This window comes from Histoplasma capsulatum, genomic scaffold, assembly GCF_000149585.1.
Source record: "Histoplasma capsulatum NAm1 scaffold_2 genomic scaffold, whole genome shotgun sequence".
In the NCBI taxonomy this organism is placed as follows: Eukaryota; Fungi; Ascomycota; class Eurotiomycetes; order Onygenales; family Ajellomycetaceae; genus Histoplasma; species Histoplasma mississippiense.
In genome coordinates, this window is record NW_001813981.1 from 335,208 (window position 1) to 447,289 (window position 112,082).

Here is a 112,082-nt window from a genome sequence, read left to right on the forward strand (position 1 = left end):
ACAAGCCAACAGGGAGCCGGACCGCTGGTAGCTTCACATACACATATTCCTTACTGGTTTGAAGCAGGATCAATGCCTGCAAGTCCATCCGGCTCTCAACCCAGGAGTTTCCGACAATGCCAGTGGTTAACCCATGAAAAGTGGCGTAATATAATCCAATGTAGGACCGCAAATCATGAAATAAGATCTAAAAAGGAAGAAAAGTGAAAACCTGGACTGATAAATCCTGGCAGAGTAAATGGAAGAATGGAAATGACGGAATCCATTAATTTCCATTTAGTCATCCAGAGACTTGGGGTTCGCATTCCTCCGGGTCTGGCTAAGCAGGCTTGCAGAATGTGTTTTTCAGTCACTACACCCATCAGAGGCAGGCTTCTTACCTAGCTTTATAGACTCCTGCGAATCTTTTTAGCTTTTTCTCTTACATTGCAGGACTTGAAGGGTCAGACCTGGAGGGTCCTTGGGGTCCTTTAACTTTTCTTGTAGGCAGTTTTCGTAAGTTATATTCGCGCACGAACATTTCTTTCTCCCTTCGCGGAGGTTTGAGTGTTGGGCTCTCGAGACAGAAGTCCGAGGCTTCATGTTTCTTGAAAATTTTCTGCTCAGCCGGGTGGCAAGGTGATGGAGATAAGAGCAGGTCAGGCAAAAATTCATTGGAATCTACCAGCTCATCAAATTCAGACTGAGATAATTCTGGGGGGGAATCTTTATGGAAATCCAGGCGGCGAACAGTAGACTGAATCTGTGAAGAAACAGGGTTGGATATAATATAATGTGATAAAGAGCCAAGGAACCTCAAGTCAACAACACTTTGGTCCCTGGAGGTTTCTCCACGAGGGGCAGGGCATGGGCTCGCATAATCTCCGCCATCACGGCACCACTCATCGAAATTTAAATTGTTGGCGGACTTCTGTGTATCAGAGTTCATAGTCGGGGTGTAAAATTGCCTAGGTCTTTCATTCAATGGAATCACGAACGGAACACGCGGATTCGCCGCGGAATTCGAATTACATTGTTGGTCAACAAAAGCATTTCCCACTGATTTCAAGGATGAATTAGTATGGAAAGTGTTGCACAATGGAGAACAAGAAATTGAAGTTTCGGGGGAAGGGGGTTTTGATGGCGCCGGGGTTTGTGGAGGGAGTGAGGAGACGTCCCCGTTTAGTGAAACGCCGGCGAGTAGGTCTCCATTTTGGTCTGCATGAAGATGTGGAAGATTAGAATCGATAAGCAAATCATATTGCATGCTTGTGGCATCCTTGGGTAAAGTTAAAAATTTCGGATTGACCGTACAAGATTGCCCCAGTTCTTGATGTAGGGTGGGCTGGGCATATTGAACAGCGGGTACATTGAATCTTGTGGAAGCGCTGGCGTTAACCTCAGCATCCTCAGTAACCGCAATTCCAAACCCCCGTGAAGGCAGCCCGGAGTTTGTTTTACACTCTGAGGATAAAGCTTCAGAATCTAGTGATAAAGCCCCCGGAATGGTAGAAGAAACTCTTGGAAGAAATACCGAGTCCTCATCAAGTGGTGAAATTTCTGGTAGATTATATAGTGACATCCTCTCCTGCTGAGATTTAATATCGAAAATAGTATTGAACAGGCATCGGTGGGGTGTGTGGGGGAGGAGGGGGGGAGTAGGAAGTTAGGATCTGGTGCAACGGCTATTCAGTGGATGTGTAATGTCGAGGTCAGGGTGGCTTTGATCCTTTGGTCAATATTGGGCCCGATCTCAAAACTTGTATTATCCCAAACTCAGCAGTCATACAGATATATGAAATGGAGTAATGAGAGGATGAAGAAGGTAAGTTAAATGAAGAAAAAAGGAAGAGGACTACGGCGAGTCAAAAGAGGGCATCTTATAGCTCCTGACATTCACAGTCAAGTTGCATCATTGCGGCCATTCACTTGCCATGTGTTTTCATGGAGGGAAAAAGCAGAGAAAGTTCCTGCTTCGCCCAGAGGGAAAGGAATGGTTTGTTCCAGAGGGACTTCCTGGAATATCCCGAAGAGAACGGCATGATGTGATGGAGTATGGATGCCAGATATCACCGGTGTGGTGGGTCTGATGCAGCGGACTCCCCGTGGCAAACTTCGCAAGACGCTATGGAAAATACCTAGATCCTCTGGAATTAGCAAATCAATCATACAATTCAAAGGTGGATGAAGAAATCGTCGATAATCAACATGACAGCGTTGGTGTTCTTGGCAAAGACCAGTTGGCTGTGACGTCATTGTTGTGGTTGCGCGGGAGGAGCCGCGTCGAGGCAATTGTCACGTGGCACTAACCGCGTTCATGAGTCAGCGACGGGTTTTAGCGCGTTTAGTATATTTGCCCCTTGTGGCTCCTGCTCCTCTCCAGAACATTCTCCAAAATCAACGGGCACTGTCTCAGGATAGTTAATACCCACCCCAACAAATTATGCAGTTATTTCGTGACATCTATGTGACACTACACGCTGCAAGATCCAAAATAACGCGCCCTAATGACACACCCGGGCTATCCGACTCGTACAAGATGGGAGGCGACAATCACATCGGTATATCAGATTGCCATCCTGCCTCCTGAGCTGGAAATCTACAGTGAATGTCGGGTTTGTCCGAATCTCTTGGAGGTTGTAGCTGAGGGGCAACCTCCTCGTGAAGTTGAATTTCCACAGCAAGAGATGGAGACGAACGGATAATTTTATAGGTTCGATGAAACATCCTTTTATAACGCTTATTATGTATCTTGTGCTTTTTGTTTTCCTTGCATCCTTTCTTTTTTGCAGTTCCGTGCAACTGACTGGAAAGTTATCCAAGGGGCATCCTGCAGGCACACAGTCATCATTGCGCCGTTCAACACTGAATGCATGGATCGTCAAACCATACCTCGAATTTCCAGTTGCTAAAACTCAGCTTCGAACGAGAGCCACTTAACATCTACCAGAAGCAAAAAGTTCATCAAATCATATCATCTTGAGAGACCCTTTTTCTGCTCTTAGAACCAACCCCCACCATCCTAGTTTTGGATTAGGAGGAATTATATCGGTTGGCGGAATAATTGTATCTCTGCGGAGTATTATCACCCCGATATAATTTCCCCGTAAATGGGGTTTTAATCTAAACCAAACAAGCCCAATCATCGGTGCGTAAGCCCCGCAGCCAACTACTCTCAAGCCCGGAAGCCAATTGATAATTCTACTCTTCCATATGGACCTTTATACACCTTCCCGATCAATCCTGGACTGTCAGATAGCCTGCCTGGCTGGCACAAAGGCGAGTGAAGGCGATTACCTCAGCAAAAACATCCTGAATGATCAATGCTGGTGCGGGGAGCTAGTCCGTAATAGGAAGCCCAAAACCCCCATCTTCCATAAAATCAAGAGACAACCATAATCTTTATTTCTTGTTTTGAAATTGACGGTCGACAGCTATTAGTGTCTTCAAGGGACCGCTCCCTTCGTTGATATGATGATATCAGGATGGTTGGTCCGCGCTAACCGGGACTCTGGACTGCAATCCATTTCCCTTTATATGTGTCCTTAGCCTCTGACAAACACCTTATTTTCTTTGATCTATATCCATATATACCAGTTATATATAAATGAAAAAAGTTTTCCTTGAAACCTACTCGCACATTGTCGATCTATACCTTCTATGCTTCCCTGAAGCTGCTCTTACCATTTGGTCCATCCTTTAACCCTCTTGTCCCACCCAACCCAAAACCAGTCCCCACTTTCCCTTGGTACCCCGATTTCGAAGTCCCATCTATCTGTATCGCATGAAACGAACAGTGTAATTATTCCATTTCGCTTTTACACAGGCTACAGCAGCAGACACCACGCAAGATATCAGTTATCGAATGAACGTATGTTGTTTGCGCCCTCCCATATTCTCTATCTCTTCCATGCATTGGCTGTACTGCACGCCTCTCCCTCTTTTTTACCTAATGAGCAATTGAGAAAGGTTGTACTTACCAGCGTCGGAAAGTCAGGGGAGGATCAAAAACAATAAAAATAAGAAAAAAGATAGGGGGCTAGACTCGTCCCTCGCCTCGTATACAAATATGAATGGTGTAAGTTAGGCAAGATGTTACACCACTCGAAACAAAAAACAAATAAATAAATAAATGAAGCCCCTTTTATTCAGTAGCATCAGGAACAAGTTTGTTTGATTTCAGGTCTATATATTTACATAAATACATATACATGTATACATGTATATATAGTGCATGCACAACTTGATCAACAAAAAAGAATAATAAAATTTTACAGAAAGAACAAGGCTCTTGTTTCGTTTCACCACCCCCACTGGCGGCTCGTAGCCCGATCTTTTATTTTTATTTTTTTTGTATTGTTTGAATATGAATAGATATTAGATTTTATTTTATTTTATTTTATTTTATTTTATTTTCACCGATCAATCAATCATTCGTTCATTCAATCAGCGAAATCGTCCGACTGGCTGCGAGGAACAGGTGAAGTAATAAGATGAAAATAAAAAGGGAGGGGGAAGGAACCACGGGAAAACAAGCAAGCAAGCATTCTGCATATGTACTGGACACTACGGAGTACATCCAGATGTTATTTTACAAACCCCCCAAAAGACCACTGACCACTGACCACTGATCAACTGATCGGTGAGAACGAAATACCCAATGATCTGCATAGCTTATGATGTGTGCTGATCTGACTTTCGGGAAGGGAGGAGGAACCTGGAAAGGGGCGGTGTTGGCAGATGATCGTTTGTCTCTGGAGAAAAAAAAAAAAAAAAAAAAAAAAAAACAAATATATTTATTTGCGTTTCAACCATAGGACGGGATTTTCAGGGAATAATCATGGGAGACATCTGAACAAAAATGAGCCAAGGACATGACGGGATTGGCTGGGGGATGACATGGAGGCTCTGCTACTGACGGTTTCAGGACTTTTGGAGCTTGGAGTTTATTTTTATTTCGTAGTGGCAAGTGCATCGCCGTCATCATGCAAGCTGGGAAGAACTCCGGAGTATCAAGAAGAGAATCAGTAGAAATGAATAAAGTACCAGGGCTATCAATAAATAAATAAACAAATAATAAATAAATAAAAATAGTCTGGGGAAAAGTAAGGAGGAAAAAACTTGTTTGATGCGGATAGCGGCGAGGGAGAATTGAATATCAAGATATCTGTCTGCAGAAGTCATGTGCCTTGCTTCCTAAATAATAATAAATACCAAAAATAAGTTAATGATTCCATCTGCTGTTTCCATTATTTCCTTCCTTACATCTCTCAAGCATAATTGAACTTAGCTTGTATCACAAGTGGGCCCAACGAAATATAAGCTCCTCTCTCAATATACCATATCATTCTACATTATTGGGATTCAGGGTGAGGATCTGATAAAAATACATATGCCGATCGAAAATCAAGCCAAACAAATCTACCATCTACCCCATGAAAAAGGTGAACATGGACTAACTAGCGACGTGCGTTTTTTGATTTGAAAACGCTCGTGTCTGGCGAATAGACTCGAGACTAGCGCTAGCGACCCTTAGAATCAGGAGAAACCAGGAGCTTGCATGACTGCGTAATATTGCACCACTCAACGGAGTAACTAACCGACGCAGGTTTCAAGGAGGAAGCGGGGGGGCCCTCTTTTATCCCCCTCCTGTTTCTGCAATTCTTACCACGTCGGAGAACAGAGCGGAGGAGAGGGCAGAAGATGGGATGGACTAGTGATAGAAAAGATACAATACATTGCGTAGGGGATCTTTTCCTCAAGGTTCACCGTTCCCAAAATCGCTTCTGCCCAATAATAAATAGACAGATAGACTGATATACTGATATGCAGATATAAATAAATACTATGTAAATACGACCTATTCGGGACCCAGTGGATGACCTCGAAAACCCACGTCCTGCCAACGTCCTCAGCTTCCTTTCATTTGATTTTTTTTTTGGATATTTGATGCCTTATATTCCCCATATTGCCTTACGTCTCGTACAGTCCGTCCTCCTGTCTCTTCCGGGTAAGTTGTACCAGCCTGAGCACTATGGTTTGTGACATCCGCAGTCTCCACGAACCATCCATTATCCGGCGTTTCCCAGGGCTGCCTGGCGCTGTACGGAGATACTGTAAGATAAAATCAGGAAAAGTAATGTAAGGTACGGAGTACGGTAAGCCAAGATAATATCGGTGCGTGACTCGCTGTAAGGGCCAGGGAAGCTGTCCGAAGCGTCCACCACTAGGCGGGATGCGGCGTAGTGGCTGTATCAACAGCCCAAAGGTTTTACAACGGTATGTAACCAGCCAGTCAGGGAGCGATCCTGGGTATCAATGTTTCAGGCTGCTGGACTCCCGTAACAACCAACACCTGTATGTACCAGCGCCCGTACGGTCCTGAGGCCTCAACCATCTCCGTCTCCCATCTCCATCCTCACCTCCTCTCCTCTCCTCTCTCCTCTCCTCTCTCAGCTTCGCTGGCGTTGACCTTGTCATCCGTCATCCTCACCCCCGTCCCCATCCCCATCCCCTTCCTCCTCTTCCTCCTCTTTCTCCCGTGTGTGCCCTGGAGGAATAGGCCCGTGGTTCTCTCTTCGTTCAGCTTGTTCTGTCTCCTTTTAATCTATATCTCCTTTCGTTCAGTTGATATATTTCCTGCCTGTCACTACTCTTTTGTTTCTTCATGGCTTGATTCTGTGTTTCTTCACCCTCTTCTTCACCATCCCATCTTACTTTCCTTTTCATTTTGAACCTCATTTGCATACTTCCCTGAGCTCCTTGGGATCCTCATCTCGCATCGCCTCGTTTAAACAACTATCCACTCCATCGTGTCCCGTTCTTGTTGCTGACGTTGTTTTCTTTCCATTCGTTTGACATTATCTGGACTCTTGGACCTAAGCATCGTATAATTTTACCGTTTTCAATCGTTTCTCTTTTTAAAAAACTGCTTTACAATCGTGATCTTGGTAGGCCTCCTTTCTTACAATCCTCCCAACTGCCTAGTGCTTTGGCTTTTCTATCTATTCCCGACTCTCGCCTTGGAATGCGTGAACACAATGGAAGGACTACCCTAGCTCGCACAATCACATCGGTACCCGTCCTGTCCTACCCCTACCTACATTCCCCTCCAATTCCTCCTCAATTGGTTTCCCCAACGCTTCCTAAACCTTCTCCTCGAATTCTCTGACTTCCTCTCAACTTGACTTTCGACATACTATTGGTGGATGCCTCAGCTGACCTATTAATTTCAAGGTTGCAGGTTTGTTCTAGTTGGCCTCTATCATCTTGTCCCCTAATCAGCAGAACGCGTTGTGGTGGATATCTACATCACCGAATTCCCTACCTATCGTGCCTCTTGATCCAAGAGTGTCTGGGTCAAATCGTCAGAAGTTTCTCCGTTCACCTTTCTCTTCCATAAAATATATCGCGTGATTCCAATCATGGCTGCATTGGTACAAACGATTCCCCAGCAGACCAACTCCATCACTCTGCTGCAGCCTCGCACCTCTTCTACTGGCACCTTTCCATCCCCCACAACTTCAACACTACAACAGCATTCACAAATGTCTCGAAACCAGCAGCCGTCTAGGGCATCACATAACAATGTGTTGGAAAATGGGAATGGGAATGGGAATGGGAATGGGAATGGGAATGGGATGGGTTATAGGACTTCACAGGCTGGACATCCTGTTGCGCCTTACGCCTTCACTAGCACTCCCAGTTTGACGAATACTGGCAGCTCTCACATGCGTCAGAATGGCTCCCATCACCTAAAAACGGAGGATAGAGCGGTATCTGCTCCTTCGACAGTACATACCCAAGCAAACCCTACATACCCGGGCCTGATTCCCTCTCGTGTGCATTTCCCTGCTGCTGGTTCGGTATCTAATACTTTCCCTACCATCCCGTCCTCTGTTATATCCCAAGTTTCGAAAGACGACTCTGCAATCCCAACAAGACAACGAACCAGTGAACCTCCTGTTCGCCCTTTGTCTTCAATTGGGCTTACATCTCCCGCTGCCTCTGCTAAATCTTCTCCAGATCGTTACCGTCGCGGTCAACGACGGGCTGAAACCCAGAATGGGCTTATGCAGGCTTCGTCGTCTGTAGCAAACGGACCCTTGCAGTCCAGTTTTGGCCCCAGTATAAAGCAAGGAGGCCCCCCATCTCACTTCAGAGGTGTCAGTGTAGATGATGGGTCCGTTAACAAGTCACAGTCATCAGAGCAAGCCAAGCGCTACAGACGTAGGAGCTTGGGCAGTCTAGACATGACCCCGGTAAACGTATCAGAACGAAAATCAGTCTCCGAAACACAAATTTCATTAGACACCAAAGATTTGACTCCCCAAAACGTCGATCAGCAGCCTCATTCTGCTCAGTCATACTCCCATTCCCACAAGGGTAGCGCTGAAAGTGTCTCATCCACCCGATCGTCACCTCCAGCTGTAAGCCTGCTTCTCCAGTATTTTTATTTCACTTGCCTTTGTGTTTATGACTAACATATATTATTTTGGGAGCAAAAGGGAAAACGAGCTCCTCCAGTTTCATCGCCCACTACACTGAAACTAGATCACAAACTCATTGAAAATTCGAAACGTGTCACAAATCCTTCTCCTTTGTCCCAACCGGTGGATATGAGCTCTGAATCTTCAGAAACAAAGCACCTCACTACTACGAACTCTGCAACTAAAACACCTTCTGTAATGCAAGAACAGTCCTCATCTCCTTTACAAGGTAAAACACAAAGTCCTGCTGCAAAGCGCCTGACAGAATTGTCAAAAAAAGGTTTCCATAAATCTGGAAAGTCAAGGCTACGAAGGGCACTGTCGTTTGGCAGTGTTGCGGAGCTTCGGGCCGCCAGTGCCCAGCAAGCTACACAAACTGGTCGACCTAGCCAAGAAGTGTCGCGAAAGCAACAACTCGACGAGGAATTGGGTGCGGAGCAAGCTGCAATTGCAGAGGAACAAGAAGCCAATGGACTTGGTGAGAGCATATATTCAGGGCAAGGTCATCTATTTTCGGGATCGATGGATAATCTGTCTATTTCTTCCACTGCCTCTTCGGCGTCGATTATGCTGAGGAAGATGGGCAAAGGCGTTAGAAACTCCACGCGGTCACTTGTCGGGCTCTTCAGACCTAAATCTACACCCAACAACACCATGGGGAATGCAACTGCACCTGCTGAACCTATGACGCCTCGGGTGTCCATAGTAAATGTGGAAGCGGAGCGCGACGACAATGTGGCACGGTCCAAGAATAGCACTTCGGTGCAGGTCAATGATAATAATAGTTATAATTACAATAATGAACCAGCAACATCGCCCTCAGCTCAGGGACGTACTTCTGTGGAAACTGGTAGCTCAGACACAGGAAGAGAACAAAGCTACGGTGCTGATAACGTTAACGCGGTCCGCAAGAGCATCATGGGAGGTGAAAGAGAGCGTGCTGAAGTTCTCGCTGCAGTGAGAAAGGGAATTCTGAAAAGTGAGCTTATCTCTTATCATTGATAAAAAGGTATTCATGAAGGGGCATGTCCGTCTTAACATTGTTATGTTTCACCTATAGGATCTGGCACCGGCTCCAACACCTCTTCTCCCACCCTTCGTCCGGTCGAGTTCAAAGGAGTTGACATGATTCCTGTTCCTCACATCCAGGACTCTCCCCACTCCAGCGCCCCAAGCACCCCCAATGGTGATCGTGATCACCCCCCGCGCTCCGGCCATCGACGGACGGATTCCATTACAATTGAAGGAGAAGATTACTTCCTCCCCTCTGGTCGATTCACTACATCCGACTCCTCAAGTGCACCCGTTACGCCACAAACCGCTGCGCGAAACATATCATTCAGTCCCCGCATCCAATTTCACGACACATGGCCTAGTGGAGAGTATGACCGTCGCGGAGATATTGCGACTTGCAATCGACTCACGCCGCTATTAGCACAGCAGATTAAAGAAGAGCTTAATACTTTCAAGATGGTTAGCCAATATTCCTCTAATCTATCCATTCGTGTGCACCTTAACTAACACCCAGTTATTTAACGCTATTCAGGAGATGGAAGTCCACGAATCCTCGAAGGTTTATACACACTTCTTCTAATGGGAAAAATTAAAAGAAAGGCAAAAAGATAAAAGGCTGCAACTGCATTCTAACCTGGTGGTGACGGGCGTTTTCTTTCCTTCTTGCACATTGCGTACTTGATTGAGTGTTTTGTCTGTTTCGCACAACATGCAACACGTAACTTGTCTTAGTGACCGTCCATCAATTCACCTCTTTCCCTCATTGCTTTATTCCCTTTTACAATGGAACGCATTTTCGAGCGTAACTCCAAATTTTTCACATCTCTTTCATTTTTTTTAATGATGGTCCTGGGTTCCTTTTTTTTCATTTAATTCATTTTTGTAAGTACGTCCGTCTCAGTACTCCTTGCTTTATGCTCTGCGTCTCTGTCCATCCAGCAAACAGATGTGAATTTTTCTTTTCTTTTTTTTTCCCCTTTCCCCTGCTAGTATTTTGTTTTGCCGTTTGCTAGCTATCATCCCCTTCATATTTCTTGATTTTACCTGTTTTTTTTCCTCCCTCAATCTACTCATGATTTTCCTTTTTTATCTCTCTTTCTCTTGCTTTTTATTATTTTTTTTTTTCAAGACCAAGTTAAATTCTTCTGTTTAATTATTTTCTTGTATTTCATTTCCCTGTATTTTCCTTATCCTTTTCTTTTTATATCTGTTTCATGAGCTTATTTGTGTGTATTACAGCTAACGGGGGAGAGAGAGAGGCCGGGGAAAATGTGTGTGTGTGTGTGTAGTTTTGTCTGTAGCAAGCCAGCGTGTTCTATTAAGACATGTTCCATTTGATCTTCCTTCCCCTCTCTTTTATCTAGTCGGCTTCGTGTGTTAATTTTCCATCATCAGCTTCTTTCTACAACGTGTGTTTGGCCAAGCTAGCAGCATTTCACTTCGTTCCTTTTACTTGTTTGCAGCTTATGCTGTTTCTGCTACTCGACTGCTCTCGAGTTCTAACTCTAATCAAGATATTTCCTTTCCTTTTTTTTCCCCGAGATTTTCTGCTTTTGTAACACTTTGGAGAGAGATCCGTAGACAATTAAGGCAGTAGGAACCGCGTGAATCACAGCTTCACAATAGTTAAATGACGTAAATAATTAATAGATATCCCAAGAGGGTGAAATGTGTGACAATGGATGACTTTTCAGTGCAACCGTCTGTTAATATAGTTCTAAGCAAGTCTCCGCCAATACGCTAGGTAACTATGATCCACCGTGGACGCTTGCAACCATATCCGGCCGCATGGAGAACGTCTCTCACAACCCTTCAGCAACGCAGAGTTCGGGGGACGGTTGGTTTCGCCAGACGTCGGAGTGTCCACGCCCCCTCAATCTCTCTCTCCATATAAATATATATACACTGCTACGATTCACAATCTGTGAATGGCTCAATAGACACCAAGCGGGGGACCCAACGCCGGATCGAACGAAAATAGGGCCTTGTGTCCATCGAGACCACTTCTACCGATGGGATGTCCGCAGGGTCGAAGCATACGTGGAATTCAATGCGCAGGGTCCTAAGAAGACGCAGACCTGGTTGGAATATGTGTGAAATTGTCATGTCATGAGAGTTCCCGTGGTGAGGAATTAGTTCCATATCCGCGTATACGTGGTTGGGAACCAATCGACTGAGTCTGCTATATACAGACTGATATTTCTGGCCATCGGTTATCATGGAAACATGAAGTCTACCCGGACCCATATGTGGCCTGGATATCTACAATCCACCTCAGTTCCCGATCCCGAGAGAGGCTGTCGCAAAACGGCCGTTGTCGTTAACGAGGACGGTTGCGAAAAGGCCCAACAATGAAAGACAAAAGAGTCCTATTCCATGTAAAGCTAGGGCTGGCATTTAAGCTCAAGCTTTGTGGCCGTGAATAATAACAGCGCGGCATTTGCCCGACATCATAAAGTTGGCCCACTCCAATGAGCTTGATGGATTTCTACTTTGTATTACACGGCTGATTCCAAACGACGGGAAGCTACCGGAACTTCTAGTAGCTTGCTGTGCGGGCTATCTGATCTCGATCATAACTGATTTCCGGTTCCCCGTGGCAGTTGTTGATTACGCATGGAGTGGCAAAGTGCACGATGAAATATAGTTCAAAACCCCAATTACAACTACCCTGTTGGAAACAAGTTTGGTTCAACCTTCCACAACATATGGGCGCGAGAAGCCCTGCAGAAAAACAACAAATTAGAAAAAGACACTCATAGAGGCATGGCTGCATCAACAGTCAGCCTAAATTAGTTTCAGAAATTCATCTCTACCCAGTCGAATGTGTGCAGCACCTTTTGCATTATTTCCCCCCCGCCTCCCCCCCCTCCACTCTTCCCCCAGCGTCTGTTGGCGAGTCAGGCTCCTAAAACATGGAGTCCCGTGGTGAGGAGAACTCGGAATTCATGCGCAAGGCTTCCGATACTGGTCCCTCCAACAAGAGCTTGCCTGAACGAGAATCCCAAGAAAGCAATCTAGAGGATGAAGATGCCCGCTTGGCCGCCCTGTCGTTCAGCTGCAGCGATCCGCTCTACGAAGCAAAGGCTCAGTTGTTGAACGAGGCTATCCTCGACATCGGTATGGGACGGTATCAATGGCAGCTGTTCATAGTCATTGGGTTCGGCTGGGCCAGCGATAACCTTTGGCCCATAGTTACTTCTCTCATCTTTACGCCCGTGAGAAACGAGTTCTCGCCCAGCCACCCGCCTTTGCTTACCCTTGCGCAGAATCTGGGGCTGCTGGCCGGGGCGGTCTTCTGGGGGTTTGGCTGCGATATATACGGTCGACGCTGGGCGTTCAATCTCACCATTGGCATCACCGCAGTGTTTGGGCTCGTGGCTGCGAGCTCGCCGAACTTCGCGGCCATCGCGGTCTTCGCAGCGCTATGGTCCTTCGGGGTCGGCGGGAATCTCCCGGTTGATTCTGCGATATTTCTCGAATTCTTGCCGTCATCTCACCAGTTCCTACTCACCGTTTTGTCTGTCGATTGGGCGCTTGCACAAGTCTTGGGTAATCTTGTCGCCTGGCCTCTCCTGGGGAACTTAACCTGCCAGGAAGACGATGAAAAATGCACCCGGTCTGAAAACGCAGGATGGAGATATTACTTGATAACTGTAGGTGGGCTTTCGATGGTTATGTTTTTCATCCGATTTGCTTGTTTTACCATCTTTGAATCGCCAAAGTATCTCATGGGTACGGGCAAAGACGAAGACGCCATCCGGGTGGTTCACGAGGTGGCGCGGCGAAATGGGAGAGAATCATCACTCACTCTCGAAGCGCTGACCAGTCTGGGACACGGCACCACACAGGGAGAGGGAGCTCGGGTCGCACTGCAACGAAAATTAGAGAAACTTGACTCCAGCCACCTTAAATCCCTCTTTGCGACTCCCAAGCTGGCCTGGTCAACTTCTCTAATCACCTTGATCTGGGCGTTAATCGGCCTCGGATTCCCCCTCTACAACGCGTTTCTACCCTATATCCAATCCACCCGCGGCGCCAATTTCGGCGACGGCTCCACCAACATCACGTACCGCAACTCACTAATCATCGCTGTCCTCGGCATCCCAGGGTGTTTCATTGGCGGCTCCCTCGTCGAAACCCGATCGCTGGGCAGGAGGGGAACCCTCGGCCTCTCAACCACGCTCACAGGAATATTCCTCCTTGCGTCCACCACCGCGACGACCTCCAACGCTCTCCTGGGTTGGAACTGCGCCTACAGCTTCATGAGCAATATCATGTACGCGGTTCTATACGCGTACACGCCGGAGATATTTCCGACCAAGGATCGCGGCACGGGCAATGCGCTGACGGCGGCAGCTAATAGGGTTTTCGGCGTTCTGGCGCCTGTTGTCGCAATGCTTACGGACCTGGACACTGCAGTTCCCGTTTATATGAGCGGTGCGCTGTTCATTATCGCGGGGGCTTTGGCGATAGTACTGCCGTTTGAATCTCGGGGGAGGGCTAGTTTGTAGGTGAAACAAAACTGCTGGTAGTACCGGTATCCGCTTGGCAATGCGATGCTCGTCGGGTTAATAAGCATGCTTTCTATATCTCGGGGCACTGAATGTGATATAATTTTCTTATGCATCTTCATGTCCATCCTATGCGTTTTAGATTCTGAACAAGCTTCTTCTTTTATTCAAGCTGGGCCGGGATCAAATGGGAAATTCGCAGCTCTGGCAAAGTCGAGGAAACATGTTTTTATACGATGTTCGCCACTTTTACTCTTACTCACTTTGGTGGCTCTTTTGGCGCTCAAGATTCCAGAGTTAGAAAGGCGCAGCTACCTTTGCTTGAGGTTTTTTATTTTTATTTTTTTTATTTTTCATTTTATATGTTTGTTCCATTATTTTAGAGATTAGAACTGAGCTGCCCTTTTCTCTTTCGGTCGAAAGATCGCCGATACTCTCGAGATATCGGAGGATTATAAGAGCTTCATGCTGTACTACCATCTATCCCCAGGACGCGAAGTGGAACTGGAGGATAATATTGCCGTTACGTCGATACTCCCATCCCATGGAATCGCATCTCGCATCGGAACTGGCTTTGAACATCGCCCTCCGCTATGGGGCAAACGGCCAAACATCCCGCGACTACTGGCTCCACGGACAACCCAAGCGGTCAAGGGTTCATTCAGCCGAGAAACGCCTCTGCAACGCTGGAGCAAACGATAAAACCGCAAAAGCGGACTAGGCCAGATTATGGTTGAATGGAGCTTCTGTGGAAGATAACCTGCACTGGAGATTGATCCGAATGGGTATAAATCAAGTGGTAGGACCATAGTGCTGAGGAGTATTATTACACCTTTGCTCCAACAATAGAGCTTCCTAGAGGAAATGGTATGCTGGGAGGCGACATGGGCATAGATGGACAGTTGTTCCGATCACTTCTGCTCAGGTTTAGCTTACATTTTTAGAACTATATATCTATATATATATATATATATATATATAGACTGGAATAACTCATGCCCTCAGAGAATCCAGAGCGAGTGCACCGGCAGAATCTCCAAGAATAATTGCATCTGGTTTTGAGGAGGCAGATTTAACTAGAAAGAAAGTTCCTCCTGGACCCCTACCGGCAATCCTCGACGTATACGATTTTTGAGTCTTTGGGGTGTGCTTAAAAACCGGACCAACGCGCCCTGGGGAAATGAAACCATTACAGAGAAACAGGATACGACTGTTGAGTCTTGTTCTTTGTATTCCCCCAAGTCCAGGAGAATCTCCGCAGCGCAGCATTAGACTATCCCGTGTCTTGTCTCTTCTCGATGTGCTTAATGCTAATGCTTGGACTAATATTACTTTGAAGAGCGGTTGCTGTTCGGAAAGTGGAGGGAGCCCACTAGATGAAAGGGAACCTCATCTAGCAGCGGCGACGATAGGGAAAAGATTAAGGGTGATAGATGATAGAAAACCTTATAGGAGACTTTGACGGTCTACATGAAGCAGATCTAGATCACGATGTGGTTTGGTGACAGAACGGACTTTTTTGAACCCTCGAGGATTAACTATCTCAACACATGTTTCAGACCGGAGCCGCCGTTATATGCCCTGCCTGATCTCGTCTTCAAAGAAATCAAGCGCAGTCTACCAGGGAAGTGTGATTCTATAGTGCATGGCAGCGAGGTGATCTCATGTTTAGCTTAGTAGTCTGGTCTCAGCTTCCCGATATCAAACCACCAGCTAAGTCCTACCGAGCATCATTTATATATATGCCACAACGGCCATCTCGCAAATGCCAACCACTCCAGAGTAGTCACAGTCCATAATCCCAGCTGATACAGTGTTTCCCGGATCAAGCCTTCCTCTCATCCACTTATATATGCCATATCAACAACGACCTCAAAAAAGTTTTCAATTTGACAAACCAGCCCATCAAAGGAGCCAGATATAATGGGCACCCATCCAGGGCTCCTGAGATGCTAACACCATTCAAATGACTGTCCACCAGAGAGCTCCGGCAACAAACTGAGCGGGGGACCTGCTATTACCATCATATCGGTTCCCACTTGTGTTGGACGAATTTAAACGAAAAAGAAAAACGGTGAGAACAGATGAAGCCACTTTTCCGCCGAAGCCAGTCATTCCAAAACAAATTATTTCTCCAAAATTCAACTTTTTGTATCAACGCCCGTGGGGTATATATACTAAACCGGCAATGTAAGCTCGTCAATACATATACCGAAAGTGATCAAAGCTAAGCAAACAAAAAAAAAAAAAAAAAAAGAAAAAAAAGAAACGGGAAGTTGTCGTTCTCCATCATTATCATTATCATCATTGGTATTTATTGATATTATTATTTGGATTCTCGCGAATCACGACCCCCCTTCGCCCGGATAATAAGATTCTCATTACTTATCCGCTGGAAAGCCGTCCAGGGGTGCCGCGGGAACATCTGCCGAACCCGTGCGGGACTGGCCGTCTGAGACTGCAGCTCGAAGTTGCTGGTAACTACGATTTCCCCATCAAATAGTGCCCTGAACCCACTCCCATTGGAGCGCCGCTTGGCGTTGGAAGATAAGAAGGGGGCGTCGTCCTCGTCCGACGACGGGCTATCCAGCCCGGTTATGGTGATGATGTTGGCCAAGAATGCGGCCAGGAGTGCCTCTGATTGCTTAAGGGCGTTTTGATAGCTGCGGGTTGCGTCGTGACCGGGTATGGGAAGGGGGGCTAACGCGACGGCTATTAGGAAAATGCCCAGGGAGAAGAGGAAGGCGAGGAGTAATTTTCTGCGGGATGGGTTAATTGTGATCTCTGAGGCAGGTCTGGAGTCTTGCGGGAGTTTGTGGGATCTTACTCTGTGAGAGGCCGGTGTCTTTGAAAGGCCCAACGAAGCGGGATGGCGAGAAGCAAAATGTGGGTCAGGGTATTTGTAATGGTTTGTACAAATGAGTGCAAGGTGGTTTTGACACAGGGCCCTATCTCCTTCGTTAACCTTGGTGAATGCTCTATGCGGGAGGTGAAGGAAATTACATCAACCCGTACCTGGATCTGGTTCTACTTGCCAGTAGAGTTGGAAAGGGGAGCATTCGCTGAATGAGATAACTTGTACTAGGACGAAAGTTATAGCTAATAAAGCCAGGGAAGCGCTCAATATATGGTTCGGCCATAGTAACCCTGGAGGGATTCGCGTGTACAAAGCGAGAATGATGGTTTTTTGGGTCCAGAGACTGCAAATACATATCATGATCACGTCAGTAGCGATCATGATGTTGCGGCTGGGAGGTGAGAGAGATACAAGGCCTTACTAGGTAGTACATACAACCCTACCTACTAGGGCCAACTTGCTTCCGATCTCTCGGTGATGGATGTCAGATATGGTAAATTGTTTCCCCATCCGATCGCGCGGGTCGATGACATTAGTCCCCCATAGAAAGATCAGGACGGTCATTGCTGTGACCGCACAGTAGCAAATAAGAGCGAATATTGTGAGATAGTCGCTGGCGCCGAAAGACCGTTTTCGGATCTTTTGAATGAGCAGCCGTATGAACATAACAGCTACCGTGAAAAGTCCGAAAACTCCAACAAGTATAAAATTTTGTTTCGCACTGAATGTCATCGCCATGGTCGTCTATGACGCGGCAGGTGCCGAAGGGTGAAGAAGAACTTGATATCCCAGGGCATGAGAGGAGTGCTCTGTACGTGGGTGACCAAGATCCATTCCAGGAGGAAACGAAAATATCAAGGGAAACCAGCGGATGGGTCAAAATATATTGCCATGATTTCCATTTCAGAGAGAATCGAAAAAAGATCTCATGGAGACTCTCCCTGTCTCAGAATCCAGCCACTCTTTCGTGCGATTTGGCCGATTGGAGATCGAAAATATAAAATTGGCTGTTATAGGGTTGTGCCTATTTCATATTCCTTGCGAGATTGCACGGTGTTTATTTATCCAGTTGCCTTAAGAAGCCCATGAAATACCCTGGCATTGGTTTGCAGAGTGTATGGTTTGAAGAGCCTTAAAGGCCGGGAACTCAGCCTATTGACTCTTTAATTGAACTTTGCGTCATACCCTCGTTCCCGTGAGTTTATAAGGAGATTAAAATGAAAAGTTCCTTTTCTTTGATCTTTTCGTCCGGTAGAACCTCAGTATTCTGGGTGTCCACTTTCCCCAGCATGGTGAAACAAATCAAAGGAAACAAGAAACGAAGCTATCTCTTGACCTAGCTCCACTATTCCCTAGCCCCGACGGGAAGCGATGTGGCTGACCAGGGGCTGGTGAGCCTGATGTAAAGAACGAAGCAAGTTTCCCAACACGCTTCAAAAGCTTCCTCAAAGGTGCACCGTTTCAGCATTTGGATGCTGGTTGTCGGAATACCCTGTGCAGAGGAGCTTCCATGATCTCCGTCCGATCTGCGAGTAAGCAGCCTCAGAGTCAGCATTCTCCACTTTTCTCCAGTAGCGCGGGTAGAAAGTGAAAAGACTCCCAAAGCTGCATACAATCTATCACCCCAGATCAAGGCATCGTGCTTGGAGACCAGCAGGTTGACCCATATGCCTGGAGCAAGCGTACGCGCCTCCGAGCTCTATTTGCCAGAGGGAGAGAACGACTTCAGGAGCAGGGGCCAGGATCTAGTTTCAAAAGCCGAACACATGATTTAGTGCATTCAATCCAAAGTGCCGATGGTCTAGTGATGGGAGCGATGCTGGATCTGGCAATATTGGACTAAGTCAGGGGGGGCACGGGTAAGGCATGCGAGTATTGCTCGGCTTGGTGCGTCTGAGACAGCAAATCCTCCAGGGAAATCATCCCAGCCTGTGAGAAATTAACGCCCATCATGTCCGAACCACTTGACGAAAGTCCATTTCGGACAAAAGCAGTTCTTCTTTTGGGTTAATTAATTAGCGGTTCAACAACCATAGGGTTTGCTGTATGGGAAAAGGACCACTACTGCCTTGCGGCTCGCTTTCCGTTCAGACGCTGGTCCATCCTGAGAATCCGCTTCCATGACACACGCCAGATTATGCTTAATCAACGGGTGATATGCCGCCAATCGCTCTGAGCCATTGACATGGTGTTGTTTCAGACTCTGTAGCTAACCTCTCCAACGAACTTTCTCAACCGGCTAGTGACGGTATTGCTCGCGCTCAAATGCAATCAACTCAGTCACGAGAGAGAGAGCATCAACGCTTTTCCTCTCCTGCTCGTGGACTTTTTCTCTCCTATTTTCGCGATTCGCGGAACACTCTTCGAAGCTAGGCGCAGGCCCGTGTTGTACAGGCTGCAGATGCATTTTAAAATGTGACCCAAATCTGTGTTGCTCATTTTCTACTTTCATAATTCCTGAGCAGAACAGGCCCACATGCGGGGTAAAGGAGCAGGATGCGATAAAGGAAATCGAGGTCAAACAGAGAGGTGGCAGAGTTGCATTCATGCTTACAAAGTTCCAGAACCGTGTTGCTCCTCAGGATGAAGGGGTGAGCGGTGAGCTCCCGATCTCTGCGATGCCATGATAGGCCAGCTGCAAGCCGTAAACCATGTCTATACAACGCACGGGATATATGTATACGTGTATGGTGACAGCGAACAATCTCGTATCCCGTATCATGTTCAGTAACGCCATGGCCATGATCAGCCGCTTGTCAATAATGCATCGTCATGTCGAAACTCTGCCTGGCCAATTTATTACATTTTTACTCCGTAGACTTCGCATCAACAGCTGGCTCACCGCGCGTACCCCGGCTGCTACAGTATTGCATGGTCAGATACCGTGGGGGCACCGCAATTCCTGCAGGGATATGTCTGCTCTTAAACCCTGTTCACGGCTCTCAGCTCTCAAGTGGTGAAGGGGGATTTCAGACTCATTCTTGCCATCATCTGCAAGCACCAACGCAGCCCTTGAAAGCCTGAGATAGCCAAGAGTTAATTAATTAATTAGTTAGGTAGGATGCAAATGCAATGCTCAGATATGTTTGTCCAGGCTGATGAGCACGAATACGAAAATGATCTTAATTCCAACCCATTTGCAATTTTATTTTCAAACCCAGATAAGCATAGAACAACGAGGATCTGCAGAGGAACGAACACCTTACAGAGGAGAAGCTGGACGATGCAACGAGAAATTAAACACCGTGAGGCCTTTTACTACATCGGGATGTCAAAGTCGTGAGTTAAATGAAGTAAAGCATCACCACAAATAACAATTGAGCAGATTGAACGCACAACAAAATACAATTAAAATCAAGAGAAATAACAAATCGGGACAATTAAATAAATAAAAAAAAAGATATGTTGACGAGAGTGGGATTCGAACCCACGCCCCTTTCGAGACCAGAACCTTAATCTGGCGCCTTGGACCGCTCGGCCATCTCGCCTTGTTCCATGGGAAGCGTGTAACTTGTTGCCACCTTTAGATATAACTCGCATCAGTATTTCCAGCCATCAACAAGGCTTAGAAAAATGTTGAGATCCTTGATATTTCTCAAACTTAGCTATCAAGCTAGGCAACATGCGCTGAAGGACTGGATTTATTCTCTGGGTTGAGAAGGGCTTTTGTCCCAGGGTGCCTTCCATGTTCTAGACCCTCGCGCTTCATGAACCCTCAAACTTCATTCAACCATGCGCAGCTCCGACGTGAACTCGGTATAAACTGTCGTTTGAAAATCATGAAGAACACTACCACTGATATCAGGGCATTCCGCGGCTATCCTATATTGCATGCGTCCAGTGCATCAAGTGCTCAAGGCAATCGAAGAAGCAACCCATTCAACTTCCCGGGCAAATGATGAATCAGGACTTCGATAGTAGCAGTAGTTTAATCGACCCGTCTGCCTCCCAAGTCCCCAAAATCCATTTAATATGCTCGCTTTCTGATATCTGCGTATGGGAGGCTCCTCTGAAATAAATAACACATGCCCCGTAACATTCTCGCTTATAAAGAAGACGTGCCCCTGCTGGCTCGTGTGCATATGAGGAGAAAAACTCCCGAAGTTACGATGCGCATGTTCGGCCGCAAGTCGATGCGGGCTCTCTTGTCATTGATGACGCACACATTTGTTCGTGAGGTTTAAGGTTGATGGCGTTAAGCTCAGGCCGTATACAGGCTTCTAGGACAATACATCAGAGGTCTACAGCACTTGCCTCCTACCACATCCAACCCTTCAATACTAGTATACATGCGAAAGGTTTCCATTCTCATCTCCACTCTGCTACACCGGCCACTGAAAGCTTTGCGAAATAAAATAAACCAAAATACTTTGAAGTTCGAGATGCAGCTACCAGACGTCGAAAGAATCACTCCCACTCTTACAAACATTGCAAGCAAAATTGACTTAACAACCCTCTCCGTCAACTTCCTTGATACCTTAGGCGACTACCTGAAGGAAAATGGCCGTGAATGCGCGACGGGTGCGGCTATAATCGTCACGTCAATTACAGTATCTCCTGTTCTGGGGCTGGTTGGTTTTACCCCCATCGGCCCTGCTGCTGGCACGTTTGCCACGATATGGCAATCTAGTCTTGGGTCGGTGGAGGCCGGGACTCTATTTGCAATGTGCCAGAGCATTGCGATGGGTGGTGTTGCGACGAATGTTGTTCCCGCCATTGGCGCTATGGGGGCCGGTGTGGTAGCGTTGCCCGCGGCGTCGCAAATGGTGGCGGGTATCCGGGGGTGGTTCGGGAATTGAGGGGATAGTCTCCTTGATAAGTGGGGTGTGGAATGGGGAGGACGTTAGCTGTGATGGGGTATTTCCCCAGGGATGGCAGGCGTGCTGAGGTCGACTAGAAGTGTTACACACGGGATGGGATTGGACGTTTTGCGGGGAGGGAATGGGCGCCGTCGAGGGAAGAGAGATATCCCACCTCGTTTAAAAATTTGCTTTTGGTTGTTCGTCATTGGTTAGAGTCGAGAAGGGATGCATGACTGTATCTGACTAATATCAAATCGAAATTTGTGATTTGTGCCTGGTGCAGGATATCTGAATCATGGCGTATTAGATTGGCTTCTATTTGGTATTCTCTCATTATGCCGCTGAGATCGAAAAGCGTTTAAGAACAGGGGAGTCCATTGCATCCCATGTCACGGGCAAGAGAAGCTAGCACAACTCTTTCCCCGCGTTATTTTCGCCGATAGGTTTCGGTGTTATAATATCAACTGGGTGCTCTTGTGAGTGAGCCCACTTTATTTCCTTGCCGGTTGCGCATCATTACCTTTTGAGGAACTCCGTCACGGAGCAGCCGTACTTGCGCGTTGTTCTTGCTTCTTTGGGTCTGGCGGGCCCTTGGCGAGCTCTCGAAGATTAAGAAGTCTCGGATAGGATCTATATATTAGTTCGACAAAGCTTGGAGTGTGACTTATATATTGGGCAGGCAATTCCGGAAGTATGTCAGAGTATTCTGTTTCCTCCCCCTCTCTGTAGATATTGCGAATCCTATATTTAAAGGCTATTATAGTTTGTAGCTGCATTGTTATTCTATCGCCTTTACCGGCTTCTTTGAGAAAATGAGACAAGATGTTTGAAGAGTAGTTGATCGCGGAGCAATAATGCTTAGGGAGTGAAGTCATGAAGCAATTCATAAATTTCCTCTCTCGCCAGTATGTGTGAAATACGACCAGACAGATATTTGGACTCTATCTGCGATTTGGATCTGCTCGGCTTCTTGAAAGCGAAGAGTTCATAGGATGCCGCGATCTGTCTCCGAAGCGAGTGCGGTATTTGCATATGAATTAATTTGTGGTTAAGTTAAAAAGTCGGTGCCGATGGCTGATATGGGGCCCACGGATATTCAATCTGCATTTGGTAAAGCAAAGTTAGTTCCATGCTGCGTTTATGCAGTGTTGATGTCGACGGGATGTGTTTGCCATTGACAATATCGCCTGCGACGGATATGTATCGCACACGCCGCTTAGAAATGGATCGTATAGCTGTAGCCACTCCCGCGGTGATGTGAAGGAATTTGAGCCTGCTACAGTGAGGCTCAAATGTTGCGACAATTGATCCGTTCTGAATCGGTACAGCGAGTGGTAACCCTTCCTCGAGTTTTATCGGCGGGAATTTTTGTAAAGAATCCAATTTCTATAGAGTGGGCCAATTTTCAAGCTATTCTGCGAAGTGAATGGCTCATATTATCGACTCATTTTCACGTTGGTTTGCATGGGTTTCTTATCAAACTTTGAAATTAAGTTCGGACCTATTCGTTCGGCTTCTACGTATTCCCTCGGTCCAAACAGGCGACTTGGATTCAATGAAAAGCATATGTGATTCCGTTCCGTTTGCTTTCGGAAATTTACTCCTTAAACGCCCCAAAGCCTTTTCGGGGAAGAGGTCGAGAACGCTGAATGGATTGAGAGGAGAAACACCACCTGAAAGATCACACTCGGTGCTGCATGGCTATTTGGCTTCGTGTGGGAGGTCCAAACCACGGGAAAGAGGAAAATGTAGCCCCCTTGTCCTCACGAGAGAAGAGTGCAGCTAATCAGAGTTGAAATCCGATGGAGAAACTAGTAGTTTGAAGAAACTACATTTATTTTTCCTCCAATGACAAGAGAGATATATGGTCGCTCTAGGCCATCGAAGGAGAGTCGTAAAAAATCATCAGGGACAAGGGTTGACCAGGTATGTATCCCAAATGCTTGGTTGAAGTGGCAATAAGTTTGTGTGAGAAGAAACGAAGGAAAGCTTCTAGAAGGTTTCGAAATAGAAGAGCCGCCCATTTCCCACCGGGGGGGGGAGGACAGCTGCTGAGAGCACCAAGCAAGGATACATGCCTCTCCAGCGCGCTTCTGACATGGTTCTGCTTTAATCCAGGTATGAAAAATATTTTGCATTGCCGCTAAGTAAGGCTGGATCTGACCCTTGACTTGTGAATGTGTATCATTGACGTGATATCTTTGGTGGATATACACCTTTATCAAGAATATTTTCCTCAGAATAGCTGGTTCCCTGTTCGAATTCTTGATCGGGTTGTCTCTCCCGACTGGGTGCGTATAAAGCAGCATCCGATCCACAAGGAGAGCCGTAGTTACCATCAAACAGCATGTGATGAACAACTGCTGCTCTTTTCATCGGCTTGCCTGGATTGCGATGCATATTCACGGAAGAAGCAGGGAGGAATCGCGTTTTGTCGTGTCAATCTATCGCAATTGAAATCGCGCAACAATTGAAACGGATAGCAAAATAGCGCTACATTAGAATTTCGCCCCTCTTCTCGGAATCGGGAGGGGGGGATTTCGGCGAGAGGTGGCATTCTGCAGTAGATACTTCGTCATTACCCCGAAGGATGGCGCCTTGGAAGAGCTTGAGAGAGTTGTGGCCCTGGAAAGGAGGAGAGGACGAGGGGCCTCCCCGGCATGTCGTTGTCGCTAGCCAATCAACCCTCTAATTCTAGACAAATCTGGCCCGATCCTTGTCATCTTCTGGGACAAAGTTGATCTCAACTAATCATGATGCTACTGTACCCCTTGGAGGGAAGGGCAGAGTTCCCGATGCCGTCCTGAGCAGTCTAAAATCCTCCGGGCCCGATAGAGCCCTCCGGGTTGAGCCTTAGAACAGGCTGACATGAATCCTCCGACGGTCCACCCACGGTCCACCCACGAGCCATACCCCGCAAGAAATGTGGTGACTGCATGCAATACGTACTAGAAGTATGTAGGTTGGTGGTATCGGGCAACTCTCTGGGGCGGAAACAGCCCAAGTTCGAGGTCACGTGGGTATCTCAATTTATATATTGCGCAGGTGTCGAAGTTGGAAGTCTGACACACGAGGTTCCAACAGACTCCATCCGTAATGAACTGAGATAATTGCCCTGGTAAAACTTCGTCCAGCGTTAGGGTTGTGAATCCTGGAACTTGCATATGGTCCATGGATAACCCTGCTGACATGCTGACTGCAGCAGTAGCGTGCACCTACCGAGCACGCCCACTAGCCGAAGTCTAGCCAAGTTGGGATCTTTCATTGGAACTTTTTGTCGGCGAAAAACAAGCATTGGTTAGCTTTGTTAGCAACTTGTCAAAAATTGCGCCCAAATCGACTCAGGGGCCAAGCAATATTCTCAAAGTTTGTGATCGTGGAGGACGGGGTTATAGGAAAGCTTGAATGAAGCGCAGCCAGAATACTCCGAAAGATATAGCGCTTTTCTCATGAACCTCTACTGCCAACTACTGAGTACCGAGCTGGCAACAAAGCGCATCGCAAAACAGGAGGGTGGGGAGCAAAAATGCACGCACCTGATACGCACCTGATGCTAGTACTTTGACCTCAATTGATGGTTGGCTCGTGCCATCGGCACAATGATCGACTGAATACTTGATAGTGCGGGGGGACAATATTTTTTCTAGCAGCACAACAGCCAAGATATACTCCGTTCACAGTACACCGTACGCTGTACGCTGCGTAGGTCATTGTTATTAACCGTGTCCAAGTTCCGTTCTGGTTCGAGACTAACTCCATATCTATTATTAGTGCCCACACCGTTCGGTAATTCAATTGACAAACGGCAGGGGGGAGACATACGGCGTAGAGTGATTGCGTTGTAGTCTCTTGGCAAGTCCGAAATGTCAGTGGAGGATGAAGGAAAGGGAATGGCAATTGGGACGAAAATAGCCCGCTCAAGCCACGGAGACATATATAAGGTTGCCATCCTGTATGCATTGTAACTGTTCTCCTACGCAATATTTCTCATAACTATAGTTTCGGATGCTTGACTAATCTTTGTTGCTTCGACCGTTCTGCGACGGACCGAAAACAAATAAATGATAAAAAGGCTGGCTCTGAACCGCTGAGCCTTGATCACTTAATTTTCGGTTTCCCGTGTCAAGACTCCGAGAACTAGACCAGATGTCCTGGGGGAAATGGCCACTGGCCAGTCCACGCTTCCAAAAAGACGATGCTACACTCTTCCCCTGCTCTCAGCACGGGCTAACTACTGCGTGAGAAGTTAGCAACTACAGCGTAGTTCAATCTGGGACCTGGACCGTCGATCGTGGAAGAATTGACCAATGAGCACTCCCACTACAACTCTCGCGGACAGTTAAGATAACTCACGGCATTGTGAAGCAGCCAAGACTGAGAGATGTAACGTGGAAAAGATTATGGCAGGTTTGTTTCCCCGCGAACTTGCGTGAAGCTTGGAGGTTTGAATGGCCAGGATGTGATTGGACCATCGCCGAAGAGCTCGACTACTCCCGTTAGTTTTCGACAGACCCTTTGGCTCGGTGTCCAAGCAAGCGTAAAAAAATTGTGACCTTCGACAGAAAAGGGTGCTGTTGGGTCATATCGCCTCATATTGAACATGGATAATTGATTTGGCCAAAAATATGTAAATAGGTGTTTCCCCCTTTGTCGTCGTGCAACTGCCGCTCTCTCTTTCGCCCTCCTTCGTTGCTTTCTCGTGATTCACCATAATATTTTGAGCGTCCGCCTCAACCCCTGTTATCCTTGTCCTTTTGGGACTTTGAATTATGGCTTACAGCGATGCCACAGAGAATCCGGACGTGGCCAGGAACCCCTCGAAGGATGTGTCGGTCTCTGGGAAGGTCGATTTAAAAGAGGTGGACCATTATCTTGACGGCAATGGACCAGAGCCGACTGAGCATGAGCTTGACACCCTCGCTCGCGTTCCCGACAAAATCCCGTGGATCTGCTTCACCATTGCGTTTGTTGAGTTGTGTGAGCGTTTCGCCTATTATGGAACGACAATCGTCTGTACGTAACTTTGGTCCGAAATGTTGGAAGTGAATAATTTTCCTTCTTGTTAGACTGACAAAAGATTCGCAGTGACCAATTTCGTCCAGCAACCACTGCCAGCCGGATCTACTACTGGAAACGACCCTAGACCCAATGGCCAGCCGGGAGGTGCGTGACTCCTTTGGGATGTTGCTTGAGACTTTTTGCTAACCCTCCGTAGCTCTCGGCCAGGGACAACGAGCTTCCCAAGGAATGGTACTTTGTGCGTAGCAGTCCTACTACCACTGATATTGCGTCCACAGACTGCTAATACTCTAGAAAAGTCAATAAAATGTGGTCCTATTTTGCGCCCCTCTTCGGTGGTATGTATCGCACCAAGCGCGACAGCAAGAGCTCCACAAAACTGATATCATCGACTTTCAGGCTACCTCGCTGATTCGAAATGGGGAAAAATGAGAACGATTCAATACTCTATTGCTCTTGCCATGTTTGGACATGTCATCCTTATTATTTCCGCTCTTCCTCCCGTGGTTAAGCATCCTAACGGAGCGATGGGATGTCTGGCAATTGGTCTTCTTATCTTCGGCGCTGGTGTTGGTGGATTTAAGTAAGAAATATATGCTCTATGTTAGGTGACTTCGATATGTGGAACTGACATTTTCCAGACCTAATATCTCCCCGCTTATGGTCGAGCAACTGAAGTACTCCAAGATGCGCGTCGTTGAACGGAAAGGCGTGAAGATTATTCTGGATCCCGCTCTCACTACGCAGCGTATTTTTATGTATTTCTATCTCTGCATTAACATCGGCTCTATCGTTGGCCAAGTCACCATGGTCTACGCCGAACGCTACGTTGGTTTCTGGCTTTCCTTCACTCTCCCTACTGTGATGTTCTGCATCTGCCCCCTCGTCCTTGCAGTGTTTCACAGGAAATACGTTCACTATCCACCGACCGAATCTGTCCTAGGAAACGCCGTCAAACTGATCAAGTTTGCTTGCAAAGGGAAAGTTTCCTGGAATCCCAGAAGAACGTAAGAAAGCGCTAATCCCTCTAACTGAAAAAGTCCACACCTAACTTGTACAATAGTACCCGTAACCTGGGGTCCCCAACTTTTTGGAACGACGTGAAGCCTTCCAACGTCGCGAACAAGCCCAAGTGGATGACTTTCGACGATGCTTGGGTAGATCAAGTTGCCAGAGGGACCAAAGCTTGTTTGGTGTTTGCCTATTATCCACTTTTCTGTAAGAGCAAATATGTACGCACTCTTCTCTTGCGCAGCACTGACAATAATTAGGGCTGGCATATAATCAAATCGACGGGAATCTTACTTCCCAGGCTGCAACATTGGAGCTTCATGGTGTCCCGAACGATCTCATCAACAACCTGAATCCTCTAGGGATTGTCATCATGATCCCAATATTAGATTTGCTAGTTTATCCGTTTTTGCGTTTCATTAAAATTCGCTTCTCCCCACTTCGACGAATGGCAGCCGGTTTCTTTGTTGCCACTTGTGCAATGATTTGGGCTGCTGTCGTCCAGCACTACATCTATACCAAAGGAGCTTGCGGGAAATACATGAACAAATGTGATACTCCTGCGCCAATAAACGTCTGGGTCCAGGCTGGTGCTGTAAGACCCCCTTCATTAAAAAAAAATCTTTCCAGCTCGTTTGCAAAAGTACTAACCCAATCGATAGTATGTTCTTGTGGGTCTTTCCGAGATTATGGCTTCAATTACTGGCCTTGAATATGCGTATACCAAAGCACCTGCCAACATGAGAGGATTGGTTTTCGGTCAGTTTTCTACTCCTCTAATATCATCGTTGTCGTTCTTGTTTTCAAGTATTATATAAATATATTGACATTCTCTCCCCGAATAGGTTTCTACCATTTCACCAGCGCCGTATCCGCAGCCCTTGGTCAAGCCTTTGTCTCCGTTTCTGAGGATCCTCTCCTTGTCTGGAACTACACTATTGTTGCTATTATCGCCTTCTGCGGTGGTCTCGTATTCTGGTTCACATTCAGGAACCTCGACAAGAAGGAAGAACAAATGAACTTGATCCGGGAGTCTGAATACCGCGGACGAGTAAAAGCGGCCGCCAATGAGAAGGTCCTCGATGACTAAATGAAAGCATAATCTGCCCCATTTCGCTTTCTTTGAATATTATTCCTGCGTTCGTACGCAATAAGTTTTCGTCTTTTGTGTTTTTAATTCTCATCCATGCCGCGTGAGGGGAGTTGGAGACAGAAATGTGTTCAAGCAGCTGGGCCATATCCGGTTCCTACTCAGTCTGCTGCTCTGCCTATATTCAAGTATATATATACCCGCCTACTAAATAATATTTATTGATCTTTCCAACGCTCATTTTTAACCCGTGAAGCAAATGTGGGCATGAGCCAAAAACCACCCCTGCATGAATCTCATTTTTAATAAATACCTTATATAATTCGTCTTAGGCGCTCTCTTTACTCCATGGAATATATTACTATTATTGTGCCGCATGCCGAATACCACGGCTTCATCCATATATCTATCTATCTATTGCTCTTAGTTGTGGAGTAGAAGAGTGGCACGGGCGTACTAGATGTTCGGCCCCTGAAAGTTTCTTCCCAGCTCTCCCCACACACAATTCAGCTCTGTCGCCTAGGCCAAACTGGTGAATCCATTCAATCGCAAAAACCGCTCCGCACACATGAGGATCACCAGGCTATCTCATGGATTGGTGGTGCCTTTGACAGCCATGAAGATGAAAGATAGAAAAGAAGAAAATGCAAAACAAATGCTAAGAAATGAAAATACAGAAGTAAAGTTTCAGCCGGACACGGGAACTTGCATTGGTGGTGCCACATAATTACCTGTACTGCAGCAAGCCATGGCGCTACCCTCTTGGTCTGCCCCACCTTGCATACATCACTGTTGCTTGAGAATGGTGCATAACCCGCATGCTGCGTGCCTTTTGACTTGCTTCAACCTGTTAACCAATGGGCCTCCCAACGTCATGAAATTTAGTTGTTGGGCCACCCATGCTTTGATATTCGCAGCTAAACCCTGGGATTTCATGTCGAATGGTTGCAGTTGATTGACTCCTCCCTTATGAGGACGACCTCCTATTTTTTTTTTTTTTTTGGTGAACATCATGTCCTTATGAACCATTTGAACTCCTTTACGGAAAAGCTTTTGATAGAAAGATGGGACGATGGGACAAGCAACGATGTGTAGTCTATCATATTGTAAGCTTATTTTTTAGAAACCGCCAGAAATACAAACGCAAGGAGAGCCGAACATGGTATTGTTAGCCCTACACTGACAAATTACACTCCCCAATCACGAAAGCTTCAATTGCGCCGGCCCCGTCAACGGCCAGTCAACCCTCGTGGAAAATACCTCAGTTTCGGCATTATATTCGTACCGAGAGCCCCCACCACCCTCCATGGTAAATTCGGCTGCCTTCCCGTCATGACCAAGCACGGAGATAGACGCAATTTTCAACTGGCCAATGGCTTTGGGGTCGAACTTGCCCTCCATTTTGAATTGCCCTTTGTTATACGAAAATTTGATCTCCATTGTATGCTTCTGTTCTAGAGATTCACCATCGTCAAGGTATAGGCTTCCAGTAGCATCGCCATCAAGACCCGGCGCAATGATGATGTTAAAGGGTTGCTCACGGAGGGTTTTAGTTGTGTTGGCACTATTAGCTCTGAGCGGGACGATGTTTCCACCGCGGATATGGAGAGGGATGTGGGTGAAATCAACATCGTTGAGAGTGACGGATTTGCCTTCGCCGCGGACCGGTTTGCCAGTGTAGTAATCATAGAAGATATCGTCTGGCAGATAGATGTCTACGCTCGTGTAATTCTCTTCCGTCACCGGGCTTACTAGGATGGCGTCTCCGTAGAAAAATTGAAGGTCGATCGCGAAGGTATTTGGGTCCTTAGGATAAAGGTAGAATAGCGGATTAAGGAGAGGTTCACCGGTCCTTGCCTGCCGGTTGAATGCCGTGTAAATGTAGTCGAGCAGCTTGTATCTGATTTCGATCGCTTTCCGTGCGGCTTCTGCGACCAATTTCCATCGGTAGAATTCTTGGGATTCAGAGTCGATGCCGTTATGGTTGCGGTAGAACGGGCTGAATGCACCAAGCATCGCCCATCTGGAGCAAAGTTGCTCAGTTGTATTACCTAATTGCGGTAGTTAGTTAGTGAACGATATCACCCAGACTTATTATCCATTCTACCTCCAAAGCCACAAACATCACTCCCCGTCATCGGTATTTGGAAGATGGATGCAAAAGCAAGCATCTGCCCAATTGATGTCCTGTACTTTTCCCAGGTACTCAGATTATCGCCGAGCCTGTTCTCAAAATTTTTGTCAGAAATGCTGACAAAAGCTACTCGGTAGTAGTTTTCTATTTTTGATTAATCAACCTCCCTCTTATGGTAGGATCACTATGGGACTTCACCAAATTGATAAAAAAGGGGATCCGCCCTCACCATTTGCCAACATGCTTTCCGGCACCTGCAAACGTACTACGCGTAATAACCAACGGCCTCACGGACGGTCGTCTCCTGAGCATTGCAGTCCGAGATACCCGGCTCATCACTGCAATGGTAGTTAATCGCCGATCCAAAAGGTTGTAAATCGGATAGATGGCTTGAAAAGAAAGGCTTACTGCTTCCGAAAATGTTATGTACATCGTACTCAACCCATCCATTTGCATGGACTATATCGGTGTCCACCGTTTTGTTGCTGATAGACCCTACTTGATTATTGATCTTATACGGCGGGTCTATCAGCATGCGGTTTGGCAGGCCCATTTTATGGCCGTGTTCACCGGCTCTCTTGGCATCACTATGGAGTGGCTGGAAGGTTGATGGAAGTCCTGGAATGGGTCGCGGATTCGGTCGCACCGTAGGCGGTTCAGGAGGGAACTTGTTATCTATGGCGAACTTTTCTGGATCCTCACAAGGATAGGAACAGAAATTCGCAGGCTCATTCATGTCAATCCATAAGCCGTCAATATCTACACCTGTTTGCTCGTCGAAAAATTGGGCAAATTCGTTCACCCAGTAGTTTTCCGTGTTTGGATGGAACCAGTCAGGGAAAGCCGTCACACCAGGCCATACGACACCTGCTCACATTAGAAAAGAGTCGGATATGATTTCGATATTTGACGCATACCTTTGTATATTGAACCATCAGCTTTTTTCAAAAAGATACCCTGCTCAGCACCCCTGTTGAATGCCCCATTATCAGAATAGGCCACGGCCGGATCAACCATTACAATATAATGTTGGTCACGCTCGTGTAAGTAGTCCACGAGTTCCCGAACTTTCTTTATCGGAAACCGCTTGGGATCTAGGGTAAAAACCTTCCGACGATCCATATAGTCAATGTCTGTCCACATTGTCTCAAGGGGAATATTCGCTTGGCTGTAGTTGTAGACCACCTCGGCGACATCAAAAATATCCCGATACCCATAGCGGCATTGATGAAACTAATTCCACGTTAATCGTGCGTTTTTCAAGGGAAATCAAATAACACTGGGATCTCATGGAATCCTACCCCGAATCCCCAGTACGGCATCATGGTCGGCAATCCCACCACCTGAGCGTATTGAGACGCGACTTCTTTGGGGGTCGGCCCCGCGAAGAAGTAAAGGTCAATGATCCCACCTGGTTGGTGTAAGTCAAAAAACAATCCCCACCTAGCCGGCGTTGCCGCGTCACTAACCTAAAGAATTATATTCTAGATATTGGCCACCCTTCTCAGTTCTGTTGACCTTGACATCCATTCCGTTTGAGTTAAGGAGGAATACACCATGAGTACCGGATTCACCTCTGTGATCTATGTAGACGGGGTGGTCACCATACAGGTTGGTCCCTAGAGGGATTCCGTATGCATCGCGATTCCACAGAGTTGCAGTATAGTTCGTGGTATTTAGACGGAAGGGATTGGTGTGTTCGCCCATGCCATAGAGATTTGGGTTTGTCGGTAGTGAAGTACGGAAATTCAAATATTGCGATTGAAAGACGAGATTGGTCCCTGCTGTGTCGAAGAGAACCTCGCCATTACCTCTTCGTGACACAGAAAAGGAAAAAGGGGCTTCCACGTAAGAAAACTTCAGTAAAGATTTGTGGTCTCCCCGTTCAAGATGTGGGCGAGGAAACACCGCCTCCGGAACCTGGTAAATATCCTCATCAGGGTCATAAATTTTCACATGAAGTCGTGAATCTGCCATTCAAATACAAGTCGGTCAGCAGTTACTAACAATTATTGAGATAAGCAAACACCATGACCCTTACCGGTTTCATATTCGACTCGAAGCCTCAATTCCTTCAAGTCTTGGCCGTAGGTATTACATGGCTGCCCCGCGAGTTGCAAGTCCGCAATGAGAATGTTCTCTAATTCATGGACATTCGAAGCTTTGTATCCAGGACATTTATCGATTGGAAGTGGATACTGTGGAAGCCGACAAGTGGCGCCCACAAGGCTAGGAAGAAGCAAAAAAGCGGGCTTCATGTTTGTAAAATTGAGGCCTGGTCAGCTTTTCATCAATGAACGTCTCGGGCAGCCGGATCAAATTTATAGATAAAGCTTCAGCTCCCCATAATTTTCTATACCGACCAAAACCCTGGCATGGAGATACGCAGGAAAGCCTGTAGAGTACAACAGTAACATCCTACGGAGATTTGCATGCAGATTGCTCAGTGGTTCAATTATAGGGAGGCGCATCTGCTATTCTCGACGTATTTCGGGGAGGCTGGAGGGCCCGAGATTCGGTAGGTTAGTGACATCTCTCCTTGACGTATGCCGGCCCATTTCTTGACTTTTCGCTATGCTTGCTAACTCACTAATACCCTGGCGTTTATTCATCTTGTCATAGCGAATTTTTGCTTTTCTTGTTGATTAGGTTCTTGTTGTTGCAAATGAAGCTTCCTCCGGGAGTAGAAATCCGGCTAAAACCCGACACTAACACTCAGACCAGAGCACTTGCAATCCTCCAGCCTGTCTGAGATCGGTTGACCCTCTTCATCGCCTAGCATCGCTGGTCCGTTTCGCTTCGAGATAGGAAAGTGGAAAAGCATTGTTAGATATTATGACCATTTTCAAGGAGGTAAACAAATTGTAATCCGAAACAGTACGGAAAATGAAGTCTGCGCAATCCCTTACTCCTTTTCTATCATTCCAGAAAGGCCCTGGTATGTCTGATATGCACTTGGAAGAATTGGCGACAGAGGAAGGTTCCCAACAAAGAGAAAGATGTAGATAAGATTTTGAAGCTAGATAATGGAAGAGGGGATAGGTTTTTCATCCGAATGATAGCCTGCTTAGCTTGGCACGTCGATCCGTTTCTCTTCTGGATCAATGCCTTTGCTTCGTTTGAATATAGCATTCAGCTATGAGTGAACTTGGCGGCCCAAATTGTTCAGGCTAGGAATTCCTGAGAGTAGCTCGGCGCGAAGTTACGGATATATAGACTGAAGGCATTGTTGACGAAGCGGCCTTGGAGGAACAATGGTGAATTAGATTGACAGCTTTGTCATTAAATAATGGATACAACTAGTTCGTCGAGGATTGGAATGCGCTGCTGGCTTATGTATGCGAATCGAGCTTCCTGGGTTTTCCCAAGGTTAATTTTGTCGGGAGGTTGGTTATAAGAGCCGCAAAAATTTCCACCCACAAACATGTAGGGTAATCGATTGACGGGAGGTCAAGAAGCCCACTTACATTATGGAAGTCTGATAAATATACAATTCTATCTGGTTCTCCCTGCGGATTTTGACTCCACCTTATAAACACCCCATTGTCCCCTATTTACTATGACGCCGGCCCAATGCTTGAACTCTTCAGAAGCTAGCAAAAAGACATGCAGTATGTAGAAGAATATAGATGCTCGGCCTAAAACAGAGCCTCTTACTGCGCAGAAACAGAGATTTCTGCTTCTATTTCACAATTGCCTCAAGCACATCCCGCTCCTCGATATTGTAAACCTCCTCAATCTGCACTCCATCATCTGCTTGAGCACAATTGTCAACAGCCCTCATCATCCCAATCTCATTAACCTGACTGACAAATGCATTCACAAATCTCTCTGCAACCTCCATCATAGTAACATCTCCAGTCTTCCCATCAAATCTCACTCCACAACCCACCATACTTGTTGCCTCTCTTCCCTCCAATCCGCATGCAACAATTTGGCGGAAAAACCACATTGGCTCCTCTGTCACATTCAACCCAACACCATAACTACTGATATTACGGCGCAGGTGTACGCCTACTGCAGCAATCTTTTTGGACGGCAACTTGGGTCCCGATGGTGATCTTGGTTGTGACGTACACACCCAAACCCCAGGATTCATCTGGCTCAGCTCAGCCCCCTGTACCCCATAACTGGCTAAAACATCCAGGACACTCCTCTCTAGTAATTGTATATGCTGCCGTGGGCCCAGGCGTAGTCGCTGCAAATCAAGGATTGTGTATATAACTAGCTGGCCGGGGCCGTGGTAAGTAGTTTGGCCACCGCGGAGGGTTGGGTGGAATTCTGCACAGGCGGGAAGGCTTGCAGCAGGGGTTAGGAGGTGGCGAATGGGGTGGAGGGGTTTGGGTAGATTGGCATTGAGAGCTTGGTGAGGATTGGTTGATGTTGCACCTGTGGGAGAGGTGGAAGAAGGTAGGTGACGGCGGCCGGTTGTATAGACAGGGAAAGGGGTGAATGTTAGGATTGTTGGGTCTGGAGGGGGCTGTGGGGAGGTAACATGGAGCTTTTTGTAGGCTAGGAGGCGAGAGACAAGGATCTGTTGGAGGTGGGAGGCGTGCGCGAAGGGGATCAGATTGGGGATGTGGAGATGGGCGAGGCGCATGATACGGTGGAAGATGAAGGAGAGGAGAAGTGACGAGGAGCGCAGAATGAGGATGCTTCTGCTCTTGTTGAGAATTTTCTGTAATAGGATTCATTGACAATGGGTACGAGATATCAATTCAGATATATGTCTCATGGTGTATAAATACAAATAGATTGCAGCGTCTCAATTCCCGTATTTCTCTCTCCTCTATCCCTCCGTTTGACGATCTTACGAGCAGTGCGGCAAAGCTGCTGTGTTGGATAATAGTGCGGCCGAGCCGTCGCGCCAAGCCGCCGCTTGGCTAATCTTCTTTCTGGCGGGTTAGAAGTTTCGCTTTCATGTTCTGAGGCCATCGTCGAGGCGCTCCAAGGTTTCTCGAAACTGCTTGGTGATGATATATTGCCCCGGTTGGCCTTGACGAACCAGTCCTATTCGAAGCAATGAAGAGGGACCAAGCTCTGGAAGTGGACTCCAGGAAGAAAAGCCGAGACAGCCTTAATTCGTTTGGATGGTGCTGAGGATGAACTACCAACTCGCAGGCAGATCTATATATGTGTCGGCATATTTATCGTATACGAAAGCATCACTATCATGACATACCTTTACCTGAATTTTGTGAAGTCCTACTGTTTTTGTCAGCTTCCAGTTCCCGAAAATAACCGATGGATCATGGTACAATTTGTTATCCCCAACCAACCCCAATTCACACAGCCAAAAAGAGAGCATTCTCGTATCTGGGCATTAGCTCTCAGTCTTCGTGGAGTTATTTGATATCAGATGATTTCACGTTATACACAATATAATCATGGACACTTCACCAAGGATCTCAGTTCATGAATTCCATGAACCAAGTCAAGCTCAATTACCTTCAAGAGCAACGGCCTCAGCTGAGCATTTTACTCCCAAATATGTGCTATGTGTGGACAGATGGATGTCAGGCAAGGAGGTGTTGGCACAAATGCGAAAATTGCGGGTATGATGTACGGTGTGATTCTTTCTCGCTGTCCTGCCATTTTGCTGACAAGATAGAGATGATGCTCGCGTCAACCTTAATATAAGGGAACGCTCTCGAAAAATCGTCTACGATATTCAGCCAGCTTTTCAGACATGGCAAATCCATCCCTTCTCCTGTTTCCACCCCCCTTACTAACGAGAATCCGTAGACACAGGCCTTCCTGTCCTACGGTTTAATATAGCTATCCAGATTGTCGGATCTTTGAGGAGATGTTCAACCAATTGTGGCCGTGGGGCTGAAGTTGAAAAATGTTTACGGCCCTCGTGTACGATTAGCGACTCATCCCACTTTCAAGTAACTTATAGAGGAAAATTGGCTGGAGCTTTTTTTTCCTATCTTTTACTATCGAGCGTGCCTCCGAGCCAGTATCTGTGGACTGCGACTAGCCCAGGAAGATGGGAGTACTGAGGAAGTCGCATACGCGCAGGCAATCAAAGCGAGTATCGAAGAAGCACAGCGAGCACATGAGAAAATTTCAATCACACTCATACATCTGCATATTCTTCTCGACGGACATATTGCAACAAAAACAAGATCTTCTGGTTTTGTCATATCCCCAAATCTACGCCCCCCCAATGGGACTAGGATGAAGACGGAGATGAAAGTACCGAACTGGAACGTACTCTCGCTGCGTCGATTCGAAGGTATGCTGGGGAGCAATTTCGTGGTGAAAAGGAGCTGGAGGCGTTCACGGAATAGACTCTATGAAAGACATAAATGACATCTCTGTTCCAAAAGAGGTACAGGAAATGCAGCCTGAGAAGTAACTCAGCACTGAGGACCTACGAACCCGCGTAAGGAGATTGAAGACAGCTTGAAGACAAAGGAAATGGATGTTAAATCCACATGATATAGCTGGCTTTGTACTATCTTTTATCTTACTCCATCTACTCCTGGTGATTCTTGTACTGTGCATACACAGTGCATGATATTCCCATGGGCCCTCCCAACCACAACATTTTTATTTTTATCATTTTTATTCATCTCTCTTAAGATTTCACTACCAATAGTTGATCATGATTACATCACGTCAATCATCTGGTTTCTTTTGTTTTTTCTGGCAGCTTACATACTCCGTAAATTGAAGCCAGATTGAAATTATTTCTCATATCTGGTGTGTGGATTCACAGGATGGGGGTTAGTCATGGGCCTGCATATGCATTTCGGATCATGAGATGCAGCGGATTTGATCAAACAAGCCTGTCATCTGTGATATATTAACCCACCCGTTGAAAATAAACAGGATTTTTCCGATGTCGCTGTATACAATACCCTGTTTTCCAGTACTTGCTCTACCTGCAATGCCTGCAGATGCCTCATGTGGCCCCTTAACCTGCATGCACTGGGCAGAGATCCACATCACGGGTTATCTCCGCCGTCCTCCCACCTGCCTCAAAACCACAACGCGCACGATGCAGACATGTGACGCTATATGAATAGATGGCGAGTCCATCTCGAGCCCGACATGGACATCGAGTAGTCCGATTCTTCTCACTCATCTTCTCCTCTACGTCTGTTGATATCCAAACGTTCCATCGCCCACCATAGCTCTCAGAACCAACATCAACACTGTGCCCCATATTCTCTCTGCCCCGACACAGCAGCTAGCCAGGAGCAGAAGCGACGTCACATCCACCATGCGCACAGGCAGTACCAGCAGCATCACCGGTGCCATCATAACAGCCGTGGCGACGGCAGCGCTGATAAGCAATGTGAGCGGAGTCTGGACCTGTCCCAGTGAACGTGAGCCCTTCTGTTGTGGTAAATATTCGAACGTTGACGAGGACCCGATGGCCGTTATTGGGATTGAGTGTATGCATTTTTCCATCCCTGTCCGTCGTCTCTGTGTCTTTCTGTATGGAGAGTTATATGATCTCTCCCCCTCCCCCTCTCCTTTATTGTTATCGCGTCTGGTGACATGATGCGGTTTATTGGTGGTATAACAACCATGGGGGAATGCTTCTCCCGTTCCCTTTTTGTTCGCGCTCTAAAGCGAGGATTAGGTCCTGGCTGACAGAATATCTTCCCGGGAACAATTCAATATATATAGGCGTCAATGCACCTAGAAATGATAATTGTACCGACGGCGTTCCTGTTCAATGCTGCAAGCCGATGGTAGGCGTAGTTTTCTCACCCTTTTATCTATAATGTCAACATAGAAACATGCTTGCGTTCTTGCCCGGATATGTATATTGATTGATTTCATTTATTTTTAACTTTCCAAACCCCTTTTCTTAACTAATATTTGCCGTCCGTGTCACATTTCTAACAGCCATATGCGTCATTATTTTTCCCACCCCGAACTAGAAGCCGGAATCACCAAAGGATCCCAAGTCACACCCGAATCCGAGGGCGCATTATTACTGCGATAGCAAGGCTGTTGGATATGGTTCGCGTTTCTGGGAGTAATTTGGAATTGGAGGGCCGAGAAGATGGATTCAGAAGCAAAGGGAGCAAGGAAGGGTTGTGATATGTATTGTCTACAACGAAGGAAGCAAATGGATGATGTCTGAATGGGTGGTGATATGAGTTTGCGACTAGTATATTGTGTGCGATATGTGATATTTTATTGGAAAAGGGTAATGGTGATGGCGAGATGGACCTGGCAGAAATCAAGCGGAAGCAAAACTTTTGTCGTTGTGTAGATTATCGGATATCTATTACAATGGTGGCTAAGTTAACGAACTGCCACTGCTGCTGTTTTTATTTACATCATAAAAAAAACTGAAATGAAATGACGTATCTCGAGATAAGTGTTGAGAAATGGTTAAAAGATATGAGCACAGGGAGAAGAATAATACCAAGTATCATGCGTCTAATCTTCAGTGTGGATATCTGTAAAGGACCATGGATTTATCACCCAGTGCCGCGACTCCGAGGGGAATGGCATTGGTATCTATGTTATGAAGAAAGCATGTTGATACGGTTTTACCGGAAGATAGCCAGGGTACTTGGATACGCACATCGTATGAAAAAAGCAATATGGAAAAGATGAGGAATATTCGATGAGTGTGCGGTTGGGAGACACCGAACAGCAAGAAACCTATCACAAAATTGGGTTCTTTTTCGTTAGTTCCCCAACTTTTTTTAATTTGAAAATTTTATTCTATTTTTTTTTTTTTTTTTTATCTTATACGTTTTATTCTTTCTTTCGGTCTAGGAATTCTCAGAACTTTTCTCCCTGTAATGACCTTTTGCTTGTGAACTGCAAGGAAGTCGGTGAAGTGTTTGGGGGGGGGAAGACCAAGACATTTGTGACAGATGTAGAAAGCAGCGTGAAACGGGGGAGCAGTTCATGAAAAACGAAGAAGCCATCATCGTAGTTCATAGCGGTCGGCGCGGGCAGTTAAAGCATCTCCAGAACACATACTCTGTACAGATCTGTAAAAAGGAGTATTTAAGGGTATTTAGTTCTCCCCTCTCTGGATCCTCGAACTTCGCCTCTCCACCAATCTCCGCTTGATCTTCATCAGCGGTCCCATTTCCCACCGCGAGCCTTATCTCACGGCGCAGTAACATCCCACAATTCTTCCGCATTACGCCGAAAGAGCCTCTCCGCCATGTCCGGGCCCGCCTCCGCACACCACCCCAGACAGGCCTCAGTAAACGGGGCGATATCGACGCCCTCAAAGCGGGTATGCGGCCAATCCGTCGCAAAGACTAACCGCTCCCGACCAGCGCGCATCAGCTCGCGCACCATCGCGCCCACGTCGTGGAATTGCGGGTCAGCGCTGAGCCGGTACGGCCCGGATATCTTGACGTAAGTGCTGCCCTTCTCCAGCAGGGAGATGAGGGCGGGAAAGCCAACCAGGTCGTACGGATTCAATGGCGACGACGACGGCGATGACGGCGACGAGGAGCGCGGGGGTAGTTTCGGGTTTGCAATGTGGTCCAGACACACCTTGACGCCCAGGGAGGGCACGATGGTCGCGAGGTCCGGCATAGTCTCCATGCGTATATAAAGCTCCAGCACCCAGCCGTAGTCGCGGATGAGATCCGCATACTCGTGGAGCATGCGCGCCAGTTCCCCTGCGTCCAGCTCTTGCGGAACGGAGACAAGATTCAGCCTCACTCCTCTGACGCCGAGCTGGTGCCAGGTTGACAGAACGCTGTCACTGCCGCGGTGGCCGGGCTCTTCATCGATGGTGGCGGCGTCGAAGCATACGACGCCGCGAGCACGCCTGGGCCCCAATTGCCGGAGGCTGTCGAGTAGACAGGAATTGTCGTAGCCGTAGATGGAAGGCTGGATGAGGACGACGTTGTGTATGCCTGTGGTCCTCGTGAAGGCAAGGGCATCGGAGAGGGTGTGCGGCTTGCTGGGCTGGTAGTTGGCGGTGGTGGAGAGAGGATAGCGCGAGGGTTCTTCTACGACATGTATGTGGCTGTCCCAGGAGTTTGCGGGGAGTCTTTGGGACAGAGGAGCATCCGAGCCTCCTTTCGTTGATCTGTGTTTGAGATTGTTACTCTGGCGAAGATTGCTGCCCATGATTCTCGGGGCTCTGGGTTGAATTCGAAGTGGGGGAAGGAGAGGAGCGGCATGCCATAAAGGCTGTATAGTTGTCAAGGCGGTTGGTCTCGTAACAAAGGGCTGCAAACCCGAGGCTTTTGTGCGACTCGGCTGGGAAAGCTCTCAAGAGTGCGACGGAGATGGTCCCGGTGTTTTAGAATGTCCCATGTGAACAGGTTTAACTACTTCATGCTATTAGTAACAAAATCTAGTGGTTATGGCGTAGGTTGTTATACAACGAGTATCCCAGCAGCAGTGGGCCCCATGGAGGAGGTCCCTCCAGGGATTGCCGAAAGAAAAGAACACGAGCCAAATGAGCAGTTCTGGTTATCAGTTGAAAGGTGATATGGTTCCATGAATATCTAAACAGCTTAACTGTATGGGGTTCTCTTTATGGAGATATATATTTTTAACGATTCTTTGAGCCCGTGGCAAACGCTTCACATTATCTAGAGCAATCAAGCGAAACTGGAGTGAACAAATAAATGGCACAACGCAATAGTTGCTTTATTGAAGGACCAATAAATCTACATACTGAGGTGAATCAATTGAGTAGCGAATTTCCATCATATATAACATTTACTTTACGTGCCACCAACGAATGTACAGAACATAACTTTAACCTCCAACTCCTGACAACGCAAACTTTTCAAAACAAAAAACATCTGGAGAGGAGAAAAAAAAATCCCCACACACACAAAAAAGGAAAGAATAAACCAAACAAAACAGCAAAAAAAAAAAAAAAAAAAAAAAAAAAAAAAGGCTAAGAAAAAGTGAAAATATAAATCACATGGCCTCTCCCTCTCCCCATCCCATCTCGAACTTCCCACCCATAGTAGTCGACAACGGCTCCACATACGAAAAGGCCTCGAACAGCTCCGGCGCAATCTCGTACATCCCTTCCTGCTTCAGCGAATCGGGTATCGCCAACGACGGATCCGGATCCGTCAACATGGCGTTGCCGTCATCCTCACGCTGTTTCGCCAGCGGGGGAGGCGTGAAGCTGAACGCGCCATGTGGTGGGACAGTGTAAAGAAGCGGGGACTGAGTCGTCTGTATTGTGGATGGGGATGAGGACGACGCAGTGAGCTGGTCGCTGTGGGGTCTGGAGACGTCTGCTGCTTTGCGGACAAGCGAGATATGTTGGGTGTCACGGTTCGAAGAGTCGCGGATATCGATGCCGAGTTTTGCGAGTTCTTGTTCAATGAGGTTGAGGGCGGTTTTTATCACTTAGTGGTGGGGGTGGTGGAGGGGGGGGGGGTTTGTTTAGTATGATTTCAGAGACCCGAGTTCCAGAATTTTAGGTTTCTCCCACATCGTACGGGGATGTACTCACCAGGATTAGTTATTGTAACGCGATTTAAGGCAGCCACGCAGAATCTCAATTTATCCAGTGTCTGCGGGGAGGCGTATCTCAACGCCTGGATTTCGAGCAGGAATATTGATGCGGCGGTGTAGACGCTGTAGGCCATGGATAAGAGGACATGTCCGTCTCCGAATGTGCGCCGGTAGAGATCGTAGAGGGCGAGTATGGATGTAGCGGACGATACGCATTGGACCAGCGGTTTCCCATTGTGAGTTTCTTCGGCAGCGCCCCGAAATGGCCTGGAACACAGGGCTGGCCTGTGGAGGAGAATATTCGTCGTGTGATAGATGCAGCTAGAACAAAGTATGAGTTACGGGCATTCTCTGGTGCCTTTTTTTTTTGTTTTTTTTTTTTTTTTTTTGAATGGATTGAAAACATGTTAAGAAAACACATACTTTAGAGTAACAATATGGCTTGGCGGAGAGTAGGGCGGGAGGTTGTCAATGATGAGTTTTAGAAAAACGGGAAGCTCATCCCACCACCTTTCGAGACTGCTACTTTGTTGAACGAGGCAGGTCTGGAATTCAGCTTCTGTGCTTTTTCGGACCGGGTCGTATATGTGGATTATAATCTGGTTGAGGATTTCCGTTAAGGAGCACATCTTCATGAAGCACGAGGTTGCATGGGACTGTGTTGGTGGATAGTGTGTGCCCTCGGGGAAAACGACACCGTGAGGCGTCCAAATCTCAATTTCAGCCGTGTCATCCACTGTCAATATTTGCATCATCAGTTGCTTGAAAAAAATATAAATAAATAAAATAAATAAAAAAAGAGAGAAAATCCTCATATGAAAACCAGGAGGGGTTACTGACACAATATCCGCGGGGGGCTGACAGGAGTATCTTGAATGATAGGAGACCTGCCAAAGTAGAGAGAAACCAATTTGTCCCAAAAGTAACAAGTCCAGAACAGGCGATTGCGAATCTCGATATCCTCATCGGAGAACCGTACGCTCGAATATTTTCTGCTATCAATCGTGATGCCTAGGTCCTCAACTAACCTGAATGCCATGCCGCTGTATAGCCAAGCCTGGGTCCTGTTTCCGCGACCGCATTCTTCCGCGCTTAAAAGGAGCAGTGACTGCACAATGGGTATTTGGCCATTACCGGCCTTCAGAGAGTTGAACAAACCGAAACAGACCTTATCGAGAAACCTGTTTCCACAGTCAAGCTCTTTGATCTGGTTGGCTATTTTCGGCTCGTTCTTGCACCATCTCATTGAATGAGAAAGGATGGCATTCAACAAAATCTCAGAGAAATACGGGCCGTTCAATTTCATGTCGCCTGCAGAACAACAAATGAGCAAAAAAGGTATCCTTAATAGTGGATGGGCCGGAAACAAAAGGAAAAAAAAAAAAAAAAAAAACAACGGGTGGAATATTTCTAAGCGGGAATATACTTACGAGTAAATGCCGGCCGATAAACGAAGTTGAAAAGCGGATGCACCCAGCACCAATGCGAATCGAGTAGGTGTTGGAACGGGTCCTGGGTCAGGTCAGTATATCTTCTAATTCCCATATCGAAAAGGAAAAGAAAACCGAAATAGAAACACAATGGAATCGGTATCCTCTTACAGGGATGGTAGTCAACTGTTCAAACGCCCTCTCCCTCCACGCGTTGTTAATGAGCCGTTCTTTTCGGCTATCGAGCTCTGAAGCAACAGGAGACAACGCGTCCGTGTTCTCTCGCGCCAGACTGCTAGGCAGCTGGAACAGGCTGGTCGGGCCGTAGAGAGAGATGCGTCCATCATCTCCAACCTTCAATCCGTCAATGCCTCTAACCAAGTCTCTCGGGATATGCTGGTTGTCGTCGGCATCGCGCGCATCGCGCGCATCGCGGGGTCTGGTGTTTTCTGACGCTCTCCGCTGGGACTCCTCGATATTATTTTTCTGCTGGTGATGGAGGTGGTGTTGTTGATGCTCTGAGTTCTGTGGCCCTGTCGCGTCATCCGCATTCCCATGGCCGCCTCTTAGTTGTGCGATGGTTGCTTCGAGCTCAGCCACGCGAGCTTCAAGGGTCTTTGTATAGGACAAGGTGGGTGTTCTGCAGAAGAAGTAAAGTCAAGAAAGGAAAACACACCAACATAATTAGCAGAGGCTCTGATATTATTGGGAACAAAAGAAAAAATTACGCCAAAATTTGCTTTTTTTCTTTTTATTTTGCTTATTCCACGAGGTGACAATAATAGGGCCATAATAAACCAAATGATTGGCTTATCGGGGTGCCGTTGTTACTCTAATTATTAGCGACTCACAGGCTATAGACGCAGGTTTCTCCACGTGCGGTACATCGCGAGCATGAGGGGTTGGCTCCGTTGCATTTGACCTAAAGACAAATCGGTATTGCCCCACGTTTAGGGCAGATAAGCTGTGTCAACAGCGACTTGTCTCGAAAACAAGCAATCAACAACGACGATCCCGGCGTCGAGTGGAACCGTAAGCAGGCAAAAGGCGGGCCTAGACGGGGGACAAAGCATGACTACAGCCACCATACCTTGCGTTTTCGACATGCTTCACAGGAGAAAGCACTCTTCCTGGTCACACCAGGCTTGCCAGTGTTTTCAGGCATCGGTTGGCGGATAATTGAGAAGACGAGGGGGCATAGGAGAAAGGGAGGGAGTGATGTTTGCGAAAAGCAGCTTATCTCGAAAGCTGCCCTGGAGGGTTTTGCCTGGAGTTGGGGTTGACCAGAACGGGATAGTTGCGGCAGGCGGCGTCAAACCTTGAGAGCAATGGATGAATTGCTTTGAGCATTGGGGTTTTACGGCAGCCTATAGTGACAAATGTGTCAAATGGGTTTTTTTGATGTTTTGTAGGAAGGATAACGTTGTTGTCAATTACTAAACCATCTATGTTGGGGGGGCACGTGATAGGGTAGCCGTCCTAACATGTTTTCCACTGTAATTACCTAATTCCACTTACATACACTGATAGAAATTTATACTAGAAAGCAATACACCTTGGATTCTCTAAGTACTGTACAGAATACATTTTAAAACAGTGAATTTACATCATTGTAGATATCATCACTGAATATCATCATGAGATATTATCACTAGATATCATCGCTAGATATCATCGTGAGATATCATCATTAGATACAAGTGATAGATATCATTGTCAATATAGGTTTCCACGCTATTGTGGCTGCTGGTTGCAGTGTATAGATGATGGGTTGTGGCCACATCTGCTATGGGCCAGGCCACACCACCCACATCCATAGATATATATATAATATATATCCTATTAACATATATCATTACTAGATATCATCATGAATACCATCATTAAGTATAATAAGCGAGTACTATGATAACTAAATTATTCATAGCAAAAAGTCAACATAATCATTTGTTGAATGATTGTGCTTATGAAGTTATGATGATGTGTACTCCGTATATATATTTATATATATCCATGGATCTGCTGTGGACCGGACCACAGCAGATATGACCACCCAACCCATCATCTATACACTGCAACTACTTAGCATAGTGTGGAAACTATATATATATATGTATTAACAATGATATCTATCACTTGTATCTAATGATGATATCGCGATGATATCTAGCGATGATATCTAGCGATGATGTAAATTCACTGTTTTATAATGTACAGTGATGTGGTTCCCCACTATGCTGCGGCTGGCGGTCGCAGTGTATCAGTGGCGGGTTCAGTGGCCATGCCCGCAGTGGGCCGGGCCACAGCACCACACCCATGGGTATACATATCACTATAAGCACAACCATTTAACAAATGGTTATGTTGACTTCTCACTATGGATAATCTAGTGATTGTAGTGCTATCTCATCACAGTGATGATATATATTGAAGATGATATCTAGCAATGCACTTCCTATAATTAACAAGCTCTATTCAATTACAAATAGAATGAATATGATTGGTGTGTAACACTAGTATAAAAAACCTATTTGACACATTTGTCACTATCGGCTGCCGTAGGTTTCAAAGACTCGGCAGGAATAACTTTCGGCATGGCTCGGACGGTCAACCATGGCACGGCTCAAGTCCCCAACCAGTTTTTGCATTTCTCTCTTTCTCACCCTCCCCCCCAACGAATCAACCCCTAATCTATCCCTAACCCTAAACCCCCAAATCTATGTCATGTCAACAGACACAATTCGGCTGTCTCGAGGGCGCCTGGGCGGGTGGCGCACTAGGCGGGAGTCGGCCACACTCCCATCCATGCTTATTAACTGTGCCAAGCGCTACTCACTACCATTAATGAGTGCGCCACAGCGTACGGAAAACCACACCGTACAGAAAATATTATGAATATCATCAATCTTCATTCTTAAATATTCATTAATCATCACCATCATGTCTAAATCTTCCAATTACACTGAAGAGCAATTGCAAAATGCCATTGATATATTTAAAAAGAATTCAACATTAAAAATCATGTCTCTGTTGTGAGAATTCAAAGTTTCACATGCAATCTTATATGAAAGGCTTAATGGCAAGAAATCAAGGACTATGAGGATTCCACTCAATTGAGCATTGAATGACAGCCAGGAGAAGGCTATTAAAATGTGAATTCATCAGATGAATGTTAATTTTTGCTCACTCATAATTAAGTATATTGAAGCTGCTGTGAATTGAATGTTTAAATAACATCATACAGATTCTGAAACTCCTCCTCTCATTGTGAGCAAGATGTGAATATATCAATTTATAAAATGTCTGTTAAATGACTATGAAAGAATAAAGCAGAAGTCAATAAATTCAAAATGAATATTTAATAAGAATATAAACTTCATCATTAATTGATTCAATTAATATAAATCTGTTCTCAATCAATATCATTTCTTCGGATGTGATATTTACAACTTTAATGAGATTGAATTTTAAAAAAAAGAAAAACATGAACAGTAAGTTATAACTGTCTTTCAAAATACAAATACTGTCATACAATCTTCATATTCTCACAGATTAATAACAATGATGAAGTGTGTCAATGCAGATAATATAATATTGAATTCATTGATTATAAATTAATATATATAATTAAATCTATTGAATAATTATACTATAATCACATTTGACATTGTCTTCATTAATGATGAGATTGTGTTTGAATGGCTCAAATAGTTCAATGAAATTATAAAAAAACATTAAATAAGCAGTCATTGATTATTATTTTTTGATAATTATGAATCTCATTTTACAGATGAATTCCTTCATTTTTGCAATTTTCATAAAATCATTATATTTGAATTTTCATTTTATACAAATTATATTCTACAATCTCTTGATGGCATGTCTTTTCAATAATATAAGCATTATCAGATTGTAATGTGACGGCGCCGAGGCGATTGCTACTCGGCAGCGGCACAGAGGAGGATGGTATATAATGGGAAGCCTTATGGGTGGGCTTGATTATCTCGCTTGAACCGCGAACTCGTAGAATACTATACAAATACTGAACTACCAGAGGTACTCGGCACACTAAGAATATTGTATGAGGACAGTGGTAACTCTGATATCTTATTGTCAAAAGATAAAAGACGAATCGCTGGCTCCTGGAATAGAGAGCCAGCATCTAGCTATTCTATATAGACAACGGGCAGCCATCCTCCTCTCACTCTATGAGCGAGGGTAGCCGAAGCAACTCCGCAGTGGCGCTCCATTGATCTGCCAGAAGGAATCTACTGACCCCGTATAGAAACAGGATTCTCATATCCCATCAATCGGATCCTCTTCTATTGCATCCGAATGATGTCATAGGGTGGTTAGAAACCGGTTCGGACACCTGCGTGACGTTATGGGATAGATGGGATTATCCGAGGGGAAGCGATGGGCCGTGTGGAGCCGTCACGGGGCCTTGGCACAACCAAGGGTGTGACACATATAAAAGTAGTTAACAAGGCTGTCTGTTACAGATATGAGCAATATGATGAAAGGCAATTTCTTATCAATCTGAAGAGTGTCTGACTGCAAGTGTTCAAATCTGCTACAATTAAAGCTGGCTTTACAGACTTTGAAATCTACTTACTTAATCAAAATATAATACTTAATCAATTGAAATCTTTTACTCTTGATAACAATCTGAATTTTATTGTTTATAATGATGATGATAATGAATGCTCTTAATTTACTCCACTTTCTGCAAATCAATCATCAACTGCATCTTCACAATTAACATTTTCAGATACAGTTGCAAAACTATATTGTCAAATTGAAGCAGCAGAGAAGGTTTTACAAAATGTAAAGAATACTCTTACATTTAAATTAATTAAACAGTTGAATAAGATTTTCAAAAATAGTATGATTCAGATAGAATTGAACATGCACTGAAAAAGTGAATTAACTGCTCATTATCATGTAAATAAATGTTGAGTTGTCAAATCCTTCTGCAGGCAGGTGCAAGTAGAAGAAGTTTTCATTATAAAAAATGTGAATCACAAGATTGCAATGTGTAGAGCTGATGAATTGAAAAAAGAGTTCAATAAAACTCTTCAGATGATTGAGATCAAACTCATGAAATCAACTGCCACTCAATCAAAACAAGATAAATCTACTGAATCTCAATCTACAGTGGATTCTACACCTTGTAATGAATATATAGATGATCTTTATATTATAGATAGACAGGGTGGTGGTTATTAATTAATTTTTGAAGATTGCTATATTCATAATATTTTCTGTACGATGTGGTTTTCCGTACGCTGTGGCGCACTCACTAATGGTAGTGAGTAGCGCTTGGCACAGTTAGGTATTAGTTATGCTGATTGCGATTCATTGTGCATTGAATCCCCCGTGGGGTGAAGGTGAAGAATGCGAGTTGGACACTCATGCGTGGAAAATCGCCGCGTGAGACGGATAAAACGCACTCGAATAATAAGTTCTTCCCCCACCTTACCTTGGAGGATTGATCCACCCCGTTCCGAAGCAAACCAGTGCGGTGCATGGACTTCCTCAGCAGTGGAGGGGCAGAAGGTTGGTTCAGATACCTGTCATTCAAGGAGTCTACACCCATTCAGATGGGGAAAAGCAATTTGTTGCTGATGCTGATATTAGCATGTATGGAGTTTTCGACAGATTAGGGATTGAGCGATCTCATGGGTAGCTAGCCGATTGTAGCAACTCGATATGGAATGGAGATGTATGGAGATGTAGCGGGCGCCTAGAATCGGATATAGACAGATTTTTTTCCAGACACTGGCACTCTTATCACGGTTTTGGACAGAATTCCAGCCGCCCCTGCTGTATAACTCCGTGAAGAGTTGGCAAAATGGCCGCAGAGCATGGATGTACTAGTACAATAACTAGTGTACAATTACAGAGACACTGTCTATATACCTCTCTCGACTTTGGCAACGTTTAACCGTCGAAATCCTTAACTTAGTTCTTGTCCTGGCACTGTTGAACTAACCACGACTTGAGTCGATAAACCATACAAATTACATCTGCACAATCAACTTGGAAAGAAACTGATATCCAAGACCCTGCTACGGCCGTAAGACCACTGGCGAAATCGGCAGAAATTGAATCCTTCCGCCATCCCCCCAGCTGCAGTGAACGCCAGTTGCCGAAATGGCAATTCAGCTGTGAGAGGTGCGCGGCAGGGGGTCTGCAACCAGCGTTTGGCCGTGACTGGTCCCTCCGCAGATTTGAAACAAAATATCGCGGTGCAGTGTGTCCTGATATGGCTGGATAACCTGCATGCTGCGACTGGGCGGGGAAGTCACTAAGGCCGAAACCCCATCCGCAACCAGCTCACCGATGGCTGGGAATTCTGAGCTTAGTGACCGTGGGTCGGCCCGATAAGTTGAGCCAGTGGTCGACGACCATCTGCTGTGCAAAATTGTAGGAGGATAACGTTAGTTGTCCTTACTAAACTAACTACGCGAGAGCAATACAATCCATGGATATGTTGGGGGGCACGTGATAGGGTAGCCGTAGTACCCCCTAACAAAAATCCCAACAAGGTTTAAGGTCCCAGTTACCCAGTTACCATGCTTTGGGAGAAGGGCCAGGACATATCCCTGGCCGCCCGTTTCAAGGCGTCTTATTCCCTGCGAATCTCCTCGGCGAGTTGGTTCTGGTGTATGCAGTTTTTTAATCAAGGGTTGTTGTGTTGGAATGTTGGAATCAATGTCTAAAGGTTCCGTTTCCAAATGAGCTGTAAAGAAGCCAGGTTCGATCGACTTGTTGAATCCCACGTTCGGCTGGATGCCTAATGGCACCCCTGGACGATGGATGCTTCAACGCGACTCGATGATAGTAAGAGGCGCTTGCTTCATCATGGCTGCCGTATTCAGAGTAGCGCCGGCATAGAACATGGTACGAGGGAGGAAGGATACTTGGTTATCTTATTATGAGCAACGTCCTTGGCAACACCGATCCGGAGGCTATGTGCCTGCGCACATCCTGTGTGTGGGGAGGATAATGCCGCCAAAGCAAATGTATATAGTACAGATATAAAAAATATATATAAATAAATCAAAAGAGTCCAAGCCACAGGCTCAATGGAATGTCGTTTCCAGGCGCAATAACCAATTATACACATCATCCACTTTCATCTTCATCTTCATCGCGTTCGCCACGGCATTAGCTCCACCATGTAAATCCGGAACTCCTGTGACGTCCCAGCAAGGCGTGTCAACAAGAAGATGAAGATGGCTGGTTGCCCCAGAATTCACCCCTCCCTTCCCAAGCGTCATCATCATCTGCCCGCCAAGATCAACATCGACACTCCCATCCACCAGATTCTTCTCCCCCAGGACGAAAATCAGATTATATTTCATTTTCTTGGCTTCGCGGATCTTTTTCCCGAGAGATCTGGCAGAGGTATCCAGGTCGATACGAAATGTTGTCCGCGCTGGTGATAGTGGTTTTGGAGGCGCTGGAGTTGAGTTGGCATCCCCACTGCTACTGAGGACCCGCCAATAGCCGGACATTTTTGCCGCCGCATCATCCGCTGCTTGTAGGAGTTTCTCATCCTGCGAAACGGTTAGGATGATTCCCTGGCGAGGGGAGAGCCAGAACGGCCATCGGCCATTATAGTTCTCAATGAGAAGCGCGAAGAATCTTTCGAGGGAGCCGAAGATGGCCCGGTGGATCAAGACCGGCACTGCTCTCCCCGGGGTTTCCGGATCGTAGTCCTCCTCACCCTCTGGAACAGCGTACTCTAGTTCGAATCTCTGTGGCAGGTTCATATCTAGCTGAATAGTGGAGAGCTGATGGAACTTGCCATCCGAATCCTGGATCTGCATGTCAATCTTCGGCCCGTAGAATGCACCATCCCCGTGATTGAGTTCCCATGACCGGCCGCTTTTCTCCAAAGCATCCCTTAGCTGCCGCTCCGCACTATCCCACAGCTCAACACTGCCAATGAAATCCTTCTCCGGTCGCGTAGATAGAACAAGACGGTAATTCTCAAATCCAAACGTCCTCATCACAGTATCAGTAAACTTCAACGCGGACTCAATCTCACTGCCAATCTGCTGCGGCCTGCAGAAGATATGGCCATCATCCTGATGGAAGCGGCGGACGCGGGTAAGTCCGCTCAACGAGCCGGAGATCTCATTGCGGTGCAGAGGGCTGAAATCCGCATAGCGGAGAGGCAGCTCGCGATAGGAGTGATTCTGCGATTTAAAGAGCAAACAGTGGCCGGGGCAATTCATGGGCTTAAGGCCGTATGATTCGTCTTCGCCAATCTGCGTTTCCGCCGTTTGTTCGCCCGTTGCGTTCCGCCCCCGTACCTCATACATGTCATCCTTGTAGTTTTGCCAGTGGCCGGAGACTTTCCACAGAGACTTTTTATAGATGCTCGGCGTCAGGACCTCGAGGAAGCCGTATTGCGTGTATTGTGCTCGAAGGAAGGAAGTTAGTTTGTTGAGGATATGGGTTCCGTTAGGGAGGAATAGTGGTGATCCCGGGCTGTATTGGGAGGTGACGAAGAGCTCTTGCTCAGTCCCTACCACTCTGTGGTCTGCTGGGGGAAGGGTATGTGTGTGCGAATAGGTGCCATGATGAGGTGCATCGCTTTTATTGTGGTTGTCGTTGTCGTTGTCGTTGTCGTTGTTGTTGTTTCTGAGGAGCTGGCCAGCGTTGGTCTGCGAAAGCTGCGACGCAGTGCAAGAGCAGTTTCTGCTTCCGGCGAGGCTAGCGGGATAATAATGGTATTTCTGTATCCACTGAGGTCGGATACTAGCTGCGGAATTGATGGGAACAAAGCGCCATCGCCCTGGAAAGACGTTGGGCGGCCTCATGTGTGGTGGAATGTCGCGGCGTTCGTTCGCTATGAGGACATGTTTGGGTGGTTCGCAGACTGGGTGAAATAAATATTTTAATCAAAAAATTCTGCGGAGTTTCCTGAAGAACGCAAACATCGCGTGTTCCCCAACCAACAACACCAACGGTCCGACGGATTACCAGCGCATTGTTGGAGCAGTTTACTTCCTTTTCCCATCCCAGAGATATATGGTATTTGCGAAGCACAACTGATGAGAGCACGTTTATTTATTTCCTCCTTTGCTTATCGAATCCAGGCTGCCACCGATCTATAAGGGTTAGTTAATACGAAGGCATCAACTCCCCCAAAATACGGCATAACTATCTATAAAGAGTACCAGATTCCTCCTCGGCCCCCGCGATACTCAGATTCAGTTTTCCTTAATCTCACTGGCTTTGTCCGTTCCTTATCTGGAGACTGGATACGCCTTGCTATCTACCCCGCCAATATGGCATCCTCGAGTCAGCCTCAGACATCCCGCTGCCTGGGAGAATCGTGGGCGAGCTGGTCTCTAGAAGACGCAGATCAGTTAATCTGTATTGATAGTGATGATGAAAGCTATCCTGAGTTGGATTTTCCATCGTCCAATCCATCAACTAGACCAGATCACGCTGCATCCGCGCGCAGTAGCCAAATGCAACCGGCCCATTTCTCCCAGGATCTTTCTATGGTATCAATACCAGGCCCAGAGCTCATTATGCCATCTCTACACGAGGGTTTTACTCCAGATAGCTCGTGGTTTGTCCCCCGTTCATCCACTGATGCGTCTAGTCTTCAGCGCCCGCGGGGGACGGTACCGGGGAGCGCACCCAACCAAGTGCCTTCGGAATCTACTGGCGATAATGAAAAGAGACGTGACGAAATCCCGGGCAAAAGGTCCCCCTCACACCTCAAAGAGAATCAGAGATATTATAGAAATCCTTTGTTGGTTGGGGTATTCCTACTCCTCTCGTTATACTTGGCGAAGATATCATTTTCCCCCGTTGTGACAGAGAGCACATTTCCATTACAATCAGGACAATCAGGGTCAGAGGCATTTAGCCCGTCGAAATCACACCGCCGTTATCAGCTTATTTTAGACTCTCGTGCCAGACTTGGGCAAGTGCTCAACCCGTCGACCGAAGCGGCTTCGCTGCTTCCCACACTCCTGAAGGACGGCGAATCGGAAGTCGTTGAACTTTGTGATTTATTAACGACAGAAGACCTGGGTTCAAAGCATGAACTAGAATTCGAATGCAACCACACTTTGGTTGTAATGCGACAGGCCAGAGAATTGATCGACTCCCTCTTCATGGCCCATGGATCCGTTGCCTTTGACGATATCGACAGGGAACTTGCGCAGATAAGAAGGATGTTAGCTCATTCTGCCATGAACGAATTTGATAGTCTTGGCGGTAGAATTAAGGCTGCACTAAATATACCTTTTCACCACCGCTCGGCCTCAGAACAGGCCATCCTGGAGTCCCGGTATAGGCAGGCCGAAACCGCGTTTGAACTTGTGGTCAGCAAACAAGTTAATCAGATCAGTTACGCACGGGAACTTCTAAATTCGTTTCGAGCCCGCTTGCAACCGATTGGTGAAATCGTTTCCCGCGCTGTAGAAAAATCTCCATTGTGCGGATCTCACTACTTTCGGGATGAAAGGGATCCTTCGATAGCGCTGATTTTTGCAAATATCATATGTATATTGGAAGGATCATTGTCGTTTTACCCGTTCAGCTTTCAAGGCCGAAGGCCGAAAACTTACAGCAACGAGGCCCTGTCAAAGTTGAGACGGGCCTCAGAGAAGCAGCAATCTGCCGCTAGCATTGCGGACATCTGGGTTGCTCAGCTAGAGGAACTGAAGAGAGACTGGGAACGCGACCGAAACGCAGTTGTAACTGGTTGATTCTATTGGTTTTGTGTGGCTGTGGGAACCCAGGATCTACTCCGTATTTCATTATGCTCCGGGAAATTGCGGCTGTAATCGACATGATTTCGCTCCATTTCCTCTCTTTAGTACTTTCAGTTTTCGCATTCAAATTGGCAACACCCGCAACCCTGAGTTGTACCGATGACGATTTTTCTTCGGCATTGATCACCACCCCTAGCTTAACTAGCTATCCCTATTTAGAGTTTGTCTACCCTGGCAGGACTGAGCGCAACTAAATCATACTAAGAATTGTCCTGCCTCGGCTGATTCTCACCAAATGTATTAATTTTAGAAACCTTGTAGGGATTTGAGAATCTTTTCAGGTTTTGTTTGGGGAAACATAATGAGAATGGGTTATGTTGCTATTCGAGATATCTAGCACAAAGAGCCAGTCTCCAGCGAAGACTCGCACCTCATTGATCAGAAATCCGACACGCAGAAACACCCCAAATCAAAAAGATTGGGAGCTGGTGCTAGCTTTATTCTTCTTTGCTGGAAAAAATCAATCCTTCTTGTCCATGATTCTGAGCCGAGTTTCAACCGGCATTCCCCTTTTTTTCGGCTCTCGGTTTGATGTCACAGATGAAGCCCTCCCTTGATGGGAATTCCCACCATTCAACAGGTCAAGCTGCCGGAGACTTTTCCAGAGTTTAATCTTTCTTTCACTCTAGCTGCCCACTGGCTGCCTGGCCAACATCTGGTTTGCTTGGCCACGAGTTGCTTTTTCTGCCAAGGTGTCAGGGCTAAGAAACGGGAATGAACCCTGTGTACGGGTTCAAATTGGCCTCCGCATCGCAGCGAAGAAGCCAACACTGCTTTCAACCGGGACTAAAAGTGGCCGTTCTATATAACTGGGTTAGGCCACCATCATCTGGGGGCTTATGTATCCAACTAATGGATGTGCTTAATGACTTCCCTTATCCGCTGTTCCAGCTACGATAATGATTAATTTAAACCCTTCCGCAACAGCGGCGCTTTCTCAGGATGACGTCCCTCCCAGAAAACCTCCCCAAAGAAGACGAGAACGACCCCAGCTCTCCTGCACGACGTGCCGCCAGAAGAAGTGCGTTGGAAAACAAGATGAATCAATGAAAATCCCTTTATATTTCGCTCAATACGCCAAGCTAACCAGGAGACGCAAGACTAAAGTGCGACCGCAACCTGCCATGCGAGAACTGTTCGACCCGCGGCCGAGGGGCAACCTGTGTTTACGCAAACCCCCCGCCACCTGGTCAGACCAGGGGGATCCGTCGGCCTGTAGACAAAGCTACCATGCAAAGTCGTGTTCAACACCTAGAGGAGATAGTTCTATCGTTGGTGCAAGAGAAATCTCCAGCGTCTTCCCAATCGCGGAGCACGCCAGAATCTCGGTCCGATGGAGTTGTCCGCGGTCACCGTGTTGGATATCACTTCGGAAATGACCCCTCTGGTTCTACGGGCCCTGGAAGTAGCGATGATCCGGCCATGCCCATTATTGAATCTGCAGAGCCGATGCAGAATTTGAGCCTACCGAGTGGTGGTGATTCGAGATATTTTGAAAGTGGTCATTGGAATTCGATTTTGGCTGATGTACGCGTTTATTTTCATTTAAGTCTATAACAACCGCCCATTCTATCTCAAGAAATTTATTTGCCGAATTCATGACCATTTTGCTTTCGTTGATGAACTCTCTGTGTGATATACTGACTCGTACCCTTTGCTTGTGACATCTTCCAGATTGGCGAATTGAAGGGTTACTTCGCAGATCAAGGCGAAGTAGATGTCTCCGAGACGACGCCTGAGGCTGGCCACTGCGAAACAGACCTACTCAGTGGCCGTTGTGGGAGGCTGACCCAGATGGAAATACTTGACCGCGTTCCCCCGAGGCCGCTCGTGGACTTTTTAATAACTCGATACTTCAATTCCAATGATCAACCGTTAGGTGCGAGTTTCCTTTTCTCCCAGACACACAATTTCTATTCATCAGTAGTGCTTATACATCCGAATAACGAATAGTTGTCATCCATCGTCCAAGCTTTCGAAAAGAGGTACCTATCTCTATTCTTTCCTCCTCCCGCTGGCCGTAACTTGTTTGGTTGCTAGGGCGGCTGACCTGTCTGCAGTATGATCTATTCTGGGAGGATCCCTGGTCTGCGCCGATAATATGGGTTAGCAAGCTCTTTAGTATGATGTGCAGCTCTATTCGCATCGTCACCAACTCTGGAGAACAAATGCCAGAATCGCTTCTAGCCCCCGACCAGCAAATGGATCAATATCGCCAATTGGCCGTTCATTGCTTGTTCGCTGGAAACTATGCCACTGGTCCGCCCCATGCGGTCGAAGCTCTGATACTATATTTCTTCACAGAGTATACGCGAAACCCGGATATGCAATTACCCTGCTGGCTTCTCTTTGGGGTAGTTCTTCGCATTGCTATGCGTAAAGGGTACCATCGTGACGCTCGACACCATCCCGGACTGTCCATTTTGGAAGGCGAGATGCGAAGACGTTCATGGACGATATTATTTCACATGGATCTTCTCACGTCGGTAGATGCGAGTTTGCCTCGTATGATCCAACCGTCGCAGATGGATTCCGACTTACCTCGTTGTATCCGCGATGAAGATATTGATGAAACCACTATGGAACTCCCACCTTCCAGACCGGACGTGGCCAACCCCTTGCTTGCATTCACAATTGTGAAAAGGGCACTGGTAATCGTCTTTGGTACGATTGTAGATTTGAATAACACAAAAGAGTTTGCGCCGTATGAGGAAATATTGCAGTTGGACAAGGCCCTGCAGGATAGTTGCCGAGTCATACCAACGACAAGCAAGGCGAACCCCACGGAATCCGCCGTGGCCGAATCACCAGGCTTAATCAGGCGTCGATTAATGCTTGATCTCATGTACCAAAAGGCCCGTTGTATGCTGCACCGCAAATATTACACCCTCTCCTGGAACAATCCGCAGTACATGTACTCGCGCCAGACGTGCATTGAGGCAGCAATGACGACGCTGCGACAGCAAGCGGTTCTACATCAAGAGTCGCAGCCGGGGGGCATGCTACATCAATTCAAATGGATAAGAATATCGCTCATAGCGCATGAGTCGCTCCTTTCTGCAATGATTCTTTGTATGTACCTGGACCGTCTAAATCAGCAGAGTGTTGGCGGTGTTGGCGATATTGCCATTGATAATATGACACCGGAGAGAAGGTCGGAGATGTTGCATTTGTTGGAGTCTGCGTATGCTATATTAAGTGTTTCCGCAGTGTCCTCTAAACGTGCCGCAAGGGCGTGTAAGGTGTTGAATATCATTCTCCAGAAGGTGGGATTAATGCTCCCGATGCCAAACAACATCATGAATGAAATTGCGCCGGTGCAGCAGGCGAATGCAATGGTGCCGCTAGACGCAAGGGCTCATTCTGGTATGTATCATTGTATCTGTGGGGGCTTAGTGTATACGATACTTACAAGAGATAGGACTCGGAACCCTAACTGCAGCACCAACAATACCCATGTTCAATCCGCAGGACGGGGAATACACTCAGACGCCACCCATCCCTGTGCCGATTCCGATTAGTGAAATGGGCTTAATTGATCCGGAGGAAATGTTTTTTAGCCCGGAAATCATGACGATTCGTAACTTTGTCCAATTTCCCCAAGAGATAGACTGGGTACGTTTTGAAATGAATATACAAGAGAGGGACCGGGTTTGAATCCACCCCGGCTTATCCCTTTCTTTTTTCACTTTCAAGCAATTTATCTACTAACCCTATCGGATAGAACGAATGGGATAACTCTTTTCGCCTGTATGATTGGAGCTACTCGTTCGATATGTCAGAAATGGGTGAGTGACAGGTTGGTTGGCTTGGTCGCAGACTGTGCCACAGAGGAAGATTTACCCATATTGACGATGATCACGACCAACGATAAAACGTAGAAGGTGTTCATAGACACCACCTTTTCATATTTTCTACATCCGAATCCCGTACGGCAAGCACGCCATAACTGCTGCACTTGCTCATCAACAAGCGCTCGTGGTCATCACGCAGATCACTCCAACCCACAAGTTTTCGAGTGCTGCCACGCCAGTTCTATTTTGGGCATCTGGTTTCCGACCCCTACCGTGCTCAGTGTGAAATTTTGGAGAGGAATCAAAACTAGAAGTCGAAGGTTCGATGGGTCCAATGATTGGGCCAGACGATGGTGGAAGCGCTCCAGCATTGTATGGGGTTGGAATTATATAGGAGGATTCCTGGCGCTTGCTGAGGTTTATTCATTCATTGGCAATTGTTGGAGAATACAGGCTGGGGGATGACGGATGATACCACTGTTTGTTCAATCGCTATTGTATAAAATCCATCAAAATAGAGAAAAATGATTATTTCAGCCCTACTTGTCCGCCTCAAAGATAGCTCGGCATATCCGGCAATGTCTTCCCGAATCTTCGGCTATTGCATGTTTAGTCATCCAAAGAACAACCAAAAGTGCCGAGGTTGTGTTTTTGTCAAACCCGGTTAAAGGCGACGAGACAACTCCATCCATCTTGCGGATAGCGGGAGGAACGAGAAGATTTCCATAAACTGGCCAAGAGCCATTATTTGTACAGGGTAATATAGTGCAAATAATATATATCTACAAAGTCACGGTATGGGATCCCTATTTTTTTTTCGGTTTATGCACCCCGTTGCATAGACAATAACATGTTCGTAGAAGCTGACGCGATTGAAACACCACGTCAGAGACTTAGCGCCGGAGACTTATTAGGCAAGTCTGAGCAGAGCTGACAGTTTCATATTAGATCCTCATAAGCCTGATTATCATAAACAAACGACTAGTTATCCTCCCAACATCATGTCCATACAAGTCCCTGCATCCTACTCGGCGCTGCCAACCCTGCACGTAAAGGTCGATCATGTACCCGCTAGCTCCCCGACGGCCACTCCAGTCCTGCTCCTAACGCTCAATCGCCCCGATAAGCTCAATGCGTTCACAGGGACGATGGCAGAGGAGATGATTTCGTTCTTCAATACGGCTGACGTGGACGACCGCGTCAAAGCCATTGTGGTGACGGGAGCAGGGCGGGCGTTTTGCGCCGGCGCGGATCTGGAGATCGGGTTTCCGAAGAGCTCATCCGGCGATGGATCGAGAATTAATCCTGGTGACGATGGACTGGAACATAGAGATGGGTGTGTGCTCCCTTTTCCCTTTCCGTTCTTCACATCAGTTCTTGTCGGCATTCTTACCACCTTTCCCAATACTTGCCTTCACCTGCCAGCGTACTGTAAACATGTGCAGCACAAGACAGAAGAAAGAAAGAAAGAAAGAAAGAAAGAAAGAAAGAAATAAAAGTAAAGTAAAGTAAAATTAACTAATCCTATCTCCAGCGGCGGCCGCGTAACCCTCGCCATCAACTCCTGCCGCAAACCAACAATAATGGCCCTCAACGGCCCCGCCGTCGGCATAGGCATAACCATGACGCTGCCCGCAACAATCCGCCTCGCAACCCGCGGCTCAAAAATCGGCTTTGTGTTCTCGCGCCGGGGCCTGGTAATGGAAGCAGCATCCTCGTTCTTCCTCCCGCGTCTGATCGGATACAGCCGCGCTCTACACCTCACCGCCACGGGTGCTACATATCCAGCCGAACACCCTCTATTTGGCGCGTTGTTTTCCGAGGTGCTGCCCACGGGCGCGGAGACGGTGGCGCGCGCGCTGGAGATTGCGGCGGATATTGCGAAGAATACATCAATCGTGGCATCGACGCTGATGAGGGAGATGATGTATCGGGGTCCCGGGAATGCGGAAGCGGCGCATTTGTTGGATTCCAAGGTTATTTATGGGATGTTTGGGGGCAGGGAGAATGAAGAAGGGGTCAAAAGCTTTTTGCAGAAAAGGCCGCCGGTGTTTAAGGGAAGCTTTGGGAATAAGGAGGATGTACCAGATGTTTATCCTTGGTGGACGCCGGTGGATGTTAAGCAGCGGGCCAGGGCGGCGAAGTTGTGATTGATTTCGAAATATAGGGTTTAGTTCCCGCTATCTAATCTAGAGAGCGATTTGTGGACTAGGAGACAGATTTTCCCGCCCCCGTCCCCCCAACCAGTTTAGACTTGATGCATAACTCGTATATCTAGTCAATGACCAGAATATTATCGATTTATCTCTTAATGAATTAAAACATAACTTGTATTCACGAATATATATATCATTTATTTACTGGTTACATATGCGCCCTGGCTAAGCTTCTTCTCGTATCTACCGCATCGTGACCTAAACCAAATGATTTCAGTTACCCACGCATGGATTTGGTTAAAAAAGAAATTCACTTTCCTTTCCAAGAAAGGCAAGAAGGAAACAAGAGGGGTATAAAACTCACCAACTCCTCAGCGCTTGTCGGATGAATGGCCACACAAGAATCGAAATCCTTCTTTGTCGCTCCCATCTTAACCGCCACCCCAAAGCCCTGCAACATCTCTCCAACACCCAGGCCCAGAATATGCAGACCAACGATCTTTTCGTCAGGGCCCGCGCAGACAAGTTTCATCTCCGTCGGGTTTTTCTGCTTCTCCTCCGCTGGCATAACGTCGTAGAACATCGCGGAGAATTTCGTATGATAGACCTTGATATTCTCCTTGCCGTACCTCTCGATGGCTTCAGGCTCCGTCAGGCCTGTCGTGCCGACTTCGGGATGCGAGAAGACGACGGTAGGTATGACGTCGTAGGATAGTCTGGAGGATTTGAGTTCGGCAGGCCCGAACAGGCGGTTTCCGAGCTGCCGACCGGCGGCGATGGCGACTTGTTTGGAAAATATCAGTAAGAGATTCACAGATTCTCAATCTCAAGTGGGAGAAATCAGGTCACGGAAATATATAACGCACCAGGAGTCAGTTCTGCTTGTCCAGTCACGTCACCCAAGGCATAAATGCCGTCCACGGAGGTATTTTGAAACTCATCAACAGCAATATGGCCGGTGGGTGTAAGCTGGACTCCAGCGTTCTCCAGTGTCAGATCCTGAATAGCTGGAGCTCTTCCAATCGCCCACAGCAGTTCGTTAAACTCAAACACCTCCCCGCCACTGTTAGTGATCTTCAGCCTCTTCTCCGCCCCCTTTCCAGCACTGAGGAGCTCCACCGCTTCAAATTTCTTGAATCCCTTGTGGATCTTCACGCCCATATCTTCATACCGTTTGGTCATCGTAGTTTGGATCATCGGGTCGAATTTGCGCAAGAACGTCTGGCCACGGATAAACATGTGGGTCTCGACGCCAATGGACTGCATCACACCTGCCAGCTCGACAGCGATATATCCCGCACCAACCACCGCGATCTTGGGCGGGAGGACCTCGATGTCGAAAAACCCGTCACTAGTGATACCGTGGTGCGCACCGGATGTATCGTCGGGGATAAGCGGGTAACCACCGGTAGCAATCAAAATCTTCGGGGCCGTGTACCGGACTTTTTTCCCGTAGCCGTCCTGCAACTCAACTTCGATCTCCTTCTTGCTAAGGAAGCGGGCGGTGCCGTGAACGAGGTCGATTCCCTCACGGTTCCAGTTGCGCTCGTACACGCCGTTGAGGCGCTCGATGACGGCGTCGCGCTTGCGTTTGAAGACGGAGAAGTCGAAGGGGATGTTCTTGGGGATGTCATAGCCGTAATGCACTCCATCACGCAGGGTTTCGGCAATGGAGGAAAAGTTCCAGGTCATCTTTTTGGGTACGCAGCTACATTGGTACGTTGTATATATATATATATATATATATAGTTATTATAGCCCGAACTAAAAACTTCATTCTCACGAGCGCAAGGCATCCGGATGTTGATATTGAGAACGTACCCGACATTCACACAGCACCCGCCAGACCTCCCATTCTCAATAATAAGGGTCTTTGCTTTATACCAACCCGACGCTCTCCTAGCAGCGCCGCTACCCCCGCTGCCGCCGCCAATAACTATGTAATCGTACTCGTGCACTTCTGTGGGTGCCATGGTTGCAGATGAGGGTTTATCGGCGGGCGCGACGGAATCGGAAGAGGCGGATGAAGAGGAGAATTGTCGCGCGAGAGAATGCAGGCGCAAATTGGATGAGGTATTTGTGTGAGTGGTGTTGGTAGTAGAGGCCAGCTTCAAGCGTGTGGTGGGGTGCCAGCGGAGGGTGTGATATGGTTTTGTTTTTGAGTTTGTAGGGATTCTGGGATATCCGAGCTTGGGTCGTATAAAAGTGGAAGCAACACAAGAAGGATAAGAAGAAGAGTGAAAGGAACAAGAGCAGAAAGAGGGGCGTAGGAGGGGCATTCCCTACTATATAACTATATATAACAACGGAAATGCAAACGGAGGGACAAAAAGGCGGGATGCAACCTGGTTGGCGAGACGGGTGGGGATGTATAAAGTCAAGCAGCAAAGAATTGCACAGTTCCCAGTCAATTGCCCAATCAAGGAATGTGCCAACCAGTCAATTCTCTAGTGCGCCTAGTCTCCTTGCTACTCGCTTCTTCTCGCTCCCCAATCCTGCGCAATTATCAATTATCCAATTATTTCAAGATGAAAACGAACTCAATGGAGCTGATTGATAACTAAGCCGGCGCTTAGTCAGCCCTCAGCCTCGGCGCAAGTCGATGACAAATGCGCCAAGTCTGACAAGTCCTTCGAACCTCCAGAATAGTAAAGTATAGAAAATAATACTGCCATTGGGAAGAGCGGATTTATGTTATATTACATTACATTATATTATATAGATACATACATACACATACATATATATATTATATCCTTCCAGAAATGTAGCCCATTGCACCTCCACCAATCACTCCCGCATGCGACCCAATTTATCAAGTCCTCTCAAGCCCGTTCGCAAACGAACTATGCATATGGAAACACATGCAGCCATGAATAGAATACAACTCCCACGCAGAGATATTAGTCAGGACGAACGGCCTAGAGGTGAATGGAAAATGAAAAGCGCAGAGGCGATAATGAAATACGAATCAATACTAACACATATCCACCCATCAGAAGAGAAGGTGTTGGTAGAAGAAGAGGAAGACGAACGAAGAAATATTAGAGAGTAGAAAATTAGATATAATATACGTATATATGGTGGATACACACAGGCGTATATCTAGATGTGTGTATGTATGTTGCTTGGGGAAGGAAAAAATGGACAGATTATATATATGAACCATAGGGATGCCAAACAAGGGTGCCCTTGATGAGAACGACAATGAGAGGTAACGGGAACAAGTAACCCCTTTTGGACAGTGGGGGAAACAAGCAAAAAGGAAAAAGTAGAGCAAAAAATCCACCACCCTTGGCTAAAGATGAAGGGGGAAACATATGAAATAAAAAGAGAAGAACGGTATAACCTAAACTTCCTACCTTAATCCACTCACATAACAAAACTATAGACGAGAGAGGGAGGACGAGAGGGGGAAGGGGGAAGAGAAAAAGAGAGAGGAGGAGGAGACAATAAAAAAAAAAAAAAGGAAATCCACCACCCATCCCGCGCCAGCGCAGTTTCAATTTCATTCTTGAATCTCGTTTCGTTCCATATTTTCGTCTCCTCAGCTCGACCGATCAGTACGATTTGTCCGTCTGCCCACCTCTCCATTTGTTTGTTCTGGGCTTCCTCTACTCCTGCGCAATAGACCGTAACCCTCATCCGTCCCCCTTCTCTCGCCGCGGGAAAATGTATATACCGTCAATCCATCTCTTTTTACTCACATCCACAATTCCCATTTCCACTCCCACACATCCAAAACTCTTTTAGGAACCCTTAATTGACTCCCACCACAAAATTGTATATTCCAATCCCCACCAATCCCCACAAATCATCCATCCCCTTTCCTCTCCACTCCTCATTTCGATGGCAACGATGACGGGCCGTCCAACATCGGGGTCCCCGGCACAGCATCAAGCGCCACAGCATGCAACGCCGGCCGGTGCTGATTTCCCATGACGCCTCTTGCACGGCGGTCCAGCGCGTCCAAAACCCATGTGGCGACTTCCTCATCGGCTGTTTCAATGAGAGAAGACGGATGTGGCTTTTTGTTGTTGGTAGTTGCGTCTTTATCGTCGACATTTTCGTTGTCGTTGTCGATGCCTGCCTTGCATTCTTCTTCGGCCTTGGTTGGTGGATTGTCCTCAGGCGGCTTCATGAGGCAGGATAGCCAAGGGTCGCGAAGGAGCATGGAGTATGTGGGTCGGCGGGACGCGTCTTTGTTCAGACATCTCTGGACGAAATCTTTGGCTTCAGGCGAGTAGCCGTGTTCAGGGAGCTTGGGAGGGTCGCCGTGGACGATGGCCTGTTCTCAAGGGTTGGCATCAAAAAGAGGGGGAAAATAAAATAAAATAAAATAAACGCTATTTTGTGGTTGATGATTTGGGACAGTTTCGTTTACGGTACTTACGTTCAACTGGCTAAATATGTTATTGAATGTTTCAGGGGGATATGGATAGCGGCCCATAGCACATTCAACCACAGTCAGGCCCAAACTCCATATATCACTCTGCACACTGTAGGTTCCACCGCCTGCGGTGCCGCCACCTCCTGCAATCCGTTCGGGAGCCATATAACTTTGGCAGCCGATGTTTGTCTTCGCGATACTCGCCACCAGGTTCCCACTAACACCAAAGTCGCAAATCTTAATCTGACCGCGCGTGTTCATTAAAATGTTAGTCGGCTTGACATCTCGGTGGATGATATTGTGTTCATCTTTCAATGACTTCAAGCCCATGATAGTAGAAAGGGTGATTTTCCGAAGTATATTCTCGGGGATCCCATCGCCGTACACTTTCTCCACAGACCCACCATCCATGTATTCCACACAAATGTACACTGCACCTTCCTGAAAAAAAGCACCGTAGAAATCAATGATAAACGGCGATACACAGCGGTGAAGGATGTCAAGCTCCATAATAATAGCGGTAAATTTTGCCTCATCCAATTCGAGGCGGATCTCCTTCATGGCCATGATAACGTTGGAGGTATTCTTAGAGGTGGGACCGCTAGAGGCTGGCGTAGAAGTGGATTGGGCCACAGTTTGCCTGGATACGGTACCCCGCAGTCCCACGCCAGGTCTTCGCAGATGCGGACGACAGTGGCGAACCTTATAGACGGTGCCGTAGTTCCCTTTTCCCAGTTCATCAAGCGTATCGACTTCGTCTAGAGATATGTTGAAACTGCTTCCCGAGGTAAAGTCTATGCCACCGCTATGTATAATCGCCTTGTTCCTAAAATTCAGAGTACCCGTTTTCGTATCCACAAACTCTGAGTACCTGCTGAACTGCGTCTCTGGGGCTCCTCCAGCGCACCGCGAGGCATCGTTCGCACCGGGGAGACTTCCCGGTTTCGCCGGCGTGGGTTTGTCCATTCGAGGGCCCGAAGCATCGGATAACTTCATTCCACGGGTTAATCCTCTTTTCGCAGCCAAACCACCCATCTTTGGTTGTATTGGGCTATTTGGATTTGGACTAGGTGGATGCGGTGTCCACCCAGGGGATGTCTGTGACGGTAATCTGCCGATTCCCGGTGGAATAGGGCCACCAACTACCTGAGGAGTGCCTCGGCCACTGGTGGGAGGAATGCCACCGACAAACGGGCCGCCCTGGACCGCAGAAGTCACTGTAGGGTTTCCGGTACCAGGATTGGCGGTTGAAGATGATTGCGGGCTCAGCCCTGGACGAGCACCTTGTCTGGAAAGTGAAAATGCCTTCATTTTGGCCTGGATATCCTGATGCAAGCCGCTGGACCGTGTGGTAGAGGTAGGAGGAACAGTAGGTGGCTTCCGGGCGGCATTGATAAGGCCAAGAGGAGTGGAGGAAGGGCTCATTATAGAGGGGCTGTCACCGACACGACGTAGGGTTGGAGGTTGAGCATCGGCTGACGGAATGGGCGAAATTAAGGGAGATTTTTGGGGGGGTTTCCGGAGATCATTGCCCGCAGCATCCTGGAGGTCATGGCCGTCCATATTGCGGAGGGTGCTCGTTCTGTTACGAAAGGTTGGATAGCTCGCTTTTAGTTTTGATCGCGTTGTTGTAATCTTGTAATCCGATTAACAAAAACGTCAACTGGCGCTCTCTTTCTTTCCCTCTCTCCCTCTTTCTCTGTTTCTCTCTCACTTTCTCTCTCTCTTCCTCTCTTCCTCTCTTGCTGTCTCTTCTAAAGGATTGCTTTATGCGACTTCCACAACCTCCAGGCCAGTCAACGTCGACAACTATCGTCGGGGCATGAAGTAGGATCCTAGAGGGGAGCAGGTAGAATGAGTGACGCTGGAGCAGAATTGAAAGTACCAGAGGCTGGAAGAAGCGGGTTGTATCAATGGGTATATTATAAATATAGATAAAGATAACTAGTTATAGATGTAGGGATATTATTTATAGAAATAAAGTATTTCAAGAGATTCGAATCTGAGACGCGATGAAGTGGACACGGTAAAGAATTTTCTACCAGGGATCAAAGTAGGCTGGCTCCACGGGCCCGCGTTTGCCGTACTGACTGGTGAGTGGTCGCTTAGACCGGTTGGAGGCTCGATTGGGGCGAGAGGGGGAGGCAAACTAGTAGAGAATCTAGGAATCGTTGGTTTTCGTAGCAGCTCCGTTCTTTTTTCTTTCTCTTTCTTTTTTGTTTATTTCCCTGCTCAGGCCTTTGACGGATTGGTGCTCTTGATATTCATCCGCGAGGCAAAACCCAGACGAGGAGTTCAAGTGGATGGTGGGGAGCGAGGACACCGAATGTGGCTTAAGGCAGCAGAGTTTAACCGGGCGTTAGGATGAGCGCTGGTTGGTTGGTTGGCCGTTGACGATGGCGGGGGCCAGGATCGTTGGCACGACCAAATGAACGGCCGACAACAAAGGTCCTTTTCAGGAGTCGTATTCCTGGATCGTCTTACCTCACAGAGGGTCGAGGGCAGAGAGTAGAAAACACAGCGAACGAGAGGAATAAGAAGAAGAAGAGTCACAGAAGACGACGAAGAGGTGAGTAATAGAGCTGATCAATCTCATGTGATTGCGGCTGTCCGGCTGCATGGATGTTATGTAATGGTGTGGCTCAACGACTCCACACCTGCCCATTGCAGCTTGTGACTGGCCGGGAACCCAAACACTGCCACAGCCGTAACGCACCGTGCATCGCACTTGCGGGACTTCAAAGGAATAGTATGTACGGAGTATGTACGGAGTATGTACGGAGTAGTATGGACTCAGGTACTCCTGCGTAGGAGTGCTTCAGAAGGTTGGCCGAAGATCGCTCATCCAATCACCCAAGCTGGGAATGGCAGAGCAGAGCCTGGAAGGAGAAGTTGGATTTCGACAGGTAGAAAGTCAAACGGAATCGCTGGCGGCGTGTGCATTGAAGAGCCAGACAAAACACTCCCGCCAATAGCAACTAACAGCTAATGGTGCCGCGCGCACCCACACCTGATGTGGGTGCGCCACACTGTAACGATAAAAACAGCGTAATGATAAAAATATTAACTTCTTCATTAATCAATCTTCAAATATTAATATATCATCACCACCATGATCAATAAGATGGATGATATTGAAAAACATATTCAGAATGTCATTGAAATCAATAATAGCAATCAAAAACAAAAAATCCTATCTCTGATATGTAAATTCAACATTTTTTATCAATATCTTTGAGCAAAAATCAATGGAAGGAAAACACACAATGCAAAAATTGCACTGAACAAGAAGCTTAGCAAGAGTCAGAAAGATGTGTTGAAAGAGTGAATAACTCATATAAACAGAAAATAATTGCTTATTAACTGCAGAGCAGATTTAAGATAACATAAATCTCATTTTTAAACATCATTATATTGATTCTTCAACCTCACCACTCATGATCAGCAAGATGTGAATTTATTGATATATAAAAAACTTGAATGAGTATAAAAGAGTGAAGCAGAAGACAATGAATCTGAAAAGAATTGCTGTAAAAAATATTAATTATATCAAAATATGGTTTGATTATCTGAAATTTTTATTTCAAAAGTACACATTTCAAATCTGTGATATTTACAACTTTGATGAGATTGGCTTTCAAGAAGGTTAAGAATGTAGAGAATGAGTTATTACTGCTTTTAAAAACTTGAATTCAGTTATAACTTCATCATATTTTCAAAGATTGATCACTGTGATTGAATGTATTTCAGTAGATAATGGGGTATTGAATCTCTTCATCATCATGAAATTCAAAACTCATTTTAAAAATTGATATACACAAAACAATCTACTGAGTGGATATACAATCACAATGTCAGATACTGACTATATCAATGATGAGATTGATTTTGCTTGAATTCAGCATTTTAATAAAATTATTAAAAAACATCAATAAAACAATCATTGATTGTTGTTTTTTAACAATTATGAATTTCATTTCATTGAAGAATTTCTGCAATACTGTGATCTTCACAAGATTATTCTATATGAATTTTCTTCACATTCAACTCATATATTACAACTGCTATGAGGTGTCATTTCAGCAGTATAAATACTATCATTTAAAGACAGTTAATCAAACTGCTCAATATGAATATAAGTAATATGAAAAATGTCAGTTTCTACAGAATTTAATCAACATCTGTAAAAAAACTTTTCAATTCTTCATTATTTAAATTGATTTTATAAATTATAATATCATCTCTTTTAATCTGTAATTTATATTTGATAAATTAAATTTTAAAGTCTCTAATTGCTCTGAGCTGTAAATATATAAAGAAAATGATTCTTTTTCTTTTCAATCAAACTGTTCAATTACTGTCTTCTCATAACTATTCTCTTCAAAGACAATTGAGATGCTACAATGTCATATTTGAGTAATAAAAAAGCTAATGCAAAATATGAAGAATATACTCAATTTCAAATCACCTCATCTGAGCAATTGATTGTATAAGATTTTCCAAGGCAGTCTCATACAGATGAAATTCAATGCTATAAAAGAGTGTAAAATTAAAAGTTACTATTTTACAGTCAAACACTGTAGCATCAAAAATACACATCAACAGGTTCAAGTAGAAAATATACTCATTATGAGAGATGCAAATAGAAAGATCACACAATATAAGAAGAAGAAAGCTGAAAAACAACATTATAAGAGAGTCAAGCATATTGAGAAAGATTTGAAGAAAAATGCCACAGAATCAACCCAACAAGAGATTAATGATATATATGAATGTTTAATGAATAATACTGCTACTACAGATGATATAGATAAATTAATTATCATAGATTAACTACACAGCATTGAGATATTGATTTTTGAAGTTCATATTATTCATATTTTTATCATTACGGTGTGGCGCACCCACATCAGGTGTGGGTGCGCGCGGCACGATTAGTACTAGTACTAGTAGTAGTTTAAGCGCGCTCGGGCCTTGCTCCAATCATGGAAAATTTTCGCGATGTGGGAGATATGTATGGAAATTGAAACTCAAATACGGATAACTATCTAGGAAATGAAACAAGTTGATCGTGGCGAATTTAAAGAATGGTTACAATGACAAAATCTAAGTCAATTCTTGAAGATAAAAGACAGCTGAACGATAACCATGCTCTCGACCAGTAGGCTAGATGAAAAGTTCCGCCGAATCCACCACCAAAAATGGTATACTTTTTATACAAAGTCAAACGTGTTTAACTCAGCTGCTCTTAGGTATGTAATCTAAGCATAGAGCTCGGGGGAGATTCAGGGCTCAACGTTGAACCATCTTTTCCTTTCATAATTCTACAGCGTATGTTTGAGTGATTGATTACAGTATTGGGATCATCGCTATTTATATGATTCTTAATGTTGGTCCGCCCGTGCCGAGCACCCAATACACTTATCACATATTTCCCAGCACATGACATTTTACCACTGAAGTAAGGTGACTGGCCGTGTGACCATGTCTGGGATCACAACGGATATAGTTGTCCCTATATTTGTTAGACATTTTACTTATAAAAGAGCTGTTTAGTTTTGATTCCGGCACGCTCACCCGATAAGCTTCTTACCATACTCGTAAGCAGCCTGGCTGATGGGATCCTGAATCTCGCATAAGATTTTATGTGATCTGGTCTCATTTGATCAGTTAGACTGGTCGTGCGAAAAGGGCATGGGCCATGATTAAATATCAAATTAAAATACCTTATTTATCCCGCTCCATTTCCATCCCGCCGCATCCATTCTCTGCCTCCCCTCTCCCCTTCAAGTTCTCTCAATGCGGGTAGTTTCAATTTTAAAGCTAGAACACAGCTCCAGTAGACCGGAAAGTTCGGTTTTCCACTCACCTCAATTTCCTAGATGTAGATTTCCGATATCAAGCTCGTTCCCACTCCCTCAGTCCCCGCGGCCCAAATATCATGTACCTATCATCCAGCAAGGTTCATATCTTCAAATTTCTGTATGATTTGCGCCCACGTAACAATCCCGGAATAATTTCTATATTTTCTGTTGCTTGGAGGTATCGCCATCACCATAAAAAAATAAAAAAGAAAGGAAAAAGGAATGGCAAAACATAACCGCCTGAGCGGCCTCACCAGCTCAGTTAATCCAAGCTGATATGAAGATGGTCAAATGCGAGGAGATGTGTAACTGCTTCGCCGTCGATTTCATGATCTGCCGCAATGGTATGGGCTTCCGCTTCCTAATTCAAAGAAGGAACAAGACGGCGGGTGTAGGTGGTTCCTGCCTGAGAAACGGATGGTTTGACCACCATCCTTTCCTTCCCCAAATAGGTTTGCCAGAGATAAATAATTTGGAAGGAAAGAACACAAACAACAACCGTATGCGAAGGAATAGCATTTATTTAATCATGGACCTTCGGCCCAAGGCCCCGTCCTCCAACTTCTCAACCTCAGAAGCGACAAGGCTTAACAGGTGGACCATGCATGATGCTGCTTCTCATGCTATCCGACTAAAGAAAGGGTTTTTTAATTTAAAAAAAAGAAAAAAAACACTCGATCTTGTTTTATACAGCCTGTCAAAAGTTTTCATCATTGGTTTTGAAACGATTTTCTGCCAGTATCGATCTGTCCGTGGCACAACAGTCAGCAAATGCAAGCAGTGGGGAGGATGCTAGTAATAAGATAAGAACTTCACAGGTGGGTGGAGCATGATACCAATATCGATTCTGAGCTGCACACTGCGATGATGATCCTCAAGCCAGTTATCTTTGATCCTACCCACTCAGCAATATGTAGAAGCTGACCCCCCACAAGTGATACTAGTATTGGTACAAAAGGGCTAGAAGTTCGCAGATTGCTCACGGAATATCGTTTCACCGAACCTAAAATTTTCATCAATGACGTCTGTAGTCTATATCGCTCTGCTGGAACAGTAGCACTAGTGCTAACACACAGGACGAAACGAAACGTTCTCGCCTTACCGGGCTAATATCGATTATTTTTTCGTGCCAAAGGTACGGTTACAACAAGGAATCCCTAGCGCCCCGTCAGGGTGTCGGGATTGCCCAGGATTAAACGACGCGAGGAGGACTATCAAATCATAGCAAGAGGACAAAAAAACCTTAAGATACCCTGTCTGACCTGAGGTTCGGATCGTTCTGTCGCTTAGCCACGGTCTCGGGGGCATTTGTTCCTGAAACTAGGTTTTCCGGAGCTTCATTGATGTCAACTTACATAGTACAAGCTCGACACCTAACTTGGTAGCTAATCCTTTAGACCCCCCTAAACTAGCCCCGGATCTTTTCCAAGGGGTTTGTCAACTATATGTAACACATCTACATAGTACCCTATTTCTCCCACACCTCCTTAGGGAATAGTAAGTAACCTTCGAAGAACCGATTGTATTACTTTTGGGTATTTTTCAAACCCATAAAGGGAGAGAAATTATATATCATGCTTTGTGGCTCAATGGGCTCCGAAAGGTGCCAAGTGAATGCCTCCAAGGCAAGAAAGATAGTATATAGTTTAAAAGATATTGCCTGTTGTCTGAGAGCCCTCCTCTTCCTCCTGTTTCTTGATATTGACATTCCTCCAGATGACAATGGAAGCCATGACAAGCGGCATCAGGCAGACACCGGCAATAACCATTTTTCGCTGAACGTCAGCGTACGCTCCGACGATGGCGTCCCGTTCGGGCGTGCCATCGAGGTAGGACATCTGCAGCTGCATGTCTCCGAAAATCTGGGCGGCCATGGCCTTGCTTTCCTCGGGGAGCCGTCGGTAGAGCTGGGAGGGAAGGATGTTGTTCCACATCGCGCCTGCAATGGCGAGGCCGACAGAAGCGCCGATGGAGCCAAACATGCCCCAGATTGCGAGCACGACGGCGACTTCTTGGTGGCTGACGACGGACATGACGGCGAGCTGGCCGCAGACGGAGAAGAAGCTGGTGCCAATGCCGACGAGGACTTGGGTGATGGTGACGGCGCCAATGGAGGTGTTAGGCTGGCGGAAGGGAATTAGGAGGGCCGTTCCGAGAAGCATAAATGGGATACCGGCGTAAGCGGCCCATTTGAAGTTTCCGGTATATCTAATCAAGCTGTAGTTGGGGTGGGGGTGGGGGTGGGGGGGGGAAACGGTCAGTGTCTTCCTGAGGGCGGTAAGCCAGGGTATTCCGGATGCTAGGAAATCACTTACACGCCAATCCAGGGCGCTAATATGGCAGACGAGAGTGAGAACGAGTTAAGGACGTAGCCAGCAGTAGTGATGGTCAGCCTGTACACCACAATAAGGTAAGAGTAGAAGTATGCGTTCCAACAACTGAAGCGAACGTTAGCATTCAATGAAATGGCCTGTGAACTTCTATTTCTCTTCCCCGCTGTGTCGCTGGGGAGAGTGTCGGGGTTGTACTAGTACTTACAATGCCGAGGCAAACATAACTCCGTATAGCAGACAGGAGCCAATGATGGTAAGGTTTTTGAGATACTTGAAAGGAAGAAATTGCACGGGAGCAAGGAATCTCTCCCATGCGAGGAATATCGCCCCGCACACAACGCCAACGACCTCCATGGCAATGATATATCCAGTCGCCCAGCCTTTAGGGGCATAGACCACAATGCTAAACGGGAGGAGAATCAAGGCAAACGAAGCCGTGATGAGGACAATTCCCACGACTAGAAAATAGTGCTCCAATTAGCTTTAATTTTAATTTAAATAGCTTGTAGGGGCATAGTGGATAGATTTGAAAAGAAAATATATGTATACATACCGTCAAACTCTATGAGGTGATATTTGATCGACTCCAACACTGAGCGGCCGGACTTTTCCTTGGTAAGAAAACCCGCCTTTACGGATTTGCGTTCCATGAACAGCATGATAACGACGACCGGAAGGCTGACTCCAACGAGCATGATGGCAAAGGCCCCAAAAGCCCACCGGAAGTTCAGGTTGGAAAGGAACAGGTCGGCAATCTTGGGACCGGCAAAGGTACTCGCGATGGTCGGAGTATTGTTGATGCTGAACATAATCATCCGGTTTCCCAGGGTCGTCATATCGGCCAACATGACGTCGACACAGTAGATCATACCGATATGGCCGGTCCAGTACAGGGTGTGGGCAGCCACATACGCCTCCATGTTCTTGCAGGTCGCCTTCATGATCAAGGCGACAACGACTACGAGAAGCATGAAGAGGAAGCCCTCAATGCGACCCCAGACGTCGACAATCTTGGCCAGCGTGAGAGTTGAACAGCCGCTGAGAATCGTGGCGACGATGCTGACGCTGGCCAGGAGTCCGTGTTTTTCAAACGAAGAGGTGATGAACGGGTTGAGCGTGGATTGAACGGAGACCAAGAGCATGTCGACAAAGGCCACCAAATAGAGCCTAATGATCGGAGTGGGGGCAGTCAGTCAGCGTCTGTGTCGCAAGCGTAGGGTGCTCGAAAGTGTGGGAGACTTTACAGTGCAAACGTGAGCCACAGGGTCTTCTTTGACCAAACAGAGGCGACAGCGCGAACACGCTTAACACCCGGCTGGAAGTCCGCAGAAGCATTGTCCGAGTCGCGTTTGGAGGCGTCATTTACTTCAGGAACGATGTCCTTCTCCACGTCCGCGCCTACATTGGAGAGGGTCACCATGATGGCTGGAGCTGCTCAAAGACGAAGGAGCAAAACTAGAAGGCGAAAAATAGGGCGCAGGTTGCGTTTGACAAGTGTAGGAGAGCATTGCTCCTCCAGCACCTAGGCAGTAAGCTCCGCTTTTAAAGCAGAAACAGAGCAGGGACCCCAGGGAGAAAGGCAGGGAAAAAAAAAAAAAAAAAAAAAAAAAAAAAAAAAAAACCAGACTTCGCCTATCACAGAATCCAATACGACCAAAATCCCCGCTAGGCTGGAAGAAGGAAAAGCGGCTGCCACAAGGTTGGCTAGGGGCCGGCCTAGCAGGGGTGGGAGCCAGTAGGAACGTTCCCGCCCATCAAATAAATTGCGCACATGGCATCAGATAAGATGATTTGGCGCCATCTTATCTGATGTAACCCGCTAGCGCTGTGCCAAGCCCCGGTTCGGGTGGGAAAGGAAAGGAAAGGGCGGGGACTGCCGCCGAGGTGTGGCCTGATCACCACCAACTGTGCTCGCTACCTAGGTAAGTGTTGGGGTTGTTTCCCAAGCCATTGGCCAATTGGTTGCCGGTGTCTTCGCAAATACATGTCATGGTGTAGATATTTGTGTTGGGCAACCCCCACCAAAGCATTTGACCTTTTGGAGGCGCACCGGTGGTGGGGGTTGCCAATTCTTTTGGCCTAGTGCGACTGCACAGTCGGTGTTTACCGCATAGGTAAACAGGCTCGGAGCTTTGCCAAAAGGATTGAACCACACCAGGGTCGCAGGGAGCCATCTCATGGAACCATGGGTAACTCCACCAGAAGATATTGTCAGGGATACTAGTATATGAGCTTAATAGTAAAATGATGTAGGTGGAAGGTTGCTTTTTTATTGTAACTCCTATCCAACTGGGTCAGCACTGTTTCCTTGGAAAGGTTAAATAAATAGGTGTGGGTCACGCGGCCTTCCAGCAAGGGATAGGGATGCTAACAAAAGAAAAAAAAAGGCAAAGGAAAGAAAAAAAGTGCCCTAGACGCAGTGCTTCAGTGAACACTGTGGAATAGTTCAAAGGCGCATGCCGGTTTCAGTGGGGGTAAAATATTTGAGCCAGTTGTAAGAGATGAGATACAATTCTACAAGAACTTGAATTAATTGCTAGTTACTATGAGTATATTAGCAAGCCTTCTACCACTGAATACATATAACGAGAATGAACTAAGTAAGAAGAAGCACGAAAAGCAAATTGAAAAATAGAGAGAAGGGGGGGGGGAAGAGAATTATATTTTATACGATAGGAATGTATTTTAACATTTTACTCTTTTAACTAATTAGCGGTAGCATACTAGTCATACTAGGGCCAGCCTACGGGTGGGCAAGCGCTCCTCTAAATCCAACCGGCAAATGAACTTTCAATTCCACGCTACTACTGGTCCCCCGGACCCCGATTAAACGGGTTGCAGTGCATAAGACTACTGCAGATATAAATGGATGGAAGCTCTGAAGTTTTGTATATGAAGAAATATACAGCGAGTGGGCAAGTATCCAGCTAGCTAGCCAGCCAGCAATCCCTATTCTTATGGAGATATTTTTGGTAGAGTATATAGTATGTCACAGACACGCAGCTTCAGGTGATGCCTTTCTACCGCATGCAATCCGATATCGGACTCATCAGCTCATTGCCTCTTTATTAACTACCGAATGGCAATTCTCAGTCTATTCTCTTTTAACTCTAGTTTCTCCAATGCATGCAGTGTGATATCAGAGCCATTCCCATCGCAGTTATATTGCTGGATGGCTTATTTTATTCTGAACCTTACGCATGATGGTTTCTAAACAAGTTAAAGTTGGAACTTCGCATTCGCCCTCTTTTAACTAGTTTAGTTGAAGATAAAAAAAATTCTGTGGCAAAAGGCAATTTACAATTGCAGAGCAACAGAATAACGATCGATCACATTTGCAAAGAAGAGGAGAAGACAAGAAATCCCTTAACAAACACCATCCCTTCTGAATTGCAATAGAGCATGCACTCGCCATTCCTCTTGGGGGGGAAATGGAAGCTGGAGTTATATTGGAGAGACAGTCAACAGCGGACTGGGGTGCTCGGCCTGGGCCATTCGAAGACGGCATCTACCATGCTAAATCCTCGAGCTTGCCGAGTCGCCCGCCTGCAACAGTCGCACCTGGCCAGCTTGCCATGCGTGGAAGGTCTGTTCGAGATCCGCACGTGGGACTTAAGAGATAATCTGGGAGCCATCATTGCAATTGATGGGAAATGGCTGGGAAATAGAAAGAAGTTCTAACTGACAAAAGTCAAATACACTGTTGCTGCTGAAAGGTTTCATTCTCGTTGGCCAAGCCGGGTCTCAAGCCAGGTCGCGTAAGGGTAACTACTCTGTAGTTGAGCCGTAAGTTGGGTTGCCACGTTGTTTCGAGCCGCTGATCGTCTGCTGAGCCGGGACCAGTAATATTGACATTCTTTAGTAACCGTATCATTCCATATCTTGAACCTTGAACATGCCGTACTAAATGCAAAAAAAAAAAAAAAGCTGAACACTAGTAGCTAAAGCACCTAGGTAAGTAGCTCAGCTACCCTAAGCTACTCCTTGTTGGACCCCTCGAGTTGCTGGTGGGCTCCCACAGATCAAACATGTTCATCAGTTAAGGGGCTCTGATTATCGTCGGAACTAGATAATGTCCGAATATTGACCCAAATACTGAAATATCAAAAGAATATTGAATTGATTATTATAACTCCGATAATTACATGATAAATAGGCAGTATTTATAAGGAAGGATATGCTTGATTATACAAGCGGGGCAGTGCTGAGATTCAGCAAGGCATTGCTTCAAATGCGCAGCAAGGCAGTTTACTAAGGGGCGAAGCAAAACAGTCAACAAGGCAGATTATAGCATGATGTCATCTCTGATCCTTGATATACGAGATATCAGCTCCGACACTGCTTCAAACCATAAGGTAATCCCCACCAAGCGGGCCAGCAAATTTCAACTCAACCACTTCAACGCGTGAGAATGCCACCAGTTCGCAGTACAGTAAAAAATTGCAAGAAACTCTATAGAAATAGAGGGAAGAATTGAGCTCGCGGTAAATACTGTTCAAAATGGGGGAGAAATATATATATATATATTTGGGAAGCCGCATGCATATCTACTCTTACCCCTAGTATCGACTCAATGGCCGAACCGCATGGGCGAATCTACACGCAAATTCCCCAAAATTGACCCAGGCTGAAGAGGATAGGCTTGCCAAATGGATTCTGTGCCTTGCTTGCTACATGAGGATTAACCCCCCTGGCCAGCATTTGTGGAGAATATGGCTAATCATCTTCTCTCATTTACAAAAATCCAAATAGCCTTCATGAGTTGGAAAAAACTGGATCCCAGACTAGTTAACTGCTGTCCAGAGCTTCAATACTGCTTCTCGAGATGCTTTAATCGTGGCCGGGCCAAGTGCGAAGACTGTGATATTGTGGAGGATTGGTTTAAGACTCTAGAGAGGGTAATGGCTGAGTTTGGGATTGTGCTTGGAGATATTTACAACTTTGATCAGATGGGATTTGCAATGGGGACTCTGCACAACTATCAAGGTCATTACTAGTGCTGAGCACTACAAATTGGGAAAGCTTATACAGCCTGGGAATTGTGTGAATGGATTACCGTGATTGAGTCAATGTGTCAGCATGGGCCCTAGATCCATAACTATGTCATTCTTAAGAGTCAGATTATTCTGGTGGTTGGGCCACGAACGGGATAGGAATCAAATGGCTTACTACGGTGTTTATTCCACTTACCCTCCCAGTTCCCGCAAGTTCTCGGTGTGTCACAAGGTTCCACATGGGTAAAGTCAAGGACGACGACTTGGCCGTTGCGAAGTCCAAAATTACTCGCCATGACATCTTCCTGGTGATACCCCTCATCATGCAGCTGTTCAAGGCATGCAAGCGCCTGGTGTCTGTAGCGAAAAATAACACAGCATTCAGCATAAGAAGCAACATCCCCACAGATCAAGACAATAGAAAACATATCTGGAAAACTTACTTCTGGTCTGTGGTCATATCGTTGAATGACTCGAAACACTTTTATAGTAGTTCCAGAACAAGGACTCCAAATGGCTCGTTAACCCACATTCCAGCAAAGCCACCGTAACATTTAGGAATAAATGTTTTGCCCTGCAGCCGCTCATACCCTTCCACTTCCCTCACGAAGGACTGAAAGTCGTGTTCATTAACCTTGATGGCGCAGGGCTCCTCAGATGTACCGGCAAGAAGTAGAGAATCATAGGCAATGCCGCATATTCCCGACCCAAGCTTTTCCATCCCAAGCAGGCACAGGGGCTCCTCAACAACCGTGTCAGCATGATATGTGATTTCTCCATCAGGGGTCGTTTCTGGAAGATCTGAGGAGTTGCCGTCCAGAACTACATCCCATGCCTTCTGGACAGACTGTTCGTGATTCTTAGCATTGCAATCTAATCGATACTCGGGCAAATACACTTACAATCCTCTTTAGAGTCAATTGGCGACTGGCAGTCCTGAATTCGGAAACGACAGTAAAGAGTACTAAAGGGGAACTATTAGCTATGTCGGTTAGAGTGCGTTGGGGGGTGAATTGGTTTAGGTCAAGCTTGCTGTGTAACCGTGATGCAGCCTCGATCAAGCGTGAGGACCTGCGCATTTCCTGGCGGACATGCGCTCTAGTTCCTGCAGTGGTCCCGGCCCGAGAGGATCGCAAAGCTGGCTCTCCTCGTTTCGCCCTCTTTGGCTCATTCCCTCCACCTGTATTTCTGGTCATCCTGGAGTGTCGGCTCCCAACGTATTCTGTGACAATATGTGCTGTTGGGGGATTGGTCCAAGAAGCAGCCGGGTAATTGCCAAGAAGAAGTGCTGTAACCACTGAAACAAGACAGGGTTCAGGAAGTGGTTGAAGTTGTCCGGGGCGTGTAAGGGTTGAGTGATTATCTGATACTACTATCTGGTAGTAACTAGTTGTTCTTCTTGTGGTTAACTATGTTTATGAAAGAAACCATAAACTCATACCCTCCCATCAAAACACCCCATCTACAATTGGCATCAATCATACGTTTGCCGAGCTGTATAAGAATTCATCAATCATCCGCACGATCCCTTGACCAAGGCGCGCAGGGTTCTTCTTACTTTAAGTATGATTGAACGCGCACCCGTTTCTCGAGCAGAAGTTATTAGCTCAGTCCCTTCACCTCTGGCAAGATCCAGGATTTGAGAACGATGAGCGTTGTAGGCAGCCACACTTTTGTGCTCCACGACAACCCAGTCAGTTCCGGTTCTGCGGAGTTTTCTGTTTAGCTGGACGCCATCTTCGTTGTCACAGCCTACGATTCGAATATCATTTGGCTGCAGATGGTCAGCTGCCGTAACAAACTCCGCCACATATTGAAGAAGGACCAGAGACGCATCCATATTGACAGTCTCATTTCCCACTACTCCACGGTCGATAGTATGTTACACATATTGATGCACAAAGTTGAAATCGAGAGGAGATGCGGGAGCAATGGTTAGTTGATTTCCGGGCAAATGACAAAAGCTGGTTGCACATATCCTGATCCAAGATGATGTGTCTTGGGAGTTGCTCTTTATTTGGCGGGTTCGTGGGATGGAAAGACGCAGTTGTTGAACTGCCAGGTGCTCCCAAAAGGAGTTGTCCAGTTGGAGGGGCATTGTAATGATCTAGAAAGGTCGACATCGCGGAGTGAGAGTGCCCTTCGGACTGGCTCAGGGGGGTTGGCAACGACCGCTCAGAGCCGGAAAGTTGGTCAAACTTGGTCATTTAGAGGAAGTAAAAGTCGTAACAAGGTTTCCGAAGGTGAACCTGCGGAAGAATCATTACCACACGCCGTGGGATGCTGGATGGTTAAAGCAACTTGAAGCTGTAGATCATCATTCGCGGCGCGTTAACTAAGTGGTGAAGGAAAGTTTTTGATGACGCGTTGGAGTTCCTACGTTCAGCCTCTCTTATATAGGAAGCTCCAAGTCATTTATTAGTCAGTTCTGGTGGAATGGGTAGTTATTGCATTTCTCTCTTCAGATGCTGGTAGTTAGTTAGCTAGTTTTCTTGACCAATCAACAACCCGCTTATTTGAAAAGCGTTTGTCTATATTTCTCTACTCCTAACTAACTAGTTATGTGGAGTATTATTTGTAAAATTTCAATACTATCATAAAGAAGGATAGTTGAGTGTTTGAACTGATTGATGCACGATTTAACATGGAGGGAAGTGCGCCAAGCCAGCTATGTCTATTTAGGACTAGCACTGCCCAGTTCAGGAGTCACCTGATGAACCCAGACCAACCTTGGAATGGACGTCTTTAACTATTTCAACAGCCCGAGGTTAACTCAAACCTAGCATAAATTCATGAAAGTCCAGTCGTGGCACTCAAGCGTAGATGGACAAAGCAGTGTCACAACCAGTTCCAGCCTCTAGCACCTCCAGCACGCAGAATCTCGACGCGAAGCGCGCCGCTGTCCAAGAACCCAGTTTCGGCCCTGACGCCAAAAGAATCAAACGCTCTCATGATGGGTTGATAGAGCCGGATGCGAAAACTCCCGCTCTGACTATCGTCCCCTTTCCAGAGAAGGTGTGTTGGGATTTCCGAATACATTGCCGGGAAAACTGCCAAATCATCTAACCGTGCCTCTTTAAAGCCGGCAGTTTTGGAAGAGCGGAATGGAGAGATCCAATTCCGAGTGGTGAACAATGATGGCTCCAGAGAGAGTACCATTATCCTTACAGGCCTCAAGTGCCTGTTTCAAAAACAGCTTCCGAAAATGCCCAAGGACTATGTCGCGCGTCTCGTCTACGATCGCGCTCATCTGTCTATGGCCATCGTCAAAATGCCGCTGGAGGTCATCGGCGGGATCACATTCCGCGAATTCCGAGACCGCAAGTTTGCCGAAATCGTCTTTTGCGCGGTCTCGTCCCACCAGCAGGTGAAGGGATACGGCGCACATCTCATGTTCCATCTGAAGGACTATGTCAGAGCTACTTCCCCCGTGATGCATTTTCTAACATACGCCGATAACTATGCCACCGGCTATTTCCAAAAGCAGGGATTTACCAAAGAGATCACCCTCGACAAGTCCATCTGGATGGGGTATATCAAGGACTACGAAGGGGGGACACTCATGCAGTGCTCCATGCTTCCCCGAATACGGTATCTGGAAGTTGGGCGCATGCTTCTGAAGCAGAAGGAGGCTGTGCTGGCCAAAATGCGCACCTTCAGCGAAAGCCACATCGTCCATCGGCCACCCCAACAATGGGCCAGCGCAGTCGTCGCACCAATAGATCCACTCTCGATCCCTGCGATTCGGGCCACTGGCTGGTCTCCAGACATGGACAAGCTAGCGCGGGAGCCCCGCCACGGGCGCCACTTCAACGAGCTGCGGCGTTTCCTGAACCAGATCCAGAACCACAAACAGGCCTGGCCTTTCCTCAACCCGGTCAACAGAGACGAGGTCCCCGACTACTACAATGTCATTGTATCGCCGATGGACCTGTCGACCATGGAGGAGAGGCTGGAGTGCGATTCTTATCCGTCGCCGAAGGACCTTGTCGCGGATCTGAAGTTGATCTTCAGCAATTGCCGACAGTACAACGACGCGTCGACGGTGTACGCCAAGTGCGCGGTCAAGCTGGAGAAGTACATGTGGAGTCTGATCAAGAAAATTCCGGAGTGGGCTGACTTACTTGAAGATTGATATATATATATATATATATATATATATATATATAAAACATGATTAATGGGAGAATGCGTCTTGTTTCTTTGTGTCTTGGAGTCGCAGCAAGTCTGTTGTTGAATGAAGGCGAGGGTATGATTCCCGGCGCTGGTTGCCTGTTTTGCTGGGAGACTGAGATGAGAGAGCAGCAACAACATAATACCATAGATCATTTTGGAGTTTAGCGGGATACCCTGTCAGCGTATATTTTTGTATATATTTCTGTTCGGCGGTGTTTCTTTCTTCTTTTTTTTTTTTTTTTTTCTTTTTTTTTTCCTTTTTTTTTTTACGGGATCACGAAAGAAGGGGGTTTACACTGGATTCCCCACGCACTTGCCACCTTGGTACTTTTGAAACTCGCTTTCTTTCGTCTGCTAGCCAAGCACGTTTTTACCCACCAAATGGTATCGCAGACGCGACTAGCAATGGGCAAAATTATCTTTTCTTCAGCAGTCCGACCCCTCGTCCAGCTAAGCCATTGGACCCTGATTGACCAAGGATACTTGAGAAGAAAAAAAAAAGGCAGGGCAATAAAATAAAGCACTACCTGCAAAATCTGCACGAAATGGGCGGATCTGCAGCCCGCGGGCCAAACCCGTGGATCCAATGATGTTCGTCAGCCAACCTTAAATGGGCCACGGCCAATGGCAGCCAACCACATCCGGGGCTTGGTAGAAGCTTAAATCTGCGGTGCTAAAATAGTAATCCATAAGGCGCAGCTGCTTAAGGGCCTGCAGAAGGAAAGACAAGGATGCGTGATAGATGGGTGTCTCTACTGGGGTTTCTTACAAGGCAGCATGCTTCAAAGTGAGGTACTAGCAACTCGTACTTGTTAGACTCGAATCGGGGATTTGCGTCTTCCATTTAGCAAAACACAGATTATTTTCATTCCAAAAGGAGAATGATAATCTGGGCCGTCCATACAGAATATAGCATACCAGTACTCCATACATACTGCCACCGACATCAGGCAGGCCGGACCAATTTGCGCGTCGCCTGGCCGCACGCCACCAAGTTCCGGCCTGTGATTGGTTGGTTCCGCTGCTTGGCACACGCAGCACGTCACCAGCCACACGACCCCTTGAACATGTACCTCATCGGTACCTTTACACGCTCTCACCGCGGGAGAGGTACCTACATGGTACTTACACACCCTGCTCTCCGCCATTATATGCATCATCACACCAAGATTCGTATACCAACACCAACAACAACATGTACAGATCTGTACGGATCTGTATATATATATTGTATTGTACGCAGCTATGTCTATCCACGGGAGAGGATTGCGTCCGCAGTCAAGCTAGGCTCCCAGGCTCCCAGGCTCCAGGCTCCAAAGTGTCCAGACTCGTCCAACTCCCTTGTGCCCCGTAAGGTTTTCCGGGTTTGTGGCTCGCCTTGCCCCAGGAGCCAACTTTGACGCGGTTGCTCTATCCCTTCCGCCACCCAACTGGACTCTCGACTCGAAACTTGACTACATCATCACATACATCACTACATACATACATACATATCTCTGCTGCTATCTCTACTCCTCCTCCTCCTTCTCCTCTTCTCTTTGCCCTCCACTCTGCTCTCCCCCTTCCACTCCCCTTCATCGTGGCAGCTCGCTGCACGATGCTTTTTACCTCCCCGACCTCCTTTGTAAACGCGCATATCCTCCACAACTCCTCCCACTCCTCCCACTCCTCCTCCTCCCACTCCCCCATCTCCTCCATCTCCGCCATCAACCAGCATGTAGCCCAGCAACACCTGGCCGCCGCCGCCGCTGGCTGGCCTTCTCACTCTTCTCTCTTGCTCAACACCGCTGCTTCTCCGCAGGCTGCTCAACCTCCGCTGCCGCGGCTTGTCATCCTGGTCCTGTCCGCAGTCCTCGAGATCGTCTGCATCAGTCTCCCCGGCTATATCCTAGCCGGTATGGGCAGGTTTGATGCGGAGGCCCAGAAATTCGTCGCCAATCTCAATGTCGCTCTGTTTACCCCATGTCTCGGTGTGTGTTTTGTTTTGTGTTTTTTTTTTTTTTTTTTTTTTAAAAAAAAAAAAACCAAACTACGTACCCATATATATTTGGATATATACTGACATTCTACCAGTCTTCACAAAACTCGCCTCCCAATTAACAGCGGGAAAACTGACAGACCTGGCCATCATCCCTTGCATCTTCACGGTCCAGACTGCGGTCTCCTATCTGTGTGCCTCCATGGTCTCTCGGCTGTTCCGCTTCAACAAGCCCCAGTCCAACTTTGTGGTTGCCATGGGTGTATGTGTCTCCCCGCCCCTTAACCTCTCTCTCTCTCTCTCTCTCTCTCTCTCTCTCTCTCTCTCTCTCTCTCTCTCTCTCTCTCTCTCTCTCTCTCTCTCTCTCTCTCTCTCTCTCTCTCTTTCCCTCTCTCTACATATACATTGGCTAACCAATTTGCAGGTCTTTGGGAACTCCAATTCGCTACCCATCTCGCTCGTGTTGTCGTTGGCCCACACTCTAGAAGGCCTGCGCTGGGATCGCATCCCAAACGACAACAGCCAGGAGGTTGCAGCCAGAGGCATCCTCTATCTCCTGATCTTCCAGCAACTGGGCCAGCTGCTTCGATGGAGCTGGGGCTATCGCATCCTCCTAGCTCCGCCGGAGTCATACCACAGAGACGAGGAAGAAATCGCTGCCGCCCGCCTCTGCAGTTCCGGACGATATACTGACGAACCGGATAATGCCACGACACCTGCATATAGCCAGACACTCATAGACACCACCGATAACGATAATGTCGAACATGCCGCGCCCAGCGGCTCATCGAGTTTCGCGGATATATCCCATTTTGAATCCGGAGGAGTAACCCCTATCACAACACGACAGTACTCATATTCAAAATTAGTCGCAATGGATGACTCAGGGGAAGTCGACGCTGGACATGAAACCGAAGACCAACCACCACCTCTCCTGCAGCTACCAATACCAAACTGCCAATTTGTTCCTAGTCAATTCTCCACGCACCAAATGCCAGAACCCCAGCCCCAACTTGAAGAACAACTGCCGACCCCCCCAAGCTGTCGCTACCCACTCCAGAAACTCGCCCACCATGTTAAATTCACGTCCCGCACCATGGCAACAACCCTCCACACCCGATCCAAAGCCCTCTTTCACCGCCTCCCCCTCCCGGTCCAAAAACTCATCTGCACTATCTCCCATAACCTCACCCGCTTCCTCTGCGGCCTATGGTCCTTCATGAACCCACCGCTCTGGGCCATGCTAGCCGCCATAATCGTCGCCTCTATCCCGTCCCTCCAACTCGTCTTCTTCAACCAAAATACCTTCATCAACAACTCCGTCACCCGCGCCATCCAGCAGAGCGGCAACGTCGCCGTGCCCTTAATCCTCGTCGTTCTCGGCGCTAACCTCGCCCGCAATACCCTTCCCGACCCTACCACCACCACCACATGCAGCCCGCCCGACCTCTACCAGCGCGAGGAGCGCAACCTCATCGTCGCCTCCCTGCTCGCGCGCATGTTGCTGCCCACGTTGATCATGGGCCCCCTCCTCGCGCTGGCAGCCAAATTCGTCTCCGTCAGCATCCTGGACGACCCCATCTTCGTGGTCGTGTGCTTCCTGCTCGCTGGCGCGCCGTCCGCGCTGCAGCTGGCGCAGATCTGCCAGCTGAACAACGTGTACATGGGCGCGATGGCCCGGCTGCTGTTCCAGAGCTATGTTGTCTGGTGGGTTTCTTTGTTTCTTTCTTTCTTCTCTTTTTCTTTCTTCTCCAGGGTATATATATATTTTGGAGGCGTACATGCACGCTAACGCTGAAGCAACGATAACAACAGGATCCTCCCCTCCACCCTCCTCCTCGTCATCTTTGCGCTCAAGGTTGTCCAGTGGGCGACGGCCGCGTGACGTGCACGATCAAGGACGCAAAAATGAAATGATAGAAATGGAAAAATACGTCAACATTTCTTCTTCTTCTTCTTTTCAAAGCATGTAGCATAGCATGTCGTGTACAGTAGTACTATTTGACAAAGATTTTATTCTTTATTTATCTTTTCTTTCCTCATTTTCTTTCTTTCTTTCTTTTTTAATACGCTTTAGGGGCCCAGGAAATGAGATAGTTGGTTGTGGAGGGGTTTGGGGGCCGGGTCGGGATATCGAACGCTCTATCTATCTATCTCTCCATCTATCAGCATTTCCTGGAAATCGAAGGAATAATAAGTCTGTCAGTTAGCTAGCGACCTTGCCCATGCCTATGTCTGGGGATATGTGTTTTTTTCCAAAAGAAAAAAAAAAAAATAAATAAATAAATAAATAAATAAATAAATAACTTAAATCCGTGGGGTTATTGTATTGAAACTTACTGCTTCTGCGCCTGCATCATTCCTGTTATTTAAGTACAGTACAACATCAAGATGCACAGCATACACACACGCCGTCGCCCCTTCCTCTAATCATGTCCACTTCCACACTCCTGCTTTGCACCTTCCTCGCGAAGACGCGCAACATAACATCCCCGAAAACCAAGAACCAAAAAGAAGGAGAAAAAAAAAAAAAAAAAAAAGGGTTTCCTAAATGATTCCTCCCTCCTGCAACCCTCACGCTCATTTAACTACTACATACATACAACCCTCTTCAATATCTCCACATCCTATATCTAATCTATCCCATAGTCAGGGCCCTCGCCCCCAAAACCAACCTCCCCAACCTCACAACCCCACGCGCCAAGCACACGCCACACCAAATATCCCCCAAAATGGACAAGAAGGTCATCCCATCTTCCAGCAGCGACGACAGTAGCGACGACAGCGACCAGGCCACAACCACAGCCACAGCCCGAGCCCGGGATGAAGCCCAAGCCGACAGCCCACACCGCGACGGCTACCTGGAAGCGCTGCTGCGGCGGCTTCGAATTACGGAATATCGGCCCGTCGGGCTATTAGAGGGCCTGGAGCGGCGGTTACAGGTTCAAATCGTAGCGCAGCAGGTCATGCATGTGTGCCAGTTGGTGGCTCTTGTGGTGGTTGTTCATGTTTTTCTCAGGGTGGTTCGGCGACGGGGACCTGGGGAAGGGGGGGATTGAGTGGGTTTTATTTTCCTTTCTTTCTTTCTTTCTTTCTTTTTTTTTTTTTTTTGTTCTTTTCTTTTTTTTTCTTTTTTTTTTTTTTTTTTTTTACGTCTTGTTGGGCTTGGATTTTGGAAAAGGGTGTGGGGGTTGTCATTCGTGTTTTGCTTGCTCGCCCTGTGTTGTTGGGTAAGTGCGATATTCAAGCTGATGTAGCCTGTCCTGATCAGGGTTTCAGACAGGGCAATGCTTGCTGGTGCTGTTGCTAATATTGATTCTTTAAGTGTCGAGTCTGCTTGGGATCGTAATAGCATTGGGAATGGCCAATGCAAAGCCCAGACAATGGAGGACAATTTGCTCCGCATCATGTGGATCTTTGTATCCTCGTTTGGACCTATGCCGTGGTTTCGAACATGTACACAAACATCGTCAGCACCACAGCCGATAAAACAGCAATCCCAGCCGCTGCCTCCGGTGAGATTAAAAGGTTGGAGGTATTGAAGCAAAGTGATCAGAATCCTCACAATCGCAGTGGTGTCAGAACGCCAGGCCGAAAAGACCCCCACTGTGATGACCATGGACAAACAGATGGATGGGTTTCCTGTTCTTGATGCATTATCACATAACGGGGTTCAAGCTGGGGGAAATCCGGGCCAGACTCGATTATAAAGGGGAACAATCAATCTGCGTCTATCTAAACGGCAGTTTTGGAGCGCTCAGGTCCGGTGAAGTTCCCATGTCCGTTCTCAGAACACTGAGAAAATCCTTGACGGCGAGCTCTCCACGTTGCTGCGTAATTCTCCTGGCCATGTCTTTATATCAGCGATCAGAATGTTGAGGCCGCATATAGGGGGACGGTGTGTGTCCTGTCAACTGGCAGAGGTGGGGTTTACCCGGAATACTGTGAAGGCTCCGAATCCGGCTGACACCACGGGATGTGCCCCGAAATGATGGTACTGCTGGCATGCACATGCTCTATTGGAGTGTGACCTCTAGAGTATGTCGCCGATAGTTTGATAGTAGTGCTATAGTTTTCTTTCTTTTTCTTTTTTTTTCTTTCTTTCTTTCGTTATTTTTAATTTTTTTTATTTTTTTGTCATCTTGTTTGGGCATGGGTTCTGGTTATTTTGTCCGTTCTGTCCTTCCCTTCTGCATCATGATTGGGGGTTCTCTTCTTGTTGCCGTCCATTTCTCTCTTAGCGTGTTTTCCTCTTATTATTTTCAGCACTCTTTCTCATATCTCTTCTGTAGCGTTTGTTTTGCATTGTGCTTGTTCTCAAATATGGTGGATAAAACAGGGAAATTGGGAAAAGGAAACAAAATTAGCAACGAAGATTGTTAACCTTCCTGTGTAGGTACGTAAGATAATGTAAGCCATGGATTCGTTCTGGCATCTCGATTCTCCCATCCCATGACTGGCTTAGCTTGAATTCGATGGAATCCCAAACCACTTTTCTGCGTCAAACAAAAGCCCATGATTTTGGTGGGGTTACTAACAACCGAACATCGATGGCGTGGCACTATCTGTCTGTCCCCTGCTGGCTGGATGTTGGGTGGCGGTGTGTCTCGTGCAAACTGCAACTCTGTGATGGATAGAAAACTCGCAGGGGACTGCAACGGAAGTGCTCTGGGCCCTTCTCGTCCCCATGGCACAACCAACGCATCCCCGAAGACAAGCCAGAGATCAAGCCGTATCCAACAAAATGGTGCAGAGAGCCGACGACGAGGGTTGAGGTCGAGATAAGCTCTGTCTGAGTCAGCAGCACGTGACGCCTGTGCTTTTCGGTGTTTGCGGCGATTGTCCGTGGGCCGAGCCTGGAAGCGGCGAGTTGCAACGGGGAAAAAGAAAAATATATACGACTGCGGCTGCGACTGCGAGTCTCATCCCAAGATCCGCCTCAGCCAACTTCTCTTCTTCTTGGATATATACAAGTTTCCGGTACATATGGAGAACCTCTGTAAATACTAGCACTCCCTTGTCTCGCATCAGTCACTCTTTGCCAATCAACTATCCTACTCGCCAGTCCCATCATTATTTCGCTATCGGGAGTCGACATTTCCCGCCGCTCTGCCCTATATTACCTTGCGGAAAATGAACTGCTTTTGGATATAATATATTTGATCCCATAACGGTGCTACGGAGGAACGGCTCATTTCGTTTTCCTTCCCTTTTACCACCATCCCCAAGGACGCGGGCGCTTGGAGCAAAGTTGATGTTTGTTTTCTATTCCTTCTTTTTGCGCAGATTCGTTGCTTCTTTTCGCAGGCTTCCCTTTTTTCGTTCTGCTTCTTTGTTTCCTGTGTGCTAAGTCGGACGGATCGTCTTGTCAAAAGCAAATAGCTGCGCTGACAATCATGTCATCTGCTGCGGAGAAGGAGCTCAACAAGCCGCCCGCCGATTGCCAGGGTCCTATGATTCCCAACCCCAACGATGGCACTTCCAGTAAGTCATTATGCCTTGATTTCCCACCATTTTCTGTATTTGTCCATGGTCTCCGGAGACAGATGACCTTCTTTTCCCCCACTTTTTCTCTGATTTGCATTTTTTTGCTTAAAAAATTTCTTGTTGTTAAAATTTCGGTCTTGCATTATGAAGAATATACTTTGGTAAATTCACTTGTACATCTTGACACCAAGTCGATTCAGGATGATGGTTTAGGAAATATATTCATATTTCCGCTCTGGATTGCTTGCGATAGAAGGAAGGAGAAATGAGACGTCATGGCTTGGTTCTTTGATGAACATACGAATATGTATGAGGATTTAGCGCGGCCTTGATTTTACGTTAATGTGTTCTGTTACGAGTGGCCTTTTTGGATGCAAATAACACTTCAATATAGTTTCGTTAACTGACTCAAATGTAGCAGGGGAAACAGAGACAATGGTAGACGAACCCCAGCTACAAGCGCAGCCCGTGAACGGGGACTCCCCTGGGCGCTCCGCTACGGCAAGTCGATCACCTAAACAGCATCGTACCTGTGTAGGAAGGAGGGTAACAGCACGCCCATCGCCGCACCAATCTTCCAATTCTCTAAACTGGCTCAGCAGTCAAATCAATAGCCTTAACTTTGACACGGTTATTCAAGGCGACGATGACCCCGAAATCCGGCACCATAGCAGCGACGAAAACCCATATGCCCAACGTTCGCTGCTCTCGAAAGTCCTCGACTGGCTACAACAGGAGAAAGCCAAGTCTGTAGCGCGTGCCTCAAAGAGAACTAGGGGGTCGCAGGGCCCCTTACCAGGTATAACCACTGGAGAGACAGCCTCAGCCTTAACTCGAGAGAGAAGCGACTCTCAAGCGTCGGAGGGAATGTTAGCCCTGGAGAAGTTGGAGCAGATATTAGCGCAATATGCGGCTACTGGGAAAGAGGGCATTTCATCTTCACGGATCGGACGTAAGAGATCGTCTTCTCTCAAACTCCGAGCTAGCATTAGAGGTTTAAAACAGGGTTCAACATCCGATTCAGATTTTTCAGATGCTGATCTACCACCCCCCAGTGCCGATGTTGTCCTTGACAACTCCAAAACCGCTTTTTATGGCGGAAGCGAAGCAGATAATGATTTCGGAAACAAGAATTCGTCAAACGGCGTATCCACTAAGAGCAAAGAACATTGGTTGAAGTTTAAATATGAGATCTTGCGCTTGACACACACGCTAAGCCTCAAGGGCTGGAGAAGAATTCCCCTGGAAGACTGTGGTAACATTGAAGTGGTTCGCCTCAGCGGAGCGTTAACAAATGCTGTATATGTTGTCTCTCCGCCCAAACAATTACCCCCTCCTTCTGATTCGAGTAATTCGAGCTCATTGATGCGTAGAAGCACTCCCCCGTAAGTCTATGCTGTTAAATATGTTTTTTTGAGGTCTTAACATGGTGAAACTGACAACACTTCCAGACAACTCCTTCTGCGCATCTATGGGCCCCAAGTGGAACACTTGATCGATCGGGAGAGCGAACTCCAGATTCTGCGCCGTCTGGGGAAACGGAATATCGGCCCCCGGGTCCTTGGGACGTTCAAAAATGGCCGCTTCGAACAGTATTTCCGTGCAAAAACCCTCACGCCTAGAGACATCCGCAACCCAGAAACTTCCGAGCAAATCGCTAAGCGGATGCGGGAACTGCATGAAGGGATCGAACTACTCTCAGAAGAGAGGGAAGGTGGTCCATTTTTGTGGAAGAACTGGGACAAATGGCTAGAGCGGTGCGAACATGTTGCCTCGTGGCTGGATAGCGAAATCAACTCTCCGCTCAACGAGTCCAAGCTCGAAGCAGAACCGTGGCGACAACTTGGTTTTATATGCGGTGCCCCATGGCCAAAGTTCCGGAAATTGGTTGAATCTTATCGCAATTGGTTGGATACATGCTATGGCGGGGCATCTGAAATTAACAAGCAGCTTGTGTTCTCTCATAACGACGTGAGTAACTCGTTTCGGTTTTCAATGGTTGTTTCACTTAGGTCGTCATAGTCTAACTCTGGTAGACACAATATGGCAACCTTCTTCGGCTTGAGCCAAGTGGAGAGTCCCCTCTTCTGCTCCCCGCCAACAAACATAAGCAGCTTGTAGTTATCGACTTTGAGTATGCTTCAGCGAACCCTCGAGGGCTGGAATTCTGCAACCACTTCGTAAGTCCACATCACTGATGACGCAGCAACAGTTTTTTTTTTTTTTTTTATATTTTTTTTTAACGATCGACTAACTTATTTTAGACGGAGTGGTGCTATAACTACCATGATCCAGAAAGTCCATGGGCCTGCAATACGAAATGGTATCCTACCCCGGAAGAACAGGAACGATTCATTCGCGCATATCTCACCCATCGGCCACACATCTTCCACCCACCAGAAACTCGCGGCACCCAGTCCGCGCTCAGCTCCGCGACAGTTTCGGTGAGTGCATCTTCAAGCCCAGCGCCAACTCCAGCATTTCAAGCGTCGCATTCCAATAGTCCTCGGATATCTCCTTTCACACTAGACACTCAAGTCCCGCCGATCCCCACCTCGTCTGCCCTGGATCACGAGAGAGCCGAGCAAGAACTCGACTTGGAAGTTCGACGTCTTCTCCGCGAAACTCGTCTTTGGCGTGCAGCGAATTCCGCACAATGGGTAGCGTGGGGGATCGTCCAGGCTAAGATCTCGGGGATGGAAGAAGCACACTCTCCCTCGTCTGCTACTTCTGAGGAACAGCCAGTCCTAGGAAGGGGAGAAGGAGACACACCAGCGGGTGATACTACTGAATTGGATCGCAAGAGAGAGCAACCCAGTGACACGGTCAATGAACCTGCGGGTGAGTTTGATTATCTTGCTTATGCTCAGGATCGGGCACTCTTTTTCTGGGCGGATATTTTATCGCTTGGGCTTATAAAAGAGGGCGACCTCCCCCCTGACATGGCTGAGCGAATCAAGGGGCATATTATTGGGTATTGAGAGCAACACCCGAGGCAGTTGCTGGAGACAGATGATATTTCAGCAGATATTGGGAGGCGTGGTTGTTGTTGTGAGTATGCTCCCTTCAGATACGCCCAAGCAACGCTCTGTTTTGTTTTTATACTTTACGTCTTTCTTTTTGGATAGCTTTGCATATTATTCTGCCCCATTTTCCATCCTTTCATCTCACAAAATTGCATTCATAGCGGAAGGATATTTTTTGGTTTACATCAGTTTCTCTCCTACAACTTCCCGCATTGCTTACCGTTTCCTGTGTTTTATTACGTTTAATGATTTTGCTAGCTTCTTTCCCCCCTCTTTTTTCCCCCTACTTTGTACTCCTAGTGTGTCCGAGATTACACCTTTTTGATTTAGAAACCCTTGGTTTCTGTTTTTGCAATTGCGACCCCGTTTCTGCGATGGTCCCACTGTATCTTGCTTTTGGTCATCCTGGCGGATAGGGCATAGCTATTCAATGGAAAATATTGTTCTGCATGTCAATGGGCTATTTTACTTGGCAATTTTGAAAATATCCTTGGAAATGGTTTTTAGGAGGTTAGAGAGAGAGAAAGCGCGAAGCTTCATGTTAACCAACATATATTCCTCGTATTCCCACGTAGAGCATGAAATCCATGAAAGCGCTAAAAGGGGAATATGGAAACATCAAGAAAATGAACCATATCGCTATCTATACGGGTAATGATCTCAATGAGAAAGGCTGCCGGCGCAGCAAAATCATACTGTTCTCCTTAAGCCCTACCCTACTCGAAGTCATCCCCACCTCCTCCTCTTCCTCTTCTCATTTCCAGCCTCCGCTGTGTCTCCTTCTTCGCCCCCTCTACCCACTTCTTGTAGCCGTCCTCACCCTCCTTAAGCTTCATCTCCACCACCCCCTTCGCCACCTCCCCAATAAACCCGACGAAATTACACCTCCTCAGTGCATTCTCCCATTCCCACGCCCTTCTCTTCCTCTTTTCCCTCTCCAACATCTCCACATCCCCAATCTCATGCGCCTTCACTCTCAAATCCCTCACCACCGCCATCAGATTAAACCTGATCTCCCCCTCCGGGTACCTCGCAATTCTCCTCTGCAGGACCTCAATAGCCTTTTCTGGAAACGCGCCTTCCTCGCAAGGTCCATGGCTAATAGGGAACGGCTGCAGCCCATCCAACTCATACAAAACACCATTGAACGGCGTATAGGCTATGAAATGGTAGAGCTCCGCGTCCTCTTCCGAAACCGGCGGACGCGACGTTTCATCGACGAACGGCGACGCGCGCGCAAAGGCATTGTGCGAGTTGCGGATGAGCGCAGAATTGCTCAGCGCCTCGCCGCGCAGGTCTGGAGGGAAGCCCGTCGTGAAGTCCTTGAAGGCGCGGAGCTCGGGCCCGATGTCGATGCCTGTGCCTGCTTGCGATTGCTGGGGCCGGCCGGCGAGGAGGGAGTCTTGGTTGAGGATCACGGAGAGGACGGCCTGCGTGCCGCAGGCGTTCTGGATCGTTTGGGCGGCGAAGAAGAGCCCGTTGTCTGTTGCCTCGCGGTCGTACGTGCCGTCCTGCGGGACGTCGGAGTTGCGCGATTGGCCGCTGGCCCATTTGAAGAGGAAGATTACGCCGTACACCGGGCTGTGGGGGTTTGAGGTGGGCGGTGGGTTAGTGGGTTTGCTTTGCGCCGGGTGATAAGAGAGCAATGGGTTATATATAGGTGGGCATAGGAAGGATTTTCTGTACCTTAATGATCTGATTGTGTCTGCGTCGAGGGATATAAGCTCTTCGAACTGGACGTCCTTGACGCCAAGATTTTCTATCAATGAAGTGAAAACTCCCTGTGTTCAGCAGATGACACGGATCAGTCAAAGCGCATTAGTAGCTCCATGAAAAGAAGCACAAACAACTGGGTACTCTTGATGGCGGCAATGGAGGAAGATGAGCGGAAGGGGAACGACAAACCTCGTCTGACTCGATGGTACTCCAACCTCCCCCGTCTGGCATGATTTTTTCCTTTTTTTTGGCGGCGTTCTATAACTAACGGGTAATTCTTGTTTTTGATAGGGACTTCCTTCGCAATTAGTCTCAGGGTATCCCGTATGTTATGGCAGCTTCTTTAAATAAGATAGTTCAAATTCTGTGGAGGTCGACACAGCAGTTAACCGGGCCCTAGATGATTTGTAAGCTGCCGCTCACCTGCAACCTCTGGTCGGCCCCTCGTTCCGAGGGTCCGCCATCTCAACGTTATCCGCCATCTCAACGCGATTATTTTCAAATACGCGAATCTCTTTTTTCAAAATGCAATAATCAACCAATGTGATGACTTCTACATATATTTTAATAGAGAATAAGATCACAGAGGCTCTAGATTCCATAGCCGATATTGAAAAACCCAATATCAAAGCATTGGCAAGAGATTATAACCTTCCCTATTCCCGTCTGCTCAATCGATACAATGGCCGTGCTCCGCGAACTCATCGACCTCCTGCTAATCGACTTTTATCTTTTGAGCAGGAAAAATCACTTTGTCAGTATATAGAAGCTCTAGATAAGCTATGCCTACCTCCCAATCGATCGATGATCTTTGGTGCTGCTCGATTCCTACTTGCGCAGAGCCATACAGATTCTACCACACCTGCACCTGGGCTTGGAGAGCACTGGGTCAAAAGATTTCTCAAACGCCATCCAGAGTATAATGTACGCAAGCAGAAGACCATTGATATATTACGGAAACAGGCTCATCAACCATCTCATATCCTTGATTGGTTTAACCGGTTCAAAGAAACAGTCAATAAATATGGAATTCAAGATTGCGATATCTACAACTTCGATGAAACAGGGTTCAGAATAGGAATTGGACATGATCAATGGATTGTAACGCGAGATCCTCGAAGACGGGCCTATGTTGGAAGTTCAAATAATAGAGAAAGTCTTACTATCATTGAAGGAGTTGCAACTGATGGCTTTACCATTCCTCCCTTATATATTCTCACCGCGAAGCAGCTACAGGAGCGGTGGACAGATGAAATAGAGAAGGATGCCATGATAGCTACATCCGACACTGGGTATAATAATGATCAAATCTCTTTTCAGTGGATTCAGCATTTCCATCGGTCTACAAAAGCTCGCACCAAAGGAACCCACCGTCTGCTTCTATTAGATGGATTTGACTCCCATTGCACCTTTGAATTCATGGATTTTTGTGAAAAGAACAACATCATTCCCTTCTATCTCATCCCGCATACGAGTCACCTATTACAACCTCTGGATGTTGGTGTTTTTCAAGCCTTTAAGCATCATCATTCAGTGGCAGTTGAAGAAGCAACAAGACGCGGCTGTGAGAAGTTCACAAAGGTTGAATTTCTTCATGCTATCACCTCCATACGAAAAGCAACATTCAGAGTTCATACAATCAAACATGGATGGGAAGCAACTGGCCTACTTCCATTCAATCCTTCAATTGTCCTTAATAAATTGCGTGAATTCGAGACTACTCCTTCAGAATCTTCAAATTCAGATTCCATGGATTCAGATACTTGGTATACTCCTTCAACTGTACGCCAATTCAACCGATATAAACGCAAACTCGAGGCTTTGGAAGAGGAAGATGAAGATAACTATGATGAGGACTATATATATGAAGGATTACAGAAGCTTTATAAGGGTAGTATTGCAATGGCCAATACAGTGGCTCTTTTGCAGGAGGAGCTCTCGCAGACAACTGCCGCCTCGGCTGCTCGCAAACGCCGTCTGAACGGCTCACGGAGGGTAGTTCATAAAGGAGGAGTCATCTCTGCAGATAATATTCGCAAAATGACAGCTATTCATCATCAGATTGGTATTGAGGAGGCATTGGAGAAGTTACGGCCAAAATGGAAGAAGGTTATGAAGGAACTTAAGAGATATTGCAGAGACAAAGGCATTTATGTTAATGCCACCAAATTTACAAGGAATTCACGGCAATAGTTCATTTACAATATAATCTATTTGTATCTATCAAATATAGATTCATTGGTTGATAAATCAACTGAATATCATGGGTATAAGTGGGCAGTAACGTTGAGATGGCGGATAACGTTGAGATGGCGGACCCTCGGAACGAGGGGCCGACCAGAGGTTGCAGGTGAGCGGCAGCTTACAAATCATCTAGGGCCCGGTTATTCAACATTGCATTCAGTTTTGAAGTTGCAAGCCTGGGATGATGTCAAAGGCACGAAGGATGTTTGCTCGCAGTTGATGCAAACATGTTATTTGTGTTTTAGCGTTGACTCTATAGATAAATTTCATTCTCTCCGTTGTGCTGAACAAAAGTTAAAAGCAAAGATAAATGAATCAAAAGGAATTAAACCTCCAGTTTACAAGCAAAAACTCGAGGATTCTCAGCCTGGGTAGCCTGCAATTACTGTGTCATAATCATTTCACTTTTCCGATATTCCATAACGTGAGGAATCCTGTAAATCGGGGAAGAAACGTCGCACCAGTGCCTGGAGTCGGTGGGTATGAATTGCATTTACATTATCAGCAAGAGCTTTACAATATAATCTACGGCCCGGATTGTAACTGGACGGGTTGCGACATTCAAGTGATGGTGGAGTTATTCAACTTTATCATGGCACTGATGATGTTTTCGATTGTACGAGCTTCAACAGGCTTCAACTGACAGCCATCGCGGGCTGGGCTTCAAAAGAAACTCAGCATCGATTAGTTATCTGTTAAAAGTGCTCGGATTCAGGATCAGGATCAGCAAATCCGGCATCCTTCTGAAAGAGCTTTGTTCATCCAAACCCCCTTAGCAGTGTATATCTTATTCTCAGGCCCATTTAGCCTTCGGGGCAGCGGTTGGGATGTACTGTACAAGTCCCTCCCTAACAATAACAAACGAGCTTGTTAGGAACATGAATTTGCCTGCCGTTTGATGGTCAATCGGGAGTGGGATGGTATCTGTTTATATCCTTTTTTTTAAGAATTATTCGAATCCAAACTACGAAACTGGGTACTGGCACTCTCACTCAGCCCACTCAACTCAACGGAATCGAGAGTTGACATTGACATTGAAGATGTTGAAAATCATAACCAGCTGGACCATCATTAACAATTGTCATGCTTACTTGGCAGTGATCACCTCGGTAGTTAGCCATGCAGCCAATGAACCCAGATCGTTATTGTATGTACAGTACCTAGGTAAGCATCTAAGACTTTGTAAATTCCAGGATGGGTCCAACATCGGACATGTTCGGTCCCGACAGCTCGACCCCCTGGACAACCACGAGTGATCGAATGCCACGCCTCCAAATCCCATTTTTTCGATGACCATGCGAAAAGAGGCCAGTATCGTAACGATCCCCGAGCTTCAGCACTGCCCTGTGAAATTCAATTCAGCCGGTGCGAAAGAGGAAATTGCGTTTGGTTCCAAAATGCATAGGCTATCCTCCTCGCTGCTCCCAGATGCCTCGCCTAAAATGACCAAATTCATCGGCATAACTGTTCTCTCAAGCCGATACCAACTGTACTCGCGAAAAAGTACGATTCCTTTCGTCTTAGTTGCGTTCTCGCCGGGGGCTGTCACGATGCTGACGGATGACAGCAATCCTTGCTCCATCCAATGCTCATTATCGCGTCACGACAACAAGCAACTTACCCAGCAAATTGGCCCAGGTGGAGACAATACAGGGACGTTTCAATCGCCCAGTACGGCCCAATGGCATGGGGAGCAGATATATGCCAAAAGTGTCCGTCCGGCACGCGTCTTGTGTTTGCGATCAGTTCGAGCTGGTTCTCACACAGCCACAAAGCAAGTGCCCGCATGTCGCAAGAATAGCTTGCTGGGAGGTTGCTCAGAACGCACAGGCCATAGCCCCGCACAGCTCTCAATTTCGTCACAGATATCTCGTTTGGAGATTGCAAGGGCAGAGGATCTGGATCGATGGTTGATCCCGCAGAGACGGTGGATGTTCTGGCAGTTCGCCTCGCGACCTGGAGCCGCAGTCTGCCTCGCGCCAAAAATAGCAATGTACGGCTGCAACCTAAATTTTACTCTAGTTCAACCAACAAACTCCCCGAGCTTGTTCTGGCGACAGGATCTCAATTTCCAAGGTAAACCATCTCCGCAGCACATCAATATCAAAAGGAGGCTGAGCTTGGTCTTTATTTCTTCGATCGCCAAATTCGACAGCTTTGCATCGTCAACCGCAGATTCGAAAGCTGTCGCCTCAGCTCGCCGTTGGCTGCTGGACAAACACTAGGCCCATTGCTCATCTCGTATCCGTCAAGGCTCCAAGCCCCACGGATGATTTTGGCAGCAACGGTCAAATAACAGGCATCGCTAGACGCGTCCCGAGGAACGGCGCTGTCCCTGACCCAATACCCCAAGCTCTGTTTCGTTTCCCCTCCGGAAAGTTGCTGGCAACGGATAGCAAGCAAGCAAGGTACAGTACATTCCCCCCACTGCTGACAAGCACTTTCTACTACCAGCCAAATCTTCTCAATCGCTCGACCAATGATATAACCCTGCATGCGCAAACGAGACGGAGCAGCCGTTCCCTGCAATTCGTTTACTTGCCGAGGGATGTCAGCCAAACCGCTAAAAAAATGTTCCTTGCTACGGATCAACCAACAGCTTGAAACGTGAGAAAATGTTGAAGAAGCTTATGACAGGTTCAAATTTTGTTTCAGAAGCTGCTGCGCATTGCAATTTTCCTTTTCAATTTCCTTTTGCGCACGGTGATCTCCGTGAAACGGCCAGGGTTGAAGATTGAACTACACAGAACGCACCACAATGCGAAGGCATTGTACCCTGAGAGATACATACGAGCAGAAAGTATAATCCGAATTCCCAAAATAGTTGATATGCGAGGACGACATAAAGTTATATATATTTTGCTTTTCATGCAAAGAAGTCCTAATTTGACTGGTAGGGGACAGAAATGGTTTGTAGTAAAAAAAAAATAATCATAAATAAAAAGTAAAATAAAAATCCAGTAATTTCGCTTCCGTTATTGTTGTTGAGTGCCCTCCATCACAAAAGTGGTTGTAACATGCGGGTATGAGAAAAGGACAAATATCCTTATCAAATAAAAATGCCCCAGAAAGAGATATAACTGTTGGGAGAAAGTCAACGGGAAAAGAAAAGAAAGGGAAAACAGCCCAATTCGTTATGTCCGTCTAAAACGTCGTCATATATGGAAAATTATCCATCAATCTTCACCAAAACTCGAAAGTTATTTTAAATCCACCAAGGCACAGGCGTTAGCTATTATGTCGTACATCGACGAGTGGTAACGGAAAAAAAAAAAAAGAAAAAATCATATCTTGCATGTGTCAATAGATTTTTCGGGGTATCGGGAGTTGAAGCGAGTTGAGGGTGCGTGCTAGTAAGGCTTCGCGTAAGAGCCACGGCGTGATGCGGATGGGTCCCTGGATTTCCATAAAATGGAAATAAAAAAAGACTCAGCCGCATGATTCTGCCATGTTTTGTGTGTATGAATTGGTTTAATGTGATTCTTAGCTTTGGGATTTGTGTTGTGAAGGAGCAGTAGTGATAGCTGGGCCGTGTGCAAGATGGAGGAGGTATGATGGATCTAAGATCAAGTCCAGCAGAGTTCGGGAATGACCAACCCTCCTGACACGCTGAGAGTAGGAGACTCATTAAATTCTGGCCCCATGACCGGTGAGCCATTTATTAGGTTTCCTAAGTACGCAGGATTGAAAATTGGCGATTGAGATTGTGGATTGTGCTTATAGTCGCCTCCAACCCGATCATCTGTGTGGTCAGGATGGAGGGTTGGCGACGTGGTGTAAACTTGAGATGGTCGCCGGGAGGTAATGATTGCTGGCATTTGGTAGGGAGAAGCAACGATCGCAGGAGTGAGTGGAGAGTGTAGTGGAGATGTAGTGTAAGCTGAATAGCCAGAGCTTGTCGATGGAGACGTGGATGACAGATGAAGATTCGGTGGCCCAGGATATGGACTGTGTGGCCCGGGTGAGTAGGCGTCGAATGAGTTTCTCGGGGAAAAATGAATCCGGCTCCTATATTCCGCAACAATATCGCAGGGCAGTTCCATTAAGCTTAGAGCCAGCTGAATTTCGGGAGCAAAAGGTTGAGAGGCTTTCCTCGTTTGCAGAATTCTTCGAATGTCTTCTATTGGAAGGAAAGCCATGGTACCGAGGTAGGAACCTCCGATTTCAGGGAAAATAGGTTCTAGAGCCAATGCTACCCCAAAAAATTGTGAGAGCACAGAGAGTGCACCGAGATCGGTTTCCCCACCTCTTAGCATTGCTGGGGGAAGCCAGAAGAGCCAGGTTCGTAGCGGTTGAAGCCTTTCGAAAGCTCGATCTGGTGACTGCACAGGCATATCATTTCGCAATTGCTGAACAAAGTGCAATAAATCGGTAACTCTTTGATGGTGTTCTTGATTGTGGGAAAGTCGCTGCTGGATGTTCAACAGACTACTTAGGACACGATCTAACCTCATAAGATCTTCGTCTTGGAATTGGCCAATCGATCCAGGATAACTGGATGTTAGGGGCGTTCTCGCACTTCGAAAGGCTCTCTGGGAATCCATAAATCTTGCCAATTCTGACTCCTCCTTCCACCACGGTTGCATCGAGTTAAGAACCTATACGTGGAGTCAGATCCAACCGAAAACCAAAACATCACCAAAGAAGAAAATGGTATACTCCTTACAGTTGAGACACCCTGTTGAAGCGAGGCCCAGCTCCTCCTATTCAAACATGATGGTTAGTCTATGTTCGAAGTCAGTCAATCGAAGTCTGTACTTGCCATTCGGTAGCTTGCCAAGATAGAAGCATCGATGCTGCTAATATGGCATCTGAGTTTTCTCGAGAAAAAGCACCGATTGCTTCCTGGAGACCTCCCAAAGCCACCCCTCTATGGTGATAAGCAAGATTTTCGGTTTCGGGGTTCTGGGTCATCCAGGCCAGATGAGAAGCTGAGAGCGCCAGAATCGCACTCATGACAAACTCATTTGACAACGCAATAGCCAAAAATCTGATATCCAGAGTGTTAATATGACTCATGTCATTAGTCAAATGAATGAACGTTATTCAACTCACATGGGCATTTTCTGAGCCCAGACTGTACAATCACTGTAGCCTCGCCGATGTAGATCAATTGAAAGCCCAGCGATGTGGTGAATAAGACGCAAATCAGTACGCGAAAACTTAAACCAATATTCTCTTGAACTCAGCTGTAGTTCAGGGAATGGAGGGTTGCCAGTCTTCAACCATGCATTAATTTCGATATCAATCTGGGGAGACATGAGTAGATGCGGTCCCGTCCTCGGTGCCACTGCTTGCTCTTGGGGGATCACATTATCCATGTAATCACAGCGACAATTATGTTTTGTACAATTCCGACTACCCAAACAGCGTTAGTTTATTGATGCCGTATCTCCCATTCCCAATCTATTTGCCGTAGGAACACCTACCATTGAGGAGTGGTTTCATCGCATCGAATATGTCGTCTCTTGCAGGTCTTGCAGCCCTTCCGAGACTTCGTATGACTCTTGCGTGGTGGCCCACCTCCAGGTCCAGCCATCTTCGAAAATGCTCAAGTTGATTCTTGGGGTTGGCAAAGGAAATGAAGATTGCTGCGTTTCTTGAAACGCAAGTGATACTAATGATTAAACAACAAAAGTAAAAAGAAATAAATAAAACTAGACTATCACTTCGTATATTGGCCAACGAAAAAGTTCGAGGAGAAATATGATCAGCAGGAACGAGAAAACGTTTCTTGGTTCTGAGCTTGGAGGGAGAGTTGAAGTATATAACTTATTTTCTTCTTGAACCGCAACACGAGATGTGCATACCCAGTCAACTAATGCAAAGAGGTGGGTTACCTGGATTCAAGCAAAGTGCCAAGACGCTTCGCCAAATCGAAAGTAGATAAATTAGAGCAAAGCGATAAACTGGAAAGTGGGGTTACGAGAAGGTAGGAGGGGACAAGGGGGGAGAGTTGTGCTCTCTCCTGCGGATGATAGAGACAGTGGAGGTTGACAGGTTAGGGCAAAAGAGAGCATGACCAAAACAAATGGCATTTCAAAAACCAAACCGGGAGGTCAAAAGAAGATAAGGCAAGAAATGAAATGAAATAAAAAAAAAAAAAAAAAAGAAAAGAAAAAGAAGAAAAAGCAATTTATCATCAGAGAATAATCGAATAATAAATGGACCGTATTGCAGCGCCTGATTGCCAGGGCAAGGATTGAATCCAATCAATCAGAGTGCCCAAGTATGGTCGCCCCTTTGTTCTGGGTAAAGCCAAAATGCAAGTCAGCCTAGGCCTAAGATAGTAGAGAAAATAATGAGTTACTTTTCCTTGACAGCCTTTCGGGCTGTATTCTTAATCAAGGCCCCGGGTTCGGCTGTAGAAGCTAAGTTGGTGGGTTCCAAGCTGGGGCCTTGCGGAGGCTCAGTTTAAGGAAGTTTGAACAAAGCCTAATGGTAATTTTGCCGCCTTATTATTTTAGGCATATGCTGGGCAAAAAGCGACATGAAACTTGGTATTTTGTGGTAGCGTCTTCAGATGCAGTTGTGTTCTTGCAGATGACTCCATCGGCCTATCCTGCTGCGGTTGGCGATGTATCCAGCAACAAGGCCAGCGGAAGCCGTCGCTGGAACTGCCACGAGCTTGTATCAAGACAGCATGGGCGATTCTCAGGCAGACTGGATCCGGCAAATCGATGCATCATCCAGCCACCCATGATATTTTTTGCCCTGGTCAATTTCGCTCCCGCGGATGAGGTTCGTTCCAGCAGCCAAGCCGATCCCATGTCCACGCTATTCTTGTGAATATTGTTATTTTATGCCGATCCGAGGTTGCACAGTTTCTTGAGACTCCCATACTCACTGGTGTCTCTCCTGGTGCCTTGACATCATTTGCTTTGCGATCGTGAGATCGCTCTTGTGGAGATCGCTACCAGGCTCTCTCGAGTCAGACCATATGAAAAGGCGGCTCTAAATGGATGGTTAGCTCGACCTCGCCTGGAAACACCTGGAAGAAGCCAAGCAATTATCTTCGTTCAACAGCAGCCCTGTGATATTCTTCATGATTAATCCACCCAAATCGGGCCTCCACGGACCGGCGGATGATAGGGGGTTTGCGTGTTTCTGTTCCAGTGAGAATGGAGTGCCTGCGGCCCAGTTGGACAAATTCCCAGTTGGACAAATTCTGGAGGATTTCCGACTCTGATGCCAAGGATTGGGGCGGAGGTCGTTGTCCTCCGGCACCGATCTCTTCGAACCGAAGTTGCGTTTTCTTTTGGTCAAACACAATGTGGCTTGGAGGCCAGTGATAGCTCCAAAATTTTATCCAGTATAAACAGGAAAAAGAAAGCATAAGACGTCGTCAAGCCAACTAAACGTTGTAGCATGGTCAGTCTAATCTTCGGCTGTGTTTTAGCACGAAATCCATCCAGAACGCATTTCGAATGCGCTGACTGTGTACAACAAAGTCAGCGGCATTAGCGACGAAAATATTGTCGGATTGTTTGAGGTGATCCAGCCGCGATACTAACGCTGCCAACCATGTGCATCCCCCATGCAGCCTGCAAGCATTGTCCTGTCAAACACCACGTTTGAACTATGAATTACAGACATCCAGAACCTGGCATCAGCTACAGAATGTCCATGTCTGAATTGGTGGACCAATCCAACAATGGTTGTACGAGGAACTGCTGTACCTGCGAGTCCAGGATTGCACAGCCCTTGCAGACAAAATGGACTGGGACCACGCATGATTGAACTACCAGCACAATGCAGATGATCTGGTACGAACTACTGCTACTCCGTACATTGATCAGAGAGCGATAGGAGAGGTATTGATTGATACCAGGGATTTTCCAAAGCTCTGCCTGGATCTATACCCATAATTTCCAATTCCCAGTTCACAATCGCAACCCATCCTCTTCCCATGTTGCCAGAAATTTTTGGTCTCAGAGATCTCTGCAGCTTTCGCACGCTTTGTCAGCACACATTTAAAGTTTTGACTAGCCTGGAGTTGGCTAAGTCTTAAAAGGTTAAAAATTGAAGGAGAGCCTCAAAAGTTCCTTGAGACGACGACACAAGTTAGATGTTAGACTTCCGCTATTATTAGACTATTGGCTTTCAATTCTCAAGCTCACGGCCAAGTCACAGGCTCACAGCCAAAAAATATGGGGTAACCAACTTTGATGAGCGTCGATCCTATGCTCCAGTGAAACATTTGCAGCCACCAACGGCTGGCGAGAGTAACCAGTGAGGGAATCAATCAATCAAAGACAGTTTCAGCTGGCGCTACACGTGAATGTGGAGGTCATTCTTCCAGCAAAAGATTTCTCGACGTCACAACAATGATCTTTGCTGAATGTGCGTCTGCGGCTTTGCCTTTCCAGAAAAAATGATCGGCCTGGTCAAACTTACCTTCGCCTATCAGACGCGATGGTACAACTACTCCCACGAGTTAAGGATGCAAGGCCGGAACTCAATCAACAGCAATCCTCCTCCAGAGGGTCTCACGTTGAAGCAAGTTAACCTGAAAGTCGTTAGCTGGGTCAAGGGTGCCAGCTGTCCTAGAGGTTCATGCTGTGATGGAGAAGAAAAAATTGGAGGGATCGACTTGAATGAAATGATAAGGTTGACTGCCAGGCTCAAACGCTCACCACACCCCGGTGAGTGGCACAAAAAGATGATTATTTCACTAGTAATCCCTGCAGCAGTTAAGAGATTAAACCCAATTAGGCCACCATCCTGGAGAAGGTGGGGAAAATCCCAGTCAGCCGGAAGGGGGGGATGAGATCAAACCAAGGGTCAACCGCGATTCTGGGCGTTTTAATAGGGGAGTAATGCGGGTCGTGCGGAGCCCTTGACTCATGCACTAGTTGTCTAGCGCGAAGTACTTCTGCATCCTCCCCGATAAAGCTCCCTCCTTGCACCAGTTATATTGGGCATTGAAGCGATTTCATGCACGTTGCCAGCCAAAGCCTGCACCTTCGTCCGCCCTGTGATGAATGCGTGTTTGACCATTCTTATTCGGGAAGATGCTAGGTTTAATTCTTACCGCCGGTAACTTACATACAAACCAACAGGCAAATATTCTTAAGGTTTTGAAGGCAGTGTTTGTTCAGCATCATTTTCCAATAATGGCTAGACCTGATGCCAGGTGGTGGGGGTTACTTCGCGTCAGTTCGCGCGTGGCCAACGACTGATTGCAGACACGCCTTATTGGGTCTTCTCACTGCTGAGAAAGGCTTCATGCACGTTTTTTTCACCCGAGATTGGACAACCGATCTGGAAATCTTTTACAAGGAAGACATCCTTACTGAGAATAAACGTCTCGACGACAATGAAGTCATGACAGGGTTGAATAATCATATCTTTCCACGTATCAAATTTGAAACACGCAGATGGTGCGGCATTTTATGATATCAACTTGAGGATCTGAAACTCATGATATTTACCCACGACAATCATCACAAATAACATTGTTCTTCGGAAGAGCTGGATGTCGACATGCTTGGGTTACAACAGAACTAAGACAACGGCACAGCATCGCCAACCGCTCTCTTCCATTGGCCAAAAACCAGCCACAAACATGTGGTCAACTTGCCAGTGGGTAGTACCATCGCATGTTAACGGGACAGGAATATCAGGACAAGAGCACCAGAGTTTGTCTCATTCTGAAACAGACAAAAAGCATAGGTTTGATCAACTCTTACATCCTACTGACACCAGACACCGTACATCTTTTTAGACCAATTAGAATCAGTAAGATTTAAAAACTCCAAGGCAATCAGTCCTCAACGAATTCGGTACAACGCAGACGAAACAATAAATACAACAAGGCGGGACAGAAAAGAAGCTTTGGGGGGTCAGAAAAACACCAAACTCTATTTCTTGAATGTTATACCGAGACTGTTACGGACAAAAATACTTTCCGATTGAGGTTGGATTGTGCCAACATGTGCCCTTCCACTTCGGCATGATCGCCTCCGTCGGGTGCTTGAGGGGAACCGTTTTCGTGTTCAAGAACGGACCGCGCAGGTAACCTTAAATTTGGCCGAGAAATTTGACACCGCCATATTCTCATCGATTGCGCCAGTCCAACTTACATAGTAGCTTGTAGTTGGAAAGACATTTCAAGCGCCCCATCGTCTGTACAGATTTGATTTGACAAGAAATTATGACAATATTATTCGTTGTTTCTCCTCATTTTCCGTCAAATTTTAATCGGATCAAACGTATTGGCTCCCACCATTTTTGAAACATGATAGTGCAACGAAAAGATGGATTTGAAGCGGAGATTCCACGAGGATGTTAGTACTTCTGCAATCGCCCAAGCGTAAGTTCGCCTATTCTTTAGCTTGACTAACTGCAATGTCCCCGGCGATTACCTATTTTGGCGATCTCCTCGCTTCCAAGAATGGGGAATTCGATACAGTTTTGGTGTTACTATGGGTGAAAGGTCCAGATTAACCTCATCGCCACATTCAACACTCGAGCGATCTTCAAAATTACTAATCGGGCAGTGTTTTTCACCAAATTGGGCCAGATTCATCCATCAGGCTGGTCGCTATAATCGCTGAATAATTCCCCCGTCTCGAAATTAGCCAACTAATGCAGCAGTGAGTCACCGCAGGGAGACGTCTTGGAGCATGGGATCCTTCAGGTCATCTCCATATGGCACCCATGTTTGTTCGTCCGCGACTAGTAGGATGCGACCTTGTTGAAGGACAACATGGATATGACGTCCCTCCCGAGAAGCGACAGCAAACAGGGATCAAATATTTGGGCCAAACGAAGCCAAGTAAAAGTTCATTGCATACATACCTATAACAGCGAGTACAGCATATTTTTGTTCAGCAAACTTTGAAGATTTGCTCGACAAAGAGGCTTGGAGGCAAGGTACATCTGTTCATGTACAGTACATGCAAAGTAGACGCAGATACCTTCAATGGTCATCACCAAGAATTAAGAGGACAACTCCACATGGCATCCCAGCGGGGCTTATTATCAAGGAAACCCATCATTCGCACGGACGTAATCTGCACTCTGAAACAAGACCGGCCCCGTTATTCGAGGCAGTGTTGGAGTTCGAAGCTGGCATGTTACAGCCTACCCCGCGAAGAAAGAAACCAATGCTTGCTACAACTTATAACGATTGAAGCAAGCATCACCAAGTGGAGCCCTCAAAGCTTGAAGCATTGCCCATGCTCCCAACCAAGGCGCAGTTTCACATCTTAAAAGATAAAAATAGTATGCACTAATGCATGTGATCCAGGTGATGAAAACTTCCCTTGTCACTGATCAAGCAAATCCAGCGAATAAGAAACTTCTTGGCCCAATAGAGACGCAGGGACGCCAGCCGTCCCGAATACGAATTCCTTTGACGGTTGGCTGAAGGAATCTGCAGAGTGAGGCAAAAGAAAAGAAATAATGGTGAAGATTCTTCGACGTAAAATAAAGAGCCAAAGTAAGTTTTTGCGCAGCAGGTTGAAGCAAGAACAGTTTTTGAGAAACTCCAATCAAGAACAGGATGGGAGACAAGAAGATCGTCATGGCACTCCTCTTGAAATCTTATTCTGCATGCGCATTAAACTGTCCTCAAGAAGGAAGGTGAAAGACACCTTGCCGAAACCATATTATTCCCACTCCTGCGATGCTTCGCCTTCAGCTACGCCTTTTTCAGTCAAAACAGCGCAAGAAAATGCCATTTCTGCATGACATCCTCAAAGCACCTCCAATAGCTTTTTCTAAACGCAAATCCCTGCTCAGCTCCTCCACAAGTCAATCTCAAACGTTGCTGTTGTTGCCTGAATGGCCGGGGATTATCCTTGACAGCCATGTGGAAAGAATTCAGGAAATGAACCATTGAACCCTTTCGGCCGTAACTGAACTGTCTCCCGCTCCTTAACCTCCTTGGTCAACCTTCCTCCTCAAGGGCCCCGTCGCTTGCTAGCTCCTTTTTTGCAAACCATAACGTGAAGCCTAAATTAGCTGCAAAAAACCTGCCTACATATTCAATTTCAAGGCCGAATGCGGAAGCAGCCATAAATTGATTGACGGCTTGAACAACCGGTGAACAGATTGCCATTGACCTCCTCCATTTCCCGGCATGAATCAAACCTAAACAGAGGGCACGAGAAAATGGCAATGAGCAGCCTGGAATGATGTCCACGCTCCCGCTGCCAACTTCAACCAAGCTGACCTGCAGCATCCCACGGTTTGCCGGATGTGATTGGAGGGACTGTTGGACACCGATGGTTCAACGGAACAATTTCCCCCCGCTGTTTTGTGTCGGTTAAGCCGAGCTTGAACAGCCCAAAGGTCCCTTGGCTGGGTCTAAGTTTAGAAGGACCTGGCCAAAACTTAAAACCCGCCCCGGCCACTTAAGGTTGTATGCGGGGCCAGGAGGAGTATGTTTATTTTGACATATTGGTGAAGTCGTATCATGGCTAAAATGTGGAGTAATTAATTCGTCTCTGTCCCGTTGTTGTTCGATTGCGAGAGGGCCATATATGAAAGTTCAATCCGCAAAGTCCACAAAAGTCTCCTGGCATGGGCGCCGGGACTTGGGTGGGCATGCAAGGGTACCAGTATAAAATTCACTTGGCTTGCCTCGGTAAAGCAATAAATGCGGCTTGAGGTCCGATGGCGCCCGCTGTCCAAATATTTCCTTTTTCCTTCCCCTGTTCAAACAATAGACTATTGAATCTAACAGCATAGATGTATCCGGCACATAGTGGTTGCTGCGTTGGGAAACTCGAAATAGGGGGAGTCCTCATGATATCACCATCTTTGGAAATACATATATCTACGGCGAAAAGATACAGCACCATGTAGGAATTGCTGGGAAGAAATGTGCTACCCCACTAGCAAATAATTCAGCACCAAAATGTGGGGGTTTGCATAATTATTTGCTGGTAAATTCGGTTTCTGGCTCTGAAAACCCCCTGGTGTACCCAGTACCCCTCCCTGAATCGCTCATACCTCTGACCAGAACTGAACCCCTGTGACCATCAACATCTCGCACAGTTCAAATCAGGGTTTTATTAGATCCTGCTCTGAGAATTGATCAGAAGTCAATATAACTGTGGGGAAAACCTCTGTTGTCACGGTTGTAATCGATTCGGGTGCAGAATGTGGAGTAAATAAAATAAAATGTAACTTCATTGCCATCGCCGCTTGCATCATCGGCTGGCAATTGAAAAGGAAGAGAAACCGCCATCTGGGGACAGCGGAAAATGGAAAATGAAAACGTGGGAGTCGGTGAAAACTTGTTCGGGCGTCTGTCAAAATTAGATTAATAATGATCAACCGAGTTCAAGGTTCCAGGCAGCGGTTGGTTGGCCCTCTTGTGTTCATTTTCCTGACCGCAACATCTGGAAATGTTTGGCTAACTGACAATCTTTAGTTCTGAGAAGGTGGATATGAGTCTCGTCTGTTGGTGCCCACTCACCAGCTGGAGGCGGGGCGTTGTGGTCCCACTCAGTGGGCAAAATCTGTTGGGGGTTACGACAGGTATTCTCATACAGGAGAAAAACCACAGCAATATCGAGAATATAGACGTGTCAAAGTAAAGTCTCTTCAACTCAACATCATGGGGTCACGACCTGTATGCCCAACGTATGGATATGGACGACGGAGTGATGGAAATTAGATTTCTGTGTCGGTTGTGGACGAACCGACTCCTTCCTGCTCCAGGCCACAATAATTTGCGAATTCCTTTTTCCGTCACTAAACTTTGTTAATCCTTCTAGAACCAACAAATACATCTTGAGACGGGAATAACCAGGTAGCATTTCGCCTAAAAGATTTGGACATTGTACTTTGCATCCTGTTAATTTTATCTCTTGCAATGCTCTTATCCTAAAACCCAATTTCAATTCCGGGGCCCGAATCACAAAGATACCGAGCGCACGGGTGGTTTTCGACAAAATACATTTGGAGAGTAAATGGCATTGCCGGATACGAGCTCTTGTGTGCCAGAACAGTTCTGGAAGCTAATCTTGACTGCAGAAAGAAGCTTAAAGAAGCTGTAGAAGGATAACGTTGTTGTCAATTACTAAACTAACTATGCGAGAGCAACACAATATGTTGGGGGGCATGTGATTGGGTAGCCGTAGTACCCACTAACAGAAGCCTCAATCACGAGGAGATCGATCATTGCGTTGGCTTATACTCCATACTCAGGGGCGATTGAATCAGAATGGAGGTCTTGTTCCCCTTCTCCACGATTGTGAAGGAGGGATTTGTTCTCTCGAACCCCACCACCCCCCTTTTTTTTTTATCTCCTCTCGTTTGAGTTTGTAATTTTCAGGTTTGGCTTGCTTTATCAGGATCGGCTTCTAACAGAGCCACGCCATGAATGGTGAATCCTTAACCGGCCAGCAGGGGTCCAAGAGAGCGGCTCCACCGGGATGTGCAAGAAACCATGCGAACAAATAGGAAGAGAGATGGCGCAGAGCCGCTGTGATATACGTCGGCTTGTTGAGGCAAATACTGACGGAAAATTATCGAGGAGTGGTTGGCACTGGTTGGACTAAAGTTCCAACATTTTCGGTCCTTCATGATGGGCGGTTCAATGGTACCTGCGGAACTGTTTTCCACAAGACGAAAAAAAGTGGTTTTCGACGTGTTCTCTTTCCGAGCAGCTTTATGGCTTCAAGGTAAAAGAAAGAGTTCAGTCGACCAACAACGACAGTTTCCATTCACCCAGTATCCGCAGCTGAATGCATGGCCCCTCTTAGTTTGAGGCTCTGCTAGATTTGTATATTAACCCACGGCAAGCTCCATTCAGGGGCTCGTGAAAACTTTGCAATTCGGAGTAAACAGAAGAAGATTGACTAAATTTGAAGACTTTGCACGCACCTTCGTATTGACTACTGGGACCCTGGCTCAGGATTCTGCAGGAGGGACAAGAACAAAACATTCTTCTCTGCGCTCATAAGCCATGTGAGAGAAAGCTGAAATGGAGCTGCTTCACTGCCGCAATTCAAATACCACAATGCTCAAAAATAGCCATCACAAGACACATCAGATCCGAGTGTGTGACAGTAGGAAGTAAGGCCCGTCCAATCTTTGACGGGGCTGGCAAAGGATAGCGAGCAATCCCCATACCAAGGGCAAGTGGGAGAAGGAAGCCCTCCAAACCCTTCCCTCGTACGAAGCCCACAAGAACTGGAGCAACACACATGCGTTACAGATACCGGCCTTCATAGGGAAGACAAAGCAAGCACAAAGGATTGAGGTAACGCATGTCTTCGGCCCTTTCTTCTCTTTTTGTCCTCCCACAACAGCCATGTGCGTGCAGGGATATATTTTGATATGCAATGTAATGCAGATATCTCATGGGT

The 112,082-nt window shown here is 46.7% G+C and overlaps 25 protein-coding genes and 1 non-coding gene across 26 annotated transcripts; 12 read left to right on the forward strand and 14 right to left on the reverse strand.

Moving 5' to 3' along the window:
• Nucleotides 1-5,839: 5,839 nt before the first annotated feature.
• Nucleotides 5,840-6,761, reverse strand: HCAG_02206 (predicted protein; the record flags this gene model as incomplete). The annotated part of the gene is made up of 4 exons (XM_001541985.1): nt 5,840-5,878; nt 5,957-6,080; nt 6,402-6,586; nt 6,729-6,761. The coding sequence occupies 4 exons, from the start codon at nt 6,759-6,761 to the stop codon at nt 5,840-5,842; spliced, it is 381 nt and encodes a 126-aa protein (XP_001542035.1).
• Nucleotides 6,762-7,403: 642 nt separating this feature from the next.
• HCAG_02207 (predicted protein) lies at nt 7,404-10,062 on the forward strand (the record flags this gene model as incomplete). The annotated part of the gene is made up of 4 exons (XM_001541986.1): nt 7,404-8,408; nt 8,481-9,447; nt 9,529-9,941; nt 10,015-10,062. The coding sequence occupies 4 exons, from the start codon at nt 7,404-7,406 to the stop codon at nt 10,060-10,062; spliced, it is 2,433 nt and encodes an 810-aa protein (XP_001542036.1).
• A 2,335-nt stretch (nt 10,063-12,397) lies between these two features.
• HCAG_02208 (conserved hypothetical protein) lies at nt 12,398-13,996 on the forward strand (the record flags this gene model as incomplete). Its single annotated transcript, XM_001541987.1, has 2 exons — nt 12,398-13,034; nt 13,143-13,996. 2 exons carry the CDS (start codon nt 12,398-12,400, stop codon nt 13,994-13,996), a joined length of 1,491 nt encoding a protein of 496 aa, XP_001542037.1.
• A 2,326-nt stretch (nt 13,997-16,322) lies between these two features.
• Nucleotides 16,323-17,591, reverse strand: HCAG_02209 (predicted protein; the record flags this gene model as incomplete). Its single annotated transcript, XM_001541988.1, has 4 exons — nt 16,323-16,755; nt 16,824-16,974; nt 17,012-17,196; nt 17,275-17,591. 4 exons carry the CDS (start codon nt 17,589-17,591, stop codon nt 16,323-16,325), a joined length of 1,086 nt encoding a protein of 361 aa, XP_001542038.1.
• Nucleotides 17,592-20,259: 2,668 nt separating this feature from the next.
• On the reverse strand, nt 20,260-20,341 carry HCAG_09417. The gene has a single exon. It is a non-coding gene; the product is annotated as a tRNA-Leu (tRNA).
• Nucleotides 20,342-26,424: 6,083 nt separating this feature from the next.
• HCAG_02210 (conserved hypothetical protein) lies at nt 26,425-28,775 on the forward strand (the record flags this gene model as incomplete). The annotated part of the gene is made up of 10 exons (XM_001541989.1): nt 26,425-26,668; nt 26,741-26,818; nt 26,871-26,912; nt 26,974-27,012; nt 27,074-27,257; nt 27,316-27,681; nt 27,738-27,892; nt 27,946-28,280; nt 28,348-28,444; nt 28,531-28,775. 10 exons carry the CDS (start codon nt 26,425-26,427, stop codon nt 28,773-28,775), a joined length of 1,785 nt encoding a protein of 594 aa, XP_001542039.1.
• A 1,200-nt stretch (nt 28,776-29,975) lies between these two features.
• On the reverse strand, nt 29,976-33,167 carry HCAG_02211 (hypothetical protein; the record flags this gene model as incomplete). The annotated part of the gene is made up of 7 exons (XM_001541990.1): nt 29,976-30,826; nt 30,883-31,035; nt 31,189-31,776; nt 31,827-32,142; nt 32,211-32,320; nt 32,379-32,879; nt 32,951-33,167. The coding sequence occupies 7 exons, from the start codon at nt 33,165-33,167 to the stop codon at nt 29,976-29,978; spliced, it is 2,736 nt and encodes a 911-aa protein (XP_001542040.1).
• A 1,424-nt stretch (nt 33,168-34,591) lies between these two features.
• Nucleotides 34,592-37,023, reverse strand: HCAG_02212 (conserved hypothetical protein; the record flags this gene model as incomplete). The annotated part of the gene is made up of 6 exons (XM_001541991.1): nt 34,592-35,587; nt 35,724-35,792; nt 36,092-36,114; nt 36,358-36,404; nt 36,643-36,666; nt 36,998-37,023. 6 exons carry the CDS (start codon nt 37,021-37,023, stop codon nt 34,592-34,594), a joined length of 1,185 nt encoding a protein of 394 aa, XP_001542041.1.
• Nucleotides 37,024-39,820: 2,797 nt separating this feature from the next.
• Nucleotides 39,821-40,992, reverse strand: HCAG_02213 (conserved hypothetical protein; the record flags this gene model as incomplete). The annotated part of the gene is made up of 2 exons (XM_001541992.1): nt 39,821-39,887; nt 40,013-40,992. 2 exons carry the CDS (start codon nt 40,990-40,992, stop codon nt 39,821-39,823), a joined length of 1,047 nt encoding a protein of 348 aa, XP_001542042.1.
• Nucleotides 40,993-41,799: 807 nt separating this feature from the next.
• HCAG_02214 (conserved hypothetical protein) lies at nt 41,800-44,946 on the reverse strand (the record flags this gene model as incomplete). The annotated part of the gene is made up of 8 exons (XM_001541993.1): nt 41,800-42,242; nt 42,350-42,672; nt 42,775-43,087; nt 43,192-43,662; nt 43,782-43,863; nt 43,953-44,421; nt 44,633-44,703; nt 44,872-44,946. The coding sequence occupies 8 exons, from the start codon at nt 44,944-44,946 to the stop codon at nt 41,800-41,802; spliced, it is 2,247 nt and encodes a 748-aa protein (XP_001542043.1).
• A 1,448-nt stretch (nt 44,947-46,394) lies between these two features.
• Nucleotides 46,395-47,063, forward strand: HCAG_02215 (predicted protein; the record flags this gene model as incomplete). Its single annotated transcript, XM_001541994.1, has 2 exons — nt 46,395-46,641; nt 47,026-47,063. 2 exons carry the CDS (start codon nt 46,395-46,397, stop codon nt 47,061-47,063), a joined length of 285 nt encoding a protein of 94 aa, XP_001542044.1.
• A 3,806-nt stretch (nt 47,064-50,869) lies between these two features.
• Nucleotides 50,870-52,618, reverse strand: HCAG_02216 (hypothetical protein; the record flags this gene model as incomplete). Its single annotated transcript, XM_001541995.1, has 1 exon — nt 50,870-52,618. The coding sequence occupies one exon, from the start codon at nt 52,616-52,618 to the stop codon at nt 50,870-50,872; it is 1,749 nt and encodes a 582-aa protein (XP_001542045.1).
• A 4,100-nt stretch (nt 52,619-56,718) lies between these two features.
• On the forward strand, nt 56,719-58,391 carry HCAG_02217 (predicted protein; the record flags this gene model as incomplete). Its single annotated transcript, XM_001541996.1, has 3 exons — nt 56,719-57,961; nt 58,017-58,210; nt 58,320-58,391. The coding sequence occupies 3 exons, from the start codon at nt 56,719-56,721 to the stop codon at nt 58,389-58,391; spliced, it is 1,509 nt and encodes a 502-aa protein (XP_001542046.1).
• Nucleotides 58,392-59,390: 999 nt separating this feature from the next.
• Nucleotides 59,391-60,539, forward strand: HCAG_02218 (hypothetical protein; the record flags this gene model as incomplete). The annotated part of the gene is made up of 2 exons (XM_001541997.1): nt 59,391-59,725; nt 59,924-60,539. The coding sequence occupies 2 exons, from the start codon at nt 59,391-59,393 to the stop codon at nt 60,537-60,539; spliced, it is 951 nt and encodes a 316-aa protein (XP_001542047.1).
• Nucleotides 60,540-60,788: 249 nt separating this feature from the next.
• Nucleotides 60,789-62,518, reverse strand: HCAG_02219 (glutathione reductase; the record flags this gene model as incomplete). Its single annotated transcript, XM_001541998.1, has 4 exons — nt 60,789-60,803; nt 60,910-61,328; nt 61,412-62,253; nt 62,367-62,518. The coding sequence occupies 4 exons, from the start codon at nt 62,516-62,518 to the stop codon at nt 60,789-60,791; spliced, it is 1,428 nt and encodes a 475-aa protein (XP_001542048.1).
• Nucleotides 62,519-64,386: 1,868 nt separating this feature from the next.
• Nucleotides 64,387-66,498, reverse strand: HCAG_02220 (hypothetical protein; the record flags this gene model as incomplete). Its single annotated transcript, XM_001541999.1, has 2 exons — nt 64,387-64,833; nt 64,939-66,498. 2 exons carry the CDS (start codon nt 66,496-66,498, stop codon nt 64,387-64,389), a joined length of 2,007 nt encoding a protein of 668 aa, XP_001542049.1.
• A 449-nt stretch (nt 66,499-66,947) lies between these two features.
• On the forward strand, nt 66,948-67,303 carry HCAG_02221 (predicted protein; the record flags this gene model as incomplete). Its single annotated transcript, XM_001542000.1, has 3 exons — nt 66,948-66,961; nt 67,045-67,105; nt 67,172-67,303. The coding sequence occupies 3 exons, from the start codon at nt 66,948-66,950 to the stop codon at nt 67,301-67,303; spliced, it is 207 nt and encodes a 68-aa protein (XP_001542050.1).
• Nucleotides 67,304-72,445: 5,142 nt separating this feature from the next.
• Nucleotides 72,446-74,552, reverse strand: HCAG_02222 (conserved hypothetical protein; the record flags this gene model as incomplete). The annotated part of the gene is made up of 5 exons (XM_001542001.1): nt 72,446-73,016; nt 73,115-73,237; nt 73,338-73,590; nt 73,686-74,299; nt 74,386-74,552. 5 exons carry the CDS (start codon nt 74,550-74,552, stop codon nt 72,446-72,448), a joined length of 1,728 nt encoding a protein of 575 aa, XP_001542051.1.
• Nucleotides 74,553-78,198: 3,646 nt separating this feature from the next.
• HCAG_02223 (predicted protein) lies at nt 78,199-79,966 on the reverse strand (the record flags this gene model as incomplete). The annotated part of the gene is made up of 5 exons (XM_001542002.1): nt 78,199-78,230; nt 78,323-78,483; nt 78,657-78,973; nt 79,029-79,306; nt 79,747-79,966. The coding sequence occupies 5 exons, from the start codon at nt 79,964-79,966 to the stop codon at nt 78,199-78,201; spliced, it is 1,008 nt and encodes a 335-aa protein (XP_001542052.1).
• A 983-nt stretch (nt 79,967-80,949) lies between these two features.
• HCAG_02224 (histone acetyltransferase GCN5) lies at nt 80,950-82,261 on the forward strand (the record flags this gene model as incomplete). Its single annotated transcript, XM_001542003.1, has 2 exons — nt 80,950-81,141; nt 81,209-82,261. The coding sequence occupies 2 exons, from the start codon at nt 80,950-80,952 to the stop codon at nt 82,259-82,261; spliced, it is 1,245 nt and encodes a 414-aa protein (XP_001542053.1).
• A 1,638-nt stretch (nt 82,262-83,899) lies between these two features.
• On the forward strand, nt 83,900-86,165 carry HCAG_02225 (conserved hypothetical protein; the record flags this gene model as incomplete). The annotated part of the gene is made up of 4 exons (XM_001542004.1): nt 83,900-84,272; nt 84,376-84,542; nt 84,705-85,987; nt 86,096-86,165. 4 exons carry the CDS (start codon nt 83,900-83,902, stop codon nt 86,163-86,165), a joined length of 1,893 nt encoding a protein of 630 aa, XP_001542054.1.
• Nucleotides 86,166-87,012: 847 nt separating this feature from the next.
• HCAG_02226 (predicted protein) lies at nt 87,013-87,990 on the forward strand (the record flags this gene model as incomplete). The annotated part of the gene is made up of 3 exons (XM_001542005.1): nt 87,013-87,260; nt 87,606-87,795; nt 87,871-87,990. The coding sequence occupies 3 exons, from the start codon at nt 87,013-87,015 to the stop codon at nt 87,988-87,990; spliced, it is 558 nt and encodes a 185-aa protein (XP_001542055.1).
• A 1,686-nt stretch (nt 87,991-89,676) lies between these two features.
• On the forward strand, nt 89,677-92,748 carry HCAG_02227 (predicted protein; the record flags this gene model as incomplete). Its single annotated transcript, XM_001542006.1, has 5 exons — nt 89,677-89,764; nt 90,186-91,152; nt 91,219-91,738; nt 91,804-91,947; nt 92,032-92,748. The coding sequence occupies 5 exons, from the start codon at nt 89,677-89,679 to the stop codon at nt 92,746-92,748; spliced, it is 2,436 nt and encodes an 811-aa protein (XP_001542056.1).
• Nucleotides 92,749-93,509: 761 nt separating this feature from the next.
• Nucleotides 93,510-94,740, reverse strand: HCAG_02228 (conserved hypothetical protein; the record flags this gene model as incomplete). The annotated part of the gene is made up of 3 exons (XM_001542007.1): nt 93,510-94,374; nt 94,480-94,574; nt 94,699-94,740. The coding sequence occupies 3 exons, from the start codon at nt 94,738-94,740 to the stop codon at nt 93,510-93,512; spliced, it is 1,002 nt and encodes a 333-aa protein (XP_001542057.1).
• A 451-nt stretch (nt 94,741-95,191) lies between these two features.
• On the forward strand, nt 95,192-96,702 carry HCAG_02229 (predicted protein; the record flags this gene model as incomplete). Its single annotated transcript, XM_001542008.1, has 2 exons — nt 95,192-95,197; nt 95,269-96,702. The coding sequence occupies 2 exons, from the start codon at nt 95,192-95,194 to the stop codon at nt 96,700-96,702; spliced, it is 1,440 nt and encodes a 479-aa protein (XP_001542058.1).
• A 3,617-nt stretch (nt 96,703-100,319) lies between these two features.
• On the reverse strand, nt 100,320-102,292 carry HCAG_02230 (conserved hypothetical protein; the record flags this gene model as incomplete). The annotated part of the gene is made up of 4 exons (XM_001542009.1): nt 100,320-101,351; nt 101,420-101,456; nt 101,809-102,111; nt 102,183-102,292. The coding sequence occupies 4 exons, from the start codon at nt 102,290-102,292 to the stop codon at nt 100,320-100,322; spliced, it is 1,482 nt and encodes a 493-aa protein (XP_001542059.1).
• Between the last annotated feature and the right edge of the window lie 9,790 nt (nt 102,293-112,082).